The sequence below is a fragment of the Rutidosis leptorrhynchoides genome, chromosome 9 (genome assembly GCF_046630445.1).
Source record: "Rutidosis leptorrhynchoides isolate AG116_Rl617_1_P2 chromosome 9, CSIRO_AGI_Rlap_v1, whole genome shotgun sequence".
In the NCBI taxonomy this organism is placed as follows: domain Eukaryota; kingdom Viridiplantae; phylum Streptophyta; class Magnoliopsida; order Asterales; family Asteraceae; genus Rutidosis; species Rutidosis leptorrhynchoides.
In genome coordinates, this window is record NC_092341.1 from 139,895,389 (window position 1) to 140,039,567 (window position 144,179).

The following is a 144,179-nucleotide window of genomic DNA, read 5'->3' on the forward strand; positions in this document are numbered from 1 at the left end:
TTAATGATTATGGATTCAGCTGATCAATCAGAGAAAAAGTTAACTCAAGAGGACAATCAAAACTTTGACAACATTGAAGATATTTTGAAGGGGTCATCGAGTGTCGCCAATGAATTCAATGATCATCAATTTGTTAATTTGACATCTCCAACTGACGAATTTGGAATACACTTCGAAAAGGAGATTTTCTCTAATGGCAAAGAAGATACCACGACTCCTCCCGATTTGAATGTTCCTTTTCAAATTGCAGAGATTGTTCTTGAACGTGATGCGAATTACCAACTGAGTGAGGATGAAGTGAAAGATATTCTTCGTTCACCATTCATTGAACAACAAGCATATAGAATTTATGGTGATTCTGATCTCGTCCTTTCTGCATCAATGAGTGTTCTGGGTGCATGGAAATATCATAAGAAACCAGAATATCTCAAAGCTTATCTGAGTGTTCGTGACAAATTCAAATTGAAGAATGAAGAGAAACATCAAATTCAGCGGAGTCCAGAGATTAAAAGAATAAATAAGGTTTTGGTGATTAATAAGGATGGAGTGAAGATGCCATTGTTTCAAGTTACAAAAATGGATGATGAGGATTACCAATTCTCAGAAGCGGATTTTGATAAACTGAAGAGGGATGACATTATTTTCATTTACAACTATCTGATTAACTTGAATGAATCTGCAACAATTTATCATGCTACTGCAATGAAGGCAGTCTACAGGTTTATTCTTGATTCGATGAGATGGATGTCAGTTCATGATTTTCAGTTGGGATTGGAATATGGACACAAAAAGCTCGGAATCAAACCACCAAATCAAGTGATTGAAGAGCTAAGATACATGTCCTTACTTGAAGTGAGCGACTATCCATATGGGTTTGTATTTGTCAATTCTCACTATACAAAGATCTTCATCAGAGTCTCAGATTTCAGAAGATACTCAGATGGAATGTTGATGTATGCTTTCAAGTACATGAGATGGAGATCGATCAATAACTGCTATTCAACTGAAGATATTGAGATTGTCAAATACATTCTCACAAGATTAAAAAGTCGTCTCAAAACAAGAGTGAACATACGAAGATATGAGAATCTCAAGGGATTCAAATCCAAAGTTTACTTCAGAGGAACAAAGTTCCTTTAGATGTTTTAAATAGGATTATGTTGTAAAGTTCACATTTAACACTAAGGGAGAGATTGTTAGGACCCCGAAGTTGTATAGTGTTAATGTGAAATAAGCTTAAATGAAGGTTCCTTAGAAGAGGGCTATATAAGGAACCTAAGTAGTCCTAATTAGATAGCCATTGCATTGTAATCGAGTTCTAGAAGCTGTGGAATGTAATTTTAACAATTCTCTCTAATACCGAGTCTCATTCTTACATACCGAATCTCTCTTTATCTTATCATTTCTCTCAATCTCAACATGATCTGACCTATCAAAAGTAAACTAACTAATCAAGATCTTAAGTTATAGAACATAGTTCTTAGTTAGATCTTAAAGATCCAAGACCCAAAAGTCTAGATCTAAAGTTATTAAGTTAAATCCTAAGTAATAATACTTGAATCTTTACTTTCATGAAACCATAAGTTACAAAACTTAGATTATCATCTTGTTAAGTGTATGTAAGCTCATAAGCTCTTGATTATGACAAAGTTAGAAGACCATAAGCTATATAAACTTAGATCTTACATAAGTATTTGAAGTTATAATTAGAAAGTTATACTTCTATGTTCTTGAACTTTTAAAGTTAACTTTAGTTCAAGATTAATGAGGTCAAAGTTAACTAGTAACACTTGACCAACAAGAACATGAATCACGAAATTAAAGTGCAAGTAAATGAAGTAATAAACTAAATAAACAAGTTAATAAGTCATGGTTGTTCATACTTTTAAAGATTCAACCAAAGCTTTGATCTTTAAGGAAGTAGACTTTAAGTTTACTTCATGAACATAAGTATGACTTTACAACACATGAACTTACAATCTTTAAAACAATAAATGTAGAACATAAACTAGGAAGTTTTGTTCTTGTTTGTTCTTATAAATACAAGATAAAATGAAGAATCAAACTAAAGAGTTTGGTTCTTAACAACATGTAAGTAATAACTACAAGTAAGTAAACCATAATCAAAGACAAGTAATCTTAAACAAGCAAAAGATGATGATGATGAGAGTGTGTATATGTTTCGGTTTTTGTAAGGAAAAGAAGAGAGAAATGAGCTTGTTACTTACAAGAATTAGATAGAAAAATGAGAGGAAAATGGAAGCAAGTAAGTGTGTGTGTAAAAGTGAAAGAGTACACTAGTGAACAAGTAGTAAAAAAAAAAGATTTTGAACTCTTCTAAAGGCCCTAGGCCATTGGTCATCAAGGGAAAAGGGAGGAAGGGAAAGAACCACTAGTTACATGCATGTGAAGACTTAAAAAGATGGTTATTTGGGGTGTTGTTATGGGAAAGATGTGTAACTAAGTAAGTAACTAGATTCCATGCAACTTAATCCATCTAGTTTAATCTTAATGTGATACTTACATGTGTAATGGGCTAATAAGTCCATTAAGGTGAGTAGAGTGGGCTCTTAAGTCCATTAACACTAATCAAAGCCCAAGTTCAAGTATTTAGTAAGTTAATCCAACAAAAGCCCTAGTAATTAACTAGTATCCATAGTTAATCAAAATGATTAATAAAACTTAATCATGAATGTAAATAATACTCGAAAATATTATTCGTGTAATGTACGTGTGTCACAAAGACGTTTCGGGCATTCAAAGTTAATCGCGGTAACAAGTAAATGTATATAAACAATACATTCGATAAATCACAAGTATTAATAATAATAATTATTAATTAAACGTTGGAAAATCCAGGGTCGTTACATTACCCACCTGTTAAAGAAAATTTCGTCCCGAAATTTAAGTTGAGGTAGATGGAGGAGTCGGGAAAAGCTGATGATACTTCTGCATCATTTGATCCTCTCGCTCCCAGGTAAACTCAGGTCGTCGTTTGGCATTCTATCGTACTCGAACGATCGGAATCTTGTTGCGTTTCAAAGTTTTGACCTCACGGTCCATAATTTCAACAGGTTCTTCCACAAAGTGGAGTTTATCATCAATCGTAAGTTCTTCCAGTGGTATGATGAGTTCGGGTGCAGCAAGACACTTTTTCAAGTTTGACACGTGGAAGGTAGGATGAACTGAGCTCAATTGTGCTGGTAGATCCAAACGGTAAGCAACGGGTCCAACATGTTACAAGATTTCAAAAGGAACAATATATCGTGGGTTTACCTTTCCACGTTTTCCAAAACGGATCACACCTTTCCAAGGTGCAACCTTCAACATTACTTGGTCACCAACGTTGAATTCAAAGTCTTTACGTTTAAGATTGGCATAACTCTTTTGACGATCGCGGGCAGTGTTAAGTCTCGCTTGCATCTGAGCAATCTTCTCCGTGGTTTCATGGACTACCTCGGGTCCGGTGATTTTCTTTTCGCCTACTTCGGCCCAACAAATAGGAGATCGGCACTTGCGGCCATACAATGCTTCAAAAGGTGCATCATTAATACTCGAGTGATAACTGTTGTTGTAAGAGAATTCGGTGAGTGGCAAATGCCTTTCCCAGGCCTTTCCGAAATCAATAACACATGCACACAACATGTCTTCCAAGGTCTGAATCGTTCGTTCACTTTGCCTGTCGGTCTGTGGGTGATATGCAGTACTCATGTCGAGACGAGTTCCCATGGCTTCTTGTAAGGAACACCAAAATCTGGAAGCAAAACGGGGATCGCGATCCGAGATGATCGATAAAGGTACACCATGACGAGATACAACCTCTTTGATGTATAATTGAGCAAGTCTCTCCATCGTATCCGTTTCCTTCATGGCTAAAAAGTGTGCAGATTTGGTAAGGTGGTCAACAATAACCCAGATGGTATCGTATCCGCCCACCGTCTTTGGTAGCTTGGTGATAAAATCCATTGTTATCCTTTCCCACTTCCATTGTGGGATTTTCGGTTGCTGAAGTAATCTAGAGGGCCTCTGATGTTCGGCCTTAACTTTCGAACAAGTCAAACACTTACCAACATAAGTTGCAACGTCTTTCTTAAGATTCGGCCACCAATACTGTTCTTTAAGATCGTGGTACATTTTGCCCGCTCTGGGATGAATCGAATATCTCGATTTGTGCGCTTCATCAAGTATAAGGTTCCGTAGATCTCCATAAAGAGGTACCCAAATTCTTCCGGCATAACATCTTAGTCCAGACTCCCTAACCTTGAATCGAGAGACAAGTATGTTCAAATGTTCGTGAGATATATTCTCCTCCTTGAGAGCCTCATCTTGGTCTACTCTGATCTAGCTGTTGAGGTTTGAATGGATGGTGATGTTCAGAGCCCTAACACGAAGAGGTGTCATCCTCTCCTTTCGGCTTAAAGCGTCAGCTACAACATTGGCCTTGCCAGGGTGATAACGGAGTTCACAATTGTAGTCGTTCAACGTCTTGATCCATCGATGCTGTCTCATGTTCAGTTGCTTCTGATCAAAGATGTGTTGGAGACTTTTGTGGTCGGTGAATATAGTACTTTTCGTTCCATACAAATAGTGTCTCCACAATTTGAGCGCAAAGACAACGGCTCCAAGTTCAAGATCATGAGTAGTGTAGTTTCGTTCGTGAATCTTCAGTTGACGAGAAGCATAGGCAATAACCTTTGATCTTTGCATTAGTACACAACCAAAACCACTTTTCGATGCATCGCAATAAACAACAAAGTTGTCACTGCCTTCAGGAAGAGATAAGATAGGTGCGGTGGTCAACTTCTTCTTCAAGGTTTGGAATGCTGATTCGTGTGTGGGTTCTCAAATGAACTTCTTACCCTTGTGAGTCAGCGCGGTCAAAGGACGCACAATCAGAGAAAATCCTTCAATAAACCTTCGGTAGTAACCGACGAGACCTAGGAATTGGCGAATGTGAGTCGGAGTAGTGGGGGTCTCCCACTTGCTGATAGCTTCAATCTTGGCGGGATCAACTTTGATACCCTGGTTGCTCACAACATGACCCAGAAATTGGACTTCCTTCAACCAAAATTCACACTTGGAGAATTTCGCATAAAGTTGCTCTTGTCTCAAGAGTTCAAGCACTAATTGGAGATGTTGCTCATGTTCTTCTTCGCTCTTGGAGTAGATGAGGATATCATCTATGAAGACGATAACGAACTTATCCAGGTACGGCTTGCAGACACGATTCATAAGGTCCATGAACACGGCAGGTGCGTTGGTCAATCCGAATGGCATCACGAGAAACTTATAATGACCATAACGAGTTCTGAATGCAGTTTTCATCACGTCACTTTCCTTCACCCTCAACTGGTGATAACCGGATCGCAAATCGATCTTTGAGTAAATGCTCGATCCTTGTAGTTGATCAAAAAGATCGTCAATACGGGGAAGAGGATACCGATTCTTGATTGTCAATTTGTTGAGTTCACGGTAGTCGATACACATACGGAAGGATCCATCCTTCTTCTTTACAAATAACACAGGTGCGCCCCAAGGCGAGAAACTTGGTTGGATAAATCCACGGTCTAACAGCTCTTGTAGTTGACTCTGAAATTCTTTCATCTCAGAAGTTGCGAGTCTATAAGGTGCGCGAGCTACAGGTGCAGCTCCTGGCACTAAGTTGATCTGAAACTCTACTACTCTTGGTGGCGGCAATCCAGGCAATTCCTCAGGGAAGACATCGGAAAATTTCTTCACAATTCAAACGTCGTTCACACTCTTCACCTCGGTTTCTACCGTTTTCAGATGTGCTAGGACAGCAAGACATCCCTTCTTCATGATCTTTTGCGCTTTCACGCAACTAATGAGGTTCAGTTTCGAGGTACATCTCTCTCCGTAAATAACCAGTGGCTCACCATCTCCTTGTGGTATACGAAGAGCTTTATCTCCACAGATAATGTCAGCCTTTATCTTGGTCAACCAATCCATACCGACGATCACGTCAAAACTTTACAATTTGATAGGTATCAAATCAATTTCGAAATCTGCACCAGCTATGTTGATAATAGCTCCTCGAGTAATATGGTCAACCTTTTCAAGTTTACCGTTGGCTACTTCGACAAGCATACTCTCTTTTAAAGGAACTAATGACCAATTAATCTTATCGCAAAAGTGTCTACATACATAACTTCTATCGGCACCAGTATCAAATAGGACAGAAGTTAAAAGATTGTTGATAGTGAATATACATGTCACCAAGTTGTGGTTCTCTCGGGCGTCCCTTGCATTAACGTTTAAAGCTCTACCACGCGGTGGTCCGACGTCTTTTCTTTTGTTGGGGCACGCATTTTTGAAATGGCCCATTTATCCGCATTCGTAGCACTTTTTAGGTCCAATGGTGTTCGGCTTCCCTTTCAAAGTGGTGACCTTGCAGTCCTTCCCGATATGCCCAGTCCGTTGGCACTTTTCACAAACAACGTTACAATACCCAATATGGTGCTTGTAGCACCGCTTGCATTGTGGTAAGGTTCCCTTGTAGTTGAGGTATGATTTGGTGTTTGGATTGGGGTTTCCACCATTGTTGTTTCCTCTGAAACCCTCATGTTGTTTCACCGGGTTCTGATCATAGGTCCTTCCCCTGTTGTTATCCCATTTGCGCTTCTCACTACTACCCGCTTCAGACTTGGCCTTCTCCGGTTCATCGCTGATGATTTGGTTCATTAAAGTATTTGCCATGCGCATCGCTTCTGGGACATTGGGTGGCTTGGACGAGGTGACGTTTCCCTTAATGGACTTAGGAAGTCCCCACAAATATTTCTCCATACGCTTGAATTCCGGGGTGACCATGGTAGGACACATCAGGGCTAGTTCCAAATATCTACGATTGTACCCATCGAGATCGTTTCCCACGACTTTCAACTGCATAAACTAAATCTCCATCTTCTGGATCTCGGTCCTAGGGAAATATTCCTCAATCAGGGCCCCTTTGAACTCTTGCCATGGAGTAGCAAATGCCTCATTGATACCCTTTACTTGAGCCAACGTGTTCCACCACGTTAGTGCGCCGTCAGACAGAGTGCATGAAGCAAACTTGGTTTTATTCGCCTCTGAACAGTTACTAACTCGAAAAACAGATTCTATTTTCTCGAACCATCTAGTAAGACCAACCGGCCCCTCTGTTCCACTGAAGTTGTGGGGTTTGCAGCTTTGGAACTCTTTGTACGTGCACCCATTACGAATGGGTTGAATAACCGGTGGTGGTGGTGGTGGAGCTTGGAGGTTCCTTTCTGCTAATGCTGCGGTGACTCGTTCATTGATCATCTCCTCGATTTGGGCTGCGGTAGGTGTTGATGTTGATCGTCCATTGGCCATGGTGTTCTAAACAAAATTTTTGACTCCAGTCAAAATCCAGTATTCAAATAGTAATAATACAGTATATGGTAACCAACATGGAATCAACACATCACATGTTTATTAAGTAATGCAATCCAGGTACAAATACCACAGAATCATACAGTAACGTAAATAGAACATCGTGCAAGAATTTAATAACGCAAAGTTCCATTCATTAAATATAAGGTGCATACATCAGCATAGGTTCGTACAATACATAAGTAATACATAAAACTACAACTAGATTACATAATGAAATCTACTACAAATGCCCTACGGTGAAGGTGGGTGTAGGATATCCAATACGTGGGACATCTGGTCCTCGAGCTCAGTTACCCGAGCACGGAGGATCTCCGCCACCCTCATCAGTTCCTCAACAGAGGGGGATGGTGGGGCAGGCGGTGCAGTCGGTACTGGTGGTGCTGGTGGTGCAGACGGTCCGGCTCCAGATGTAGAGGCTGCGAAGTGGTAAGGCTTACGGATGAAGGGATCAGCAGGATACAGCACAAGTCGCTTACGGGCGGTAACCCTACGGCGCCGACCATATGCGTCAGTGAATGATCGACCTCCATTAATCCCTGGAATGACGGTACCATCGAAACGGTACCGCTTCTTCGGCGGGGTGGAGGGTGGCTGAACAGGTGCATCATCGGGGTCCTCCTCGTCGGAGTCATCGGTGGAATCCTCGCCACTAGAGTCGTCTGTGGATGAGTCGTCGGATGACAGGTCATCTGAATCATGTGGAGGTGGCTGCACGGGTGGCTGTACTGGCTCTCCTCGGGCGGCCATCATCTGTCGGTATCTGAAAGGCGCGATCGGCACCAAACGTCCATTAGGAGCGCATCGGCACCAATGACGATACTGATTACGGAATGGACCTTCCCCAAATTCCGAGGGAATCACAACACCACCACGATGGTGCTGTGGCTCCTGAGGTACCGGGGCTAGTGGAGCTGGAATCTCCAGGAGGTCCTGGGCTCCGTCTGCAGTACCCACTGGGGCAGGCGCATGACTACTAGCTCCGGAGGACGAAGCGCCTGGGTCACTAGAGTGTGTCGCCAACGGGATCGGGGAGCGGCAACAGTGGCAGGTGAAGTGGCTGAAGTGTTTGAACTGCCCAAAATGATAGCAGGTGGTATATCCGACATCTGAACAAGGAAAAATAATTTTTCCATGTCAGTAAGTCATAAAGCAAGCACGTATTAGGCCAAGTAACTACAACAGTCTAAATCAAGTGTAACAGTAAGTAGCATGGCAATAACGACAAGTATCATGCAATCAAAAGTAGAAAATAGCATGCAGTAGTGAAATCATGTAATAGCATACGACATATAGAAGTAAAAGTAAGCAGCAGCATGCAGTAAATTCAGCAGAAATAAGTAAACTAGCAAGTTGTAGATTAGTCCTATTAGTGAATCCTACTCGGGTCAGTCTAGACTTACTAATGCAACCTAATTCCCTACAACCAATGCTCTGATACCAAATGTGATGCCCCGTACAAAACCATCGTGTACGAATCATCAACAACAGGATCATTACAAGGTCAAACACTATATGCTATTTCAAAATACGTTTGCATTCATGATAAAAGGTGATGTCTTAACCAACATGAATGTTTGACAACCAAAGTATGCTTAAATGAATAGAAGTAAGGATAATAGTATGTGACCCATAGGTCGTTACAAATCATAGTTTCAAAAGTAATAATGTTTATGAATGCAAGATAAACGTTCATGCAGTGACATCTCTAAAGCAGCGGGTGTCTACAGCAGGACTAGTACACAGTGGTAGCAACCTTAGGCACGTGAGAAAAACATGCTTAAAAATGTCAACACAAAGGTTGGTGAGCTATAGTTTAAGTATAACAGTATGTAAGGTAGGCCACGAGATTTTAGTGCTACAAAGAGCGTTTCAAAACAGTATGATAAAGTATATATGTTTAACCGTGGGCACTTGGTAACTAACTTAACATTTATAACCCCCTGAAAGTACACTTGGCGAGTGCGTATGTTTACTAAGTATTAAACACCCGTTAAATGCTAGCGCTACTAGCCCGAGTGGGGATGTCAAACCCTATGGATCCATATCTAAGATTCGCGTTCACCGGTTCAAAAACCAATGACTAAACGTTACCGAGCTAAAGGGAATGTTTATGCTGTTGTATAACCCACACATATATAAAGTTTAAGTACTCGTACCTAGTATGTAAAACGTAAAATGCGCATGTATTCTCAGTTCCCAAAATAGTTAAAGTAAAAAGGGATGCTATAACTCATAGTGGTAAAGTAGTGGTAAAGTCGAGTCGGGAAGTAAGCAAGTACGTAGCTCAGGAAAGTCCTCAACCTAATTCAAATAGTACTAAGTCAGTAAATTGTCCCAATAGGTTTAAAAGTATGTAAATAAGGTCTTAAGGGTCATCATCATTCATCATCAAACAAAAGGTGTAAAGTAAGTTTCGTTCATGAAAAGAGTTTAAAACAAAGGCTGACTTCGATCAGTCACCACGGCGTCTATACCTACTAAAATAAGGTGAGACTAGTGGCCATGGCTCCGTATATGAGTCCTTTAGTTGCTATAAAAATTACAAAAGCAGACTCGTCTTTTTTTGACCGTGACGACGGTTTAAGTGCGAGTAGGTCAGAATTTTAAGCACAACGTTAAAAGGACATAGTGACGTTCGGAGGGCCATAGATCCTAAACTGTAACTCGAATTAAGATGAGTCTTAAATGAAAAATTATCTAATCGAACAGAGATAACTGAAAATCAACATTACAGTAGTCCAGGTTTTCGGGTCTATTCCAGAAAACAGTAAACAATATGTTCTGGTGGGTTCTTGGTGCTCGATGCTTATCACGGTTCTCATCCTTGATGCATATAGCTTCAAGTGTATAAATCGTTGATGTGTTTGCATCATCTTAACCAAGGTTTGACCATCATAACACTTGTGTAAGTCTAAGACATGTAGCACAACTCATTTAAGTGTTGCAAGTAGCTTGATGAACCAAAGTTACATCAAAATCTTAGATCCGACACATACATGAACTATAAAAGTAATATTGAACTACAAACTTGAAAGTAAACTAACTAATCAAGATCTTAAGTTGTAGAACATTGTTCTTAGTTAGATCTTGAAGATCCAAGACCCAAAAGTCTAGATCTAAAGTTATTAAGTTAAATCCTAAGTAATAATACTTGAATCTTTACTTTCATGAAACCATAAGTTACAAAACTTAGATTATCATCTTGTAAAGTGTATGTAAGCTCATAAGCTCTTGATTATGACAAAGTTAGAAGACCATAAGCTATATAAACTTGGATCTTACATAAGTATTTGAAGTTATTGTAGTGACCCGAACTTTTCCATGTTTATATATATTAATTGAGATTGATATTTACATGACTAAATTGATAGGTCAGATCATGTTGTGATTGAGAGAAAAGATAAGATATAGTGAGATTCGGTATATAGGAAGAAGACTCGGTATGAGAGAGAATAGGTACAAATTAAATTTCACAGCTTCTAGAACTCAGTTACAATGCAATGGCTATCTAATTAGGACTACATAGGTTCCTTATATAGCCCTCTTATAAGGAACCTTCATTTAAGCTTAATTCACATTAACACTATACAACTTCGGGGTCCTAACAATCTCCCCCATAGTGTTAAATATGAACTTTACAATATAATCCTATCAAAAACTAAAGGATTTTTGTTCCTCTGAAGTGAACTTTAGATTTGAATCCCTTGAGATTCTCATATCTTCGTATATTCACTGTTGTTTTGAGACGACTTTTCAATCTTGTGAGAATGTACTTGACAATCTCATTATCTTCAGTTGAATAGCAGTTATTGATCAGTCTCCATCTCATGTATTTGAAAGCATACATCAACGTTCCTTCTGAGTATCTTCTGAAATCTGAGACTCTGATAAAGATCTTTGTATAGTGAGAATTGACAAATGCAAACCCATATGGACAGTCGCTCACTTCAAGTAAGGACATGTATCTTAGCTCTTCAATCACTTGATTTGGCGGTTTGATTCCGAGCTTTTTGTGTCCAGATTCCAATCTCATTTGAAAATCATGAACAGACATCCATATCATCGAATCAAGAATAAACCTGTAGACTGCCTTCATTGCAGTAGCATGATAAGTTGTTGCAGATTCATTCAAGTTAATCAAATAATTGTAAATGAAAATAATGTCGTCCATCTTCAGTTTATCAAAATTCACTTCTGAAAACTGATAATCCTCATCATCCATTCTTGTAACATGAAACAATGGCATCTTCACTTCATCCTTATTAATCATCAAAATCTTATTTATGCTTTTGATCTCTGAATTCCGCTGAATTTGAAGTTTCTCTTCATTCTTCAATTTAAATTTGTTGCGAACACTCAGATAAGCTTTGAGATATTCTGGTTTCTTATGATATTTCCATGCACACAGAACACTCATTGATGCAGAAAGGACAAGTTCAGAATCACCATAGATTCTATACGCTTGTTGTTCAATGAATGGTGAATGAAGAATCTTTTTCTCTTCGTCCTCACTTAGTTGGTAATCAGCATCACGAACAATCTCTGCAGTTTGGAATGGAACATTCAAATCAGGAGGAGTCGTAGTATCTTCTTTGCCATTAGAGAAAATCTCCTTTTCGAAGTGTATTCCGAATTCATCAGTTGGAGATGTCAATTTAACAAATTGATGATTATTGAATTCATTGGCGATACTCGATGATCCCTTCAAAATATCTTCAATGTTGTCCAAATTTTGATTGTTCTCTTGAGATGACTTATTCTCTAATTGATCAGCTGTATCCATAATCATTAAAATCCCTGAGTCACTCTCTCTCTGACTTTCTGATTCATCTAGAAAACTTTCACACTGCTGGATTTCCTCAATTTCATCACTACCGGAATCAGATATATCAATAACATCTTTATCCTTCTGTTGACTAGATGTACCAGCTTCATAACCACTGGACCGATGATCACTTTGTCTATTCTCCCCCTCATGAAGATTGTCGGGATCGAAATCATCATGATCAGGCATGTGAATTGGTCCAGGTGACTTGCATGTAGAGAAAGGATACACTATCCTTGCTTGCTCAAGATAAATCTGTAGTGACCCGAACTTTTCCATGTTTATATATATATTAAATGAAATTGTTATTTACATGATTAATTGTTCCAACATGTTAAGCAATCAAACTTGTTAAGGCTTGATTAATTGAAATAGGTTTCATATAGATAATTGACCACCCAAGTTGACCGGTGATTCACGAACGTTAAAACTTGTAAAAACTATATGATGACATATATATGGTTATATATATAGTTAACATGATATTATGATAAGTAAACATATCATTAAGTATATTAACAATGAACTACATATGTAAAAACAAGACTACTAACTTAATGATTTTGAAACGAGACATATATGTAACGATTATCGTTGTAACGATATTTAATGTATATATATATCATATTAAGAGATATTCCTACATCATAATATCATGATAATATAATAATTTAAAATCTCTTTTGATATTATAAGCATTGGGTTAACAACATTTAACAAGATCGTTAACCTAAAGGTTTCAAAACAACACTTACATGTAACGACTAACGATGACTTAACGACTCACTTAAAATGTATATACATGTAGTGTTTTAATATGTATTCATACACTTTTGAAAGACTTCAAGACACTTATAAAAATACTTCTACTTAACAAAAATGATTACAATTACATCCTCGTTCAGTTTCATCAACAATTCTACTCGTATGCACCCGTATTTGTACTCGTTCAATACACAGCTTTAAATGTATGTACTATTGGTATATACACTCCAATGATCAGCTCTTAGTAGCTCATGTGAGTCACCTAACACATGTGGGAACCATCATTTGGCAACTAGCATGAAATATCTCATAAAATTACAAAAATATGAGTAATCATTCATGACTTATTTACATGAAAACAAAATTACATATCCTTTATATCTAATCCATACACCAACGACCAAAAACACCTACAAACACTTTCATTCTTCAATTTTATTCATCTAATTGATCTCTCTCAAGTTCTATCTTCAAGTTCTAAGTGTTCTTCATAAATTCCAAAAGTTCTAGTTTCATAAAATCAAGAATACTTCCAAGATTGCAAGTTTACTTCCAAGTTTTCTAAATCCATTCCAAGTAATCATCCAAGATCAAGAAACCTTTGTTACTTACAGTAGGTTATCTTTCTAATACAAGGTAATAATCATATTCAAACTTTAATTCAATTTCTATAACTATAACAATCTTATTTCGAGTTCCTGATCACTTTACTTTGTTACTGTTCGCTTTATTTGTGTTGGTTACTTCGTTACTATTAAGGTGAGTTATAGCCCCGTTTTTACATACTTTTCAAAGTATATTTTTAGGATGTGATTACATGCATTTTATTTCACGTTTGGACACAAGTGACAATTAAATTTAAATTATTCATTATGAGTTGGACAAAAATATTCTCTAGTCTGGTAACTGTAATCATTAGTTTCTACCGGTGAACGCGAATTCTATGGATAGATCTATCGGGTTTGACAACCCCATTTCGAGCTAGTCGCGCTAGCAATTCATAATCGGAATGTTTAGTACTTCGTATTTTGTTGTAGATACACTGTCCAGTGTATATTATTATTGTTTGGCAAGGGTAAATAAAGGGTTAAGTGGTTACCAGGTGGCTCATTGATAATGGAATAATGTTTAATGTTTTCTAACATTTTTAAATCTTGTAGTCTAAAGTTTATTTAATTATTTAAACCTATAATTCACTCAACCTTTGTGTTGACAGTTTACTCGCATGTTTACACAGGTACTTGAGTTTATGTGTTGCTTCCGCTGTGTTTAGAGGAGTCTGCATGCATTTGAGCAGATTTTTATGAAACAATTTATGAAACTTTTGGCTTGCATTTGGTTTTTGAATAATTAATACTTGTGGGTTGTTAACAATGTTTTGTGTCAACTTTGGATTATTAATATGTTGGGTTACTTTTAAACTACATATTTTGGTATGCTTTCCTTTTTGGGAAACTTTTGAAATAAAAGAACGCAATGTCGTTTGTTAAATTCATTTAAGTTCGATCAAGCTGTGGGACCAAGTGACGGAGCCGTTAAGGGTTTTGACGGGGCCATCACAGCTGTCCTCGTTAGTAACCTACAACTAGTTGTCCACAATTAGATGTCCAGAAATAAATAGATATATATTATCTTGAATCAATCCACGACTCAGTGTATACACGTCTCAGGCTAGATCACAACTCAAAGTATATATATTTTTGGAATCAACCTCAACCCTGTATAGCTAACTCCAACATTACTGCATATAGAGTGTCTATGGTTGTTCCAAATAATATATATACATGGGTCGATATGATATGTCAAAACATTTGCATACGTGTCTATGGTATCCCAAGATAACATAATATATTAGAATACATGTATAATACAATATGAGTTAGCTAGGATATGATTAATATAGATTTGTTACCAATTTTCACGTAGCTACAATAAGCAAAATTATCCAATCTTGTTTTACCCATAACTTCTTCGTTTTAAATCCGTTTTGAGTGTTTCAAGTTGCTATGGTTTCATATTAAACTTAAGTTTATGAATATAAACAGAAAAAGTATAATTTTATAGTCGGAAATACAGGTTTCAAGTCATTTTTGTAAAGGTAGTCATTTCATTCGAAAGAACGACGTCTAGATGACCATTTTGGAAAACATACTTCCACTTTGAGTTTAACCATGATTTTTGGATATAGTTTCATGTTCATAAGAAAAATTATTTTCCCAGAAGAACAACTTTTAAATCAAAGTTTATCATAGTTTTTAATTAACTAACCCAAAACAGCCCGCGGTGTTTCTACGACGGCGTATATCCGGTTTTATATCATTAAGTTAGCATATCATATATATATAGAACATCTGTTTAGTTGATTTTAAAAGTCAAGTTAGAAGGATTAACTTTTGTTTGCGAACAAGTTTAGAATTAACTAAACTATGTTCTAGTGATTACATGTTCAAATCTTCGAATAAGATATTTTTATATGTATGAATCGAATGATGTTATGAACATCATTACTACCTCAAGTTTAGAAGGTAAACCTACTGGAAGTGACAAGAAATTGTCTAGCTTCAAAGGATCTTGGATGGCTTGAAAGTTCTTGAAGTAGAATCATGACACGAAAACAAGTTCAAGTAAGATTATCACTAGAATTTAGATAGTTATAATTATAGGAACTGAATCAAAGTTTGTATATGAGTATTACCTTGATTTCGAATGATATCTTACTATAAACAACAAGGATTTCTTGAGGTTGGATGATCACTTTACAAGATTGGAAGCGAGCTAGTAAACTTGGAAGTATTCTTGATTTTATGAAACTAGAACTTGTAGAATTTATGAAGAACACTTAGAACTTGAAGATGGAACTTGAGAGAGATCAATTAGATGAAGAAAATTGAAGAATGAAAGTGTTTGTAGGTGTTTTTTGTCGTTGGTATATGGATTAGATATAAAGGATATGTAATTTTGTTTTCATGTAAATAAGTCATGAATGATTACTAATATTTTTGTAATTTTATGAGATATTTCATGCTAGTTGCCAAATGATGGTTCCCACATGTGTTAGGTGACTCACATAGGCTACTAAGAGCTGATCATTGGAATGTATATACCAATAGTACATACATCTAAAAGCTGTGTATTGTACGAGTACGAATACGGGTGCATACGAGTAGAATTGTTGATGAAACTGAACGAGGATGTAATTGTAAGCATTTTTTTTAAGTAGAAGTATTTTTATAAGTGTATTGAAGTCTTTCAAAAGTGTATGAATACATATTAAAACACTACATGTATATACATTTTAACTGAGTCGTTAAGTCGTCGTTAGTCGTTACATGTAAATGTTGATTTGAAACCTTTAAGTTAACGATCTTGTTAAATGTTGTTAACTCAATGTTTATTATATCTAATGAGATATTAAATTATTATATTATCATGATATTATGAAATATTAATATATCTTAATATGATATATATACATTTAAATGTTGTTACAACGATAATCGTTACATATATGTCTCGTTTCGAAATCCTTAAGTTAGTAGTCTTGTTTTTACATATGTTGAAATGTCCCGTTCTTATTGATTAAAAACGTTCCATATTAATTGATTTCGTTGCGAGGTTTTGACCTCTATATGAGACGTTTTCCAAAGACTGCATTCATTTTAAAACAAACCATAACCTTTATTTCATCAATAAAGGTTTAAAAAGCTTTACGTAGATTATCAAATAATGATAATCTAAAATATCCTGTTTACATACGACTATTACATAATGGTTTACAATACAAATATGTTACAACGAAATAAGTTTCTTGAATGCAGTTTTTACACAATATCATACAAGCATGGACTCCAAATCTTGTCCTTATTTAAGTATGCGACAGCGGAAGCTCTTAATAATCACCTGAGAATAAACATGCTTAAAACGTCAACAAAAAATGTTGGTGAGTTATAGGTTTAACCTATATATATCAAATCGTAACAATAGACCACAAGATTTCATATTTCAATACACATCCCATACATAGAGATAAAAATCATTCATATGGTGAACACCTGGTAATCGACATTAACAAGATGCATATATAAGAATATCCCTATCATTCCAGGACACCCTTCGGATATGATATAAATTTCGAAGTACTAAAGCATCCGGTACTTTGGATGGGTTTGTTAGGCCCAATAGATCTATTTTTAGGATTCGCGTCAATTAGGGTGTCTGTTCCCTAATTCTTAGATTACCAGACTTACTAAAAAGGGGCATATTCGATTTCGATAATTCAACCATAGAATGTAGTTTCACGTACTTGTGTCTATTTTGTAAATTATTTATAAAACCTGCATGTATTCTCATCCCAAAAATATTAGATTTTAAAAGTGGGACTATAACTCACTTTCACAGATTTTTACTTCGTCGGGAAGTAAGACTTGGCCACTGGTCGATTCACGAACCTATAACAAATATGTACATACATATCAAAGTATGTTCAAAATATATTTACAACACTTTTAATACATTTTGATGTTTTAAGTTCATTAAGTCAGTTGTCCTCGTTAGTAACCTACAACTAGTTGTCCACAGTTAGATGTACAGAAATAAATCGATATATATTATCTTGAATCAATCCACGACCCAGTGTATACATATCTCAGTATTGATCACAACTCAAACTATATATATTTTGGAATCAACCTCAACCCTGTATAGCTAACTCCAACATTCACATATAGAGTGTCTATGGTTGTTCCGAAATATATATAGATGTGTCGACATGATAGGTCGAAACATTGTATACGTGTCTATGGTATCTCAAGATTACATAATATACAATACAAGTTGATTTAAGTTATGGTTGGAATAGATTTGTTACCAATTTTCACGTAGCTAAAATGAGAAAAATTATCCAATCTTGTTTTACCCATAACTTCTTCATTTTAAATCCGTTTTGAGTGAATCAAATTGCTATGGTTTCATATTAAACTCTATTTTATGAATCTAAACAGAAAAAGTATAGGTTTATAGTCGGAAATATAAGTTACAAGTAGTTTTTTTAAAGGTAGTCATTTCAGTCGAAAGAACGACGTCTAGATGACCATTTTAGAAAACATACTTCCACTTTGAGTTTAACCATGATTTTTGGATATAGTTTCATGTTCATAAGAAAAATCATTTTCCCAGAAGAACAACTTTTAAATCAAAGTTTATCATAGTTTTTAATTAACTAACCCAAAACAGCCCGCGGTGTTACTACGACGGCGTAAATTCGTTTTTACGGTGTTTTTCGTGTTTCCAGGTTTTAAATCATTAAGTTAGCATATCATATAGATATAGAACATGTGTTAAGTTGATTTTAAAAGTCAAGTTAGAATGATTAACTTTTGTTTGCGAACAAGTTTAGAATTAACTAAACTATGTTCTAGTGATTACAAGTTTAAACCTTCGAATAAGATAGCTTTATATGTATGAATCGAATGATGTTATGAACATCATTACTACCTCAAGTTTTCTGGATAAAGCTACTAGAAATGAGAAAAATGGATCTAGCTTCAAAGGATCCTTGGATGGCTTGAAAGTTCTTGAAGCAGAATCATGACACGAAAACAGTTCAAGTAAGATTTTCACTCGAAATAAGATTGTTATAGTTATAGAAATTGAATCAAAGTTTGAATATGATTATTACCTTGTATTAGAAAGATAACCTACTGTAAGTAACAAAGGTTTCTTGATCTTGGATGATTACTTGGAATGGATTTTGAAAACTTGGAAGTAAACTTGCAATCTTGGAAGTATTCTTGATTTTATGAAACTAGAACTTTTAGAAATTATGAAGAAAACTTAGAAATTGAAGATAGAACTTGAGAGAGATCAATTAGATGAAGAAAATTGAATAATGAAAGTGTTTGTAGGTGTTTTTGGTCGTTGGTGTATGGATTAGATATAAAGGATATATAATTTTATTTTCATGTAAATAAGTCATGAATGATTACTCATATTTTTGTAATTTTATGAGATATTTCATGCTAGTTGCCAAATGATGGTTCTCACATGTGTTAGGTGACTCACATGGGCTGCTAAGATCTGATCATTAGAGTGTATATACCAATAGTACATACATCTAAAAGCTGTGTATTGTACGAGTACGAATACGGGTGCATACGAGTAGAATTGTTGATGAAACTGAACGAGAATGTAATTGTAAGCATTTTTGTTAAGTAGAAGTATTTTGATAAGTGTCTTGAAGTCTTTAAAAAGTGTATGAATACATATTAAAACACTACATGTATATACATTTTAACTGAGTCGTTAAGTCATCGTTAGTCGTTACATGTAAGTATTGATTTGAAACCTTTAAGTTAACGATCATGTTAAATGTTGTTAACCTAATATTTATTATATCAAATGAGATGTTAAATTATTATATTATCATGATATCATGATGTATTAATATATCTTAATATGATATATATACATTAAATGTCGTTACAACGATAATCGTTACATATATGTCTCGTTTCAAAATCATTAAGTTAGTAGTCTTGTTTTTACATATGTAGTTCATTGTTAGTATACTTAATGATATGTTTACTTATCATAATATCATGTTAACTATATATATATATATATCCATATATATGTCATCATATAGGTTTTACAAGTTTTAACGTTCGTGAATCGCCGGTCAACTTGGGTGGTCAATTGTCTATATGAAACCTATTTCAATTAATCAAGTCTTAACAAGTTTGATTGCTTCACATGTTGGAAACATTTAATCATGTAAATATCAATCTCAATTAATATATATAAACATGGAAAAGTTCGGGTCACTACAGTACCTACCCGTTAAATAAATTTCGTCCCGAAATTTTAAGCAGTTGGAGGTGTTGACGTATCTTCTGGAAATAAATGTGGGTATTTCTTCTTCATCTAATCTTCTCATTCCCAAGTGAACTCGGGTCCTCTACGAGCATTCCATCAAACTTTAACAATTGGTATCTTGTTTTGCTTAAGTCTTTTAACCTCACGATCCATTATTTCGACGGGTTCTTCGATGAATTGAAGTTTTTCGTTGATTTGGATTTCATCTAACGGAATAGTGAGATCTTCTTTAGCAAAAAATTTCTTCAAATTCGAGACGTGGAAAGTGTTATGTACAGCCACGAGTTGTTGAGGTAACTCAAGTCGGTAAGCTACTGGTCCGACACGATCAATAATCTTGAATGGTCCAATATACCTTGGATTTAATTTCCCTCGTTTACCAAATTGAACAACGCCTTTCCAAGGTGCAACTTTAAGCATGACCATCTCTCCAATTTCAAATTCTATATCTTTTCTTTTAATGTCAGCGTAGCTCTTTTGTCGACTTTGGACGGTTTTCAACCGTTGTTGAATTTGGATGATCTTCTCGGTAGTTTCTTGTATTATCTCTGGACCCGTAATATGTCTATCCCCCACTTCACTCCAACAAATCAGAGACCTGCACTTTCTACTATAAAGTGCTTCAAACGACGCCATCTCAATGCTTGAATGGTAGCTGTTGTTGTAGGAAAATTCTGCTAACGGTAGATGTCGATCCCAACTGTTTCCGAAATCAATAACACATGCTCGTAGCATATATTCAAGCGTTTGTATCGTCCTTTCGATCTGTACATCAGTTTGTGGATGATAGGCAGTACTCATGTCTAGACGAGTTCCTAATGCTTGCTGTAATGTCTGCCAGAATCTTGAAATAAATCTGCCATCCCTATCAGAGATAATAGAGATTGGTATTCCATGTCTGGAGACGACTTCCTTCAAATACAGTCGTGCTAACTTCTTCATCTTGTCATCTTCTCTTATTGGTAGGAAGTGTGCTGATTTGGTGAGACGATCAACTATTACCCAAATAGTATCAAAACCACTTGCAGTCCTTGGCAATTTAGTGATGAAATCCATGGTAATGTTTTCCCATTTCCATTCCGAGTTTTCGGGTTGTTGAAGTAGACCTGATGGTTTTTGATGCTCAGCTTTGACCTTAGAACACGTCAAACTTTCTCCTACGTATTTAGCAACATCGGCTTTCATACCCGGCCACCAAAAATGTTTCTTGAGATGCTTGTACATCTTTCCCGTTCCAGGATGTATTGAGTATCTGGTTTTATGAGCTTCTCTAAGTACCATTTCTCTCATATCTCCAAATTTTGGTACCCAAATCCTTTCAGCCCTATACCGGGTTTCGTCTTCCCGAATATTAAGATGCTTCTCCGATCCTTTGGGTATTTCATCCTTTAAATTTCCCTCTTTTAAAACTCCTTGTTGCGCCTCCTTTATTTGAGTAGTAAGGTTATTGTGAATCATTATATTCATAGATTTTACTCGAATGGGTTCTCTGTCTTTCCTGCTCAAGGCATCGGCTACCACATTTGCCTTCCCCGGGTGGTAACGAATCTCAAAGTCGTAATCATTCAATAATTCAATCCACCTACGCTGCCTCATTTAAGTTGTTTCTGATTAAATATGTGTTGAAGACTTTTGTGGTCGGTATATATAATACTTTTGACCCCATATAAGTAGTGCCTCCAAGTCTTTAATGCAAAAACAACCGCGCCTAATTCCAAATCATGCGTCGTATAATTTTGTTCGTGAATATTCAATTGTCTAGACGCATAAGTAATCACCTTCGTTCGTTGCATTAATACACAACCGAGACCTTGCTTTGATGCGTCACAATAAATCACAAAATCATCATTCCCTTCAGGCAATGACAATATAGGTGCCGTAGTTAGCTTTTTCTTCAATAACTGAAACGCTTTCTCTTGTTCATCATTCCATTCAAATTTCTTCCCTTTATGCGTTAATGCAGTCAAGGGTTTTGCTATTCTGGAAAAGTCTTGAATGAACCTTCTGTAGTAACCAGCTAGTCTTAAAAACTGGCGTATGTGTTTCGGAGTTTTCGGGGTTTCCCACTTTTCAACAGTTTCTATCTTTGCCGGATCCAACTTAATACCCTCTTTGTTCACTATGTGACCGAGGAATTGAACTTCTTCCAACCAAAATGCACACTTTGAAAATTTAGCGTACAATTCTTCCTTTCTCAATACTTCTAACACCTTTCTCAAATGTTCACCGTGTTCTTGGTCATTCTTTGAGTAAATAAGTATGTCATCAATGACAAACTTGTCAAGGTATGGTCCACACACTCGGTTCATAAGGTCCATGAACATAGCTGGTGCATTAGTTAAACCAAACGGCATGACCATAAACTCATAATGACCGTAACGTGTTCTGAAAGCAGTCTTTGGAATATCATCTTCTTTCACCCGCATTTGATGATACCCGGAACGTAAGTCAATCTTTGAATAAACAGACGAGCCTTGTAGTTGATCAAATAAGTCGTCGATTCTCGGTAGTGGGTAGCGGTTCTTGATGGTAAGTTTGTTCAACTCTCGGTAGTCGATACACAACCTGAATGTACCATCTTTCTTCTTGACAAACAAAACAGGAGCACCCCACGGTGATGTGCTTGGTCGAATGAAACCACGCTCTAAAAGTTCTTGTAATTGGCTTTGCAGTTCTTTCATCTCGCTGGGTGCGAGTCTGTAAGGACCACGAGCTATTGGTGCAGCTCCTGGTACAAGATCTATTTGAAATTCAACTGATCGATGTGGGGGTAATCCCGGTAATTCTTTCAGAAATACATCGGGAAATTCTTTTGCGACGGGAACATCATTGATGCTCTTTTCTTCAGTTTGTACTTTCTCGACGTGTGCTAGAACAGCATAGCAACCTTTTCTTATTAGTTTTTGTGCCTTCAAATTACTAATAAGATGTAGCTTCGTGTTGCCCTTTTCTCCGTACACCATTAAGGGTTTTCCTTTTTCTCGTATAATGCGAATTGCATTTTTGTAACAAACGATCTCTGCTTTCACTTCTTTCAACCAGTCCATACCGATTATCACATCAAAACTCCCTAACTCTACTGGTATCAAGTCAATCTTAAATGTTTCACTAACCAGTTTAATTTCTCGATTCCGACATATATTATCTGCTGAAATTAATTTACCATTTGCTAATTCGAGTAAAAATTTACTATCCAAAGGCGTCAATGGACAACTTAATTTAGCACAAAAATCTCTACTCATATAGCTTCTATCCGCACCCGAATCAAATAAAACGTAAGCAGATTTATTGTCAATAAGAAACGTACCCGTAACAAGCTCCAGGTCTTCCTGTGCCTCTGCCGCATTAATATTGAAAACTCTTCCGCGGCCTTGTCCATTCATGTTCTCGTGGTTCGGGAAATTTCTAATAATGTGGCCCGGTTTTCCACATTTATAACAAACTACATTGGCATAACTTTCTCCGACACTACTTGCTCCGCCATTACTCGTTCTGACACCATTTGTTCATTTCGTTCTGTTAACCCCTGGTCCGTAGACCTCACACTTCGCCGCTCTATGACCATTTCTTTTACACTTGTTGCAAAATTTGGTGCAGAACCCCGAGTGATACTTTTCACACCTCTGGCATAGCTGCTTCTGATTGTTGTTGTTGTTGCGGTTATTATTATTGTTGGGATGATTGTTGTAGTTGCTGTTGTTGTTGTTGTTGTTGTTGTTGTTGTTGTTGTTGTTGTTGTTGTTGTTGTTGTTGGGCCGTTTGTTGTAGTTGTGATTGATGTTGCGATTGTTGGGATAATTGTTGCGATTATTTTTGTAATTGCTGTTGTTGTTGTATTGGTGATTCTTATCACCGTTTTCCTCCCACTTTCTTTTGACTTGCTTCACATTGGCCTCTTCAGCAGTCTGTTCTTTAATTCTTTCTTCAATCTGGTTCACTAGTTTGTGAGCCATTCTACATGCCTGTTGTATGGAGGCGGGCTCGTGTGAACTTATATCTTCTTGGATTCTTTCCGGTAATCCTTTCACAAATGCGTCGATCTTCTCTTCCTCATCTTCGAACACTCCCGGACACAATAGGCACAATTCTGTGAATCGTCTTTCGTACGTGGTAATATCAAATTCTTGGGCTCGTAACCCTCTAAGTTCTGTCTTGAGCTTATTGACCTCGGTTCTAGGACGGTACTTCTCGTTCATCAAGTGCTTGAATGCTGACCACGGTAGTGTGTACGCATCGTCTTGTCCCACTTGCTCTAGATAGGTATTCCACCATGTTAACGCAGAACCTGTGAAGGTATGCATAGCGTACTTCACTTTGTTCTCTTCAGTACACTTACTTATGGCAAACACCGATTCGACCTTCTCGGTCTACCGTTTCAATCCGATCGGTCCTTCGGTTCCATCAAATTCCAAAGGTTTGCAGGCAGTAAATTCTTTGTAGGTGCATCCTACACGATTTCCTGTACTGCTAGATCCAAGGTTATTGTTGGTATGTAACGCAGCTTGTACTGCAGCTATGTTTGAAGCTAGAAAAGTACGGAATTCCTCTTCATTCATATTCACGGTGTGTCGAGTAGTCGGTGCCATTTCCTTTAAAATAGTCAAATGGAACAAGTTAATCATACAGAATATTAAGAGTCATTAATAGTATTTCATAGCATAATATGAACTCATTTATAAAAGCTTTTTCTTCATATTAGCGTTTTATAAGTTTAAATTCGGGTAGTACCTACCCGTTAAGTTCATACTTAGTAGCTAATATACAATTCAACTACTACAATTCTATATGAAAAACTGATTATAATAATATTTTGCGTTCAAACTTTTATACAATATTTTACAAACTTACAATACCACTTATTTTACATATAGCATGAAATATAGCACACAATAACTTTGATACAAGATAGTTGTCAAGATAATTCTAGCTAGTACACAAGTCGTTCAGCAAAGGCAATAAAGACACGTAATTCATACATCCAGAAACAAGTCATGCATTCTGGTTTTACTAGGACTACTTCCCATCCTTGGTCTTGTGGAACATAACCGTTATGGCCGTTGATAAGACAACGTGTTGTAACGTCGTCAAAAGGATGAAGGTTACGTAATGACCAACAATCTCATAATAACCTAAAAACCTCATTTCTTACCTCAATTACCGACTCCGTCACTTGTGGGAACGTTTTGTTTAATAGTTGTAGCCCGATGTACTTGTTCTCACTTTTGTGAGAAGTGAACATTACTAACCCGTAAGCATAACATGCTTCTTTATGTTGCATGTTAGCCACTTTTTCTAAATCACGAAGTCCTATATTCGGATATATTGAGTAAAAATAATTTCTTAACCCATTGCGTAAAATAGCATTTGGGTTCCCCGCAATATATGCGTCAAAGTAAACACATCGTAACTTATGGATTTCCCAATGTGATATCCCCCATCTTTCGAACGAAAGCCTTTTATAAACCAAGGTATTCTTGGAACATTCTTCGAATGTCTTACAAATGGATCTCGCCTTAAATAGTTGTGCCGAGGAATTCTGACCGACTCTAGACAAGATTTCATCAATCATGTCTCCGGGTAGGTCTCTTAAAATATTGGGTTGTCTATCCATTTTGTGTTTTTATACTGTAAAATAGACAAGAGTTAGATTCACAAAAAAATACTTATTAATACAAGCAATTTTTACATATATCATAAAGCATAAGCACACTATATTACATATATTACACCACACGAATACAACTATCTTATTCCGACTCGCTCATTTCTTCTTCTTCGGTTTTGGTTCGTTTTGCCAAATTTCTAGGGATATATGATGTTCCCCTAATACTAGCTGTCGTTTTCCACAACGGTTTAGAAAAACCTGGTGGTTTAGAGGTTCCCGGGTCATTGTTACAACTTAAGGACTTCGGGGGTTGACGATACATATAAAGTTCATCGGGGTTAGAATTAGATTTCTCTATTTTTATGCCCTTTCCCTTATTATTTTCTTTTGCCTTTTTAAATTCAGTTGGGGTAATTTCTATAACATCATCGGAATTCTCGTCGGAATCCGATTCATCGGAGAATTGGTAATCCTCCCAATATTTTGCTTCCTTGGCGGAAACACCATTGACCATAATTAACTTTGGTCGGTTGGTTGAAGATTTTCTTCTACTTAACAGTTTTATTATTTCCCCCACTGGTTCTATTTCTTCTTCCGGTTCCGATTCTTCTTCCGGTTCCGATTCTTCTTCCGGTTCTGACTCTTCTTCCGGTTCCTCTTCGGGAACTTGTGAATCAGTCCACGAATCATTCCAATTTACATTTAACTCTTCATTATTATTAGATGAGTCAATGGGACTTGTTCTAGAGGTAGACATCTATCACATAATATCAAACATGTTAAGAGATTAATATATCACATAATATATACATGTTAATAATATATAGTTTCCAACAAAAATGTTAAGCAATCATTTTTAAAGAAAACACGGTCGAAGTCCAGACTCACTAATGCATCCTAACAAACTTGATAAGACACACTAATACAAATTTTCTGGTTCTCTAAGACCAACGCTCGGATACCAACTGAAATGTCCCGTTCTTATTGATTAAAAAACGTTCCATAATAATTGATTTTGTTGCGAGGTTTTAATCTCTATATGAGACGTTTTTCAAAGACTGCATTCATTTTAAAACAAACCATAACCTTTATTTCATCAATAAAGGTTTAAAAAGCTTTACGTAGATTATCAAATAATGATAATCTAAAATATCCTGTTTACACACGACTATTACATAATGGTTTACAATACAAATATGTTACAACGAAATAAGTTTCTTGAATGCAGTTTTTACACAATATCATACAAGCATGGACTCCAAATCTTGTCCTTATTTAAGTATGCGACAGCGGAAGCTCTTAATAATCACCTGAGAATAAATATGCTTAAAACTTCAACAAAAAATGTTGGTGAGTTATAGGTTTAACCTATATATATCAAATCGTAACAATAGACCACAAGATTTCATATTTCAATACACATACCATACATAGAGATAAAAATCATTCATATGGTGAACACCTGGTAATCAACATTAACAAGATGCATATATAAGAATATCCCTATCATTCCTGGACACCCTTCGGATATGATATAAATTTCGAAGTACTAAAGCATCCGGTACTTTGGATGGGGTTTGTTAGGCCCAATAGATCTATCTTTAGGATTCGCGTCAATTAGGGTGTCTGTTCCCTAATTCTTAGATTACCAGACTTAATAAAAAGGGGCATATTCAATTTCGATAATTCAACCATAGAATGTAGTTTCACGTACTTGTGTCTATTTTGTAAATCATTTATAAAACCTGCATGTATTCTCATCCCAAAAATATTAGATTTTAAAAGTGGGACTATAACTCACTTTCACAGATTTTTACTTCGTCGGGAAGTAAGACTTGGCCACTGGTTGATTCACGAACCTATAACAAATATGTACATACATATCAAAGTATGTTCAAAATATATTTACAACACTTTTAATACATTTTGATGTTTTAAGTTCATTAAGTCAGCTGTCCTCGTTAGTAACCTACAACTAGTTGTCTACAGTTAGATGTACAGAAATAAATCGATATATATTATCTTGAATCAATCCACGACCCAGTGTATACATATCTCAGTATTGATCACAACTCAAACTATATATATTTTGGAATCAACCTCAACCCTGTATAGCTAACTCCAACATTCACATATAGAGTGTCTATGGTTGTTCCAAAATATATATAGATGTGTCGACATGATAGGTCGAAACATTGTATACGTGTCTATGGTATCTCAAGATTACATAATATACAATACAAGTTGATTTAAGTTATGGTTGGAATAGATTTGTTACCAATTTTCAAGTAGCTAAAATGAGAAAAATTATCCAATCTTGTTTTACCCATAACTTCTTCATTTTAAATCCGTTTTGAGTGAATCAAATTGCTATGGTTTCATATTGAACTCTATTTTATGAATCTAAAAAGAAAAAGTATAGGTTTATAGTCGGAAATATAAGTTACAAGTCATTTTTGTAAAGGTAGTCATTTCAGTCGAAAGAACGACGTCTAGATGACCATTTTAGAAAACATACTTCCACTTTGAGTTTAACCATGATTTTTGGATATAGTTTCATGTTCATAAGAAAAATAATTTTCCCAGAAGAACAACTTTTAAATCCAAGTTTATCATAGTTTTTAATTAACTAACCCAAAACAGCCCGCGGTGTTACTACGACGGCGTAAATTCGGTTTTACGGTGTTTTTTGTGTTTCCAGGTTTTAAATCATTAAGTTAGCATATCATATAGATATAGAACATGTGTTTAGTTGATTTTAAAAGTCAAGTTAGAATGATTAACTTTTGTTTGCGAACAAGTTTAGAATTAACTAAACTATGTTCTAGTGATTACAAGTTTAAACCTTCGAATAAGATAGCTTTATATGTATGAATCAAATGATGTTATGAATATCATTACTACCTCAAATTTTCTGGATAAAGCTACTGGAAATGAGAAAAATGGATCTTGCTTCAAAGGATCCTTGGATTGCTTGAAAGTTCTTGAGGCAGAATCATGACACGAAAACAGTTCAAGTAAGATTTTCACTCGAAATAAGATTGTTATAGTTATAGAAATTGAAACAAAGTTTGAATTTGATTATTATCTTGTATTAGAAAGATAAACTACTGTAAGTAACAAAGGTTTCTTGATCTTGGATGATTACTTGGAATGGATTTAGAAAACTTGGAAGTAAACTTGCAATCTTGGAAGTATTCTTGATTTTATGAAACTAGAACTTTTAGAAATTATGAAGAACACTTAGAACTTGAAGATAGAACTTGAGAGAGATCAATTAGATGAAGAAAATTGAATAATGAAAGTATTTGTAGGTGTTTTTGGTCGTTGGTGTATGGATTAGATATAAAGGATATGTAATTTTGTTTTCATGTAAATAAGTCATGAATGATTACTCATATTTTTGTAATTTTATGAGATATTTCATGCTAGTTGCCAAATAATAGTTCTCACATGTGTTAGGTGACTCACATGGGCTGCTAAGAGATGATCATTAGAGTGTATATACCAATAGTACATACATCTGAAAGCTGTGTATTGTACGAGTACGAATACGGGTGCATACGAGTAGAATTATTGATGAAACTGAACGAGAATGTAATTGTAAGCATTTTTGTTAAGTAGAAGTATTTTGATAAGTGTCTTGAAGTCTTTCAAAAGTGTATGAATACATATTAAAACACTACATGTATATACATTTTAACTGAGTCGTTAAGTCATCGTTAGTCGTTACATGTAAGTATTGATTTGAAACCTTTAAGTTAACGGTCTTGTTAAATGTTGTTAACCCAATATTTATTATATCAAATGAGATGTTAAATTATTATATTATCATGATATAATGATGTATTAATATATCTTAATATGATATATATACATTAAATGTCGTTACAACGATAATCGTTACATATATGTCTCGTTTCAAAATCATTAAGTTAGTAGTCTTGTTTTTACATATGTAGTTCATTGTTAGTATACTTAATGATATGTTTACTTATCATAATATCATGTTAACTATATATATATCCATATATATGTCATCATATAGTTTTTACAAGTTTTAACGTTCGTGAATCGCCGGTCAATTTGGGTGGTCAATTGTCTATATGAAACCTATTTCAATTAATCAAGTCTTAACAAGTTTGATTGATTAACATGTTGGAAACATTTAATCATGTAAATATCAATCTCAATTAATATATATAAACATGGAAAATTTCGGGTCACTACATATGTAGTTCATTGTTAATATACATAATGACAAGTTTACTTATCATTTATCATGATTAAACATAGTGTAACAATATCTTAATATGATTCATATGTAATTAGTAAGACGTTGTTATAACGATAATCGTTATATATATCATTTCGAGTTTCTTAACACAATTTTATGTATATAACTCATTGTTAAAATACCTAATGAGATACTTAGTTATCATAATATCATGTTAACTATATATATAATCATATATATGTCATCATATAGTTTTTACAAATTTTAACGTTCGTGAATCACCGGTCAACTTGGGTGGTCAATTGTCTATATGAAACGTATTTCAATTAATCAAGTCTTAACAAGTTTGATTGCTTAACATGTTGGAAACACTTAATCATGTAAATATCAATTTCATTTAATATATATAGACATGGAAAAGTTCGGGTCACTACAGTACCTGCCCGTTAAATAAATTTCGTCCCGAAATTTTAAGCAGTTGGAGGTGTTGACATATCTTCTGGAAATAAGTGCGGGTATTTCTTCTTCATCTGATCTTCTCTTTCCCAGGTGAACTCGGGTCCTCTACGAGCATTCCATCGAATCTTAACAATTGGTATCTTGTTTTGTTTAAGTCTTTTAACCTCACGATCCATTATTTCGACGGGTTCTTCGATGAATTGAAGATTTTCGTTGATTTGGATTTCGTTTAACGGAATAGTGAGATCTTCTTTAGCAAAACATTTCTTCAAATTCGAGACGTGGAAAGTGTTATGTACAGCCGCGAGTTGTTGAGGTAACTCAAGTCGGTAAGCTACTGGTCCGACACGATCAATAATCTTGAATGGTCCAATATACCTTGGATTTAATTTCCCTCATTTACCAAATCGAACAACGCCTTTCCAAGGTGAAACCTTAAGCATGACCATCTCTCAAATTTCAAATTCTATATCTTTTCTTTTAATGTCGGCGTAGCTCTTTTGTCGACTTTGGGCGGTTTTCAACCGTTGCTGAATTTGGATGATCTTCTCGGTAGTTTCTTTTATTATCTCCGGACCCGTAATATGTCTATCCCCCACTTCACTTCAAAAAATCGGAGACCTGCACTTTCTACCATAAAGTGCTTCAAACGGCGCCATATCAATGCTTGAATGGTAGCTGTTGTTGTAGGAAAATTCTGCTAACGGTAGATGTCGATCCCAACTGTTTCCGAAATCAATAACACATGCTCGTAGCATGTCTTCAAGCGTTTCTATCGTCCTTTCGCTCTACCCATCAGTTTGTGGATGATAGGCAGTACTCATGTCTAGACGAGTTCCTAATGCTTGTTGTAATATCTGCCAGAATCTTGAAATAAATCTGCCATCCCTATCAGAGATAATAGAGATTGGTATTCCATGTCTGGAGACGACTTCCTTCAAATACAGTCGTGCTAACTTCTCCATCTTGTCATCTTCTCTTATTGGTAGGAAGTGTGCTGATTTGGTGAGATGATCAACTATTACCCAAATAGTATCAAAACCACTTGCAGTCCTTGGCAATTTAGTGATGAAATCCATGGTAATGTTTTCCCATTTCCATTCCGGGATCTCGGGTTGTTGAAGTAGACCTGATGGTTTCTGATGCTCCACTTTGACCTTAGAACATGTCAAACATTCCCCTATGTATTTAGCAACATCGGCTTTCATACCTGGCCACCAAAAATGTTTCTTGAGATCCTTATACATCTTCCCCGTTCCAGGATGTATTGAGTATCTGGTTTTATGAGCTTCTCTAAGTACCATTTCTCTCATATCTCCAAATTTTGGTACCCAAATTCTTTCAGCCCTATACCGGGTTTCGTCTTCCAGAATATTAAGATGCTTCTCTGATCCTTTGGGTATTTCATCCTTTAAATTTTCCTCTTTTAAAACTCCTTGTTGTGCCTCCTTTATTTGAGTAGTAAGGTTAGTGTGAATCATTATATTCATAGCTTTTACTCGAATGGGTTCTCTGTCCTTTCTGCTCAAGGCGTCGGTTACCACATTTGCCTTCCCTGGGTGGTAACGAATCTCAAAGTCGTAATCATTCAACAATTCAATACACCTACGCTACCTCATATTCAATTATTTTTGATTAAATATGTGTTGAAGACTTTTGTGGTCGGTATATATAATACTTTTGACCCCATATAAGCAGTGCCTCCAAGTCTTTAATGCAAAAACAACAGCGCCTAATTCCAAATCATGCGTCGTATAATTCTGTTCGTGAATCTTCAATTGTCTAGACGCATAAGCAATTACTTTCATTCGTTGCATTAGTACACAACCGAGACCTTGCTTTGAGGCGTCACAATATATCACAAAATCATCATTCCCTTCAGGTAATGAAAATATAGGTGCCGTAGTTAACTTTTTCTTTAACAATTGAAACGCTTTCTCTTGTTCATATTTCCATTCAAATTTCTTCCCTTTATACGATAATGCAGTCAAGGGTTTTGCTATTCTGGAAAAGTCTTGGATGAACCTTCTGTAGTAACCATCTAGTCCTAAATACTAACGTATGTGTTTCGGAGTTTTCGGGGTTTCCCACTTTTCAACGATTTCAATCTTTGCTGGATCTACCTGAATACCTTCTTTGTTCACTATGTAACCGAGGAATTGAACTTCTTCCAACCAAAATGCACACTTTGAAAACTTAGCGTACAGTTTTTCTTTTCTCAGCAACTCTAGCTTCTATTCGTACCCGAATCAAATAAAACATAAGCAGATTTATCGTCAATAAGAAACGTACCCGTAACAAGCTCCAGATCTTCCTGTGCTTCTGCCGCATTAATATTGAAAACTCTTCCACGGCCCTGCCCATTAGAATTCCCCTGATTCGGGCAATTTCTAATAGTGTGGCCCGGTTTTCCACATTTATAACAAACAGCGTTGGTATTACTTGCTCCGACACTATTTGTTTCGGCATTACTTGTTCTGACATTATTTGTTCCTTTACTTCTGTTAAACTTTGGTCCGTAGACCTCACACTTTGTCGCGCTATGACCATTTATTTTACACCTGTTGCAAAATGTCGTGCAAAACCCCTGATGATTTTCTTCACACCTATGACATGGCTGTTTTTGGTTTTTGTTGCCGTTGTTGTTATTGAGGTTGTTGTTGGGATGTTTGTTGTAGTTATTGTTAGGATTGCGGTTATTGTTGCGATTGTTGTTGCGGTTGTTGGGATAGTTGTTGCGATTGTGGTTTTAATTGTTGTTGTTGTTGTACTGGTGACTCTTGTCACCGTTTTCCTCCTACTTCCTCTTGAGTTGCTTCGTGTTAGCTTCTTTGGCCGCCTGCTCTTTAATTCTTCCCTCAATCTGATTTATGAGTTTATGAGCCATTCGACTTCCCTTCTGTATAGAAGCGGGCTCGTGTGAACTCACATCTTCTTGAATCCTTACTGGTAACCCTTTTACAAATGCATCGATCTGCTCTTCTTCATCTTCGAATGCTCCCGGACACAATAGGCACAACTCTGTGAATCGTGGTTCATATTCGGTAACGTCGATCCCTTGTGTTCGTAACTCTCTAAGTTCTGCCTTGAGTTTATTGACTTCATTTCTAGGACGGTACTGCTCGTTCATCAATTGCTTGAATGCCGACCACGGTAGTGCGTAAGCAGCATTTTGTTCTACCTATTCAAGATAGGTATTCCACCATGTTAAATTAGTACCTGTGAAGGTATGCATAGCGTACTTAACTTTTTCCTCTTCAGTACACTTACTTATGGCAAACACCGATTTGACTTTCTCGGTCCACCGTTTCAATCCAATTGGTCCTTCGGTTCCATCAAATTCCAAAGGTTTGCAGGCACTGAATTCTTTGTAGGAGCATCCTACACGATTTCTTGCTCCGTTAGCTGCATTGCTAGATTCAGAGTTATTGTTGGTATGTAGCGCAGCCTGTACTACGGCTATGTTTGCAGCAAGAAAGGTACAAAATTCCTCTTCGCTCATATTCATGGTGTGTCGAGTAGTCGGTGCCATTTCCTTCAAAATAGCCAACTGAATCGAGTTAATCATACAGAATATTAAGAGTAGTCAATAGTATTTCGTAGCATAATATGAACTCATTTATAAAAGATTTTTCTTCATATTAGTGTTTTATAAGTTTAAATTCGGGTACTACCTACCCGTTAAGTTCATACTTAGTAGCTAATATACAATTCAACTACAACAATTCCATATGAAAAACTGATTATAATAATATATCACATACAAATATTCTTCAAACTTACAACTTCGCTATATTACATATAACATGAAATATAGTACACTATGATACAGAACAGTTTTGAAGATAAATCTAGTTAATACGCAAGTTTTTCAGCAAAGGAAATAAAGATACGTAATTCATAAGTCCGGAAACAAGTCATGCATTCTGGTTTTACTAAGACGACTTCCCATCCTTGGTCTTGTGGAAAATAACCGTTATGACCATTGGCTAGGCAGCATGTTGTAATGTCGTCAAAAGGACGAGGGTTTCGTAATGTCCAACAGCCCCGTAATAATCTAAAAACCTTGTTTCTCACCCCAACTACTGAATCCGTCACTTGTGGGAAGGTTTTATTTAAAAGTTGCAATCCGATGTTCTTTTTCTCACTTTGGTAAGAAGCAAACATCACTAACCAGTAAGCATAACATGCTTCTTTATGTTGCATGTTAGAAGCTCTTTCTAATTCACAAAATCCTCTGTTGGGATATGTTGAGTCAAAATAGGTTCTTAACCCGTAGCGTAAAATTGCATTTGGGTTCCCCGCATTTAATGCTTTAAAAAAAACACAGCGTAACTTACGGTCTCCCCAATGTGATATACCCCACCTATCAAAGGAAAGCCTTTTATAAACTAAGGCATTTCTGGAAAGTCTTTCAAATGTTTGACAAGTTAATTTCGCCATAACTAAATGTGCTGATGAATTCTGACCGACTCTAGACAAGATTTCCTCAATCATATCCTCTGGTAGGTCTTCTAATTATTCGGTTGTCTACCCTTAACGTCCATTTTGTTTTTATACTGTATATAATAGAGAAGGATTAGATTCGTAAAAGATAATTAACAAACAATACAAGCAATTTTTACATAGAACATAAAATTACAAGCACACTACAATACATATAATACACAACATGATTACAACCCTCTAATCTGAATCACTGGTTTCTTCTTCTTCGGAATTGGTTCGTTTTCCTAATTTTCTAGTAATATATGGTGTTCCTCTAATACGAGCCGTCGTTTTTCATAATGGTTTAGAAAAACCTGGTGGTTTAGAGGTTCCCGGGTCCTTGTTACATTTTAGGAAATACGGATGTTGTCGATACATATAAAGTTCATCGGGGTTGGAATCGGGTTTCTCTATTTTTATACCTTTTCCCTTATTATTTTCTTTCGCTTTATTAAATTGGGTCGAGGTAATTTCTATAACATCATCGGAATCCTCATCGGGTCCGATTCCTCGGAAAATTGGTAATCTTCCCAATATTTTGCTTCCTTGGCGGAAACACCATTGACTATTACTAACTTTGGTCTATTGGTTGAGGATTTTCTTTTGTTTAATTGATTTACTATGGGTATCAATATTTCTTCCTCCAAAACCTCTTCTTCTTCTGGTTCCTCCTCTTTCGATTCATCCTCTTCCGGTTCCTCCTCTTCCGGTTCCTCCTCTTCCGGTTCCTCTTCGGGAATTTGTGAATCTTCCCAAAATATATTCGACTCTTCATTATTATTAAGTGAATCAATGAGATTTGTACTAGAGGTAGACATCTATCACACAATATCAAACACGTTAAGAGATTAATATATCACATAATATTTACATGTTAATAATATATAGTTTCTAACAAAAAAATGTTAAGCAATCGTTTTTGAAGAAAAACACGGTCGAAGTCCAGACTCACTAATGCAACTTAACAAACTCGGTAAGACACACTAATGCAATTTTCTGGTTCTCTAAGACCAACGCTCGGATACCAACTGAAATGTCCCGTTCATATTGATTATAAATGTTCCATATTAATTGATTTCGTCGCGAGATTTTGACCTCTATATGAGACGTTTTTCAAAGACTGCATTCATTTTTAAAACAACAAATAACCTTTATTTTATCGATAAAGGTTTAAAAAGCATTACGTATATTATCAAATAATGATAATCTAAAATATACCGTTTACACACGACCATTACATAATGGTTTACAATAAAAATATATTACATCAAAAATAAGTTTCTTGAATGCAGTTTTTACATAATATCATACAAGCATGGACTCCAAATCTTGTCCTTATTTTAGTATGCAACAGCGGAAGCTCTTAATAATCACCTGAGAATAAACATGCTTAAAACGTCAACAAAAATGTTGGTGAGTTATAGGTTTAACCTATATATTATCAAATCATAATAATAGACCACAAGATTTCATATTTCAATATACATCCCATACATAGAGATAAAATTCATTCATATGGTGAACACCTGGTAATCGACATTAACAAGATGCATATAAGAATATCCCCTATCATTCCGGGAAATCCTTCGGACATGATATAAATTTCGAAGTACTAAAGCATCCGGTACTTTGGATGGGGTTTGTTAGGCCCAATAGATCTATCTTTAGGATTCGCGTCAATTAGGGTGTATGTTCCCTAATTCTTAGATTACCAGACTTAATAAAAAGGGGCATATTCGATTTCGATAATTCAACCATAGAATGTAGTTTCACGTACTTGTGTCTATTTTGTAAATCATTTATAAAACCTGCATGTATTCTCATCCCAAAAATATTAGATTTTAAAAGTGGGACTATAACTCACTTTCACAGATTTTTACTTCGTCGAAAAGTAAGACTTGGCCACTGGTTGATTCACGAACCTATAACAATATATACATATATATCAAAGTATGTTCAAAATATATTTACAACACTTTTAATATATTTTGATGTTTTAAGTTTATTAAGTCAGCTGTCCTCGTTAGTAACGTACAACTAGTCCACAGTTAGATGTACAGAAATAAATCGATAAATATTATCTTGAATCAATCCACGACCCAGTGTATACGTATCTCAGTATTGATCACAACTCAAACTATATATATTTTGGAATCAACCTCAACCCTGTATAGCTAACTCCAACATTCACATATAGAGTGTCTATGGTTGTTCCGAAATATATATAGATGTGTCGACATGATAGGTCGAAACATTGTATACGTGTCTATGGTATCTCAAGATTACATAATATACAATACAAGTTGATTAAGTTATGGTTGGAATAGATTTGTTACCAATTTTCACGTAGCTAAAATGAGAAAAATTATCCAATATTGTTTTACCCATAACTTCTTCATTTTAAATCCGTTTTGAGTGAATCAAATTGCTATGGTTTCATATTGAACTCTATTTTATGAATATAAACAGAAAATGTATAGGTTTATAGTCAGAAAAATAAGTTACAAGTCATTTTTGTAAAGGTAGTCATTTCAGTCGAAAGAACGACGTCTAGATGACCATTTTAGAAAACATACTTCCACTTTGAGTTTAACCATAATTTTTGGATATAGTTTCATGTTTATAATAAAAATCATTTTCCCAGAATAACAATTTTTAAATCAAAGTTTATCATAGTTTTTAATTAACTAACCCAAAACAGCCCGTGGTGTTACTACGACGGCGTAAATCCGGTTTTACGGTGTTTTTTGTGATTCCAGGTTTTAAATCATTAAGTTAGCATATCATATAGATATAGAACATGTGTTTAGTTGATTTTAAAGTCAAGTTAGAAGGATTAACTTTTATTTGCGAACAAGTTTAGAATTAACTAAACTATGTTCTAGTGATTACAAGTTTAAACCTTCGAATAAGATAGCTTTATATGTATGAATCGAATGATGTTATGAACATCATTACTACCTCAAGTTCCTTGGATAAACCTACTAGAAATGATAAAAATAGATCTAGCTTCAAAGGATCCTTGGATGGCTTGAAAGTTCTTGAAGCAGAATCATGACACGAAAACAATTTCAAGTAAGATTTCTACTCGAAATAAGATTGTTATAGTTATAGAAATTGAATTAAAGTTTGAATATGATTATTACCTTGTATTAGAAAGATAACCTACTGTAAGTAACAAAGGTTTCTTAATCTTGGATGATTACTTGGAATGGATTTAGAAAACTTGGAAGTAAACTTGCAATCTTGGAAGTATTCTTGATTTTATGAAACTAGAACTTTTGGAATTTATGAAGAACACTTAAAACTTGAAGATAGAACTTGAGAGAGATTAATTAGATGAAGAAAATTGAAGAATGAAAGTGTTTTTAGGTGTTTTTGGTCATTGGTGTATGGATTAGATATAAAGGATATGTAATTTTGTTTTCATGTAAATAAGTCATGAATGATTACTCATATTTTTGTAATTTTATGAGATATTTCATGCTAGTTGCCAAATGATGGTTCCCACATGTGTTAGGTGACTCATATGGGCTGCTAAGAGCTGATCATTGGAGTGTGTATACCAATAATACATACATCTAAAAGCTGTGTATTGTACGAGTACGAATACGGGTGCATACGAGTAGAATTGTTGATGAAACTGAACGAGGATGTAATTGTAAGCATTTTTGTTAAGTAGAAGTATTTTGATAAGTGTCTTGAAGTCTTTCAAAAGTGTATGAATACATATTAAAACACTACATGTATATACATTTTAACTGAGTCGTTAAGTCATCGTTAGTCGTTACATGTAAATGTTGTTTTGAAACCTTTAGGTTAACGATCTTGTTGAATGTTGTAACCCATTGTTTATTATAATAAATGAGATGTTAAATTGTTATATTATCATGATATTATGATATATAATATATCTTAGTATGATATATATACAGTTAAATGTCATTATAACGATAATCGTTACATATATGTCTCGTTTCGAAATCATTAAGTTAGTAGTCTTATTTTTACATATGTATTTCATTGTTAATACACTTAATAATATATTTACTTATCATTTAACATAATTAACCAAGTGTATCAATATCTTAATATGATTCATATGTACCTAGTAAGACGTTGTTATAACGATAATCGTTATATATATCGTTTTCGAGTTTCTTAAATTAATAGTCTCATTTTTATGTATATAACTCATTGTTAAAATACCTAATGAGATACATACTTATAATAAAATCATTTTAACTATATATATAACCATATATATGTCATTGTATAGTTTTTACAAGTTTTAACGTTCGTGAATCACCTGTCAACTTGGGTGGTCAATTGTCTATATGAAACCTATTTCAATTAATCAAGTCTTAACAAGTTTGATTGCTTAACATGTTGGAAACACTTAATCATGTAAATAACAATTTCATTTAATATATATATATAAACATGGAAAAGTTCGGGTCACTACACGGTGATGTTGCTGAAGCTGGTAAATTTTGCACCATATTCTCCAAATTTATTTTTCGAGCGCGAAGTTTGTTGACTTCTTCTATTATTCCGGGGTGATTGTCGGTTGGAACGAGCGAATGAATAAGGTTTAGAATTGTGGATAGAATATAATTGTGTTGAACTATTCTAGAAATGAGGCTGAAAATGGTGTTTCGGATAGATTCGCCGGTAGGTGCTTCAGGTTCTTCGCCAAGAGGGCAATTTAGTTGGTGGAAAGGATCGCCTTCTTCGCGTCTCCTTTGATTAAGTCGACTACAAACCATCAGATGAATTGAGGATGGCTGATTCATTCTGGTGACGCTGCTTTCGGAGCTTAGGTGAACATCCATGTTGGAATAGCGGTCGGAACGACTATCGGAATAGCTTATCGGAATCCGAAGGACTCGAACTGGTGGAGGGATTCATCTCGTACGATCAGATGAAGGATTTTCGATAAGAAATAGATTATATGATGTAGATTAGTACCCTGCAATACATAATTTACATATGCATATATAATACTAAAATCCCATAAGTTACGGAAGAATCTACGGAATCTGTCAGGCAAAGGTAACAATAACAGATACGCTAAGATATGAATTTTGTCTATACACTATTCATGCAATCATTGCAATATGATATGTCTAGACTAAGAATAATGAGCAGGTAATTTTCTAATGATGATAAGCAGATGATTTCCGACAAAAATGATAAGCAAAACTTTTGACATGCAGACACGGTCGAAGTCCAGACTCACTAATGCATCCTAACGACTATCAGTTAGGCATACTAATGCAAGACCTGGTTCGCTAAGACCACCACTCTGATACCAACTGTGAAGACCCGTCATAATCCATCCGGACGAAGTCCATATCGATTATAAACGATTCACAACAGTTGATTACATCGCGAGGTACTTGACCTCTATATGATACATTTTACAAACATTGCATTCGTTTTTGAAAAGACAATCTTTCATTACATCTAAAGTTGACGGCATGCATACCATTTCATAATATATCTAATTATAATTGACTTAATAATAATCTTGATGAATTCAATGACTCGAATGCAACGTATTTTGAAATATATCATGAAGGACTCCAAGTAATATCTTTAAAGTGAGTAAATGTACAGCGGAAGATTTATTTCGTACCTGAGAATAAACATGCTTTAAAGTGTCAACCAAAAGATTGGTGAGTTCATTAGTTTAAAATAAATAATCATTTCATAATTTTTAATAGACCACAAGATTTCATATTTCCATTTCTCTTAAACATACGTCCCATGCATAGAGACAAAAATATCATTCATATGGATTGAACACTTGGTAACCGACATTCACAATATGCATATTAGAATATCCCCATCATTCCGGGATCCTCCTTCGGACATGATATAAATTTTGAAGTACTAAAGCATCCGGTACTTTGGATGGGGCTTGTTGGGCCCGATAGATCTATCTTTGGGATTCGCGTCAATTAGGGTGTCTGTTCCCTAATTCTTAGATTACCAGACTTAATAAAAAGGGCATATTCGATTTCGATCATTCAACCATATAATGTAGTTTCAATTACTTGTGTCTATTTCGTAAAACAGTTATAAAAACAGCGCATGTATTCTCAGTCCCAAAAATATATATTGCGAAAGCATTTAAAAAGGGAATAATGAAATTCACGCATATAAATATTATAAAATAGTTAATAAAGCATTTGCATGTATTCTCAGCCCAAAAATGTAAAGAGTAAAAAGGGAGCAAATGAAACTCACCATACTGTATTTCATAGTAAAATACATAGGATGACATTTAACAATGCAGGGTTGGCCTCGGATTCACGAACCTATATCATTTGTATATTTATTAATATACATGGTTATAATCGAATATATATATATATATATATATATATATATATATATATATATATATATATATATATATATATATATATATATATATATATAACTTTATTAATTATATAATTTTTATAATAATATATATATGTTTCGTATATTCATTTTGTACATAAAAATATTAAATTTTGTTATGTTATATGTATTAGATATATTTATACATAAATATTATTTGTTTGTTAGTTCTAAAATAATATGCTAAGTGATAACAATAATAATATTAATAATACTAATATTAATATTAATAATAATGATAGTAGTATTAATAATTTCTATATGATAATATTAACGATAGTTTTTATAATAAATCTCATAGTAATGATAATAATAGTAGTATTAAAAGTAATAATAATAATAATAAACACAAAAATGGAGTACAACCTTTATGAACAAGCTTCCTAAAAAAAATGCCATAGACCGGGTTCGAACCCGCGACATCTCGCTTAATCACAAATACTCCAACCAATGCTCTATTGACGTTTTTTCTGGTTTAGATTACAATCTGATCCTTTTAACCCATTTTATCCATCGGCCCAACAGCAATTACAGGACTCGGCCCAACAGATATAACTTAGTCTAACATTCATAAGCCTAAGAGAAATAGACCCACGGCCCAAACATATATGTTGTTAATTAAAAACAATTTGCCATGGCTGGGGATTGAACTCGTGACCCCTCGAATATTGCAAACACCCCTGACCACTTGACTGACCAAGCTTTTCTGGAATAATACCCAATTCATATTTACTTAATCCATAACTTATATTATCTTCTTCTTCCCCACAATATAATTCGAACATGGGTCCGATTTATCCAATCAGAGACATAATTCGTTCGTAAAAAAAAAAAAATTTGTGAAACTTATTCATAAAGGATTCATAAGTTGAGATATAGATTAATCTAACGAAAAAAAATGAAACACCATTATAGCAGCAGTCGCTGCTCAAAAAAAATATATATTTTTTTTATTTTATTATTATTATTATTATTTTTTTAAGAACACCAATATGATTTTCGGATTTAAGAACTTTTTAGACTAAACTTCCTACAAGAAATATGTCCTACTTCCTTCCTAGAAACTTTATGTATCCTCAATTTAACTTGAAACTTAAAAACGAACTCGAATTTTTGTCAAGAACATCACGGTTGACTTTTTAGAATAAAGCTTTGACTCAAGAATTCGAAGTCGATATAACGAATTAAAACCTGAGGATTTGAGGAAACATTCACGACTTGGTTTAGAACACTTCTGCATTTCTACTTTTCTTCAAATCGTTTCAAATTAGATCAAAGATTTAAGTGGTTTTGATGTTTATGCCAGAGAGTAAAAAAAAATAAAAAAAAATGATAAAAAGCATATGCTTCTTCAAATACAGCTCATTCCCACTTTGCTTTTCCTACCACGTTTCATATGGTGTATATATATATATATATATATATATATATATATATATATATATATATATATATATATATATATATATATATATATATATATTTAATATATAGTTTTTTAATCTTTAGAATTAATTAAATATTATATTATATTTACGTGCGTAGTAAAAATGTATTTTTTTACTAAAATGACTCTTACGTTGTCACTCGACTCATGTATAACTTTCAGTTTTTCGAACGCACTTTCGTACGTTTAGAAAACTAGCCTTTTACGTTACGCGACATGTACCTTTAATAATAATTTGACTTATTTATCAAAAATTTACTTTATGGAAATGTATCTTATAAAATTTGAGTGTCGTGGTCATTTGCTTCTATAAATCAATGACTCGTTGTTTACCAAAATATATTATTTTAAATTGGGACGTTTTATGACTAAATTAAAATATATAAATATATATACATATTTAGAAATATAAGTTTGTGTTCAAAATTTTTATTAAATAATATAACATTTAGTTTTTCAAAACCATTTATATTTCAAAGTTTGTTTTTATTTCGTTTAGGAAAATAATTTTACGCGTAACGTTTTCAAGTACACATATTCATATATAATCATTTACGTTCGTTTAATGGTTCTTGAATCATTGGAATTTGGTAGAGGTTAAATGAATGTATGAACACAGTTTAAAAATTCTTGAGATTTAACTTAACAAACTTGCTTATCGTGTCAAATTCATATAAAGATTAAGTTTAAATTTGGTCGAAAATTCCTGGGTCATCATACCTTTTATATCTCACCACATTAGCAATAAACTTACCAACAACTTCACTGATCTTTGACTTTCCAAAAAATCATTATATTTATCGAAACCCCATCATTTACTCATCCGCATCTTGTAATAATAATTGTCATGTAAATTAATGGGAATCAGCAATTAGTATTTTGAAATCTCGCAGCATGTCTACGCCAACAGTTATATGTGTATATATAACGTCTATTTTCTAGAACTTACATACTTCGAATGTGAAGTTTCTGAAAAACACCCCGAACTGCGAACTAGTTCTCGAAATGCTGATAAAGTAGCAAAAATGATTAATGACCTTAACAGTAAAAAGTTTGATGATAAAGAATAGCGTGTTGGCAAAGCTCAGAAAAAGAGAAGATTTGGTACTAGAAAACGGATTGAGCAAACTATGAAGGAGGCTGTGAACAAATCACAAAGACTAAACCTGCCTTCAAAGAATCCAAATGATTCAGTGCCTGCTGAAGTCATTACCGAATACCTTGCTCCTTACACCAAAACCCTTGCGGACAATAATCTTCATCATTCTCTTATCTTAAATATTCTAAGATATCATCGTATCTTCCATTATAAATATCCTCCATATTTCTGAAGATATTTTCACAACCATTCTTATCTGAAATTATTTATCCTCTCGCGTTATCTGTATCACATTATATAGGAAACTATTTTAGTTTCTAAACATCTGAAACCTTTGAGTGTAAAGTATGAATGTTTTTGAAGTAGTGTTGGGAAGTGAAGCATGAGTTAGTATAATATAATGACACTTGATCAACGTGATTATATTACAGTAAGTCATGCTGAGTTCCTAAATGAAACGTGATGATTCACAGATCATAACGTCATCATGTGCCATGTTACACGACTCTTGTATTCTATTTAACCTCTAAACATATCGAGAAAATATTTTTCTTGATGATTCGATCTTTTCCGGATATTCTGGTAATTTGACAAATCAAGATTGCGCCATTACAATTTTCTTCTTAGAACATTTACTATGTTTATTCCGAAATTCATATCTACGAATTCTGGACCATTACATACGGTGCTTAATCGCAAGAAGAGGAAACGAAAGAATGAAGCTCCGAAATAGAAATGGGAGTATAAATCGCAGCAAATAGAAGGGAACATTAACTATGGATGACAATGATTATAGAAGACAGAAGCAGGGATTTCAGAATATAAAGGAGGATATAAAGTCCAACGATAACCCAGAAATTACAAACCATATATATAAATGCATATAGCAATATAAAGACATGGGAGAACTAAAAACACTATAAAACCAAGAGTATATTAGAAGTAAATAGATTCTTCCGGTGGTACATGAAAAAGAAGAATGACAGATATGAAAGTTAGGAATATATCAAGAAGCAGAACTGGATGGAGCATAGTGACGAATGCTTTAAAATATTAGTTGAGGGAGAAAGAATAGAAGGTGTGAGTTGTAAGGAAACGAAAGAGGTGGATTTATAGTGAAATATCCGATAGAGAAATCGAGATGGATTATCGCATTAAATCGAAGAGGATCATAATTTCCTTAATCGCCGAAGAATCAAATCCTATATAGATTATAAAGATTTTTTTTCATCCGAAAATCAACCGTGATGACGTCAAAGGATAAGGCAAATCTCTATTTTCTCATTTCACTCTTTTACGATAGCTTCACTCATACGCTTCTAGAAATCGAATTATTTTATCCGTATTTCTTAATCATGATAAAATTCTATGTATCAGCTTATATTCGTCATAATAACATTCTTACTGTTAGTCATGACGACCTCGATCAAATTTCGGGGACGAAATTTCTTTAACGGGTAGGTACTGTGACAACCCGGAAATTTTCGACCAAATTTAAACTTTATCTTTATATTATTCCAACACGATAAGTAAAGTTTGTAATGTTGAAATCTCAAAAACTTTGAACTATGTTATGTATTCAATTACCCATTGACTATGCTCGACGATTCACGAACCATTATGTGTATAGATATGTAATAGAATATATAGTTATATTAATTGGAAAACGTTAACAAAGTATTAAACGTATAAAACTTTACATGAACGTATTTGTCTTAATATGTTTATTGATGGAATTAGAAGATAATATCAAATGATTGAATTATCAGATACATTGAATTATGATTACGAGTCTCTGTTGAGAGGTCCACTTTGATTTAGGAAACTTTTCCTTTTAACGGTATTCGGAATAATTGGTAAAGTGAATTGTAAGTAAGAACAAAAGTATCAATTTAACGGGAACTAGACAAGAGTTAGTGGAGATTCCTATTTGATTTTCAATTTATACTTTACAACATTTTCCTCGTGATTTTAATAAGATAACTATTCTAACTTTCATCTTAAAGTTGGAATGTGGAATGTAAATAACTTAGACGTTGGATATCGACATTTTACATTAAGATGATTTCAAATGTTTATTTAACCTTTGGATTTTATATCACGTTTCATCAACAAACGTTAATTTAAAAACTTGAAACCTATTAAGAGTATATTTAATCTTACTTTTCTAAAACTTTTTACGATATAACAACTTCTTCTATTATAACCTTTTTAGTAAAATGATTCTTAAATATATTTAGTTTTGGAAAACAAAGGTTTCATATTTATTTAATATTGTTTCAAACGCACAAAAACATTTTTTTTTGGTCTAAAAAGAACTTTATTAGTAAAACGTTTTATAAGATAATTTGTTCATAAGTTTTAAAGAACTTAATTAGAGCTTTGTATCATAAATTACGTATATATATATATATATATATATATATATATATATATATATATATATATATATATATATATATTGTTTCAAAAATGTAAACGTGATACGACATAATATTTTCTATTACTTAAACGGTTTGAACTTTGAAATATAATTAGATAGATATTTCAATTATATATAAGATATACAAAATTATATTTTTTAAGAATATATATATATATATATATATATATATATATATATATATATATATATATATATATATATATATATATATATATATATATATATATATTTTACAATGCGTTAATGCATAATTTAAATATAAAACGTTTTGATATTAGTAAATGTATTTTAATAAACAACGAAACATTGATTTATAGAAGCAGATGACCACAACACTCAGATGAAGAGATTATACTTTGGGTAATATAGATTATAGATGATTAAGTCTATGTTGAGTCCCCAAAATAATTAAGGATTTAATTATGACAAAACTGTAATTTATTTACACAAAAATGTTATGTGCAGCCAGCACAAGTTTGTTTATGTTGTTTATGTACAGCCAGCTAATATAGCTGTGTCGAGTGTGTAGTATGCTGGATGATCTACCAGCACAAGGTAGAATGTATTCTTCGAATCAGCACAGGATGAGTACTCAGCTAATTAAGAATATCAAGTGACTCAGCATATGAAGAACCAGTAGATCTGGATAGCAGCATACAACACAAGACAGCCATGCTCCATTACAAGCATGGTAGTTTCCCAGAGTGGTCTACATCAACGCACTATTCAACAGAAGTCGAAGACAAAGTTGAACAGAAAAGGACAGGAGTCGGCGGCTGACAAGTGACCTTACAAGACCACGTGGGAATGCAGAAGTAGAACGCATGTGCAGACATGTGTTATACTTTATTCATACCTAGGGAACGCAACATTCCATTTGTTTAAATCAAATGGTAGTACCAAACCGAATTGGTGTGTTCCTGCAAATAGCTACCTAAGAGGAAAGAAGGAGAGCACGCCTTCTGACACACCCCACAAGTACAAGGCATCCAATGTACTAGTGGACAATAGATTAATTACACGGACAATAGGACTACTATATATTGATGTAGTCACTGTTGTATCAACTAGTGGTGTGGGTTTCATTATTTAGAGTCCTAAACGTGTAATAGCTTTTAGTTTACCTCTTAGCTATAATCTAGGTAATCTGTATCAACCAACTATCATTCCACCAAGGATAGTTGTAATTCTTTGTGATTCAATCAATAAAAAATAACCGTTGAAAGTTACCTGTGACTCTATCTAATTTGCATGCTTGAATACATAATCGAGTTTAACTGTTTAGTTAATTGAAAAGTAATTGTATTCACCCCCCCCCCTCTACAATACTCCTATCGTTATTAAGGGACCAACAACTGGTATCAGAGCTTCAGTCTTGATAATTAATATCTTGGATCTGAATTCTCCCATGGCTGCTTATTCCAATTCAGCTTACCTTGAAAATGGCTCATCCAATAGACCACCCAAATTTGATGAAGAAGAGTATGAAACTTGGAAAGCAAGATTCATGCTTCACCTTGAGTCTATTGACCCACTCATGCCTGATATTGCCACAAATGGTCCATTCGTTCCTACTGAGACTATTGGCAGTGTACCAGCGACTGCTGACACTCCTGATGTTCTTGGCAGAGAGGTTATTCTCACTCCTTCTAGATGGGATGCTGAGGATAAACGTCGTGTTGGACTTGACCCTAAGATCAGAACCTTGTTAGCTATAACTTTACCTAACACATTGTTTAAACTGATTAAGGGAAAAGAAAATGTTAATCTTATGTTGGACTATTTAGATGTTACCTATGTGGGTATGGGTGAGGTAAGACAGAATAGAATGATAGCTTTGAAAAGAGAATATGAAATGTTCTTTGCCTACAAGAATGAAACCCTTAAGCAAACCTTCATTAGGTTTAACTCCCTAATTGCTGACCTGAATACCTTGAATGTCATGTATACAGAATTTGAACAAGTAAACAAATTCATTGACTCACTGCTTGCTAAATGGAAACCTGTAACTGACCCATTAAGAACCACTCATACCTTAAAAAACTTTAACTTGTCTTCTCTCTATAGCTCCTTATGGAACCATGAGAAGGCAGAAGCTAAATTTGAACTTAACTTGAAAGAAAACTTTAGGTCTGCCCCCACCACTTCAAAATCGTCTAAAACTGATGATACTGCTCTTATTGCTAATGCTAAAAAGAAAGCTCAAAAGGCTTTACTGGTTCAAAAGCTGCTGGCAGAAGAAGAGACAGCTGAGAGTGATGTGGATAGTGGTACTGGGTCTGAAGAAAGCAGTGATGATGAAAGTGATGTAGAAGGGTTTGCTGAAGGTATGGCCTTGCTGGCTAGGCAGTTCAAAAGATTCAATCGTAATAGAACCAGCAAGTCATACAAAGGGAGTAAGAAACCAAGTGCTAGGTTTAGCAGCAAATCAGTCAAAGGTCATAAATCTGAGTGTTATAATTGTGGGAAGGTTGGACACTTTGCAGCTGAGTGCATGTCCAGGAAACCTCCAACTTCACATGCTAACTCTTTCTCTAAAGCTGATAAGTACAAGAACAAGTACAAAGCTATGAAAGCTCAGATGAAGGAAAGTGCTAAGACTGATAAGAAGGGTAAAAAGCCAGAAAAGGTTCTAGTTGCTGAGCATCATGATTGGGATGAAACCAGCTCATCGTCTTCCTCTGATAGTGATACTAATGATGATGGTGCTGGTTATGCTCAAGAAAAGAAGCTGTGTTTAATGGCCAAGGAGGTCAAGGAGTCTGATGAGGATGATAGTGGTAGCAAGTTTTTGGCTGATATGAGGGAAGCTGATCAAAAAAGAGATTCTCCTCAATGGAAAACTGAATTGATGTATAAGGTTAATAATTTTCGAACTTATACTGATGATGAAAAGGCCGAAATGTTTGACTACCTAAGAGTTGACTTATGTAGAGGCAGCAAACGTGAAGAAGTTTTGATATCAGACAACAAATCTTTAAATGAGAAACTTAAATGCAAAAATGATGAAATTAAAATCTTGAAAGATGATATTTCAAAACTCGAAAAACAAAATTTTGCTTTAAAGTCTCTTCACGTTGAGGCAGCAGAAGTCAAGAACCAGCTGGATAATCTTAAAAAGGTTGTCGCTTCATGGTGTACATCAGCTCAACGCACAGCAAAGTGTGTTAACGAGCAGGTGCCTGCCCAAGTTGAAGCTTTCTTTGCTGGTGACTATGCTGCTGCTGCTATTGCAGAGGTTACTTTCATGGACCCAATTCTTGAAACAGATCCTGAAGCTGTCTTGCCAAATACTTTTGCCAAGATAGTTAAAGGTAAAAAGGTCTTGACGAATAAATTTGTTAGACCTGCTACTGTGTCCCCACCACCTGCCATGAAAGAGATTTTAGAGGATGAGGTTAGAGCAAGAGAAGCCAGTACCTCAATTGATGAGACTACTGACCCCTCAAGCATCTACTACATGACTCCAAAAGAAAGACGTATAAAAAGGGAAATCACTGAAAATAATCTTAGAAAAGTTAAATCTACTGATTCCCCTTCGTGTTCGAGTCCCAATTGTGCTAAGCCAGCTGACGATAAACTTACTAGTCAACTAGTAGCTGCAGACAAGCCAGTCAAATGTAATACTGGCAAGTCCAAGGCATCAGGAAAAACATCTTCTAGTTCATCAGCTTCAGTTAACAAGCCAGTAACTTCCCACACTGGCTCGTCAAATGATAAAGGCAAAGAAATACGTCATGACTATGGTACTGGTTCCAAGAAGAAAGCTGCCCTTAAAGGAAAAGCAAAAGTGGACTCGAATGAAGAGCTGTCTATCACTGAGATTATGACAGTCAAGCTTGATCAGCTTATTGAAGCAGTTACCAAACATCACCCCGATCCCCTTTACAATGTGTATGACCCATCACCGATACCAAATGTGAGAAAATGTTACAAATGTGGCAGCAAGTTTCACTTAGCCAACAGGTGTCCTTTTACCCCAACCTCGTCTGCTGATGCTTCTTCAAGCAAACCAGCAGACAGGAAGAGATCATCAAAGATGACCCTTCCAGAACCCATCCTTGGATGGGTTCCTAAAAAGAACTAATCTCTTAGCTACTGTACAGGGCATTCAAAACAAGCAAATCTGGTATCTCGATAGTGGATGTTCGAGACATATAACCGGATGTAAGTCCCTGCTAATGGACTATCAAGAAAAAGATGGTCCAGTTGTTTCGTATGGAGATAATTCGTTGGGTTACACAAAGGGTTTTGGTACTTTAACTAATGGGAATGTCACATTCTCAAATGTTGCATATGTAGTTGGGCTTAAACATAATTTACTCAGCATAAGCCAACTGACAAGCAAGAACAAGATAGACCAATTCAGAAAGAAAATTGGCACTATTTTTGATAAGACAGGGAAGCCACTGCTGACTGCAAAACATCATGAAAACATGTATCAGATTGACATGAACACAGCTGTCACAACAACTGATACTTGTTTCTATTCGAAGGCTGCAGACAACCTGAAATGGTTATGGCACAAGAGACTCTCACATCTCAACTTCAAAGATATTCACAAATTATCCAGTAGAAGTTTGGTGTCTGGGCTACCCACCATGTCTTATGTAAAGGACAGACTGTGTCCTGGTTGTGAACAAGGGAAACATCACCATGCCTCATTCAAATCAAAGCAAATCTCATCTATTGAGAAACCATTTCATTTACTTCATATGGATCTTTTTGGTCCTGTTAATGTGGCCAGCTGTAGTGGGAAGAAGTATACACTGGTTATTGTTGATGAATATTCCAGATACACCTGGGTATTCTTTTTGAAGCAAAAGAGTGAAGCTGCTGATGAAATTATCAATTTTATCAAACGAATGGAGCTTTTGAATGGGTAGCTGGTGAAACAGCTAAGAAGTGATCATGGTACAGAATTCAGAAATGCAACTTTAGAAAAATTTTGTGCTGACAAAGGTATTTCACAAAACTTTTTTGCTGTGAGAACACCTCAGCAAAATGGTGTTGCAGAAAGAAGAAACAGAACTCTCATTGAAGCAGCAAGATCTATGTTAGCTGAGTCTGGGTTGAAAAATTCATATTGGGCAGAAGCTGTGAATACTGCTTGCTTTACCCAGAATAGATCTCTTATAGTGAAAAGACATCAGAAAACTGCTTATGAAGTTCTCAAAGGTAGAAGACCCTCAATTTCATTTCTTCATGTATTTGGCAGTCCCTGTTACATTCTCAATAATAGGGATCAGCTGGGCAAATTTGATGCCAAGGCTGATGAAGGTATATTCTTAGGATATTCCAACATGTCAAAGGCATATAGGGTTTTCAATAAGAGAAGGGGTTGTTTTGAAGAATCCATTAATGTTACATTTGATGAAACTACTCCTTCTTCATCTTCTGATCGTGAAGATGAAGAGCTATTGTTTGAAGAGCCTACTCAGCCAGCTCTAGATGATGAAGAACCAGCAGCACAACCCTCGCCTATTCATGCTGCTGGGTTCTCTGATGATGAGATGGAACACTCTGTTCCATATGTGTCTAAACCAGGTGGATCTACTGGCTCTACTGAAGTCTTACAACTTGAGCATAGGTCTACCGGTTCTGAAGGATCACAAGCTGATACTGGTTATACCAATAATGAACAGCTGTCTCCAACTGCTGTTCATACTTCCGAACCAGCTGATGATCAAGATGATGTCTGTTCCACGACATGCTCACCTGTTCATAACACTAGATGGACAAAAGAGCATCCCATCGAGCAAGTTATTGGTAATCTGGCTAGTGGTGTTAAAACTAGAAGACATGCAACCAGCAATTTTTGTATGCATGTTAACTTTGTGTCTACCATTGAACCTACATGTCCTGATGAAGCAATTAAAGATCCAAGCTGGGCAGGAGCTATGCAAGAAGAGATCTCCCAGTTTGATAGGAATAAGGTTTGGACATTGGTACCTAAACATAATGATGAAACTAAGAAAATCATTGGTACCAAGTGGGTTTTCAAGAATAAGATGGATGAAGATGGGATTGTGATCAGAGACAAAGCTAGATTGGTAGCTCAAGGTTTCAAACAGGAAGAAGGATTGGATTATGGAGAGACTTATGCTCAGTGGCTAGGATGGAAGCTATCAGACTGTTCTTGGCGTATGCTGCTAAGATGAATTTTAGGGTATTCCAGATGGATGTTAAATCTGCATTTCTAAATGGGAAGCTGCAAGAAGAAGTTTATGTCAAACAGCCTCCTGGTTTTGTAAGCAGTAAGTATCCAGACCATGTCTACAAGTTAGACAAAGCTCTTTATGGCCTCAAACAGGCTCCAAGAGCATGGTATAAGACACTTCATGTGTATCTCACTGGTATAGGCTTTAAAGTTGGAACAATTGACACCACTCTGTTCTCAAAAGAGACAGATGGTGATCTCTTGCTGGTACAGATATATGTGGATGATATTATTTATGGATCTAAAAATGAGAAACATTGTCAAGATTTTTCAAAACTTATGTCAAAGACATATGAAATGAACCTACAAAGAGACTTGCAATACTTTTTGGGATTGCAAATTAAACAACTTGATGATGGAATTTTTATAAGTCAGGATAAATATATCAAAGATATGCTAAAGAAATTTGGTCTGACCTATTTAAAAGATATAGGGACTCCAATGGCAGCATCTATTAAAATAGATGCTGATCCCAATGGTGAAGCAGTCAATATCACTGAGTATAGAGGTATGATTGGATCCCTACTTTATCTCACAGCCAACAGACCAGATATTATGTTTTCCACATGTCTATGTGCCAGATATCAAGCTGATCCTAAAGAGTCACACTTGCTAGCAGTCAAAAGGATATTTAGGTATCTGAAGGCTACTGCTAAACGTGGTCTTTGGTATCCCAAAGACCAGGATTTTGAACTAATTCGGTATTCAGATGCTGGTTTTGCAGGGTGTAAAATAGACAGGAAAAGTACTACTGGTGGTTGCCAGTTACTGGGCGGTAGGCTAGTCAGCTGGACGAGCAAAAAGCAAAATACTGTGTCCACATCTACTGCTGAGGCAGAATACATTTCTGCTGGTAGTTGTACTGCTCAAGTACTGTGGATGCAAAGTCAGCTGAAAGACTATGGTGTTCATGTCACAAAGACTCCAATCTACTGTGACAACACAAGTGCAATAGCTATCACCAACAATCCTGTGATGCATTCAAGAACAAAGCACATTGACGTTCGATATCACTTCATAAGGGATCATGTTTAAAAAGGAGACGTGGAGCTACATTTTATTTCAACAGACCGGCAGTTAGCAGATCTTTTCACAAAGCCCTTAGATGAGAAACGTTTTAACTATCTCATCTCTGAGCTGGGTATGCTTGAACTTTAAATAAAAGACAATCTTTGTTGGTGTGCTGGCTCTACAACATGTAGGGCAAATCAGTAAGCAATTTTTGTTATCTTACTGCCTACATGTAAAACACTCAGCACAACAAGGTCTTTTATATTTTGATTACTCAAAAATTTTTTAATTGAAATAATAAATAGCTCACAAAATTAAATGATTCCTTAAAACTGAAACTCATTTACTTCCAATGATTTAAATTAAAATCATGACATATTAAATGTAACAAAGTATCTTGTATTTAATACAACACTTATTTTGTGGTTTTCAATTTTTTTTAAAATTAAAACCTACTGCATTTAATGTTGAATGGGAGGTATGAGTATTCAAGCCGTATATACGTCAAATCATCAGTCTGTGTCCCCTCGAGTGTGCCAGTCTGTCACATCTAACCACACGCCTGCTAATAGCAGTTGTCACTTTCTCTCTCCTGCCTTTTTCACCCAATCACAACGGTTAAAAGTGTGTTTTATCTTCCATAATAATAACCTTTGGTTATTCTGTTTTCAAATTCACACTTCTCTCTCTAAAAAACCCCAAATCTTCATATCTTCACTTTCTACAATCATCAATGGCAGAACAACAACAACATCAATCACCACCTGCTGAGACCCAGCAACTGGAACAACAATCGGAGCAATCACAAGCATCGGTGGAACCACAAACGGAACAGTAACCACCGGTGGCTATCGAGGAACAAATTGAACAAGGGCCATTATTCAACCTGCACCCCAATCTTATTATGGCTGCAAACGCACCTGAACACTCTACGATTCGCCTTTCAAGAGGCAATGCTGCTCATGCCCTTTCTGTTCCCAAATCGAAAGCCAATTCTGGCTATGAAGAGCTGATTACTTATATCCGTCAATCCCCTCTGGCAAGAGCCATTATCGGTGTACCTTCACGATTATATCCAGCCTGTTTGGCCAGATTCTGGTATACTTCCACCATGTCCACCACCGAACAGAACGTTCCATGTATTCATGGCATGGTGACTAACAGCTTACCCTGTTCCATTACTGTTGACGCCATCCGACAAGCTCTTCAATTACCCAATGGTCCATTTGTAGATTCACCTACAAGTGATGAGTTTCGAAGGGAGGTACTGGAAATCATTGGCTATTCTCAACCAGTATCTCATACACCACTCAGGAAACACATGCCACCCCTATGGTATTATTTCTTTGGGTTGCTGACTCAGTGTATCAGTCAAAAATCTGGCAGTTTTAATCAATGCTCAGATTATGAGTTAAAGATGGGTCACGGGCTGTTGTTCAACCGCAACATAGATTATGCCGGTGAAATCTACTTAAGGTTAAGGGAAATGGTGCTTGCACCCAAACAAACACATCTAATCCCCTTTCCAAGGTTTTTGAGCCTTGTTTTTGAAAATGAGCTGGGTGAAGCTTACCAGCAGATTACTGATAAATCATATGACCTGCCTCTTAAACAAGGGGGGATGCCAAAGGACAAGCCTACTGCTCCATATGCGGCGTTGACACCAGCAATGCTTGAGTATCTAGCTGCTCAGGGTGGAGCTGCCCCATTGACTGCCTCTGGTGTTGCACCAGCTGAGGGGGAGGGTCTTCAGCGAAAGCCAGCTGTCAAGAGGAAGAAGCCAGCTACCTCAACTAGTACAGCCACCATCTCACATACTGGTAACGCAGTAGTTGTATTAGAATCTAGTGCTCTCTGATCACAAAGAACAGCCCTAGTCTTATATACTGACTACCCACTTCTAGTATTGGAATCCGTTGCTTAACTATTTCTTGGTAATAGGCAAATCCAAACGTGCAAGAGCTGGCTCCAAGCAAACCACAAGGGGAATTGCACCAGTCTCAACTGCTGCTCCTGCAAAGGATGTGGCTATGGAACCTGGTGCGTTTCTAGACCATACAGCAGAAAATTCTAACATAATTAAAAATCTTTTATCTGCTGACTTGAAAAATGAATGTGGAGTTCAAGGTATAACCCTGGCTCCCAAGCTGACTGGTTTTAAAACTAGTGTTAAGAAGAGTAGCAACCCATACTCCTCTAGCCAGACACTTCCACATTTTTCAAATTTGAACTTAATGTTATATCCTCTGCTGCCAGTACAATCAGCAGAGCACATACCTAACCCCCAAAGCAAACTTGAGCTGGCTCCTCATCGTGTTGAACCAGCTCAGGATACTGCACAGCCATTATGTTACTCGGATCATGCTAAGAGTCGCACTCCTACATCATTACCAGCCAGATCTCTTACACTATCTGGGTCAACATGTGTCGCCAATGAGTCAGCAGAGTCACAGCTGTACTTACAGACACCTTATTCTGTCTCATTTGAAGGGCTGACCAAATCACCAGTCTGTCCCTAGAGACCAACACTAGATGCAATTGTTGAGTCAAATTTATTTGGTTCTACAGTTGTTAACATAAAATGTTCTATTATTTCAGTTCTTAGCAGGGTAGATGAACAGGCAGAGGGGGAGCAAGTTAAAGATGATATTATTCCTACTAAGCAGATTGCTGCCTCTGCTACTGGTATTGGTGCTACTGTTTCTCCTACTGGTGGTGCTGATGCTAGTACCGTTGCCTCTACAGCTGCTAGTAATACTGCTCCCAGTATTGTTGCTTCCACCACTACACCTGAAGTGGAAGATGAAATCCTAGTGGATCCTCCTGTTCTTAAAAAGGTAATTGACAATATTGTCAAGGATGTTCTACTTGATGAACCTGTCACTGAACCAAAGGGTGACATTACGTCTGCTGCTGCTACTGATGCACAAGATGTTATCATGGAAGCTGGTACAAGTGCTACTTTTCCATCAGATGTTATCATGGAAGCTAGTACAAGTGCTACTTTTCCATCTAATGTTATCCTGGATGCTGGTAAAAGTGCTACTTTTCCATCAGATTCTGGTTCACAGGATGATACTGTTCTGGAGGGTCTTGATTTTGTTAATGCTGGCTATGTTGGCTATGTTGGCTATGTTCCCACAGAGCCAACGGTGGATACTGATGCTACTACTGGAGATGCTGCTCAGTTACTTACTGCTGCTACTGGTTCTACAGAACCCGTTATGGATGCTGGTACCTCTGCTATTGCCACCACTGACTCTTCTCACGCTACTGTTTCTGCTGAGAAGAAACACTGTGTGTGCCAGGTGCCAGATCCTGATGAAGTTGTCCCTAATTGCATCTATCGGGGAGCATCTATCACTCTCAGAGTTGCTCTGCTGGTGGATCAGCTAACTTTTGATCCTCAAACTGCCATAGTATCATCCAGCAAATTGCCTCGCGAAGAGCTGACTGAACTATTGTCTCAACTTGATCGACCAGCTAGAGAAGAAGTTTATGAGAGGCTGGCTACTTTAGAACGGATAAACGAGCAGCCATTTTATCACTATTTTGGCATGGCTCCAGCTGCTTCTCCATGACCTGGTACATGGAGGCCTCTCAAGTTCATCAGGGATCCCTCTACTGGTAAATATGTTATGCAGAATATTCCTGATTCGCCAGTACCTTCTGATTCATCAGCTTCTTCCTCATCATCTTCTTCTTCTGATGGTGATGCTGATAAAGGTACTGGTAAGGATGAACCAGTCATTCATGATAATGTGACTGGTTCCAAAGAAAAACCAGTGGATCTCACAGATGATACTGATCTTCATGCTGACAAGGATACTAGTGGTTCTAAACCTTCGGGTGAAGGTAAAAATGATGGTGATCATGGTGATGCGTCAGATCCTGACCTTCCACCTACACCACCCGCGGACGTACTCCTGTGTCAGCTGCTTCTGACCAGCCCTCAACCAGCTATCTTAAATTTAATGCTGATGAGGTGGCTGATATTTCCACCTTCGCCGTGCTTAGGACTCTCAGTGAAGTTACACCAGATCTTCAAAACACCATTCGCATTGCTATTGATGATAGTGTAACGCAAGCCATCGGGAATGCTGGGCAAGTCACCTCTTCGAATATTGAGGCCCAGCTAGGACAAATACGTGCTTTTGCTGATCTGGCAGTATCAGCCATTGTCAAGCAAATGGAGGGGGAGGAGGAATTACAGAAGCGAATCCTTTCTCACAATGAGTACATGGAGGACATTGCTAGCCTTAAAGCTGATTTGGAGGCTGCCAATCGTAGAGTCCTGTTTCTTAATGAAGAAAATGCTGTTCTACATGAGAGATTGGAATCGCAGGAACAACAAATGGCTAACATGATTCCTGTCTCTGCCTATGTTTAAATGGTGAAGAATATGCAACGCCTGGATGCCCTACAGGGTGATGTTAGGGCCATGGTTCAACAGATGGCCATGGGTGTTGCAAGGAATGAAGTTCGATCCTCTAACCTTCTCCTTAGACAATTTGGTGTGGATCCTGGTGCCCATCTCACTCCTGAAGTTGATGGTTGGAATAATTTTTCTTTCTCTGTTCCCAACTCAGATAGTGACCTTGATGCACAAGTCTCCCATGTTCTTTCTCCTGCTGATGACAAAAAGGGGGAGAAGAAGAAATCTAAAAGTAAATCTAAAAAGAGAAAACAATCAGAGGGGGAGCATGAGCATGAGAAGGCTCCTAAACAACCAAGGAGGGATGGTGATGGTGATGGTGATGGTCAAGACTTTGGCACTAAGCCCAGCAATGCTCATACTGAAACTGGTGTACAGGCAGCTGGTGGATCTCAACCCAGTGAGTCTGTCACATCAGTGGATGATATTGGTTCTGGCAGTAAGCTCAGTGATGTTTCTGATATGGCTGTTGCTAAAGCTCTTCTTGTCTCTCAGTCTATTGAAAGGAAAATGAAAAGAAAACTTGAGAGATATCAGAAGAGACAGCAAGACTTAAATGATGCCTTCAATGTCAAATGGGATACCTATGTTGCTCTTAAACGCCACAGAATTGATCATAGGAGATGGCTGACCCAAAAAAAGAAGGACATTGATGATGACCTGACTGGCATTGATCTCTACAAAAAGGAAGCACGAAAAAGAAATGCCAAGTTCATGATCAAATACGACAAAAAGAGGGCAAAGTTGTATGCTGAGCGTGCAGACAGAATTAAACGAATGACTCCAGAAGAAATGAAAGATTATCTTGCATCTACTGGATCAGGGGGAGGAGTTAGAGCTGATATTTTTATGAAATGGTTAGATGCTGTGTTAGAAACCAGCTCATCTCCTCGACCAACATCCACTGCTCAGCCAGCTACACAGCAACAACCCGCAGAAACAATCAATCTTGACGTTGATGATACTCAGGGGGAGCATCTTGCTATTGTTCCCTATCTGTCTCCACAAGAACCAGTATCAACACAAGAACCATCAGCTGAACCCAAGCCTATTGACAAACAAAGGGTGAAATCCACTCCAAGGGATAACCAGCCCCTCAGGAAAGGACCCCTATTTGAGGCAGCTGATGAAGATACTGTGACAGTTGTGCCAGCTGATACTAATCAATCAGCTGGTACTGAAGACTCAGCAAGGAGTGCTGAGAAAGAAGACCCAGTCGGAAGTGTGCTGCTGGGTGATACAAGCGTTGAAGACCCAGCCAAGGTGGTTGAGCTGGGTGCAAAACCAGATGATGATACGGTTGATCCTGCTGACTTTACTGTCTGGGGTAGAGAAGATCACTTATTTGTTCAAACTCCTATCTCTCCTCGGTCTCTCACTTATTTTAATAGAACAAAGGATAACCGTGTCAATCAATTCTCAGTAAGTTCATCTGGCATAGATGAATCAAACATGTATCCTCCATCTTCCCCTAAACGTCATGGTAAACACAGAACCTGGGAAGATGATTCAGTTGACCATAGTGAGCCGAATCTTTTCCGAATGAATCCAGATGAAAGAAAAGCTTACAGGCTGGAGATCACTGTTCCAGAATTGCTTGAGCAAAGACAAGCAGAGCTTAATGAAAGAATACGCCAAGTCGGATTGCTGCATCATCCTCTTGATCAGCCACTCTACATCGCTGCCTTGACCTTTGGCGTTGATATTGGTGTATATTTGAATAACAGTGGTCGAAGGCTCTCCACTGATAAGGAGAAAGCTCAATTTCATGAAGCTCATCAGCTGGGTATGGATCTGAAAGAGTATCAGGTTGCTCTAAGAACTGAAGATGGAAGAAAAATGATTGAAGCAGTCAGATCTCTAAAAATTAGCCACACTGATTATCTGCTAGGCTTAGTGGCAGAACAGCAAAGAAGAGAGGCTGCTAATGCTGAAATTACTGAGAGATTAAGGCTTCAGGAAATAGAAGACAAGTTGGCTGCCGATGAAAAGGAAGAGGCTGAGTCCCTCAAACTAATTCAAGCCATTGTCAAAGAACAGGATAAGGCACTTGATGAGAAGGAAGCTGCTAAGACAGCACCTGCTACTGCTCCTATAAAACCTGTTAGTACTATTGAAGTCCCTGATCATTATTACAGGAGCAGATATGGTGATGTAATGAATAGAAGATCAAATCCCAGCTGGATCATCAAAGTGAACAGAGGGTCAAAAAGAGCCTTCAACGTTATGAGGGAGAATAATGTTCAAGAAAGGATCAACTATGATGAGTTAAGATCCCTTGGATTTAGTGAATTGATGGAGATACTGGAGTATTTTATTGGCAAAGGTGATAGTGCCATCAAAAAGACAATTAAATCTGAACTCCAACAGCTCTTCAACAAAGCCATGAAGTTTGGGAATGCACCAGCAGTAGATGTAGAACAGGTTCTTTCTCAAAAATTTAAAAGACATCAATCTACTGGTGAAGGACCAACCGGAAGAGGCCCCATCATTCTACCTCCTTCTATCCCTGTTTTTGACCCAGCTGAGATACCTATTCTGTTCTATGAATCCTGGAGAATCAAACAAGAGGAGCTATCTGAAGAAGAACGGGACAAAGATAAAGATAGATAGTCTCCTATATGCTTAAATTGAATCTTTTGTCTAACTCACTTTTCATTCTATTATCACTGTATTTAATGTATATATCCTGTTGTAATGAAAGTGAAATGAGTTTATCTTCAAAATCATATCGAATTATAAGATATAAATAACTCAGTAAAAGATCCCAAAACAAACTTAAAAAGGGACAATCTCACTGCATATTCTTATTTGTTCCCTTGTTGCTGGCTTTAGTGTTTTCTCTGTATGTCATAGGTTTTGTCATCATCAAATAGGGGGAGATTGTTGAGTCCCCAAAATAATTAAGGATTTAATTATGACAAAACTGTAATTTATTTACACTAAAATGTTATGTGCAGCCAGCACAAGTTTGTTTATGTTATTTATGTATAGCCAGCTAATATAGCTGTGTCGAGTGTGTAGTATGCTGGCTGATCTACCAGCACAAGGTAGAATGTATTCTTTGAATCAGCACAGGATGAGTACTCAGCTAATTAAGAATATCAAGTGACTCAGCATATGAAGAACCAGTAGATCTGGATAGCAGCATATAACACAAGACAGCCATGCTCCATTACAAGCATGGTAGGTTCCCAGAGTGGTCTACATCAACACACTATTCAACAGAAGTCGAAGACAAAGTTGAACAGAAAAGGACAGGAGTCGGCGGCTGATAAGTGACCTTACAAGACCACGTGGGAATGCAGAAGTAGAACGCATGTGCAGACATGTGTTATACTTTATTCATACCTAGGGAACACAACATTCCATTTGTTTAAATCAAATGGTAGTGCCAAACCGAATTGGTGTGTTCCTGCAAATAGCTACCTAAGAGGAAAGAAGGAGAGCACGCCTTCTGACACAATTGTCCCCACAAGTACAAGGCATCCAATGTACTAGTGGACAATAGATTAATTACACGGACAATAGGACTACTATATATTGCTGTATTCATTGTTGTATCAACTAGTGGTGTGGGTTTCATTATTTAGAGTCCTAAACGTGTAATAGCTTTTAGTTTACCTCTTAGCTATAATCTATGTAATCTGTATCAACCAACTATCATTCTGCCAAGGATAGTTGTAATTCTTTGTGATTCAATCAATAAAGAATAACCGTTGAAAATTACCTGTGACTCTATCTAATTTGCATGCTTGAATACATAATCGAGTTTAACTGTTTAGTTAATTGAAAAGTAATTGTATTCACCCCCCCTCTACAATACTCCTGTCGTTATTAAGGGACCAACAGTCTAGTTATTGATAATAGGTACACGTCGCGTAACATAAAGAACTAGTTTTCTGAGTGTACGAAAAGCCGTTCAAGAAACCGGAACCAGGACACGAGTCGAGTGACAACGTCCATGTAGTGACCCGAACTTTTCCATAATTATATATTAGTTGAAAACTATATTTGCATGATTAAATGTTTCCAACATGTTAAGCAATCAAACTTGTTAAGACTTGATTATTTGAAATAAGTTTCATGTAGACAATTGACCACCCAAGTTGACCGGTGATTCACGAACGTTAAAACTTGTAAAAACTATATGATGACATATATATGATTATATATATAGTTAACATGATATTATGATAAGTAAGTATCTCATTAGGTATTTTAACAATGAGTTATATACATAAAATTGAGTTTATTGAATTAAGAAACTCGAAACAATATATATAACGATTATCGTTATAACAACGTCTTACTAAATACATATGAATCATATTAAGATATTGATACACTATGTTTAATCATGATAAATGATAAGTAAACATGTCATTAAGTGTATTAACAATGAACAACATATGTAAAAAAAGACTACTAACTTAATGATTTCGAAACGAGACATATATGTAACGATTATCGTTGTAACAACATTTAACTGTATATATATAATACTAAGATCTATTAATATATCATAATATCATGATAATGTAATAATTTAACATCTCTTTAGATATAATAAAAAATGGGTTAACAACATTTAACAAGATCGTTAACCTAAAGGTTTCAAAACAACATTTACATGTAACGACTAACGATGATTTAACGACTCAGTTAAAATGTATATACATGTAGTGTTTTAATATGTGTTCATACACTTTTTAAAGACTTCAAGACACTTATCAAAATACTTCTACTTAACAAAAATGCTTACAATTACATCCTCGTTCAGTTTCATCAACAATTCTACTCGTATGCACCCGTATTCGTACTCGTACAATACACATCTTTTAGATGTATGTACTATTGGTATATACACTCCAATGACCAGCTCTTAGCAGCCCATATGAGTCACCTAACACATGTGGGAACCATCATTTGGCAACTAGCATGAAATATCTCATAAAATTACAAAAACATTAGTAATCATTCATGACTTATTTACATGTAAACAAAATTACACATCCTTTATATCTAATCCATATACCAATGACCAAAAACACCTACAAACACTTTCATTCTTCAATTTTATTCATCTATTTTATAATATATCTAACTATAATTAACTTAATAATAATCTTGATGAACTCAATGACTCGAATGCAACGTCTTTTGAAATATGTCATGAATGACTCCAAGTAATATCTTTAAAATGAGCAATTGCACAGCGAAAGACTTCTTTCATACCTGAGAATAAACATGCTTTAAAGTGTCAACCAAAAGGTTGGTGAGTTCATTAGGTTAACATAAATAATCATTTCCTCATTTTAATAAACCACAAGATTTTCATTTCCAGTTCTCATAAATATACGTCTCATGAATAGAGACAAAAATATCATTCATATGGAATGAACACCTGGTAACCGACATTAACAAGATGCGTATAAGAATATCCCCTATCATTCCGGGAAATCCTTCGGACATGATAAAAATGAATTCGAAGTACTAAAGCATCCGGTACTTTGAATGGGGTTCGTCGGGCCCATAGATCTATCTTTAGAATTCGCGTCAATTAGGCGTGCACTAATTCTCAAAATTAGTGATGTTCCCTAATTCTTAGGCTACCAAGCTAAAAGGGGCATATTCGGCTTCGATCATTCAACCATACAATGTAGTTTCGATTACTTGTGTCTATTTCGTAAAACATTTATAAAAGCGCATGTATTCTCAGTCCCAAAAATATATATTGCAAAAGCATTTAAAAAGGGAGTAATGAAACTCACCATACTGTATTTTGTAGTAAAAATACATATGACGACATTTAACAAGTGTAAGGTTGGCCTCGGATTCACGAACCTATATCATTTGTGGATATATTAATATACGTAATCGTAATCGATCAATTATATATATTTTTGTTATCAATAATATACTTGTTATACTATATGTTATTTAGATAATTTTAATATATTTAGTTTATATGTTTTATATAATTATTACTTATCATTAATAATAAAAACTATATATTAATGTTTAGTATATATTTATATATTAATTGATATAGCTTAGCTAATATCTTTTTAGTAATAAAAGTATAACGTAATGTATTTTTATATAAAAGTATTTTTTTATAATAATATTGAGAGTTTTAGTGAAAACAAAATATTAATTTTATAAGAACGATAATAATGATAATAAGTTTAATAACAATAATACTAATGATTATGTTAATAATAATAATGATAATATTTATAATACTACTTATGTTACTAATAATAATAATGATAACTAATACTTACATGACAAAATTTATAATAATAATTACATTAGTAATGTTAATAATAATAATAATAATGGTTTTAAGACTTATAATTATGATAATAATACTAATAGGCTTAGTGATATTAATTAGTAATAATAAAAATGATAATAATATTAATCCTATTATTTATATTAACCTAATCAATCAACAAATCAATAATAATAATAACAATTACAATGACAACAACAATAATAATAATAATAATAATAATAATAATAATAATAATAATAATAATAATAATAATAATAATAATAATAATAATAATAATAATAATAATAATAATAATAATAATAATAATAATAATAATAATAATAATAATAATAATAATAATAATAATAATAATAATAACAAGAACTACCTCATGGAGTTTAAAAAAAAAACAGCCCTTGTAGGGGCTCGAACCCGCAACCTCTCGAAACCCGACATAACTCCTTAACCATCTGAACCAAACTACTTTTCTGTTATAATCCCAATCCCATATATATTTAACCGTTAACGTATCTGTTTCATCTTCTTCATATTCTAATCGATCAGAACCAGTTTAAAATCAACAAGGATAAAAACTAATCACTAACGAGTTACTTGATTAATTTAGGATTTGAAATTGAAATACAAATAATTATTTGCATTAGTCTTGAATTAACAGAAAATAAAAAAAAATAAGCCGCTGTACAGCTTTTTGATACCCACGAAGAACACCAAATCAAATTTTGATTTTTAGACTGTTATAGGTGAAAATTTCTACATGAAAAAGGTTCACAATCGATCCCATAAACTTTCTGAAACTTCAATTGTTCTTAAAACATTGAATATAATTCAAATTTTTCGAAGAACACAATCGTTGACTTTTGAAAAATTAAGTTTGACCTCAAAATTGAAACTCGATAAATGAAATTGGGATTTGAACTTTTGCAGATAGTTTCAATGAAGGATTCCTAAGAAAACTGCATTGTTACATTTTGTAATGGGTTTCGAAATCGTTAAATTTGAAAAACGAAAACATGAACAGGGTCTGGACTGTCTTCTCAATCTTTTTCAATTCAAATTTGATTAAATAATTGTTGTACTGGTTTCTAATTGATAAAGAAGATGTATAAGTGAAAGACTTAATCAAAATAAGTGTGTAATTCGTTGGATTATATAACTAATTGGTTTTGACAGTCAATTCTGTCAGGAATAAAAAATAATAATATGGTTATGAAAGTCCATTGATTTGTACGATCGATTAAGAAGTGTAACAACTTAGGAGATCCAAACAAAAATCACATACAGTAATTGATAGATATCTGCAACTGATTTTGGATCAATTGGTACGTACGATTATTCTTTGATTTATATAATAAATATTAATAATTAATAAATATATAATAATAATTATATTAATAATAATAATAATAATAATCATATTATTAATATTAACAATAATAAAATATATTATTTTCTAATAATAACATTAATAATAATTTATAATGATAATAATATTAATATTACTTTTTAATATTAATAATAATAATATCTAATAATAATAATATTAACATTAATTACAATAACTAAAATTATAATTTTACCACTAGTTATAATATTAAAAATGGCAATAATAATAATATTAATAATATTAGTAATAATATAACAAATCAAATGTATCTAACTTCATATTATAATTTTAATAATATTAATAAATCTAATATTAATATTTATAATAATGAATGTAAAAATATTATACAACTATAATTATTCTTGTAATTACATTTAATATATTAATATTACAATTTATTATCTATATAATACGGTATCATATATTATATGATAATATTTAATATTTATATATACTATATATTACAATATAATAAATATTATTAATAGAAATCTTATATATATATATATATATATATATATATATATATATATATATATATATATATATATATATATATATATATATATATATATATATATATATATATTTCTTTTAATAGTAACCTTATTATTCTGTTTATTATTTTTAATTTCAATTGATTAAAGTGTTCTTTATTAATTCAAAATATTATAAATACATTTATATTTATATTTATATTTATATTTATATTTATATTTATATTTATATTTATATTTATATTTATATTTATATTTATATATAATTATTTGTTCGTGAATCGTCGGAGTAGTCAAAGGTCAAATGATTACGTGAACACAATTCAAAGTTTCTGAGACTTCACATTACAGACTTTGCTTATCGTGTCGGAAACATATAAAGATAAAGTTTAAATTTGGTCGGAAATTCCCGGGTCATCACAGTACCTACCCATTAAAGAAATTTCGTCCCGAAATTTGAGTGAGGTGGTCATGGCTGACAATAAAAATGTTTTCATGACGAATATGAGTAGATAAATTGAGTTTTATCACAATTGAGTAATATGGATAAAAATAATTCAATTATTCGAAAAGTACGAATAAAGTTATCATGAAATAGTGAAATGGGGAATTTAAGATTTGTCTTACATTTGACGTAGTCACGTTTGAATTCCGAAATTCAAGGGATTTAAATGAATTCTTCAAAATCTAAAAGATTTGATTCTTCGGCGAATAAGGAAATTAAGATCTCTATAATTAAATACGGTGATCTGCCTTGATTACTCTATCTGATATTTCCATTATAAATTAAACTCTTCTGTTCTGTTATTCTCACAATTCTTATACTTTCTTTCTTAGTTCATACATCCAAAAGATTGTGAAAATGCTCAATCCCGTTCTAATCCTTGATATTTTTCTAATTATCATTTTTGTCATCCTTCTTTTCAATCTCCCTCCAGAAGAACCTGTTTACTTCTACTATTACCTTGGGGGTGATACTATTCTTAATTATACCGTGTTTTATATTGCTATTCGTATTAATATCCACGGTTTGTAACTTCCATTTTGTTATTGGGCTTTATATTTTCTCTTATATTTTGGAGCTCTTTGCCTTTTTATTATCCTCCCGACCTCTAGTAAAGCGAGTAACGGTCCAGAATTTGTAAGCATGGAATTTCGGATAAACATCATATTCTAAATAAGAACGAATGTATTAGCACGATTTGATTTATCAAATTACCAGAATCACTGAGAATAGAACTATCAAGAATATATTTTCTTGATATGTTCAGAAATTAAGCAGAATGAAAGAGTTATGTAACATGGCACATGATGACGTTATGATCTGTGAATCATCACGTTGTATTAGAAACTCAGCATGACTTACTGTAATATAATCACGTTGATCAAGTGTCATTATATTATACTAACTCATGCTTCAGCTCCCAACATTACTTCAAAAACATTCATAATTTAAACTTGAAGGTTTACAGAAAATAGAAACTAAACAGTTTCCTTTAAGGTGTAATACAGATGACGTGAAAATATATCTGATTTCAGATAAGGATAGTTATGAAAATATCTTCAGAAATATTGAAGATATTTATGACGATATTTTGGAACTTCTAAGATCGAAGGTTGATGGAGAAAATCCTTTCGCAAGGATTTAGAATAAATAAGGAGCAAGATATTCGCTGACGAGATCATCAGAAACAGAATCATCAGGATTTATTGAAGGCGGGTTTAGTCTTTATGATTTGTCCACAGCCTCCTTCATGGTTTGCTCAATCCATTTTCCAGTTTCAAACTTTTTCTGAGCTTTGCCAACATACTATTCTTTATCATCAAACTTCCGACGATAAAGGTCATTTCCGATTGTCTACAGTTTCTGCTGCTTCATTCAGCTTTTTCAATATTCAAAGTATTGTTTCGCAGACTAGGTGTTTTTCAGGGTTTCAGAATAGAAGATCATAATTCTAAGAAATAAAGGTTATATGTATACCTATAAGTATTGACGTAGAAACATTGCGAGATTCAAAATACTGATTTCTGATTCCCAGTAATTGGTGTGGCAATTTTCGTTATAAAATGCCGATGAGTATATGATAGGGTTTCGATGATTCAAATGATTTTTCGGAAAATCAAAAATTAACGAAGTTGTTGGTAATTTTACTGCTTATATGGTGAGATATAAACAGTTCTTCGGTAACAATGATGAAAAGACAACGTATATATCAAGGTTATAATAAAATTGTTTCGAACGAAAAGTCGAAGTTGACTTGCTGGAGCTGTGACAAAATTGGCTAATTTGAAAAGGAATTGCAAAGTGATTTTCGGTAATAACAACGCCAAAGGAGCTAATACAAATACGTGTTAAACGTTTACTCAAGTTCCGAGTGTTTTCAGATGCATAACTATATGCATAAATATTTCCTTCCGTAGATGAAGTGCGGTTGGTTCATCCTCTCGATTGAGGTGTTTTCAAGAATCATGAATAATTTGTACGCAGATTGGAATCGTCAAGATACAAATGAGGTTTACAATGAAATCAAGTGGCAAACTTGAAGAAATGTTTAGTTTCATATGTTATAATCAATATTTTAATTCAATTTGATTGTCCAATGTTCTTAGTCCACAGTCGATAGTCCACAGTAACAGTACAATAATTCATATATAGTTTAACATATAATATTCGAATTAATTAATACATATCGTGACCCGTGTACATGTCTCAGACTCGATCACAACTCAAAATATATATATTATTATAGAATCAACCTCAACCCTGTATAGAGAACTCGATCATTACTGCATATAGAGTGTCTATGGTTATTCCAAATAATATATATATATATATATATATATATATATATATATATATATATATATATATATATATATATATATATATATATATATATATATATATATATATATATATATATATATATATATATATATATATATGCGTCGACATGATATGTCAAAACCTTGTATACGTGTCCCGATATTTAAAGTGCGTAAAATAAATACAGAAATTAAATGACAATAAATAAAGTGCGTAAAGTAAATAACAGAAATTAAATGACAATAAATAAAATTGCGAGAATTAAATTGCGATAAATAAAATGTAATTGGTTAGCTAGGAACAGTTAGCTAGGAACAGTTAGCGTGGATTCTTAACAAAATTTTCTCATAGTTAATTTGTTTGTTTCTAACAAATTTTATTATGTCGAATGTTTTCTTCATTATGCCACTTGTTGGATTCTGATAGATCATAATCCAAATATGAAATTGAATGAAAAAGGTTATTCTGCGGTGAACGGATACGTATATTGGTGGTTGTAAGTAGGATAGTAAATGACTGTTAAATCAGATTCGAAGAATGTACAGTGTAACTTATTAATGTGAAATCTAAATATTCCTCGGGTATTACCTACCTGTTAAAATATTTTCATCATTAACAGTTTGTACGAAAGAAATTTTTTTTTAATTACAATCATTATGAATACATATATATATATATATATACATATATATTTTCTTCAGATGTAATTATGAATTTAATGAGTCAATATGATATTAAACTCATTTGATTTTCGGTTTGAGCTAGAATAAATAATCTCTAAAACTTTTAGAAACCACATATTCTTCGCAGAATATTTCTTCAATGAAGTTATAAATTAATACTTCATCGTTCATTGTTGTTGGTACTCCTTGGTATCTATGGTGCGTATGACGTTGATGTTCGTGTGACAGATTATGAAGTTGAGATTTGCGATGCGGTTGTTGTTGTTGGTGGTAATGGTACTGTTGGCGTTGATGATGGTGGTACTAGTTATGCTGCTAGTGTTGCTGCTGGTGTTTGTAACCTTTGCGCCATATTCTCCAATGCTACTACCCGAGCGCGAAGCTCGTTGACTTCTTCTATTATACAATGACAACAACAACAACAACAATAATAATAATAATAATAATAATAATAATAATAATAATAATAATAATAATAATAATAATAATAATAATAATAATAAAAATAAAAATAATAATAACAAGAACTACCTCATGGAGTTTTAAAAAAAAATAGCCCTTGTAAGGGCTCGAACCAGCGACCTCTCGAAACCCAACATAACTCCTTAACCATCTGAACCAAACTGCTTTTCTGTTATAATCCCAATCCCATATATATTTAATCGTTAACTTATCTGTTTCATCTTCTTCATATTCTAATCGATCAGAACCAGTTTAAAATCAACAAGGATAAAAACTAATCACTAATGAGTTACTTGATTAATTTAGGATTTGAAATTGAAATATAAATAATTATTTGCATCAGTCTTGAATTAACAGAAAATAAAAAAAATAAGCTGCTGTACAGCTTTTTGATACCCACGAAGAACATCAAATTAAATTTTGATTTTTAGACTGTTATAGTGAAAATTTCTACATGAAAAAGGTTCACAATCAATCCCATAAACTTTCTGAAACTTCAATTGTTCTTAAAACATTGAATAGAATTCAAATTTTTTGATGAACACAATCGTTGACTTTTAAAAAATTAAGTTTGACCTCAAAATTGAAACTCGATAAATGAAATTGGGATTTGAACTTTTGCGGATAGTTTCAATGAAGGATTCCTAAGAAAACTGCATTGTTACATTTTGTAATGGGTTTCGAAATCGTTAAATTTGAAAAACGAAAACATGAACAGGGTCTGGACTGTCTTCTCAATCTTTTTCAATTCAAATTTGATTAAATAATTGATGTACTGGTTTCTAATTGATAAAGAAGATGTATAAGTGAAAGACTTAATCAAAATAAGTGTGTAATTCGTTGGATTATATAACTAATTGGTTTTGACAGTCAATTCTGTCAGGAATAAAAAAAATAATATGGTTATGAAAGTCCATTGATTTATACGATCGATTGAGAAGTGTAACAACTTAGGAGATCCAAAAAAAATCACATACAGTAATTGATAGATATCTGCAACTGATTTTGGATCAATTTGTACGTACGATTATTCTTTGATTTATATAATAAATATTAATAATTAATAAATATATAATAATAATTATATTAATAATAATAATAATAATCATATTATTAATATTAACAATAATAAAATATATTATTTTCTAATAATAACATTAATAATAATTTATAATGATAATATTAATAATATTACTTTTTAATATTAATAATAATAATATCTAATAATAATAATATTAACATTAATTACAATAACTAAAATTATAATTTTACCATTAGTTATAATATTAAAAATGGCAATAATAATAATAGTAATAATATAACAAATCAAATGTATCTAACTTCATATTATAATTTTAATAATATTAATAAATCTAATATTAATATTTATAAGAATGAATGTAAAAATAATATACAACTATAATTATTCTTGTAATTTCATTTAATATATTAATATTATAATTTATTATCTATATAATATGGTATCATATATTATATGATAATATTTAATATTTATATATACTATATATTACAATATAATAAATATTATTAATAGAAATCTTATATATATATATATATATATATATATATATATATATATATATATATATATTTATAAATATTTATTTTAATAGTAACCTTATTATTCTGTTTATTATTTTTAATTTCAATTGATTAAAGTGTTCTTTATTAATTCAAAATATTATAAATACATTTATATTTATATTTATATTTATATTTATATATAATTATTTGTTCGTGAATCGTCGGAGTAGTCAAAGGTCAAATGATTACGTGAACACAGTTCAAAGTTTCTGAGACTTCACATTACAGACTTTACTTATCATGTCAGAAACATATAAAGATAAAGTTTAAATTTGGTCAGAAATTCCCGGGTCATCACAATAACATCATTCGATTCATATATATAAAACTACCTTATTCGAAGATTTAAACTTGTAATCACTAGAACATAGTTTAGTTAATTCTAAACTTGTTCGCAAACAAAAGTTAATCCTTCTAACTTGACTTTTAAAATCAACTAAACACATGTTCTATATCTATATGATATGCTAACTTAATGATTTAAAACCTGAAAACACGAAAAAGCACCGTAAAACCGGATATACGCCGTCGTAGTAACACCGCGGGCTGTTTTGGGTTTGATAATTAAAAACTATGATAAACTTTCATTTAAAAGTTGTTCTTCTGGGAAAATGATTTTTCTTATGAACATGAAACTATATCCAAAAATCATGGTTAAACTCAAAGTGGAAGTATGTTTTTCAAAATGGTCATCAAGACGTCGTTCTTTCGACTGAAATGACTACCTCTTACAAAAACAACTTGTAACTTATATTTATGACTATAAACCTATACTTTTTCTGTTTAAATTAATAAAATAGAGTTCAATATGAAACCATAGCAATTTGATTCACTCAAAACGGATTTAAAACGAAGAAGTTATGGGTAAAACAAGATTGGATATTTTTTGATTGTTTTAGCTACGGGAAATATTGTAACAATTCTATACAAATCATATCCTAGCTAACTTATATTGTATTATACATGTATTCTAATATATTATGTAATCTTGGGATACCATAGACACGTATGCAAATGTTTTGACATATCATATCGACCCATCTATATATATTATTTGGAACAACCATAGACACTCTATATGCAGTAATGTTGGAGTTAGCTATACAGGGTTGAGGTTGATTCCAAAAATATATATACTTTGAGTTGTGATCTAGCCTGAGACGTGTATACACTGGGTCGTGGATTGGGTCAAGATAATATATATCAATTTATTTTTGTACATCTAACTATGGACAACTAGTTGTAGGTTACTAACGAGGACATATGACTGAAAATATTTAAAACATTAAAACGTATTAAAAATGTTGTAAATATATTTTGAACATACTTTGATATATATGTACATATTTGTTATAGGTTCGTGAATCGACCAGTGGCCAAGTCTTACTTCCCGACGGAGTAAAAATCTGTGAAAGTGAGTTATAGTCCCGCTTTTAAAATCTAATATTTTGGAATGAGAATACATGCAGTTTTATAAATGTTTTATGAAATAGACACAAGTAAATGAAACTACATTATATGGGTGAATGATCGAAGCTGAATATGCCCCTTTTTGCTTGGTAACCTAAGAATTAGTAAACCGATCTACTAATTGACGCGAATCTTAAAGATAGATCTATTGGGCCTAACGAACCACATCCACGGTTGCGGATGCTTTTGTACTTCGATGTTGTTTTATCATGTCCGATGGATTTCCCGGAATGATAGGGGATATTCTTATATGCATCTTGTTAATTTCGGTTACCAGGTGTTCACCATATAAATGATTTTTATCTCTATGTATGGGATGTATATTGAAATATGAAATCTTGTAGTCTATTATTACAATTTGATAAATATATAGGTTAAACCTATAACTCACCAACATTTTTGTTGACGTTTAAAGCATGTTTATTCTCAGGTGATTATTAAGAGCTTCCGCGGTTGCATGCTAATATGTGGACAAGATTTGGTGTCAGCATGCTTGTATAATATTGTTTAAAACTGCATTCGAGATTTATTTTATTGTAACATATTAATATTGTAAACCAATATGTATTGGTAGTGTGTAAGTGTGATATTTTTAGATTATCATTTCTGGATAATCTAGGTGGTGTCTTTTTAACCTTGTCGATAAAATAAAGGTTATGGTTTGTTTTAAAAACGAATGCAGTCTTTGAAAAACGTCTCATATAGAGGTCAAAATCTCACAACGAAATCAATTAATATGGAACGTTTATAATCAATATGAACGGGACATTTCAGTCCATGTCATTAGAATAAAAATTACATTTTTTTACCATTCTCGTAAATATAATATATTATATAAATAATTACCTAGATATATATATATATATATATATATATATATATATATATATATATATATATATATATATATATATATATATATATATATATATATATATATATATTATATAATTAAAAATAAGTGTCGGCATTTTTAATTGGAGGATCATGAGCTGGCCAAGGATACCATGCGATCGCATGGCCCCAAGGCACATAAACCATGCGATCGCATGGCTAGTGAGGTGAGGCCAAGTCCTTAAATTTCGATCGAGTTCATTCTGTACGCACACACATAAATCATCATCCATCTATCTCTCTGTAATATACTTATACTATTATTATTATGTATATTATTATTATTAATATTAAGATTGTTATTATTAATCTTATTATTATTAGTATTAGTAGTATTAGGAGTGATATTATTAGTATTATACATAAAATACTACGACGAGGTTCTGCTCACGTGTTTTCAAAACGGATTTTATGAGCGGGATAGGGCTATGAAAATTATGGATTATAGCTTTGGAGGTTATGGGTAATGTTCGAGGGTATGCTCGTGAGTTCAACCTAGTATTTAGCATCTCCGTTGCGTTTACATTTTTCCTGCAATATTGAATCTCAATATTGATACGTGAGCACTCATAACTTAACTTTTATATATTAATAGTGTATCCCTGACTAGTGCTCGAGTATATAGGATTATGCATGCTTGTACGTTTGATATTGTCATTAGATAGGTTATGTTGAATCCTGAATTAAATACATATGCTACTGAGATAAGGTATATGATATGCATGTTGTTGGAAAGCTAGCGAAAAATTTAGAATTTTTCATTTAGATATCGAATGATTTCGATGAACGGATTCGAAGTTATAGTCAATTAGATTATCTATGATTTTATGTATTATTGTTAAAATGATTATTATTATTACTATCGTCGTCGTTATAATCTCATAATTAATATTACTATTATTATTATTATTATTATTATTATTATTATTATTATTATTATTATCATTATCGTTATTAATAAAAGCTATTATCATTAAAAATTGTTATTATTATTACCATCGTTATTATCGTTAAGATTATAATTATTATTATTATTATTATTATTATTTATATTATTATTATTATTAACATTAAAATAGTTATTAGTATTATCATAATATTTATTAGTATTAGTATTATTATAATTATAATTATAATTAATAGTAGTAACATCTAATTATTATGATTACTATTATTATCATTATTATGGATGCAATATAAAAAAAAGTACTAAAAGCTATTAAATGAATTGATTAGGAAATAATGAGTATAAGTATCATGATGAAATAAAAAATATTGTAAGTTATTGATTGAAATAAAAATATCATTTTCATTATTTTTATCACTATTATTATTATTAAAAGTATTACTAATATTGAAACTATCATTTTTTTACTAAAATTATTAATTTGAAAAAAATATCATTATTATTATAAAATATCATTATTTATATCATTTTAGTATTATTATTAATTATCATTTTATCATGATATCATTTTTAGTAAATATAAATATTGTTACTTTTATTAATAGAATAATAATAATTATTATTACAAAATAATACAACTTTTACTTACTATTGTTATTATCAATATTATTTTATCAAATAAATATGTGATGCAAAGATATTTTACTATGTGTAATGTAATTACATTAATAATACCTATCATATTATTTTTATGATATTAAATGAACTTTATAAATTTTATTACTTAAGATATATAAAAGTATATCCTTAGTATATAAATTTTAATATAAAATTTTATTTATTAATAAATGAATTATATTATTTACTCTAATAAAATCTGTTAAAAATATTTAAATATATAAAACGACTATATTTAAATGATATAATAATCATGTATAATTTTTTTTTAAATCATTTTGGATCAAATTGAATTTTGTTGACTTTTGCATATTAGTCTCGAGCATTAGGATTGTGATACACTACGGTTTGACCTAAATTGTTAGACAGATATTGATCAACATATAAATATATATAATTAATATAGGTTCGTGAATCCGAGGCCAACCTTGCACTTGTTCAATGACGTCATGTGTATTTTTACTACGAAATACAGTATTGTGAGTTACATTACTCCCTTTTTAAATGCTTTTGCAATATATATTTTTGGGACTGAGAATACATGCGCTTTTATAAATATTTGACGAAATAGACACAAGTAATTAAAACTACATTATATGGTTGAATGGATCGAAGCCGAATATGCCCCTTTTAGACTGGTAATCTAAGAATTAGGGAACTGGCCCCTAATTGACGCGAATCCTAAAGATAGATCTATCGGGCCCAACAAGCCCCATCCATGGTTGCGGATGCTTTAGTACTTCGAAAATTATATCATGTCCGAAGGGAGTCCCGGAATGATGGGGATATTCTATATGCATCTTGTGAATGTCGATTATCAGGTGTTCAATCCATATGAATGATTTTTGTCTCTATGTATGGGATGTATAATTATGAAAAATGGAAATGAAAATCTTGTGATCTATTAAAATGATGAAAATGATCGATTATGATAAACTAATGAACTCACCAACCTTTTGGTTGACACTTTTAAGCATGTTTATTCTCAGGTTTGAAAGAAATCTTCCGCTGTGCATTTGCTCATTTTAAAGATATTACTTGGAGTCATTCATGGCATATTTCAAAAGACGTTGCATTCAAGTCGTTGAGTTCAATAGAGATTATTATTAAGTAAATGACAGACTAGGTCATTTATAGGTTGGATATTATGAAATGGTATGCATGCCTGTCAACTTTCGATGTAATGAAAGTTTGTCTTTAAAAATGAATGCAATGTTTGTAAAATGTATCATATAGAGGTCAAATACCTTGCAATGTATTGTAACATCCCGTTTTTCCCGTACATATCGAAAGGTACATAATAAATCATTTTACGTTTGTAACTCGCTAGATTGTGCAAAATTGTATATATATATATATATATATATATATATATATATATATATATATATATATATATATATACTTGATAATGGGTGCATATACAAGTTTATACGTGGGTTTTGATAGCGTTAAGTCTTGTGAGACCATTGTTGAAGGTTAGGCGAATATAGGAAGCAGGATTTAAGTGTACGAATTAAATAAAATCAAAATTTGCTTAAGTTTGTCGAGGTGTCCAGGTGACGGCTAATGCCGCGCCGTGACAAACTGGGTCGCGCCGCGACATATAAAGCAATTCCAGATCATAAGTTAAGTTAAAAGGGGTCTTTTTTCCTTCGTTAGGTCGCGCAGCGACAAATGGGCCGCGCCGCGGCACCTCTGCAGTTCTGACTTCGATTCTAGCTCAAATTAAATAAATTTAAGGGGCAAATTGGTAATTTAACGTGTAGATCTGATAGGAGCATTAAACCTCCACCACTTGTTCATTTAATTTAATTTCTTTTCTCTTTTCTTTCCAATTTCTCTCCCAAAACTTAAAACCCATTTGGATTAAAAGTGAGATTTGAGAGTGAAGGATTAAGGGTTGATCTTTGGAGCAAGAATTAAAGTTGTTCCTTGCGTCTCTAGCTACACGTTGATAGTCTCGGTAAGTTCTAACTCTAAGTTTTGAGTTTTAATTGGTTAATGGCTAGGGTTTTGGTTACTAGAGATTTGTAAGACCCATTTGGTGGTAAAAGGGGTTAGTTTGGGTTATGTTGTTGTAATGAAACCCTAATAGCCACAATCTAGGGTTTTGGCCTTGTGATTTGAGGTTGTAAGTGTCAATTGATGTTGTTAGTCACTAATGCACTTTAAGATTTATGAAAGAAGTGTTAATGAGTAAGTTTGACTTGATTGTGAGTCTAAGTATTATAAAATGGGTCAAAATGTACAAGTTGACCTAATTAGATGAAATGGTTATGGATTACCCTAAGTTTTGCGTTAATTGAAGTTAATAGACTTTAATTCACTAGTTTTAGTGATTAAAGTCGAGTCTTGGCCATTTATGGGCGGTTGTGAGTAGTTGAGTCATTTAATGCAAATTGGGTCATTAAATGCTCAAGTGGGAGTATTGTGGTTAATCCCACTAGTTGTGAAATTGAATGTGCACTTAATGATTTAGGTACATTGCGTTGAAGCTCGGAAGTGCTAAATCATCATCCTTGTGACAAGGTGAGTGGAATAATTATACGTTCATGTATATGGCATGTTTATTTGTGAATGTTATGGTATGAACCTTGTGCCGGTAGTGCCATAACATGTATGTGACGGATATAGGATGTGAACCACATGCTGGTAGCATTGAGTGTGAACCACGTGCTGGTAGCACTATAAAATGAGGCGTGAACCACGTGCCGGTAACTTCAAAGTGTGAACCATGTGCCGGTAGCACTATAAAAGAGTGAGACTCAAATGCGTATGGTGTGAACCACGTGCCGGTAGGACTATAGCGTTATGGTTAACCATATTGTGTTGTGATCGTTTAGCATTATATATATATATATGGTGTTGATTATATGCTAATGAGATTTGGTGTCAATGTACGACTTGTTGGTATTTCGGGTATGATTGACTTGCTATGTGAGTTACATGTTCGTGCGAGGCATTTGGTATTTGTGATTGCAAATAGATGGGTTATATATATGTATGTATAACTATTGCATTCACTAAGCATTTCTTACCCTCTCGTTGTTTACCTTTTTATAGGTTCCGGCTTGGACAAGGGTAAGGGCATACAGTTGGATTAGTTGTCTCCCATTTGTGTTGACAGGGGGTGCTTTTTGGATAGCTTTTGAAGTGGCCTAACGTTTTAGGTAGTTTAGCCCCAAACCATGCTCGAATGTCGTTTGGATTATAAACTATCATTGTAGTAGGTCAAACTTGTATTAAACTTAATTACTGGCCTTTGTACCTTTGGTAAACATTTAAATTGTTGTACGTTTAAATGGAACTTGTGGAATGGTTTACATATTTAATTGGCGCGTAAATGTGTATTGTATAAAAAAAAATTTACCGTATGGAATACGGGTTGGGTTGTTTCAAGTGGTATCAGAGCGTGGTCTAAGGGATTTAGGCGACTTGAGATAGGTGCCTAGACTTGGGCTTTATTGTGTGAGCACTTTATGCGGGACTTGTAGGACTTTGGGTCTAATCGGGAATTGTTAGTGCTTTGGTTTATGTGAACTAACCTTGTGCTAATTGATTTGTGTTGTGTTTAGCAAGCATCGAGCAAGATGGACGTTGTACTAGCAAGTTAATGCGACGTGCTCGCGTAACAATGATTAGCTACCATTGTTACGGGTGCAAATCGTGTCAAACAAGTAATGTATGATGATTGTCGAGCGAGATGGAGTAGTGTGGTGTATATGTATATACTTACATGTTATGTCTTTTCGTTCTTTTTTTAATCTTTTCCGTTTTATAGAATGAATATGAGAAACGGACACGATAATGATAATGGTGGTACGAGTGAGGATGTTGAACTCACGGCCAAGGTTGAGGCCATCTTTAAAAAGTTAAAGAAGGATTTTCTTGACGATATCCGAAAGGTCTTCCAAGAGTCGGTCGATGGACAAGTGACCGAAATGATCAACGATCGAATGAAAGCCGCAATAGAGCAGGCTTTAGAGGCTAGAAACATTTATCCTCGAGGTGAAGGGGGTGAAGGTAATGGTGGGGGTGGAAGGCGGGACTTCCACTACAAAAATTTCAAGGATACTCAACCTCCGATGTTTAATGGGGTGAGGGATCCATTGAAAAGCACTTGTTGGATTTTCGATATCGAGGGAGCTTTCCGTACCGCGGAATGTCCTCCCGAGAAGAAGACGAGGTATGGGTCTAGCATGTTACGTGAAGAAGGCAAGTTGTGGTGGGACGATAAAATCAACTTGTATGGTGAAGTGCAATGTATGAGCTTGACATGGGAGGAGTTTAAGAAGGAATTTTTTCAAGAATACCGAACTTCTTCCGACCTTGATAGAATCCGGGACGAGTTGCATCATTTGCAACCAGGTTCAATGGACTTGGTTACTCTCAAGTCTACCTTTTTGGCAAAGACTCGTTTTTGCCCGGAATATGTTGGTGACGATCTCAAGCTAATGAAAGATTTCTACCGTACCTTGAACGATGAGTTAAAGGGTAAGATTAGTCGGGGAATGGCTAAGACTTTTGAAGAACTATTCGAGTTGGCTCGGGGTTTTGAACCGGAGGTTCCGAGGAAGAGTGATTTCACTTTTTCAAAGAGAAAGTTTGAAGGTTCGAGCCATTCGAACTTTTCAAATAAAAAGAACAAGAAAGGCTCCGAAAGCTTAAATAATGTGAAGAAGGGTGCTTTCGGGGGTTTCGGGTCCACGTGTTTTAATTGTAAACAAAGGGGACTCATGGTCCGTGATTGTACCAATGGCCCGAACAAATTTACTTGCTATAATTGTGGTAAGGAAGGGCACAAGAAGCCGGAATGTCCCGAGTTGAATAATGATCATGTTAAGAAATTGGAGAGAACGGCGGGCACGGCTAGGGGTCGCAACTATTTGATGAAGAATGATGAAGCTAAGCAATCCAACGAAGTTGTCTCAGGTACTTTTATGGTTAACTCTAATCCGTCAAGGATTTTATTTGATAGCGGTGCAAATTTGTCGTTTGTGTCTCCAAAATTTGTTCCTAAACTTGATAGACCGTTAGCTAAGTTAAGTCTTCCGGTGGAAGTCGAAATAGCGGACGGCAAGATGTGCTAGTGGTTGATGTGTGTAAAAATTGTGATGTTGTTTTTGGTGCCGAAAACTTTAAAATTGATCACATCCCTATGACTTTGGGCGATTTTGATATCGTTGTTGGTATGGATTGGCTAGATCGTAATAGAGCTGATATCGCGTGCCATGAGAAGTTTATTCGTGTGAAGACCCCTAGAGGGGGAGAGTTAATTATTCATGGCGAAAAGCGAAGAAGACTTGTGCCGATATGTTCTTTTGCGCGGGCACGACATTTTCTTGTTAGTGGTGGCATGGCTTTTCTTGCCCATGTTGTTGATACTCATGACGAGTCACCACCTATTCCTGAAATTTTGGTAGTTAGTGAATTCGAAGACGTTTTTCCGGATGAGTTACCGGGTGTTCCAGCGGAAAGACAAGTTGAATTTCGTATTGAGTTGGTTCCGGGAGCTACTCCCATTGCTAAAACTCCTTATCGTTTAGCACCAACGGAAATGCAAGAGTTGTTAAATCAAACCCAAGAGTTGCTTGAGAAGGGTTTTATTCGACCGAGTGCTTCACCGTGTGGCGCTCCAGTTTTATTCGTGAAAAAGAAGGATGGTAGTATGCGGATGTGCATCGACTACAGGGAGTTGAATAAAGTGACAATCAAGAATCGTTATCCACTGCCTAGGATCGACGATTTGTTTGATCAACTCCAAGGTGCGACGTATTTCTCTAAGATCGACCTACGGTCCGGCTATCACCAAATGCAGGTCCGTGAGGAAGATATTGAGAAAACGGCTTTTCGAACGCGTTATGGGCATTTTGAGTTTGTAGTTATGCCTTTTGGTCTTACGAATGCACCGGCGGCATTCATGGACCTTATGAACTGAGTGTGCCAACCTATGTTGGACAAGTCGGTGATTGTGTTCATTGACGACATACTAGTCTACTCGAAAAGTATGAACGAGCATGAACGTCATTTGCGTAAAGTATTGAAGATGTTACGAAAAGAGAAGTTGTATGCTAAGTTCTCCAAATATGAATTTTGGCTAAGGGAGGTTCAATTCCTTGGTCACATTGTGAACAAAGACGGCATTCAAGTAGATCCGGGGAAGATAGAGACGGTGAAGAGTTGGAGACAACCGACTACGCCTACGGAAATCCGAAGTTTTCTCGGATTGGCCGGTTATTATCGTCGGTTTATCCAAGACTTTTCTAAGATCGCTTCTTCGTTGATGAAATTAACGAGGAAGAACGCGAGGTTTAATTGGGAGAACGAGCAAGAAATTTCTTTTAAACTGTTAAAAGAGAAGTTGTGTCAAGCTCCGGTGTTAGTATTGCCAGAAGGAGTGGAAGACATGACGGTTTATTGTGATGCTTCGTTAAATGGACTCGGGTGTGTTCTAATGCAAAGAGGTAAAGTCATTGCTTATGCCTCTCGACAATTAAAGGAACACGAGACGAGATATCTGACTCATGATCTTGAGTTGGCGGCGGTTGTGCATGCGTTGAAAATTTGGCGCCATTACTTGTATGGTGTCAAGTGTACGATTTATTCGGATCATAAGAGTATGAAACATCTCTTTAATCAATGAGATTTGAATTATCATCAACGTAGGTTGGTGGATGTGGTGAAAGACTATGATTGTGAGATACTTTATCATCCGGGCAAGGCGAATGTGGTCGCGGATGCGTTAAGTCGAAAGAGTCATCACCCGGCGTTACGATTGGGATTGTTACGTATGATTATTACTAACGATTTTCTTGAAAAACTTGGCATGATTCAAATAGAGGCTTACGTTCACAACAAGCATGCGGAGCGAATTGTGGGACAATCGGAGTTCATTACTATGGGCTCGCGGGGTTTGTTGTCTTTTCAAGGAAGAGTGTGGGTGCCTAAGATGGGAGATTATTGACAAGTGCTACTTGATGAAGCACATAAGTCAAAGTATTCCATTCATCCGGGCGCAACGAAAATGTATCTTGATTTAAGTAAAGATTATTGGTGGCCGGGCATGAAACGTGATGTTGTGAAGTATGTTGAGCAATGCGTCACGTGTTTGCAAGTTAAGGCCGAGCACCAAAAGCCGTATGGTAAGTTACAACCGTTAGAAATCCTGAAATGGAAATGGGGGCACATTACCATGGATTTCATCACAAAGTTACCTAAAATGGCGAGAACCCAATTTGATTCGATTTGGGTTATAGTAGATCGATTGACGAAAAGCGCTTTGTTTCTTCCCATTAAGGAAGCGATATCGTCGGAGACCTTGGCTAAGTTGTTTATCAAGGAAGTCATCTCTCGACACGGTGTTCCTATATCTATTATTTCGGATCGAGATACTCGTTTTACATCTCAGTTTTGGGAAAAGTTTCATGAAGATATGGGTACGCAATTGAAGTTGAGCACGGCGTATCATCCTCAAACGGACAGTCAAACCGAACGTACGAATCAAACTTTGAAGGATATGTTACGGGCATGTATTATCGATTTTGGTGGTAGTTGGGACGAGCACTTGCCTTTGGTGGAATTCTCGTACAATAATAGTTATCATACTAGTATCGGGATGCCACCTTATGAGATGCTTTATGGGCGTAGGTGTCGAACCCCGATTTGTTGGGGTGAAGTGGGACAAAAGGAAATCGGGAGTACCGATTTGGTTTTAGAGACGAATAGCAAGATTGATGTGATTCGAGAGCATTTGAAAAAGGCTCAAGATAGGCAAAAATATTATGCCGATAAACGTAGACGAACGATCGAATTTCAAGAAGGTGACATGGTGATGCTCAAAGTTTCGCCATGAAAAGGTATTATTCGATTTCGAAAACGGGGAAAGTTAGCTCCTCTGTTTATTAGACCATTTAAGGTTTTAGCTCGTGTTGGTGAAGTCGCGTACCATTTAGAATTACCCGAAGAGCTTGCGGGGATTCATAATACATTTCATGTTTCCCATCTCCTTAAGCGTCTTGCGGATGATTCATCTTGGGTGCCATTAGACGAGATTGAGCTAAATAATAAGTTAGAGTATATCGAGGAACCGATTGCCATACTTGATAAGAAAGTCAAAAGATTGAGACATAAAGAGGTAAGGACTTTTAAGGTTCAATGGCGTCGTAGTAAGGGTTCCGAGTTCACTTGGGAGCCCGAAGATTTTGTGTTGGTTTATCTTCCGGCTTGTCATGCGGCTTGGATCGCGAGGACGCGCTCTGATTCAAGTGGGGGAGAGTTGTAACATCCAGTTTTTCCCGTACATATCGAAAGGTACATACTAAATCATTTTACGTTTGTAACTCGCTAGATTGTGCGAAATTGTTTAGATATATATATATATATGTATATATATATATATATATATATATATATATATATATATATATATATATATACATATATATACATATATACATATATATATATGTACATATATATATATATATATATATATATATATATATACATATATATATATATATACTTGATAATGGGTGCATATACAAGTTTATACGTGGGTTTTGATAGCGTTAAGTCTTGTGAGACCATTGTTGAAGGTTAGGAGAATATAGGAAGCGGGATTTAAGTGTACGAATTAAATAAAATCAAAATTTGCTTAAGTTTGTCGAGGTGTCCAGGTGACGGCTAATGCCGCGCCGCGATAAACTAGGTCGCGCCGCGACATATAAAGCAATTCCAGATCAGAAGTTAAGTTAAAAGGGGTCGTTTTTCCTTCGTTAGGTCGCGCCGTGACAAATGGGCCGCGCCGCGGCACCTCTACAGTTCTGACTCCGATTCTAGCTCAAATTAAATAAATTTAAGGGGCAAATTGGTAATTTAATGTGTAGATCTGATAGGAGCATTAAACCTCCACCACTTGTTCATTTAATTTAATTTCTTTTCTCTTTTCTTTCCAATTTCTCTCCCAAAACTTAAAACCCATTTGGATTAAAAGTGAGATTTGAGAGTGAAGGATTAAGGGTTGATCTTTAGAGCAAGAATTAAAGTTGTTCCTTGCGTCTCTAGCTACACGTTGATAGTCTCGGTAAGTTCTAACTCTAAGTTTTGAGTTTTAATTGGTTAATGGCTAGGGTTTTGGTTACTAGAGATTTGTAAGACCCATTTGGTGGTAAAACGGTTGAATTTGGGTTATGTTGTTGTAATGAAACCCTAATAGCCACAATCTAGGGTTTTGGCCTTGTGATTTGAGGTTGTAAGTGTCAATTGATGTTGTTAGTCACTAATGCACTTTAAGATTTATGAAAGAAGTGTTAATGAGTAAGTTTGACTTGATTGTGAGTCTAAGTATTATAAAATGGGTCAAAATGTACTAGTTGACCTAATTAGATGAAATGGGTATGGATTACTCTAAGTTTTGCGTTAATTGAAGTTAATAGACTTTAATTCACTAGTCTTAGTGAATAAAGTCGAGTCTTGGCCCATTTATGGGCGGTTGTGAGTAGTTGAGTCATTTAATGCAAATTGGGTCATTAAATGCTCAAGTGGGAGTATTGTGGTTAATCCCAATAGTTGTGAAATTGAATGTGCACTTAATGATTTAGGTACATTGCGTTGAAGCTCGAAAGTGCTAAATCATCATCCTTGTGACAAGGTGAGTGGAATAATTATACGTTCATGTATATGGCATGTTTATTTGTGAATGTTATGGTATGAACCATGTGCCGGTAGTGCCATAACATGTATGTGACGGATATAGGATGTGAACCACGTGCCGGTAGCATCGAGTGTGAACCACGTGCCGGTAGCACTATAAAATGAGGTGTGAACCACGTGCCGGTAGCGTCAAAGTGTGAACCATGTGCCGGTAGCACTATAAAAGAGTGAGACTCAAATGCGTATGGTGTGAACCACGTGCCGGTAGCACCATAGCGTTATGGTTAACCATATTGTGTTGTGATCGTTTAGCATTATATATATATATATATGGTGTTGAGTATATGCTAATGAGATTTGGTGTCAATGTAGGACTTGTTGGTATTTCGGGTATGATTGACTTGCTATGTGAGTTACATATTCGTGAGAGGTATTTGGTATTTGTGATTGCAAATAGATGGGTTATATATATGTATGTATAACTATTGCATTCACTAAGCATTGTTTACCCTCTCGTTGTTTACCTTTTTATAGGTTCCGGCTTGGACAAGGGTAAGGGCATACGATTGGATTAGTTGTCTCCCGTTTGTGTTGATAGGGGGTGCTTTTTGGATAGCTTTTGAAGTAGCCTAACGTTTTGGGTAGTTTAGCCCCAAACCATGCTCAAATGTCGTTTGGATTATAAACTATCATTGTAGTAGGTCAAACTTGTATTAAACTTAATTACTGGCCTTTGTGCCTTTGGTAAACATTTAAATTGTTGTACGTTTAAATGGAACTTGTGGAATGGTTTACATATTTAATTGGCGCGTAAATGTGTATTGTATAAAAAAAATTATCGTATGGAATACGGGTTGGGTTGTTTCATGTATCCATATGTTATTGTATTCGTCCTCATAGATTAGGACGGGTCGCTTCAAAACCAAATATTTCAGTGTCGCTAAAATATGCTGGTATCCAAGTTGATCTAATATCAAACTTATGTTTGAACCAACTATCATTTTTCAATGAGAAATCGTGCATCAACTTTTCCCATCTTTCTTCAAAAACATTTGGTTCGATATACATATTCCAAACAAGCTTATTAAGTCTATTCTTGAAGTCTTTTTCTACTTCATCTTCCATAGTACGAATTGCTTCTTGAATCTGTAATTACATATCATTTTTTAATCATTCATATTAAGCAAATCATGTATCATTAAACATATCAATCACATGTGATTAAATACATTTATTGTTTGATAACAAAATTCATACCTTTGATGGCACCTTTCGCATAATGTGCCACATGCATAGTCTATGTTTTGCCGTCTTAAAAACTGCTTCTATCACTATCGCCATTGATTTGTCCTGATCTGTCACTATCATGTTTGGCTCTTTCCCGAATGTCTTCATGAAACATGTAAGAAGCCATGTGTAACTCTCGGCTGTTTCATCCCAGATCAATCCCGCAGCAACAGTGACACACCTACGGTGGTTATCTATGCCAGTAAATGGTACAAACTTCATTTTGTACCTGTCAATAAGCCAAATAACATGTCAATCACATGTGATTAGAAATTGTAATGAGCCAAATAACATGTCAATCACATGTGATCAGAAACTATAATGAGCCAAGAAAATATATCAATCACAAGTGATTGTAAACTTTAATGATCCAGAAAACATGTCAATCACAAGTGATTACAAACCCTAGTGAGCCAAAAAACATGTCAATCATATGTGATTAGAAAGTCTAGTGAGCCAAAAAACATACATGTTCGTTCTATACGTTGCATCAAATGAGATTATGTCACTAAACTCCTTGTAGTTGCATTTTGCAACTTCATCGGCCCAGAAAATTGAATGTAGTTGACTTTTTTCAAGCTTGTACTCAAATGAAAAACCAGGAACATATTTCTTCCGTTCTTCCATTTTGTTAACGAGCATTTGAGAATCACTTGCATTGATAAAAACATTCAAATCTCGTCTCCAGCTTCTGAAATCAGTTACAGTCCCATGCACATTTTTCTCAGACCCTTTCATATTGCTATAAACTTCGTATGCTTTTGTTAGACCAATATTTGACACTGACGAATGGTATACAAACAACTGCTCTGCATACTTCATCTGTCTTTCCGCTTTACTTAAATGTCGGTATTCTAGGGGTAGCAACTCATGATTATGTTGTTATTGAAAGTCGTACAGTATAAACGTATTAGTTCCATACACCCAGTCGAATTTAACCCTAGCCCTACATCCGGTGCATTCCATGTTGCTTTTCATAATTGGCTTTTTACTACTTTGCAATGTGTCAAAGTTCACTTGCATTGGCACACCACCTCTATTGCACAACTAATATTTCTTCTTTACTAACCTAGATTTTGAAGTCTTTTGAGTTGACTTTCTTATGTCAAAACATGCATGAAACGCGTATAACCTGTACATTTTTTCACACTCTTCAAGTGTATAACGACCCGGCCAAAGCGTCATTGACGGCGTCATTAACTTAGGTCCCGTTACGTGGTCATAGTCCCTATATGAGACGCGTTTGACCAAAATTATGTCGCATTCGTTTGAAACGTAAAAGATTTACAAAGTTTAGTTTACCAAACAGTTCGACAAGAAGATAAGTTTACAAAAGTAGTAAAGTATAAATGAAACAACTTGCGACATAATATAAGTAGAAAATCACGGTTTGTTATAAATAGCGTAAGTATATGTATGCTTAAGTTAAATCCAAAAGTGCTATCGCTAGCGTATGCATGTATGATTGACTCCAAGCAAGTAATCAAAGTGTGCGAAAGCACGTATCAAGTAGCCAAGTATGAACCTGAGAAACATATAGAAAACTGTCAACGAAAAACGTTGGTGAAATCATAGGTGTATTTGTAAACATTGTTTTTGAACCACAAGATTTTGTATTTCCATAACGTTGATTATCCAAATCGTTTGCATTCCAAAAGTATGTTCGCGAGCACCCAATTATCAAGACTTAACTTTCCTTCCATAGAACCCCATCACAATAGTGTTAGAACATACACTGTTTCTCGAAAATATATTTCATCCGCACAACGGTAGCGAACCGTCCGAATGAGGGTTTGTCAAACCCGTATGGCCACACAATATAAGTTCTCGCTTACACCCTGCAAGTGTAACTAATGATAATCGAATTGAGAATTTTTGTTCTAACTCGCTGTGGAATGTTTGTTTTCGTACTTGTGTTCAAAGTATAAAAGTATTTAGTATAAAACTGTATATGTTTCTCATCCCATGATTTAAAGTATAATAGTTGTTGAAAGATGGGACTATGATCTCACCTCGAGTGTACGAGTATAAATGTACTTCACAAAGTAAACTTATGCATGAAGGTTGTTTAGCCTTGACCTAAACAAGTAAGTTATATCAATTACCGGTTACAACACAAGGTCGGTCGAAATGTGTTCAATTAGTCCTATGGCTCGTTACGACTCGAATATATAGCATGTGAGTCACGTTGTCAAGTTTCATGTAAGAATCAAGTATAAAAGCATGTTAGAAAGATTGCATAAGTATTTGGTTAAGTTTGATCAAAATTCAACTTTGGTCGGGTCAAAGTCAACGAAAAAGTCAACACATTCGGGTCGGGTCCCGAACTATTTTTCTGAGGTTTTAATCATATATAAGCATGTTAGAACAAGTTACATGTGAATCGGAGGTGCGTAGCATAGTTAGAATTAAACGAAAAATGACCAACCAAATCAGAACCTAGCAGTTCATCTGGACGGCGTCCAGATGTGAAGGCCTGGACGGCGTCCAAGAATCTGGACGGTGTCCAGATTAGTGCACAGATCTGATTGCTGAAATTACACAAGTGCATGAACCAAAACTCAAACAAACACAATTTATGATCAGCAAACAATCAAAACATGTATCTTATACTATTGGAAATGTATTTTGACGAGGAACGAAACTAAGCACATTTCATCAATCAATTTAACATTTACAATAACCAAAATCACATTAAATGCTCACCATTTATTACATTCAAGTTCATTAAATGCGTTTCATGATTCGGGCAACCAATTTACATGTATGATACGTCGTTTAAACATACATCGCATCTAAACACCTACAATAATCATGTTAGTGAAGCTTTATTAATCAACCTACGCATCAAAATGAAGCTAGTGATGCTAGTAACACATTTAATACATGAACTTTTAACATCTAACAACATTTAAGCAACCAAATCTCAAGATCAAACACACCAAGTTTCAAGTTCATGCTAGTTACTTAAAATAACAAGATCGAGCATATAATTCACATATTCGTGTTAGACTTGAGCCATAGACACTAATTAACACTTTTATAAGTTAAAAACATCAAGAACACAAAATCTAATATTTTTAGAAAGTTACCCAAATGTAATGAAGTTGGTATGGATTCGAAGAGGAAGTTGCAAGGATTCCAAATATGCAATTTGTTTTGAAGAACGCTTGCTAGATTCAAAATGGATGATGATTCTTTGTTTGGTTGTTTGAGAGAAAAAGAATGGGAGTATTAGAGAAAGAGGAGGATGAATGAATGGAGGAGGAAGGGTTTGACCCTTGTCCTAGTCAAATGTTTGGCATCTTTAGGAGTTTAGTCCCTCAAGTTTAAATCGGGTGCGTGAATTACCTAAACGAGATAATTTAAAACGCGTATTAGCGGAAGATGTTATAATTATATAACGGACTTTAAAATAACATAACGGAAGGTAAACGGAAAAAGGCGAGATGTTACATTACCCACACCTTAAAAGAAATTTCGTCCCGAAATTTAGTTGGAAGTAGTAGTTGTTGTTTCTTCTTCGAAACCTTTGCGTTGCAAATTCTACGAATAAGTGAAGGTACTCCCTTGGGCATTTCAACGAACTTTGACGGTCGGGATTTTACGTTGTTTTAGAGTTTTGTTTCACGATTCATAATTTTAACCGGTTATCCTAGGAGGTGGAGTGTATCGTGGATAGTAAGCTCATCGAAGAGGATAACAAGTTCTTGTTTCATAAGACACTTCTTTAAGTTTGATACATGGAATGTAGGATGAACAGAATTTGATCGAGCTGGGAGTTCGAAACGATAGCAACGGGTCCAAAATGCTCCAAGATTTTCAAAGGATCAAAATATCGCGGATTTAGCTTTCTGCGTTTCCCCGAAATGGATTTCACCTTTCCAAGGTGCGATTTTTTTTTAACATTACGCGGTCCCCCATTTGGAATTCGAGAGGTTTACGTCTAACATCGGCATAGCTCTTTTGGCGACTACGGCCGTCTTGAGCCTTTCTCGGGTTTGAACAAATTTCTCAGTTGTTTCATGAATGAGTTTGGGTCCGGTGGTTTGATTTTCACCTACTTCGGTTCAACAATTAAGAAAACGACAATTGCGGCTATATGAGTTTTCGAAAAGTGTGGCGTTAATACTCAAGTGAAAATTATTGTGGTACTAGAATTCGGCTAATGGCAAATACTTTTCTCACGTAAATTTGAAGTTGATAACACAAATTCTTATTACGTTTTCAAATTCGTATAACGACCCTCATTTTTCCATTCTATATTTTTCCAATATTAAATGCCCAAACAATATAATTAAACTTAACGATTAAACTTTAATCAATAATTGTTAAGAGTTAAGAATTATAAAACATAATAATTAACTTTATATAATAAACGACAAGTTAATAAAAGATAAAAATAATGACCTAATAAACTTTCGTGAACAAAATATAATACTCTAAAACTTGTAGCATTTAAACAATTTAATTAGAACCTTTAATGAGCTATTTAGGCTAAACCAAAGTACAAGGACTAAAACGAAAAAGTTCCAACCCTAACCCTAAACCCTTTGGCCAATTTTTTTTATGGGCAAAAAGGACCCTTTTTGCCCTCCCATTTATGACCACAACCACCACCAAAAACCCTAACCCTAATCTCTAACTTTTGCTCCAAGTATTTCCATTAAACCCTAGATCTAGAATCATCCTAATACAACTATAAATAGAGGAGCCATCTTTAGGTTTTCTTCATCCCATTCTCATACTTACAATCCTCTCTCAAAATCACAACATCTCTCTCTCTCCCTCTCCTAATTTCGGCCAAGAAAAACCGAAACCCACCACAAAGATCTTCAAGTGATCTTCAAGCAATCTTCAAAGGATCTTCATCGCGTTCTTCATGTTCATCAAGATCTTCAAGGTGTTCTTAAGTTTTCAAGTGTTTGATCTTCATCTTCAAAGTGTTCTTCATCTTTTCTTGTTAATCTTCATCATCATTCATCAAGGTAAAACCCTAGATCCAAACTTTTAAGTTTTATCTTTTCGATTCATGTTATATTCATTCATACTAGATAATGTACATTCATATTACTCATATATGAAAAAAAAAATTTAAAATATATACATACACATGCATATACACGAATAAAAAAAAGGAAGTGATTAGATCTTAAAACCCTAGAGATTTGCTAGAAGATATGTTAGTGTTTAAAAAGGAAATAAATATATACATACTATATATATACATATATGGTTTACATATATATATATATATATACGGTATATATATAAAAAAACTCTATATATATACACATATACGATATACATACATATACATAAACATTAAATAAATAAAACCCTAATTAAACCTAACTCTAATTTATTAAAACCCTAATTTACTATCTAAACCCTAAGCATTAATTAAATGACCCTAATCATTACCTAATCATTTAATCATTACTTTACTAACCCTAATCATTAATTAACTACTAAACCCTAATATTTAATACTACTCTACTTAATTAAAACCCTAATACTGCTTATACTATACTACTAATACTACTTAACACTTATACACTTATACTACTACTTAACACTTACACTATTACTAAAACTTATAATATACTACTTATAGTGTAACACACGATTACAATAGTCATTCACGATAACGTGTGATTACTCGAACGTCAACGCTACTTAAGGCCTAGCGTGATCCTTGGTACCACTATGGGACGGTTGTGGATTACGAATGTCAAACTTAGATGTTGGTTAAGAAATCCTGGGCCAACCGGTAACAATTGGTCATTCTGGTGACTCGACGGTGGCATAGATGTTTGGGTATGGTCCACAATATCAACCCGACTATAGTAATCATACACTTAGTTATCTTCACACTTAATAAATGGTAGACTTATTAAGGACAAATCACTAGTGTTCGACACTAACTTTCTGAAAGTGGAAACCTACTAAAATTGGAAACTTTCTAAAAGTAGAAAGTTACTAGGAATGGAACTTAGTAAAACGAACTATACTTAAAACACTTGCATACTTAAACCTAAATTTGGGCAAAACACTTAACTACTCGTAAATGTCCTTAGGTTGACTTTCTGCTCATCTATCCAAACTTTCCATTCCGAGGAATAACTCTCTCTCCTACTTACTAAGGTAAACACATAGCCCCAATCTTTATTTCATGCAACTTATTTAAATTTTTGGGGTGAGACACATGCTACTTTTACTATTTACAATTTAGACACAAGTACCAACTGTTAAACTATGATATACCCGGCTATGTCCGACTAAGTCCCTACAGTGATATTTTTAATTGCTCGTTAAATGCATTCTTAATTATTGGGGGTAGTCCTATCGGGAGTAACGTCCCCGATACATTTGACCAAGTCATTGTATTAGTTAATAATGAAATTAAACCGACAAGTATAGACACAACTTATCATTGGGGCAAACTTTGAACGTTTAGTCTAAATATCACGAATTGGCATAACTTTTTGATCCCTGCGAGATCAACTTTTAAGATCTTTGTGATCTTCTTTGACAATTAAAGATCTGTGTGATCTACTTTTGAAAACAAAATCTTTTGATCTAAAAACAACGATAACTACTTTTGTTAAACCTATGATTTCACTCAACCTTTTTGGTTGACACTTTAGCATGTTTGTCTCAGGTGCTGATTGATCAAAGCTTACTTATCTTCTACTTATGTGATGCTACTTGGACTTAGGATCAAGAACTACTGCATTTATTATTCTTACATTTGAAACATTTACTTTATTGTAAATCCCATTATTGTAACGACATTTCATTTTCCGATGCGTACTCAATAAAGTTTATTTCTATCATATAGAATTGTTCTCGTATTATAATATATTGGTTTATTTGATATTAGTGACGTTTTCTTCCAGAACCTATCTGGAGGACATCACAGGTGTGTCCCTGGTATGGTTGTTATCAATACTCTCAGAGTTTTCGGATATCCAACCAGAAAAATGAAGTCATGTACATGGCACATGGTGGTGATTAGGTTGATCGAGTCCAATCACCATCACGTGTCATTAGAACTTTGGTATGACTTACCGTAATATAACCACGTTGATCGAGTGTCGTTATATTATGCAAACTCATACCTCCATTCCCACATCACTCCATAGATTCAAGTTCGTGTAATCGTGAAGATTTAAAATGAACAAAGTATAGCGACATCACTAACGTGACTCGTATCTAATCAAAAGAATTAGTGCAACTCTGAATAAGCGTTTCCCGAGGGAAATGTATAAATGATGGTTCACGTCATTGCTGTTCAAGTCAAACAATAATGTCTTTAGGTACGAAAAGAGTAACGAATCATGATAACGAGTAGTACGAAACCGTAGTGATAAATAGTGATGACGATACTCTCCTATAGTATTGGTGGTAGTTACAAGAAGTGGTAGATAGTGAAGAACACTGGTGTAACATCGGTAGTGGATAATGATTGCCATAGTGGTGGAAACTTCACAGCGCTCGTGGATAGTAAACCGAGACGGTGGCGAATAACAACCAAGGAGTCAGAGTTCCCGAACTAGAGTGATTAACGAAGTCTTCGTCATCCTTGCGCGTATGAATCTCGAATTCACGTGTGTTACCAGATAGTGGCAGAATACGGATTCGTATGATGAAAGTTTGGTACCATTAAGAAGTTTGCCTAAGAATGATTTAAGTATAATGCACAAGTAGTCAAGTAAGTGCTATCTATAACAAATGTATGTCGGAATGCAATGGCTAACTATCCGGTTGTAGTCTAGATTCACTAATGCGTCCTAACGACTCTGTCAGACACATTAATGTATATCCTAGTTCCCTACAACCTGGCTCTGATACCATCTGTAACGACCCGACCAAAATGTCATTGACGGCGTTGTTAACTTAGGTCCCGTTACGTGGTCATAGTCCCTATATGAGACGCGTTTGACCAAAATTATGTCGCATTCGTTTGAAACGTACAAGATTTACAAAGTTTAGTTTACCAAACAGTTCGACAAGAAGATAAGTTTACAAAAGTAGTAAAGTATAAATGAAACAACTTGCAACATAATATAAGTTGAAAATCACGGTTTGCTATAAATAGCATAAGTATGTATGCTTAAGTTAAATCCAAAAGTGCTATCGATAGCGTATGCATGTATGCTTGACTCTAAGCAATTAATCAAAGTGTGCGGAAGCATGTATCAAGTAGCCAAGTATGAACCTGAGAAACATATAGAAAACTGTCAACGAAAAACGGTGGTGAAATCATAGGTGTATTTGTAAACGTTGTTTTTGAACCACAAGATTTTGTATTTCCATAACGTTGATTATCCAAATCGTTTGCATTCCAAAAGTATGTTCGCGAGCACCCAATTATCAAGACTTAACTTTCCTTCCATAGAACCCCATCAAAATAGTGTTAGAACATACGCTGTTTCTCGAAAATATATTTCATCCGCACAACGGTAACGAACTGTCCGAATGAGGGTTTGTCAAACCCGTATGGCCACACAATATAAGTTCTCGCTTACACCCTGCAAGTGTAACTAATGATAATCGAATTGAGAATTTTTGTTCTAACTCGATGTGAAATGTTTGTTTCCGTACTTGTGTTCAAAGTATAAAAGTATGTAGTATAAAACTGTATATGTTTCTCATCCCATGATTTAAAGTATAAAAGTTGTTGAAAGATGGGACTATGATCTCACCTCGAGTGTACGAGTATAAATGTACTTCACAAAGTAAACGTGTACATGAAAGTAGTTTAGCCTTGACCTAAACAAGTAAGTTATATCAATTACCGGTTACAACACAAGGTACGTCGAAATGTGTTCAATTAGTCATATGGCTCGTTACGACTCGAATATATAGCATGTGAGTCACGTTGTCAAGTTTCATGCAAGAATCAAGTATAAAAGCATGTTAGATTGCATTAGTATTTGGTTAAGTTTGATCAAAAGTCAACTTTGGTCGGGTCAAAGTCAACAAAAAAGCCAACACATTCGGGTCGGGTCCCGAACTATTTTTCTGAGGTTTTAATCATATATTAGCATGTGATGTGCAGCGGGGTAGTATATAAAATAGTTTATATTTTACTAGGAAAAACTATTAAATACGATACAATTTTACACAAGATATTTATTTATTTATAGAATGGATATACTTAAACCTTGCTACAACACTTATAGGCAGTGTACCTAATCGTACAGTAGTGTAGTTTTTAGTAAGTCCGGTTCGTTCCACAGGGAAATCTTTAAACAAAGCTCAACGCTATATTAGTTTACTTTTATTAAAAATACAAATATATATAAGTAATATTATTATAAAGGGGGGTTTTTACCGTTTAATGACCGGTTTGTCGATTTTAAGACTTTAGTCGCAGTTAAAACCTAATGTAAAATATAAAATAAATACAAGACTTAAATTAAAGCGTAAAGTAAATAACGATAATGAAATTGCGAATAATAAAAATGCGATGAAATAAAATTACGATAATTAAAAAGTACGATAATTAAAAGTGCGATTAAATAACAATAAATAAAAGTGCGATAATTAGAAGTGCAATTAAATATAAAATAAAGGAAATTAAATATGAAATAAAAGAATTATGCTTATTTAAACTTCTGTAATCATGATGTTTGACGTGTTGATTTTAGTTTTATGCCCATGGGTTAATTGTCCTTTGTCCTGGATTATTTAATATGTCCGTCTGGTTTTTGTCCATAACAGTCCATCAGTCATAAATATAAAGTGCGAGTGTCCTCATCAAATTATTCTTATACCCGAAGTTAAATATTCCAACTAATTGGGGATTCGAATTGTAACAAGGTTTTAATACTTTGTTTAATGAATACACCAGGTTATCGACTGCGTGTAAACCAAGGTTTTACTACTTTGTTAACAATTACACCAATTACCCTTGAATGTAATTTCACCCCTGTTTTAATTATTCTAGTGGCTATTAATCCATTCCCGTGTCCGGTTAAATGAACGATTATTCGTACATATAAATACCCCGCCCATCGTGTCCGATCGAGTGTATATGGTAATTTATAGGGATGCCCAATTGTAAATCTTTATATTAACATTAACAAACTTTCATTTAGTTAAACAAATATAAAGCCCATTAATAGCCCATAGTCTAATTTCCACAAGTGTCGTTCTTTTGTCCAAACCCCAATTATGGTACAAAGCCCAATTACCCAATTTTAGTAATTAGCCCAACATCATGATTACTTCGTTTTAAATAAGCATAATAATAACTTAGCTACGAGACATTAATATAAAAAGGTTGAACATAACTTACAATGATTAAAAATAGCGTAGCGTTACACGGACAGAATTTCGACTTACACCCTTACAACATTCGCTAACATACCCTTATTATTAGGATTTAAAATTAAAATTAAAATTAAAATATAAATTATATATATATCGTATATATTGAGAGAGAGATAGAAAATAGAATATGAAATTTGATCAGAATTCGGTTGGCTTTATAGCCAGAGTTGATTTTTGGGGCTCCGCGACTCGCGGCAAAAACCCCTTCAAACTCCGCGAGTCGCGGAGATAGTATTTACAGCTCAGTCCTTGGAGTTTTCTCTGCCGACGGTTTTTTATATATAAATATAATATATATATATATAATTAATATAATTAATTATATATTATATTATATTTATATACATAGTTAACTTGTAATTTTTAGTCCGTTGCGTCGAGCGTTAAGAGTTGACTCTGGTCCCGGTTCCGGATTTTCGAACGTCCTCGCGTACAATTTAATATCTTGTACTTTGCATTTTGAATCTTGTACTCTTGTGATTTCGAGACGTTTCTTATCAATAATTAGAACCTTTTTGATTGTCTTTTGTACTTTTGAGCTTTTTGGTCGTTTGCGTCTTCAATTCGTCGAATCTGTCTTTTGTCTTCACCTTTTATTATACAAACGAATATCACCTGTAAATAGAACAATTGCAACTAAAAGCTTGTCTTTCTTGAGGAATAATGCTATGAAATATATGTTCGTTTTTAGCATTATCAAATATTCCCACACTTGAGCGTTGCTTGTCCTCAAGCAATATTGTCTTGAAATACTAGAATCACTTCTTTATTCTTCACACTTTGTACATCAGTGATTTCTATACGGCGGTATAAACAATGGTAGTAACGATATGGTTTACAGTCCCACATGACTATAAAAATTTAGATCCATTAAGGAAATTGGATCTTTATGAAAACATTTGATCTTTTGAAATCTAGTTTTTACCCTAGATAAGTTTTCCGGAATAACCCTTTACCGGTGTTTGCAAAATATTTTTGTGGGTTTGGTGGGTTTCAGATTTGAAAATTTTAGCTCAAAACTTGCGGTTTTGTGTCACCCACTTGCTAACCTTGTATTTGGAAAGCAACACGTCCAGTTTACTTGTCCCGTATATTACCTTTCGGTAAACTACCGTCCGGTTGTAAAGGAAAGCGTTGAACAAGCAACTGTTAAGGCAATGTCCCGTGACATGCTTTTGATTATGGTCTATAACGTGTCGGACGCAATTACTATCCTTGGTAGGAGCAATAGTAAAGCTCACCCTTATAATTTGTCGGTTTGGCACAAAGTCCTGTCTTTGACCATGTTATGCAACCACCGTTCTTACGGTTGACACCCGATTTAGTTCAGGTGACCTAATGAATTCCAGGTAAATTCCTAGGATTTTACGTTCAATGGTAATGAACGCATTGAAAATAGGGTTTTCAGAAAACAAATCGGTTTATAATTTTGATCAAAATATTTTCTCGTTTAAGCTCGAGTTTAGATATCATTGAATTCCATGAGTTTGTAATTCTCAATCTTTAAGGTCAATCTCTAGGATTGAGTAATATCAGTCTTAAAAGCTGATTTTTAATCTTTAAGGAGATTATCCTTTCTGGGGATCTGATTCATTAGTCTTATCCAGCTAATTTGCATGGTGCCCCCCCATTGTACGAGATAAATCCTTCTCATGGTTAGGATAAATCTGACCACTTGGCGACCCTGTTTAATGCTGAGGTCCGTGGATTTCCTGCTGATTTTAGTGATGACTTTTCTAGATTTTTCGTCAACCTACAGCTGGTCTGAACGACAACTTCATGACCTAAATCAAGAAGCGCGTTTCTTTTTCGGAAGACTTTACTTCCTTTTAATGATGGAATTGATTCATCGTGTAGATCCATCTCTTCTTTTCTTTCATCGGGTAAAACAGTTTAGTTTAGTTCAAAGCAAAAGTATTTTCAGTTATTTGTTACAGATATATGTGGCATATGTTTAAAATAACTTGGTAAATTTTCCCACACTTGGCTTTTTATTTTTCTTTTTATCGTCCTCTATTCCATTTTAAATGAATTTTAACATTTTAGTTTGTTTCTCAATTTATGTCCTTTCCGAGGTAACAATAATTTCGGTGTTAAAACCTAGTTTTATCGTTCATAAATATGTATAAACATGATTTGAATTCATTTAATTGAAAAATTTTACTAGAATTGGGTAGTCAGTATATAAGACTAGGGCTGTTCTTTTTTATCAGAGAGCACTAGATTCTAATACAACTACTGCTTTACTAGTATTTTTAATGGTAACCAAGTGTATAAAGTAAAAATTTTTAAAATCCGAAAGAATTTAACCCCTTCCCACACTTAAGATCTTGCAATGCCCTCATTTGCAAGAAATCAGTAACAATTTAAATTATTGAGGGTGATTTGTGTGAAAATGATTAAATTTTTACCAAAGTTTCCAAATATATTGGCGTTTGTTTGCTGAATGATAAATGGTGCACATTATTTGTTCATTCCGTCTTGTTGTTATTTCACATATATTTTGCATCTTGTCGTCAAAATTAGTTGCTTTTGCTGAACTTAATGCCAGTCTTTGAAAATGCGTTGTTTTACCCTGTTGTGTACATAAGATAAACTGCAAACATATATACATATTTTTGAAGTTTGGTATATTACCCCATATTCAAAAATTATTAAAATCTAAGAATAAAAGTTAGATAATTATAAAAATGATTACAATATTAACAAAAATATTAAATGTATCAATAATTACAAATTACAAAATAAACAAAAATAATAATAAGTAAACTAAGGATGATATTGGTACCAATAGGGGTTCCAGGCATAACCATAAGTGCTATAGAATGCTTCGGCAGGGTCATACGTAGGATATGGTGGCTGCATCTCTATCGACCAAGGAGGGAAGACGGGTTTCGGTGTAGGAATATAGTTTCTACCTATATGTTGGCAATGCGCTATGATCTGGTTCTGATGAACTTGCCAATCTTCAAATGCTCTCTGTCTAGCATTTTCGTATTCCTGAGAAGCTATAAACCTATGCATTTCTTGCATCTCATTCCCCCCTCCTACATTACCTTGTTCCTGGTTTCTCTCCACCTGTGGATGTCTACCATGGTATCGTACTGCGGCGTTATTTCGCCTCTTCAAAACTTTCGCACCATGGTATACATTTAAACCTATAGTGTCGCGGGGTTCCGGCTCTTCTAGTAATAATCCCCCCCGACTTATATCCACACCGAGATATTCACCAATCAAAGTAATAAAAATACCACCTCCTATTATGCTATGTGGTCGCATCCCCCGAACCATAGCTGATAAATAATAACCCACACAATATGGTATACTTACAGCGCTCTGTGGGTCTCGAATACACATATGGTAAAACAAATCTTGTTCATTTACCTTTTCTTTGTTTTTACCCCTTTGTGTAATCGAATTAGCTAAAAACCTATGTATCACTCTTAATTCGGCTCTATCTATATCCAAATAAGAGTAGTTTCCCCCTTTGAAACGGTGATGGCTTGTCATTTGACTCCACACACCGTGTGTATCAAAATTCTCATCTATCTTTCTACCGTTTAGTATCAATCCTCTACAATCGGCAGACGCTAACTCCTCAGGCGTATATATACGTAAAGCCTGAGCCATGTCCAGTAAAGACATGTGGCGCATCGAACCGCCTAACAAAAATCTAATAAAAGAACGATCGGTTAAACTAGCTACCCGATCATTCAACTCTATACTACATAACAACTCTTCACACCATACTTTATATACAGGTCTGCGTATGGTGAATAAACATATCCAGTCATTAAAAGAAGAATTACCATACCTCTGTACCAGTAATTCCCTAATTGGCCCGGCCAATTCTACAGCTTCTAAGGGTCCCCATTCTATGACCCTCGGTACCTCAACAACCTTGGAATGAAGAGTATGCAAACCCCGTTGATATTTTGGATAATCTATCCAAAGTCTGTCAAATCTCAGGTTCGGGTGCAACTCTTCCAAATGCATATCGGAAAAGGTCATGACTGGATGAGGTACATCCTGCTTGTAGTAGTTATCTACCTCCTGTTGTTCCAAATTCTCAGCAGGAGCATTGCGGGCTTGGGATGAAGATTCACCCCTTTCATTCTGCAAAACACATCAAACACAAATTTTGTGCATCCAAATATGCATTAGTGTCAGCAAAATCATCAATCAAAATAATTACAATGACATTATCAATTTATATCAAACTTAAGCTTATTTTCACATTTTTATCAAATCTACACTTTTTCAAATAAGCATATATGAAAATGTTCGCCAAGTTCATAAGCATTCAACTCAAATAACATGTCAAAATAATCATTACTAGCAATCAAACAAGTCTCAAATGGCATTATCTTTCAAAAATCAAGTTCATGAATTTTAGACTTGAAAAAGTCCACTTTAATTCTCAAAATCATGTTTAGGCTCAAAGTTTGGATCATTTAACTACCTAGACATGTTACACTACTCAATTTAGCAACAATTCATGACAAAAATCGGCCATAACCTGTTTATATCAAAAAGCCCCAAATTTGCTCAAGAACACAAACCCTAGATTATTCAAAATTTGAAGTTTAAGGCTTCTAATCATGTTAAACAACATCAATCTAGGTTATACAAGCATAATACATAAACAATTTAAGTCTAATTACACTAAAAAGCATCAAAATCAAATTGGGGACAAAATAGCTCAAGAACACCAAAATTCGAATTAAATGGTGTTTAGGTGTAGAAATTTACCGTTTTTCTTGAGTAATTCTTAGATAGCATCCTTCTCAACATGATTTTAGCAAAAGATTTGGTGATTAACGGTTAAAAATTGTGATTTTGGGGGTTTTTTCGTGTTTTTGCGCAGCTCTTTTCGCAGTGTTTTTGGGTGTTTTTGTGTGTGGGAGCTGATCAGTTCGTGCAGCTCTTTTATTTTTTTTTCTGGGTTTTGGTCCCTCCGCGAGTCGCGGAGGTTTTGTACTTCAAACTCCGCGAGTCGCGGAGTTAGCTCTTTTTTTTTTTTTTTTTTTTTTTTTTAATCTTTAACTTATAAAACAATTAAGAAATTAATTTTAAAATTTTGTTTCCCTTGTTATTTAGGACGAGGTCGTTTCGGATCGATGTCCTAGTCCGTCCCTCGACAAAATTTTAAAATTTGTCTTTTTGTAGCGATTGTTTTAAAAGCTAAGATTTTTGGGTTTTTTAATGTTTTTGGCATACTTTAAATTAATAAGATTAAAAATAATGATAATAAAAGTTCTCGTCCCTCCCTCGGGTAAAGCAATTTCGGTTCAAAGACCTTGTCTTCAACTTACGACGAATTTTAAAAATCATATTTTTAACTTAATGAGATAAAGTAAATTTTTGTTTTTAAATTCACACAACTTAAATATGAAATTCAAAATTAATATTAAAAATTCACACCAATCTTAAAATTTGAAATGCATAAAATTAAAAATTAATATTTTAAAAATTAAAAATTCACACCAAACTTAATTTAAAAATTTATAAATTCATATCAAACTTAATTTTTTTTTAAAATTCATATTATAAATTCACATCAAACTTATATTAATTTTTCAAATATTTACAATTTTAAATATATTGTTTTTACAAAGTTTACAATATTAATTTAAGATTTAAATATTAATTTTAAAAATATGGTAAAAATAAAATTAAAAATCTTTTTTTTTCTTTTTATCCCACTTTAATCAATCAAATATTATCAAAAATATGCGCCCCTCTTTTCGGTAAAGTAATTTCGGTTCCAAGACCTAATTTAACTCATGACGAATTTTTGAAATATTTTGGGTTGATTGATTAAAGATATTTATACCTTAAGAATAAACGTTAAATTTCGCAGTGATGTAATAAATTTTTGAATGATATCAATAATTTCGGTCGCCAAACCTAATTTTATTCAATACCAATTTAATACTTTTTAGCGAACAAATTAGCGTTTATTATCAAAAGGTTAAAAATAAAAATAAAAATAAAAACTGTACAGACATACCTGTGAAATAGATTTCTTAGTTATATGATCTATTCCATTCATAAGATAGTCGGTTTAATTGGTTTTCCATGGCTACAAAGGCGTAACCTCGAGCATTCAGTGTCTTTTCTTCTAAACATATGAACGGTCCGTCTCTGCATAAAGTAACAAATTCGGTATTTGAATAGGTTTGATTATTTGAACATTTACATCCATGTGACCATTTTCCGCATTTGTGACATCTTTCTAGGTGTCGTGCTCTTCTTTTCGCTGCGGATTTTGATTTTCCTTTACCAAATTGTAACTTATTATCTTTGCATCTGGATCCTTTTCTAACTCCGTCCATTCTTTCTCTGATTACTGATACTAATTCGCTCGGTAGTATGTCATTATTACGTTTAGTGATCAAAGCGTGTAGCATTAGACCATGGTTTAGTTCACAGGCAGTCTTCATTTCGTAAAAACCTAAAAAAAATAAAAATTCAGAATGGGGGGAGAAGACTAGTTCTTTAGGGTCTGCTAGGGAAAGACCATACGTGTTCCATTTTCGAGAACTACACGAAAACAGACAATCTAACTCTAACAGAAATACATATTATCCTTTAAAGACTTGATTCTCCCCACACTTAGTTAGCTGTGGTGTCGAAATTGTGATTAACTTCGTTGTCGACTTCCACCGGACCATGTATGTAATGTTTAACTCTGTGACCATTAACTTTAAATTCAATCCCATTTGAATTTATTAATTCTATCGTTCCGTATGGGAAAACTCTTTTGACTATGAATGGTCCAGACCATCTTGATTTCAATTTTCCAGGAAATAGCTTGAATCGTGAATTGAAAAGAAGAACTCTGTCTCCTTCTTTAAATTCTTTTGAACTTCTGATTCTTTTATCATGCCATTTCTTCGTTCTTTCTTTATAGATTAACGAATTTTCGTATGCTTCATGTCTTAATTCTTCTAATTCGTTTAGTTGACTTAATCGTAGACGTCCGGCTTCATGTAAATCAAGATTACATGTCTTCAAAGCCCAAAATGCTTTGTGTTCAATTTCTACTGGAAGATGACATGCTTTTCCATAAACAAGTCTAAAAGGTGTGGTTCCAATTGGAGTTTTGTAGGCTGTTCTAAAAGCCCAGAGTGCATCCTCCAATTTAATGGACCATTCCTTCGGATTTGATCCTACGGTTTTCTCTAGAATACGTTTTAAAGCTCGGTTGGTATTTTCAACTTGTCCACTTGTTTATGGATGATATGCGGTGGAGATTTTATGAGTTACTCCATATCTTTTAAGAACTTTCTCAAGTTGATTATTACAAAAATGAGTACCCCGATCACTTATTAAAGCTTTCGGTGTTCCAAACCTTGCAAAAAGACGTTTTAAAAAGTTGACTACAACTCGTGCATCGTTAGTTGGGAGAGCTTGTGCTTCCGCCCATTTAGATACATAATCAATGGCTACGAGTATATATAAATTATTATGAGATTTTGGAAATGGACCCATAAAGTCAATACCCCAAATGTCAAATACTTCACATACTTGGATGACATTTTGTGGCATTTCATCACGTTGACTTATTTTTCCGGCCCTTTGACATGCATCACAGGATTTGCAAAGAAGGTGTGCGTCTTTGTAAATTGTAGGCCAATAGAATCCAGCTTCATAAACTTTTCTTGCTGTTAGTTGAGGCCCATAATGCCCTCCTGTTGGTCCTGTGTGACAATGGTTTAAAATTTTACTAGCTTCATCTCCAAATACACATCGGCGTATTATTCCATCGGGACAACTTTTAAACAGATGTGGATCTTCCCAGAAATAGTGTTTTATGTCACTGAAGAATTTCTTTCGTCTTTGGTACGATAATCCTTTTTCAAGGAATCCACAAACTAAATAGTTTGCATAGTCTGCAAACCATGGGATTTCTTTATAATCTATCTTCAATAGATATTCATCAGGAAAGTTGTCTTGTATGGCCGATTCATTCAGAACTTCTAATTCGGGATTTTCAAGACGAGAAAGATGATCAGCGGCGAGATTTTCTGCTCCCTTTTTATCTCGTATTTCAATATCAAACTCTTGTAAGAGTAAGATCCAACGAATTAATCTTGGTTTGGCATCTTGTTTTGAAAATAGGTATCTAAGAGCAGAATGGTCGGTATAGACCACCGTTTTTGCTAGAACGAGATATGATCGAAATTTGTCAAAAGCAAAGACAATAGCAAGGAGTTCTTTTTCAGTAGTTGTATAGTTCGTTTGTGCTCCTTGTAATGTCTTACTAGCATAATATATAGGTTGAAATCGTTTTTCAATCCTTTGTCCTAAAACGGCTCCCATTGCAAAATCACTTGCATCGCACATTAGTTCAAATGGTAGATTCCAATTTGGTGTTATCATGATCGGTGCATTAGTGAGTTTTTCTTTAAGAATATTAAAAGATTTGATACATTCATCTGAAAAGATGAATGGCGCATCCTTTTCTAGGAGTTTATTCATAGGAGTGGCAATTTTAGAAAAATCTTTTATGAAACGTCGGTAAAAACCGGCATGCCCTAGAAAACTCCTAACTCCTCTAACATTGGTGGGATGTGGAAGTTTAGCAATTACATCTACTTTAGCTCTATCCACTTCAATTCCTTCTTTTGAAATTTTATGTCCAAGAACGATGCCTTCTTTAACCATGAAATGGCATTTCTCCCAATTAAGTACTAGATTTGATTTTTCGCATCTAATTAGCATTCGTTCCAGATTAACTAGACATGATTTAAATGTATCACCGAAGACTGAAAAGTCATCCATGAATACTTCCATGCATTCTTCTATCATGTCGTGAAAAATCGCCATCATACACCTTTGAAAGGTTGCAGGGGCGTTGCAAAGTCCAAATGGCATGCGTTTGTAAGCAAAAGTACCATAAGGGCACGTGAATGTGGTTTTCTCTTGGTCTTCGGGTGCTATTGGAATTTGAAAATATCCCGAAAATCCATCTAGAAAACAATAGTAACTATTTCCGGCTAATCTTTCCAACATTTGATCTATGAAAGGTAAGGGAAAGTGATCTTTTCTGGTGGCGTCATTTAATTTTCTATAATCAATACATACACGCCATCCTGTTACAGTCCTAGTAGGAATAAGCTCATTTTTCTCATTTGTAATGACAGTCATGCCACCCTTCTTAGGCACGCATTGAACTGGGCTTACCCATGGGCTATCAGAAATTGGATATATCAAACCTGCATCTAGCAGTTTAATAATTTCCTTTTTAACAACATCTTGCATATTAGGATTTAATCTTCGTTGGCGTTGCACATACGTTTTATGACCTTCTTCCATAAGGATTTTATGTGTGCAATACGAAGGACTTATTCCTTTAATATCATGAATCTTCCATGCAATGGCTGGTTTATGAGCTTTCAACACAGAAATGAGTTGTGATTTCTCATTTTCAGTAAGAGAAGACGATATTATTACAGGTAATTCAGATTCACCATGTAAATAAGCGTATTCCAAATGGTTTGGAAGTGGCTTTAACTCTAATTTCGGAGGTTCTTCTATCGATGATTTATATCGATATCTGTCTTCTTCTTTTAGCATTTGAATTTCTTCTGTTGTTGGTTCATATCCATTAGCTATAAGTGTAGCTAACATTTCAGCTTCATCAATTGGTTCATTACCTTCTCCTAAAGAACATTCTCCTGTTCCTTGTAATTCTGGAAATTCTTCTAATAATTCTGCATGTGCATCTATAGTTTGAATATAATAACATGTATCATCTGCAGATTGTGGTTGTTGCATTGCTCTATCAACTGAAAAGGTAACACTCTCATCCTCTATACTTAGGGTCAGTTTCTTACCGAACACGTCTATCATTGCTTTAGCCGTGTTTAAGAATGGTCTTCCTAATATGAGAGGAACTTGAGAATCTTCTTCCATGTCCAAAACAACAAAATCTACTGGAAATACTAAAGTACCAACTTTAACTAGCATGTTCTCCATTATCCCTCTAGGATATTTTATTGATCTATCGGCTAGTTGTATGCTTATTCTGGTTGGTTTCAATTCTCCAAGGTCTAGTTTAGTGTATAGTGAATACGGCATTAGATTTATACTAGCACCTAAGTCTGCCAATGCTTCTATTGAACTAAGACTACCCAGAAAACATGGAATTGTGAAACTTCCTGGATCAGATAGTTTTTCTGGTATCTTATTCAACAGCACTGCTGAACAATTCGCATTCATAGTAACAGCCGAGAGTTCTTCCATTTTCTTTCTATTCGTGATTAGATCTTTCAAGAATTTAGCATATCTTGGCATTCCTGAAATCACATCAATGAAAGGAAGATTTACATTTATCTGTTTAAACATATCCAAGAATTTGGATTGCTCGGCTTCAAGTTTTTCTTTCTTCATTTTACTCGGATAAGGAAGTGGTGGTTGGTATGGTTTAACATAAGGTTTATCCTTAACTGTGTTATTTTCATTAACCTTTTCAACTACCGGTTCTTTTTCCTTATCTTGATCAGGTTGTGGTTCTTGTGGAGTAGGAATAGTTTCATCAGAAGTTACAGGTATTTCAGGTGGTTTAAGTGTTGTACCACTTCTTGTGGTAATAGCTTTAGCTGTTTCATTCCGGGGGTTAGCATTTGTATCGCTAGGTAGACTTCCCGGTTTTCTTTCACCTATTAACCTTGCTAGGTTACTCACTTCTTGTTCCAGATTTTGAATAGAAGCTTGTTGATTTCTAAATGCTTGAGCATTTTGTTCATTAGTTTGTTTTTGAGATGTGAAAAACTGCGTTTGAGTTTCAACTAGCTTCGTCATCATATCTTCTAAATTCGGCTTTTTATCATCGGTTTGTTGTGGTGGTTTGTTTTGGAAATTCGGTCTTTGCTGATTGTAAGTATTATTGGATACTTGTTGATTGCTAGTGAAATGTCCCGTTCTTATTGATTAAAAACGTTCCATATTAATTGATTTCGTTGCGAGGTTTTGACCTCTATATGAGACGTTTTTCAAAGACTGCATTCATTTTTAAAACAAACCATAACCTTTATTTCATAAATAAAGGTTTAAAAAGCTTTACGTAGATTATCAAATAATGATAATCTAAAATATCCTGTTTACACACGACCATTACATAATGGTTTACAATACAAATATGTTACATCGAAATCAGTTTCTTGAATGCAGTTTTTACACAATATCATACAAACATGGACTCCAAATCTTGTCCTTATTTTAGTATGCAACAGCGGAAGCTCTTAATATTCACCTGAGAATAAACATTCTTTAAACGTCAACAAAAATGTTGGTGAGTTATAGGTTTAACCTATATATATCAAATCGTAACAATAGACCACAAGATTTCATATTTCAATACACATCCCATACATAGAGATAAAAATCATTCATATGGTGAACACCTGGTAACCGACAATAACAAGATGCATATATAAGAATATCCCCATCATTCCGGGACACCCTTCGGATATGATATAAATTTCGAAGTACTAAAGCATCCGGTACTTTGGATGGGGTTTGTTAGGCCCAATAGATCTATCTTTAGGATTCGCGTCAATTAGGGTGTCTGTTCCCTAATTCTTAGATTACCAGACTTAATAAAAAGTGGCATATTCGATTTCGATAATTCAACCATAGAATGTAGTTTCACGTACTTGTGTCTATTTTGTAAATCATTTATAAAACCTGCATGTATTCTCATCCCAAAAATATTAGATTTTAAAAGTGGGACTATAACTCACTTTCACAGATTTTTACTTCGTCGGGAAGTAAGACTTGGCCACTGGTTGATTCACGAACCTATAACAATATATACATATATATCAAAGTATGTTCAAAATATATTTACAACACTTTTAATATATTTTGATGTTTTAAGTTTATTAAGTCAGCTGTCCTCGTTAGTAACCTACAACTAGTTGTCCACAGTTAGATGTACAGAAATAAATCGATAAATATTATCTTGAATCAATCCACGACCCAGTGTATACGTATCTCAGTATTGATCACAACTCAAACTATATATATTTTGGAATCAACCTCAACCCTGTATAGCTAACTCCAACATTCACATATAGAGTGTCTATGGTTGTTCCGAAATATATATAGATGTGTCGACATGATAGGTCGAAACATTGTATACGTGTCTATGGTATCTCAAGATTACATAATATACAATACAAGTTGATTAAGTTATGGTTGGAATAGATTTTTTACCAATTTTCACGTAGCTAAAATGAGAAAAAATATCCAATCTTGTTTTACCCATAACTTCTTCATTTTAAATCCGTTTTGAGTGAATCAAATTGCTATGGTTTCATATTGAACTCTATTTTATGAATCTAAACAGAAAAGTATAGGTTTATAGTCGGAAAAATAAGTTACAAGTCGTTTTTGTAAAGGTAGTCATTTCAGTCGAAAGAACGACGTCTAGATGACCATTTTAGAAAACATACTTTCACTTTGAGTTTAACCATAATTTTTGGATATAGTTTCATGTTCATAATAAAAATCATTTTCTCAGAATAACAACTTTTAAATCAAAGTTTATCATAGTTTTTAATTAACTAACCCAAAACAGCCCGCGGTGTTACTACGACGGCGTAAATCCAGTTTTACGGTGTTTTTCGTGTTTTCTGGTTTTAAATCATTAAGTTAGCATATCATATAGATATAGAACATGTGTTTAGTTGATTTTAAAAGTCAAGTTAGAAGGATTAACTTTTGTTTGCGAACAAGTTTAGAATTAACTAAACTATGTTCTAGTGATTACAAGTTTAAACCTTCGAATAAGATAGCTTTATATGTATGAATCGAATGATGTTATGAACATCATTACTACCTTAAGTTCCTTGGATAAACCTACTGGAAAAGAGAAAAATGAATCTAGCTTCAATGGATCCTTGGATGGCTCGAAGTTCTTGAAGCAGAATCATGACACGAAAACAAGTTCAAGTAAGATCATCACTTGAAATAAGATTGTTATAGTTATAGAAATTGAACCAAAGTTTGAATATGATTATTACCTTGTATTAGAATGATAACCTACTGTAAGAAACAAAGATTTCTTGAGGTTGGATGATCACCTTACAAGATTGGAAGTGAGCTAGCAAACTTGAAAGTATTCTTGATTTTATGAAACTAGAACTTTTGGAATTTATGAAGAACACTTAGAACTTGAAGATAGAACTTGAGAGAGATCACTTAGATGAAGAAAATTGAAGAATGAAAGTGTTTGTAGGTGTTTTTGGTCGTTGGTGTATGGATTAGATATAAAGGATATGTAATTTTGTTTTCATGTAAATAAGTCATGAATGATTACTCATATTTTTGTAATTTTATGAGATATTTCATGCTAGTTGCCAAATGATGGTTCCCACATGTGTTAGGTGACTCACATGGGCTGCTAAGAGCTGATCATTGGAGTGTATATACCAATAGTACATACATCTAAAAGCTGTGTATTGTACGAGTACGAATACGGGTGCATACGAGTAGAATTGTTGATGAAACTGAACGAGGATGTAATTGTAAGCATTTTTGTTAAGTAGAAGTATTTTGATAAGTGTATTGAAGTCTTTCAAAAGTGTATAAATACATATTAAAACACTACATGTATATACATTTTAACTGAGTCGTTAAGTCATCGTTAGTCGTTACATGTAAATGTTGTTTTGAAACCTTTAGGTTAACGATCTTGTTAAATGTTGTTAACCCAATGTTTATAATATCAAAAGAGATTTTAAATTATTATATTATCATGATATTATGATGTACGAATATCTCTTAATATGATATATATACATTAAATGTCGTTACAACGATAATCGTTACATATATGTCTCGTTTAAAAATCATTAAGTTAGTAGTCTTGTTTTTACATATGTAGTTCATTGTTAATATACTTAATGATATGTTTACTTATCATAGTATCATGTTAACTATATATATATATCCATATATATGTCATCATATAGTTTTTACAAGTTTTAACGTTCGTGAATCACCGGTCAACTTGGGTGGTCAATTGTCTATATGAAACATATTTCAATTAATCAAGTCTTAACAAGTTTGATTGCTTAACATGTTGGAAACATTTAATCATGTAAATATCAATCTTAATTAATATATATAAACATGGAAAAGTTCGGGTCACTACAGTACCTACCCGTTAAATAAATTTCGTCCCGAAATTTTAAGCTGTTGAAGGTGTTGACGAATCTTCTGGAAATAGATGCGGGTATTTCTTCTTCATCTGATCTTCACACTCCCAGGTGAACTCGGGTCCTCTACGAGCATTCCATCGAACCTTAACAATTGGTATCTTGTTTTGCTTAAGTCTTTTAACCTCACGATCCATTATTTCGACGGGTTCTTCGATGAATTGAAGTTTTTCGTTGATTTGGATTTCATCTAACGGAATAGTGAGATCTTCTTTAGCAAAACATTTCTTTAAATTCGAGACGTGGAAAGTGTTATGTACAGCCGCGAGTTGTTGAGGTAACTCTAGTCGGTAAGCTACTGGTCCGACACGATCAATAATCTTGAATGGTCCAATATACCTTGGATTTAATTTCCCTCGTTTACCAAATCGAACAACGCCTTTCCAAGGTGCAACTTTAAGCATGACCATCTCTCCAATTTCAAATTCTATATCTTTTCTTTTAATGTCAGCGTAGCTCTTTTGTCGACTTTGGGCGGTTTTCAACCGTTGTTGAATTTGGATGATCTTCTCGGTAGTTTCTTGTATAATCTCCGGACCCGTAATCTGTCTATCCCCCACTTCACTCCAACAAATCGGAGACCTGCACTTTCTACCATAAAGTGCTTCAAACGGCGCCATCTCAATGCTTGAATGGTAGCTGTTGTTGTAGGAAAATTCTGCTAACGGTAGATGTCGATCCCAACTGTTTCCGAAATCAATAACACATGCTCGTAGCATGTCTTCAAGCGTTTGTATCGTCCTTTCGCTCTGCCCATCAGTTTGTGGATGATAGGCAGTACTCATGTCTAGACGAGTTCCTAATGCTTGCTGTAATGTCTGCCAGAATCTTGAAATAAATCTGCCATCCCTATCAGAGATAATAGAGATTGGTATTCCATGTCTGGAGACGACTTCCTTCAAATACAGTCGTGCTAACTTCTCCATCTTGTCATCTTCTCTTATTGGTAGGAAGTGTGCTGATTTGGTGAGACGATCAACTATTACCCAAATAGTATCAAAACCACTTGCAGTCCTTGGCAATTTAGTGATGAAATCCATGGTAATGTTTTCCCATTTCCATTCCGGGATTTCGGGTTGTTGAAGTAGACCTGATGGTTTCTGATGCTCAGCTTTGACCTTAGAACACGTCAAACATTCTCCTACGTATTTAGCAACATCGGCTTTCATACCCGGCCACCAAAAATGTTTCTTGAGATCCTTGTACATCTTCCCCGTTCCAGGATGTATTGAGTATCTGGTTTTATGAGCTTCTCTAAGTACCATTTCTCTCATATCTCCAAATTTTGGTACCCAAATCCTTTCAGCCCTATACCGGGTTCCGTCTTCCTGAATATTAAGATGCTTCTCCGATCCTTTGGGTATTTCATCCTTTAAATTTTCCTCTTTTAAAACTCCTTGTTGCGCCTCCTTTATTTGAGTAGTAATGTTATTATGAATCATTATATTCATAGATTTTACTCGAATGGGTTCTCTGTCCTTCCTGCTCAAGGCATCGGCTACCACATTTGCCTTCCCCGGGTGGTAACGAATCTCAAAGTCGTAATCATTCAATAATTCAATCCACCTACGCTGCCTCATATTCAGTTGTTTCTGATTAAATATGTGTTGAAGACTTTTGTGGTCGGTATATATAATACTTTTGACCCCATATAAGTAGTGCCTCCAAGTCTTTAATGCAAAAACAACCGCGCCTAATTCCAAATCATGCGTCGTATAATTGTGTTCGTGAATCTTCAATTGTCTAGACGCATAAGCAATCACCTTCGTTCGTTGCATTAATACACAACCGAGACCTTGCTTTGATGCATCACAATAAATCACAAAATCATCATTCCCTTCAGGCAATGACAATATAGGTGCCGTAGTTAGCTTTTTCTTCAATAACTGAAACGCTTTCTCTTGTTCATCATTCCATTCAAATTTCTTCCCTTTATGCGTTAATGCAGTCAAGGGTTTTGCTATTCTGGAAAAGTCTTGGATGAACCTTCTGTAGTAACCAGCTAGTCCTAAAAACTGGCGTATGTGTTTCGGAGTTTTCGGGGTTTCCCACTTTTCAACAGTTTCTATCTTTGCCGGATCCACCTTAATACCTTCTTTGTTCACTATGTGACCGAGGAATTGAACTTCTTCCAACCAAAATGCACACTTTGAAAACTTAGCGTACAATTCTTCATTCCTCAATACTTCTAACACCTTTCTCAAATGTTCACCATGTTCTTGGTCATTCTTTGAGTAAATAAGTATGTCATCAATGAAAACAATGACAAACTTGTCAAGGTATGGTCCACACACTCGGTTCATAAGGTCCATGAACACAGCTGGTGCATTAGTTAAACCAAACGGCATGACCATAAACTCGTAATGACCGTAACGTGTTCTGAAAGCAGTCTTTGGAATATCATCTTCTTTCACCAGCATTTGATGATACCCGGAACGTAAGTCAATCTTTGAATAAACAGACGAGCCTTGTAGTTGATCAAATAAGTCGTCGATTCTCGGTAGTGGGTAGCGGTTCTTGATGGTAAGTTTGTTCAACTCTCGGTAGTCGATACACAACCTGAATGTACCATCTTTCTTCTTGACAAACAAAACAGGAGCTCCCCACGGTGATGTGCTTGGTCGAATGAAACCACGCTCTAAAAGTTCTTGTAATTGGCTTTGCAGTTCTTTCATCTCGCTGGGTGCGAGTCTGTAAGGAGCACGAGCTATTGGTGCAGCTCCTGGTACAAGATCTATTTGAAATTCAACGGATCGATGTGGGGGTAATCCCGGTAATTCTTTCGAAAATACATCGGGAAATTCTTTTGCAATGGGAACATCATTGATGCTCTTTTCTTCAGTTTGTACTTTCTCGACGTGTGCTAGAACAGCATAGCAACCTTTTCTTATTAGTTTTTGTGCCTTCAAATTACTAATAAGATGTAGCTTCGTGTTGCCCTTTTCTCCGTACACCATTAAGGGTTTTCCTTTTTCTCGTATAATGCGAATTGCATTTTTGTAACAAACGATCTCCGCTTTCACTTCTTTCAACCAGTCCATACCGATTATCACATCAAAACTCCCTAACTCTACTGGTATCAAATCAATCTTAAATGTTTCGCTAACCAGTTTAATTTCTCGATTCCGACATATATTATCTGCTGAAATTAATTTACCATTTGCTAATTCGAGTAAAAATTTACTATCCAAAGGCGTCAATGGACAACTTAATTTAGCACAAAAATCTCTACTCATATAGCTTCTATCCGCACCCGAATCAAATAAAACGTAAGCAGATTTATTGTCAATAAGAAACGTACCCGTAACAAGCTCCGGGTCTTCCTGTGCCTCTACCGCATTAATATTGAAAACTCTTCCACGGCCTTGTCCATTCGTGTTCTCCTGGTTCGGGCAATTTTTAATAATGTGGCCTGGTTTTCCACATTTATAACAAACTACATTGGCATAACTTGCTCCGACACTACTTGCTCCACCATTACTCGTTCCGACACCATTTGTTCCTTTTGTTCTATTAACCCCTGGTCCGTAGACCTCACACTTCGCCGCGCTATGACCATTTCTTTTACACTTGTTGCAAAATTTGGTGCAGAACCCCGAGTGATTCTTTTCACACCTTTGGCATAGCTGCTTCTGATTGTTGTTGTTGTTGCGGTTATTATTGTTGTTGGGATGATTGTTGTAGTTGCTGTTGTTGTTGTTGTTGTTGTTGGGCCGTTTGTTGTAGTTGCGATTGATGTTGCGATTGTTGGGATAATTGTTGCGATTATTGTTGTAATTGCTGTTGTTGTTGTATTGGTGATTCTTATCACCGTTTTCCTCCCACTTTCTTTTGACTTGGTTCACATTGGCCTCTTCAGCAGTCTGTTCTTTAATTCTTTCTTCAATCTGGTTCACTAGTTTGTGAGCCATTCTACATGCCTGTTGTATGGAGGCGGGCTCGTGTGAACTTATATCTTCTTGGATTCTTTCCGGTAATCCTTTCACAAACGCGTCGATCTTCTCTTCCTCATCTTCGAATGCTCCCGGACACAATAGGCACAATTCTGTGAATCGTCTTTCGTACGTGGTAATATCAAATCCTTGGGTTCGTAACCCTCTAAGTTCTGTCTTGAGCTTATTGACCTCGGTTCTGGGACGGTACTTCTCGTTCATCAAGTGTTTGAATGCTGACCACGGTAGTGCGTACGCATCATCTTGTCCCACTTGCTCTAGATAGGTATTCCACCATGTTAACGCAGAACCTGTGAAGGTATGCGTAGCGTACTTCACTTTGTCCTCTTCAGTACACTTACTTATGGCAAACACCGATTCAACCTTCTCGGTCCACCGTTTCAATCCGATCGGTCCTTCGGTTCCATCAAATTCCAAAGGTTTGCAGGCAGTGAATTCTTTGTAGGTGCATCCTACACGATTTCCTGTACTGCTAGATCCAAGGTTATTGTTGGTATGTAGCGCAGCCTGTACTGCGGCTATGTTTGAAGCTAGAAAAGTACGGAATTCCTCTTCATTCATATTCACGGTGTGTCGAGTAGTCGGTGCCATTTCCTTCAAAATAGTTAAATGGAACAAGTTAATCATACAGAATATTAAGAGTAGTTAATAGTATTTCGTAGCATAATATGAACTCATTTATAAAAGCTTTTTCTTCATATTAGCGTTTTATAAGTTTAAATTCGGGTAGTACCTACCCGTTAAGTTCATACTTAGTAGCTAATATACAATTCAACTACTACAATTCTATATGAAAAACTGATTATAATAATATTTCGCGTTCAAACTTTTATACAATATTTTACAAACTTACAATACCGCTTATTTTACATAAAGCATGAAATATAGCACACAATAACTTTGATACAAGATAGTTGTGAAGACAATTCTAGCTAGTACACAAGTCGTTCAGCAAAGGCAATAAAGACACGCAATTCATACGTCCAGAAACAAGTCATGCATTCTGGTTTTACTAGGACTACTTCCCATCCTTGGTCTTGTGCAACATAACCGTTATGGCCGTTGATAAGACAGCGTGTTGTAACGTCATCAAAGGGACGAGGGTTACGTAATGTCCAACAGTCCCGTAATAATCTAAAAACCTCATTTCTTACCCCAATTACCGACTCCGTCACTTGTGGAAACGTTTTGTTTAATAGTTGTAGCCCGATGTTCTTGTTCTCACTTTGGTGAGAAGCGAACATTACTAATCCGTAAGCATAACATGCTTCTTTATGTTGCATGTTAGCCGCTTTTTCTAAATCACGAAGTCCAATATTCGGATATATTGAGTCAAAATAATTTCTTAACCCGTTGCGTAAAATAGCATTTGGGTTCCCCGCAATATATGCGTCAAAGTAAACACATCGTAACTTATGGGTTTCCCAATGTGATATCCCCCATCTTTCAAACGAAAGTCTCTTATAAACCAAGACATTCTTGGAACGTTCTTCGAATGTCTTACAAACTGATCTCGCCTTAAATAGTTGTGCCGAAGAATTCTGGCCGACTCTAGACAAGATTTCATCAATCATGTCTCCGGGTAGGTCTCTTAAAATATTGGGTTGTCTATCCATTTTGTGTTTTTAAACTGTAAAATAGACAAGAGTTAGATTCATAAAAAAATACTTATTAATACAAGCAATTTTTACATATATCATAAAGCATAAGAACACTATATTACATATATTACACCACACGAATACAACTATCTTATTCCGACTCGCTCGTTTCTTCTTCTTTGGTTTTGGTTCGTTTTGCCAAGTTTCTAGGGATATATGATGTTCCCCTAATACGAGCCGTCGTTGTCCACATTGGTTTAGAAAAACCTGGTGGTTTAGAGGTTCCCGGGTCATTGTTACAACTTAAGGACTTCGGGGGTTGACGATACATATAAAGTTCATCGGGGTTGGAATTAGATTTCTCTATTTTTATGCCCTTTCCCTTATTATTTTCTTTAGCCTTTTTAAATTCAGTTGGGGTAATTTCTATAACATCATCGGAATTCTCGTCGGAATCCGATTCATCGGAGAATTGGTAATCCTCCCAATATTTTGCTTCCTTGGCGGAAACACCATTGACCATAATTAACTTTGGTCGGTTGGTTGAGGATTTTCTTTTACTTAACCGTTTTATTATTTCCCCCACCGGTTCTATTTCTTCATCCGGTTCCGATTCTTCTTCCGGTTCCGATTCTTCTTCCGGTTTCGACTCTTCTTCCGGTTCCTCTTCGGGAACTTGTGAATCAGTCCACAAATCATTCCAATTTACATTTGACCCTTCATTATTATTAGGTGAGTCAATGGGACTTGTTCTAGAGGTAGACATCTATCACATAATATCAAACACGTTAAGAGATTAATATATCACATAATATTCATATGTTAAAAATATATAGTTTCCAACAAAAATGTTAAGCAATCATTTTTAAAGAAAACACGGTCGAAGTCCAGACTCACTAATGCATCTTAACAAACTCGATAAGACACACTAATGCAAATTTTCTGGTTCTCTAAGACCAACGCTCGGATACCAACTGAAATGTCCCGTTCTTATTGATTAAAAACGTTCCATATTAATTGATTTCGTTGCGAGGTTTTGACCTCTATATGAGACGTTTTTCAAAGACTGCATTCATTTTTAAAACAAACCATAACCTTTATTTCATAAATAAAGGTTTAAAAAGCTTTACGTAGATTATCAAATAATGATAATCTGAAATATCCTGTTTACACACGACCATTACATAATGGTTTACAATACAAATATGTTACATCGAAATCAGTTTCTTGAATGCAGTTTTTACACAATATCATACAAACATGGACTCCAAATCTTGTCCTTATTTTAGTATGCAACAGCGGAAGCTCTTAATATTCACCTGAGAATAAACATGCTTTAAACGTCAACAAAAATGTTGGTGAGTTATAGGTTTAACCTATATATATCAAATCGTAACAATAGACCACAAGATTTCATATTTCAATACACATCCCATACATAGAGATAAAAATCATTCATATGGTGAACACCTGGTAACCGACAATAACAAGATGCATATATAAGAATATCCCCATCATTCCGGGACACCCTTCGGATATGATATAAATTTGGAAGTATTAAAGCATCCGGTACTTTGGATGGGGTTTGTTAGGCCCAATAGATCTATCTTTAGGATTCGCGTCAATTAGGGTGTCTGTTCCCTAATTCTTAGATTACCAGACTTAATAAAAAGGGGCATATTCGATTTCGATAATTCAACCATAGAATGTAGTTTCACGTACTTGTGTCTATTTTGTAAATCATTTATAAAACCTGCATGTATTCTCATCCCAAAAATATTAGATTTTAAAAGTGGGACTATAACTCACTTTCACAGATTTTTACTTCGTCGGGAAGTAAGACTTGGCCACTGGTTGATTCACGAACCTATAACAATATATACATATATATCAAAGTATGTTCAAAATATATTTACAACACTTTTAATATATTTTGATGTTTTAAGTTTATTAAGTCAGCTGTCCTCGTTAGTAACCTACAACTAGTTGTCCACAGTTAGATGTACAGAAATAAATCGATAAATATTATCTTGAATCAATCCACGACCCAGTGTATACGTATCTCAGTATTGATCACAACTCAAACTATATATATTTTGGAATCAACCTCAACCCTGTATAGCTAACTCCAACATTCACATATAGAGTGTCTATGGTTGTTCCGAAATATATATAGATGTGTCGACATGATAGGTCGAAACATTGTATACGTGTCTATGGTATCTCAAGATTACATAATATACAATACAAGTTGATTAAGTTATGGTTGGAATAGATTTGTTACCAATTTTCACGTAGCTAAAATGAGAAAAAATATCCAATCTTGTTTTACCCATAACTTCTTCATTTTAAATCCGTTTTGAGTGAATCAAATTGCTATGGTTTCATATTGAACTCTATTTTATGAATCTAAACAGAAAAGTATAGGTTTATAGTCGAAAAAATAAGTTACAAGTCGTTTTTGTAAAGGTAGTCATTTCAGTCGAAAGAACGACGTCTAGATGACCATTTTAGAAAACATACTTCCACTTTGAGTTTAACCATAATTTTTGGATATAGTTTCATGTTCATAATAAAAATGATTTTCTCAGAATAACAACTTTTAAATCAAAGTTTATCATAGTTTTTAATTAACTAACCCAAAACAGCCCGCGGTGTTACTACGACGGCGTAAATCCAGTTTTACGGTGTTTTTCGTGTTTTCTGGTTTTAAATCATTAAGTTAGCATATCATATAGATATAGAACATGTGTTTAGTTGATTTTAAAAGTCAAGTTAGAAGGATTAACTTTTGTTTGCGAACAAGTTTAGAATTAACTAAACTATGTTCTAGTGATTACAAGTTTAAACCTTCGAATAAGATAGCTTTATATGTATGAATCGAATGATGTTATGAACATCATTACTACCTTAAGTTCCTTGGATAAACCTACTGGAAAAGAGAAAAATGGATCTAGCTTCAATGGATCCTTGGATGGCTCGAAGTTCTTGAAGCAGAATCATGACACGAAAACAAGTTCAAGTAAGATCATCACTTGAAATAAGATTGTTATAGTTATAGAAATTGAACCAAAGTTTGAATATGATTATTACCTTGTATTAAAATGATAACCTACTGTAAGAAACAAAGATTTCTTGAGGTTGGATGATCACCTTACAAGATTGGAAGTGAGCTAGCAAACTTGAAAGTATTCTTGATTTTATGAAACTAGAACTTTTGGAATTTATGAAGAACACTTAGAACTTGAAGATAGAACTTGAGAGAGATCACTTAGATGAAGAAAATTGAAGAATGAAAGTGTTTGTAGGTGTTTTTGGTCGTTGGTGTATGGATTAGATATAAAGGATATGTAATTTTGTTTTCATGTAAATAAGTCATGAATGATTACTCATATTTTTGTAATTTTATGAGATATTTCATGCTAGTTGCCAAATTATGGTTCCCACATGTGTTAGGTGACTCACATGGGCTGCTAAGAGCTGATCATTGGAGTGTATATACCAATAGTACATACATCTAAAAGCTGTGTATTGTACGAGTACGAATACGGGTGCATACGAGTAGAATTGTTGATGAAACTGAACGAGGATGTAATTGTAAGCATTTTTGTTAAGTAGAAGTATTTTGATAAGTGTATTGAAGTCTTTCAAAAGTGTATAAATACATATTAAAACACTACATGTATATACATTTTAACTGAGTCGTTAAGTCATCGTTAGTCGTTACATGTAAATGTTGTTTTGAAACCTTTAGGTTAACGATCTTGTTAAATGTTGTTAACCCAATGTTTATAATATCAAAAGAGATTTTAAATTATTATATTATCATGATATTATGATGTACGAATATCTCTTAATATGATATATATACATTAAATGTCGTTACAACGATAATCGTTACATATATGTCTCGTTTAAAAATCATTAAGTTAGTAGTCTTGTTTTTACATATGTAGTTCATTGTTAATATACTTAATGATATGTTTACTTATCATAGTATCATGTTAACTATATATATATATCCATATATATGTCATCATATAGTTTTTACAAGTTTTAACGTTCGTGAATCACCGGTCAACTTGGGTGGTCAATTGTCTATATGAAACATATTTCAATTAATCAAGTCTTAACAAGTTTGATTGCTTAACATGTTGGAAACATTTAATCATGTAAATATCAATCTCAATTAATATATATAAACATGGAAAAGTTCGGGTCACTACAGCTAGGACCTTGTTGGTTGTTGTATGGAATATTTCGGTTATAATTCTGGTTTTGATTGTAAATCGGTCTTGGCGGTTGATAATTATTCTGATAATTATTTCCAGGCCTTTGGTTTATGTATGAAATATTCTCTCTTTGTTCCATTGTTAATTCAATACTGAGACAATCTTTTGTCAAATGTGGTCCTCCACACTGCTCACAACTAATTCGTATAGCATGAATATCTTTAGTCATCTTTTCCATTCGTCTCTCGAAAGCATCTATCTTTGCCGAAATGGAATCTAAGTCATGACTAGAATCGGCTCTAGCTGCTTTAGATGATCTAATGATGTCTTTTTCTTGGTGCCACTCATGTGAGTGGGAAGCTGTGTTATCAATAATTTTGTAAGCATCAGTTTCGGTTTTCTTCATAATAGAACCACCAGCTGCTATATCTATGTCTTTCCTTGTAGTGATGTCGCATCCTCGGTAGAATATTTGTACTATTTGACAGGTGTCTAAACCATGTTGCGGACATCCTCTTAATAACTTTCCATATCTTGTCCACGCCTCATATAGAGTTTCATTTGGTTTCTGTGTGAACGTAACAATTTCTGCTTGAAGTCTTACGGCTTTAGATGTAGGAAAGAATTGTTTAAGAAATTTGTCAATTAAAACGTCCCATGTATCGATCGCCCCTTCAGGTAACGATTCCAACCAATCTTTGGCTTCTCCCTTTAAAGTCCAGGGAAATAACATGAGATATATCTGTTCATCCTCCACTTCTCGGATTTTAAATAGTGTGCAGATCCTATTAAAGGTACGTAGATGTTCATTTGGATCTTCCTTCGGCGCACCACTAAATTGGCATTGATTAGTCACCATGTGTAGAATTTGTCCTTTGATTTCATAATCTGGCGCATTAATGTCTGGATGAGTAATTGCGTGACCTTGGCCAGTGCGTTTAGCTCTCATTCGGTCTTCCATACTTAAAGGTTCCAGATTCTCCATAATTGAATTTGTTGAATCGGTATCACTAAATGATTCTGATTTAATGGTTCGTTCCTCAACAATCTCTGTTTGAATGATTGGTGGTTCCGGAGGAAAGTTTAATGGTTCAGGATCTACAAACCGTTCCTGAATATTCTCTGGATTCTCAATTGTGATGTCGGGTTCAAAAAATGGATTATCGGAAATTTGAACTGAAGTACTTGGTCGACTGGATGACGATTCTAAAGAAAAATCAACGGCGGTTATATTTGCTAAATGTCTTGATCTAGTTACAGGTGGTGAACGTACAAAAGGTGATGAACGTCTTGCTCGGTGCATTCACTGAATATCCTATTAGTTTTAAAAAGGAAAGAAAAATTATAATAAGTTATCCAATCAATAGACTTTTCTGATTTTGCCCACGTTTCGAATAGCCAAAAGATGCAGCAGAGGGGCAGGATTCGTTTGGTCTCAATATAATTGAGGACTGTTTGGCTCCAATAACCCGGTCCACGTACAAATCCAACTATTACTACGAACCAGAAAATTTTGATGTCTATCAATTTAACCACTTAAAATAAATTTTCGTAATTTTAAGAAATTTAGATAAGAAGTAGAAAAAATTCTAAGTCCTAAAAACTAGAATGGCGAGAAATAAGAAAGAAAAAGAGTTCGTCGCAAAAGGTCGAAAAAGAAAAAAATGGTTGAAAAATAAAAGGTGACGGAAAAATAAAAGAAACTTATAAAAACTTAAAAATACTTGACTAACCTAACCTTATTACTACAACTAACTTAAAATTATAATCGCAAATTGAAATTACTAATTGGAATGATAATTGGTACATAGTAAAAGGTCTAAAAATATTAAAGCTTACAGGAGAAACTAAATCCCAAATAGAAATAACTTAAAAAGAAACTAAAACTTAAAAAGGCGTCGCAAAATTCTAAAGCACTTAAAACTTAGTCTAAAGAAAAAGCACTTAAGGAATTCTACGGCAAAGCCTAAAAATCTAGGAGTAAAAATAACTATAGCAAAAACTAAGTTTAAAATTAAATATGAGCTAAAAATACAAATATTACGCTACAATGATTAAAAAGGGACAAAATATAAAAATATACAAAAAGTTGTAAAAAGTACAATTTTTATAAAAATATTATTTTTATATTATTTATTTAATAAAACTACTAATTTTACAATTTAATAAAACTAATTTAACTAAAATATATAAATAAAAAGTAAAAGTAAAAATAAAACTAATAATAATAATAATAATAATAATTAGGTTTAAATAATAATAATAATTAATTAAATCCCGTAATTAATGCAGATTTAGGGTTTCTGTTCGCGTGTCAGAGTAGCTCCGCGAGTCGCGGCAATTAAAGAAGAAAACCCCGCGAGTCACGGGGTTCAGAAATTCTGTTGACAGCTTTCAATTTTTACGCGTTTTTCTTTATTATTTTTTTTATTTTATGTTTTCTGTTTTTTAAATAAATAAAAGATTTTAAAATAAAACTTATATTTTTATAAACTAAAATAGAAATAAAGAAACTTATAAAACTTAAATATTTAACAAAATCTTAAAAATACTTATATTTTTGTTTTTCTTTTTATATTTTTAAAACGTATTTTTACAAAAACGAATTTTTAATAAAAGTAACTAAACATCTTTTTTTTTATATTAGCGTTGCGCTTCCGGCTTTTAAGATAGTTTTCCCCGGCAGCGGCGCCAAAAATACTTGATGTGCAGCGGGGTAGTATATAAAATAGTTTATATTTTACTAGGAAAAACTATTAAATACGATACAATTTTACACAAGATATTTATTTATTTATAGAATGGATATACTTAAACCTTGCTACAACACTTATAGGCAGTGTACCTAATCGTACAGTAGTGTAGTTTTTAGTAAGTCCGGTTCGTTCCACAGGGAAATCTTTAAACAAAGCTCAACGCTATATTAGTTTACTTTTATTAAAAATACAAATATATATAAGTAATATTATTATAAAGGGGGGTTTTTACCGTTTAATGACCGGTTTGTCGATTTTAAGACTTTAGTCGCAGTTAAAACCTAATGTAAAATATAAAATAAATACAAGACTTAAATTAAAGCGTAAAGTAAATAACGATAATGAAATTGCGAATAATAAAAATGCGATGAAATAAAATTGCGATAATTAAAAAGTACGATAATTAAAAGTGCGATTAAATAACAATAAATAAAAGTGCGATAATTAGAAGTGCAATTAAATATAAAATAAAGGAAATTAAATATGAAATAAAAGAATTATGCTTATTTAAACTTCCGTAATCATGATGTTTGACGTGTTGATTTTAGTTTTATGCCCATGGGTTAATTGTCCTTTGTCCTGGATTATTTAATATGTCCGTCTGGTTTTTGTCCATAACAGTCCATCAGTCATAAATATAAAGTGCGAGTGTCCTCATCAAATTATTCTTATACCCGAAGTTAAATATTCCAACTAATTGGGGATTCGAATTGTAACAAGGTTTTAATACTTTGTTTAATGAATACACCAGGTTATCGACTGCGTGTAAACCAAGGTTTTACTACTTTGTTAACAATTACACCAATTACCCTTGAATGTAATTTCACCCCTGTTTTAATTATTCTAGTGGCTATTAATCCATTCCCGTGTCCGGTTAAATGAACGATTATTCGTACATATAAATACCCCGCCCATCGTGTCCGATCGAGTGTATATGGTAATTTATAGGGACGCCCAATTGTAAATCTTTATATTAACATTAACAAACTTTCATTTAGTTAAACAAATATAAAGCCCATTAATAGCCCATAGTCTAATTTCCACAAGTGTCGTTCTTTTGTCCAAACCCCAATTATGGTACAAAGCCCAATTACCCAATTTTAGTAATTAGCCCAACATCATGATTACTTCGTTTTAAATAAGCATAATAATAACTTAGCTACGAGACATTAATATAAAAAGGTTGAACATAACTTACAATGATTAAAAATAGCATAGCGTTACACGGACATAATTTCGACTTACACCCTTACAACATTCGCTAACATACCCTTATTATTAGGATTTAAAATTAAAATTAAAATTAAAATATAAATTATATATATATCGTATATATTGAGAGAGAGATAGAAAATAGAATATGAAATTTGATCAGAATTCGGTTGGCTTTATAGCCAGAGTTGATTTTTGGGGCTCCGCGACTCGCGGCAAAAACCCCTTCAAACTCCGCGAGTCGCGGAGATAATATTTACAGCTCAGTCCTTGGAGTTTTCTCTGCCGACGGTTTTTTATATATAAATATAATATATATATAATTAATATAATTAATTATATATTATATTATATTTATATACATAGTTAACTTGTAATTTTTAGTCCGTTGCGTCGAGCGTTAAGAGTTGACTCTGGTCCCGGTTCCGGATTTTCGAACGTCCTCGCGTACAATTTAATATCTTGTACTTTGCGTTTTGAATCTTGTACTCTTGTGATTTCGAGACGTTTCTTATCAATAATTAGAACCTTTTTGATTGTCTTTTGTACTTTTGAGCTTTTTGGTCGTTTGCGTCTTCAATTCGTCGAATCTGTCTTTTGTCTTCACCTTTTATTATACAAACGAATATCACTTGTAAATAGAACAATTGCAACTAAAAGCTTGTCTTTCTTGAGGAATAATGCTATGAAATATATGTTCGTTTTTAGCATTATCAGCATGTTAGAACAAGTTACATGTGAATCGGAGGTGCGTAGCATAGTTAGAATTAAACGAAAAATGACCAACCAAATCAGAACCTGGCAGTTCATCTGGACGGCGTCCAGATTGGCTGGACGGCGTCCAGATGTGAAGATTACTGAAATTACACAAGTGCACGAACCAAAACTCAAACAAACACAATTTATGATCCGCAAACAATCAAAACATGTATCTTATACCGTTGGAAAGGTATTTTGACGAGGAACGCAACTAAGAACATTTCATCAATCAATTTAACATTTACAACAACCAAAATTGCATTAAATTCTCACCATTTATTACATTCAAGTTCATTAAATGCGTTTCATGATTCGGGCAACCAATTTACATGTATGATACGCCGTTTCGAAGGTAATTAAACATACATTGCATCTAAACACCTACAAATAACATTGTCGAGCATTTAATGCACCAAAAGTTCATATTCAAGTCTATCAAACCCTAACCAAAATCTCAAAATCAATAATCATGTTAGTGAAGCTTTCTTAATCAACCTACACATCAAAATGAAGCTAGTGATGCTAGTAACACATTTAATACATGAACTTTTAACATCTAACAACATTTAAGCAACCAATTCTCAAGATCAAACACACCAAGTTTCAAGTTCATGCTAGTTACTTAAAATAACAAGATCGAGCATATAATTCACATATTCGTGTTAGACTTGAGCTATAGACACTAATTAACACTTTTATAAGTTAAAAACATCAAGAACATAAAATCTGGTGTTTTTAGAAAGTTACCCAAATGTAAAGAAGTTGGTATGGATTCGAAGAGGAAGTTGCAAGGATTCCAAATATGCAATTTGTTTTGAAGAACGCTTGCTAGATTCAAAATGGATGATGATTCTTTGTTTGGTTGTTTGAGAGAAAAAGAATGGGAGTATTTGAGAAAGAGGAGGATGAATGAATGGAGGAGGAAGGGTTTGACCCTTGACCTAGTCAAATGTTTGGCATCTTAGCGAGTTTAGTCCCTCAAGTTTGAATCGGGTGCGTGAATTACCTAAACGAGATAATTTAAAACGCGTATTAGCGAAAGATGTTATAATTATATAACGGACTTTAAAATAACATAACGGAAGGTAAACGGAAAAAGGCGGGATGTTACAAAGTGTTCCATAATTTTATCTAACAACTGGTAGTAAACTCTCATCAACGATTGGTGCATAATACAATGAACCACCTGGTGTTTCGTTTTTACGCGTTGTAGCTACTTTTGGTGTATCTATACCTGTCCCAGAAAAAAATAGACAATCAAATGTAATTTAAATGTTCTTTAAATATAACTTAAACAACTAACACATGTTCGCTGACTAATATGTTACTTTTACTCATTCATATCTAATAAAGACAATCACATGTGATTTAACTGTTATTCACTTATTCATATGACAAATGACTTTAACAATCACAAGTGATTTTTAACAAGAAACAAGTGCATGATAAGAGACACATATATACATATCACATATAGTATTATCATAAAACAAAATCACATGTGATTGAATAAATACAATCACAGTATAATCACAGGTATTAAATCACAGTAATGTATCATCATAATACCCAATCACAGGTATTAACATAAAACAAAATCACATGTGATTAAATAAAGATAATCACATGTGATTGAATATATACAATCACAGTATAATCATAGGTATTAAATCACATTAATGTATCATCATAATACCTAATCACATGTGATGCAATACGAAAAAATTTACAATCTGTTTGATTTCATCATACGTATAATCACAGGTATTAACATAAAACAAAATCACATTCACATGTGATCACTAATCAATTTTAATACTCAGTAATGTATTATCCTAAAAACGCAATCACATGTGAACCAATACGAAACAAAAACATACCTGTAGCGTTATCTATAATTTCTTCATCACTGATCTCGTATTCTACTTCAATTGGTTCATTTTCTGGCTACATTGCTTCGTATTCTGCTTCCACTGATTAATTGATTGGACAATTTGATTCGCAGTAGTGAAACGATCATGCAACAAAATACATATCATTAAACTCAATCACATGTGATTGACTAACTTGAAATTTACAACAGTTCAGTTTCTGTCTTCATTCTATTTATGATTATCACTTTAACTGGAAATTACATGTGATTGACAAAGAAATTACTCAAATTCAAAGTAAATACTGTTTCATCTAAATTTAATCACATGTGATTGAAGAAGAAATAATACACATACCTTCAGCATTCTGGATTTCGATTTGTTCTTCGTTACTGATATCGATTTCTGGTTCCATTTTGCTTAAATTGAAGGTGAATATCAATTGATTTTGAGAAGAATTCGTATATCCTGCAATTTTTGAGTGATCGACTGCTTTTACGAATCAACGTTAAATCCGTTAGAATAGTATGATCATAAATCTGAGCTATAACGGTGTTAACGAGGTTGAAGATGACCGATCGTTCGCCGGAGAAACGTTAATCGCCGATCGCCAGGAGCCTGTTAGGGTTTTGAGGGATTTGATCGATAGCCTTCGTGGTTTTGTTAAGTACGTAAGGGTGTAATTGGAAAATGACGAAAATACCCTCCCAGTACAAATTGGTGGTTTAATCTGGTGCATTTATCAAAAAAGATCCAAAGGCTGAGATGTGTTCCTTGGTTCTCAACCTTTTACTTGTTTTCTCCTGATTACAACTCAATGGTATAATAACAAAGCAACGTTAATTTAAACATATGTATATAATAATTTGTTCATATAAATATTATTTAATGGTATAATAATGAAGCAACGTTAATTTAAACATATGTATATAATAATTTGTTCATATAAATATTATTTAATGGTATAATAACGAAGCAATGTTAACCAGTGTTAACAAAACATAAAAAAAAAAAAAAAAATCATTGTGAACATAACAATTAATCTTTTTAATAAGCTTAAGAGTTAAAAAGTAAAATAAATATGTTTTATCTTTAAGAAAAATAGTAAAAGTAAAATTTAATAAAGAATGATGTTTGAAATTTTTCAAAATATAAAAAAAAATAATAATAATAATAATACCACTCCGTAAGAAAGAAAAATAAAAAGAATAGATGAACAAAAATGGAGATTTGAACATTGGTCTTTTAGGGGAAGAAACACAAGAAACACATAGAGTGCTAACTGGGCTGCAACATTTTTAATTCTTATATGGCGCAAATAAATATATATAAGATGTAAGCAAATGGTAATTATAGTAATAAAAATTCGCATGAACTGTGATCACATGTTCTTAAATAATATATTAGTAATATGTACACTGCATAGTTACACAGAGATCATAATATACATTATCAAATCAACTCTGGATCATGCATATCTAAATTATTTTATAATTGAAAAGGATACGTCAATGAATTATAAAAAAAGTGTTACGTGTCCTAAAATCCAACTATCAAACATATGATAAACATTGGATACATGGATACATGGGTTATAGTTGGGCTAAATATGAAAAATGGTATTAGGTTGATTGGGCCTTGAGGGTGGCTTAACACCACCGTGACACGGACTATTGCCTAAAACACTCATTTTTTTTATTTTTATTTTTTATTTTTTTTTTAACGGCAAGATTGCATCAGTCCGGACCGAAGCCTAGTCATCATTTGCACACACACACACGTTCGGGCAGAAAACCCGAACCACGATCACAGGGATCCGAACCCTTAAACCATCCCGAGGGGCAGGCAGGCCGGACCTTAGTCCCGGATCGGGTCAGTAAAACCTTCCCTTTGGGCTGACCTCAATGGAGCCTATTTCAGTCCATGTTTAATTTGGTCATTCAGAAGCCAGGTTCGAACCCTGGACCTCTTACCCGGCGAGGGTGTTAAACACCACCGCGATACCACTCAGGCAAATGCCTCGGTGGTAAAACACTCATTTTATTAACTAACAATAACGATTCGTCCTCACAAAAGTTATTGTCAAAACACTCTCACAAGTCGCAAGGTCATCCTGCGACTCTGCAACTCGTGATTATTGAGTCATGGACGAGGAATTCAAGTCGCTATCTAGAGTTTATGGACAAGACGAGAAAACATCGAGGGTCTAGTCATGTGAACCTTGCGAGTTGCGACCTTAGTGGTCTACTTATTATCACTAAGGCACAAAACTAACATTACGTTCACAAACCCGTTTACTCTCGTTCACTGTGCGAAATTTGCGATTGTGTGACATTGCGAGACGGTTACCAACTAAAACGTTCACAAACTCTTTTATTTCTCAATTACATCGATGCTAAACATTAAACAACGAAAACAAACCACCGCCGCCATCAACCACCACCATTGGGTACTTCTGTTATAATATACGACAGAGAGTACAAAGCAGTATGATTGGGATTGTGGATAGACATACTTTTATCATTGTTATGTGAATGCTAATGGAGCACACTAGATTAAGGTTTTTTATTAAAGCAGTTAGCCACTTCAACAGGCCTTCCATATTAAAGAAATTGGAGAATAATTTTATAACATAGACTTAGCAAGATGTTATCCCACTCTCCCTTGGTTAAGAGTAAAATGCTGTACTTGATGGATGTTGTTGTATAACAGAAAACGCCCATAAGAATCCATTCCTCTTTCCAAAACATTCCACCGTTACGACATACTTATTACCATCATATTCACCAACAGTGTATATCGTATTTTTTAAGTTTAAGTAAGAAGTACTTGACATTATCCAGTATACACGTACAATCATATGAAACTGGAGCCACCTAAGAGGACAAATATGATAAACAGGTGGAGAAAGGGTGGTTACCTGAGTTGTTATTTTCGTTATCTATCGACGCTGTTGGGGAACCAAGGGAATGCGGTGAACGAGTATGATAAAATCTTGCAACAAATGGTGGATCATTAAGAACTTAAAAAAAGTCTTCAATAAGATAATAACTCTGAAAAAGAAGATATATGATCAATTATCCTAAAAACTCAAGATTCAGTTGATGAGCTGTTTTAAGCTCGTGAAACTTATTTTTTGCGTTTTAAAATCAAGAACGCCAGTTTGGTTGGGACTGTTGTTGGTGGTTGGCGAGATTGTTTGAATCAAGTAGCAAGGTCAATTTGTCAGACCTGTGAACTTTACGACTAGTATTAGATCATTAGTCACACAGGTTGGTTGCTTCAAAATTTGATGCAAACAGTAGTATTCGACTTGTTGATAAACATATATATATATATATATATATATATATATATATATATATATATATATATATATATATATATATATATATATATATATATATATATATATGTGTGTGTGTGTGTGTGTGTGTGTGTGTGTGTGTGTATCTTATGTTGGTGGTAGTGATGAAATCGAAAGTGGTAATTGGTGTGGTTGTGGTGATGATGCGGTTAGTGATAAAGTTAGTGATGGTGCCATAGACTGTTAGTAGTATAAACTGATGTTGGTGGTGATGAAAGATGTTGGTGATTCGTGTGGTAGTAGTGAGGATGCAGTTTGTGATGGTGGTATAGACTGTTGGTGGTGATGATGTTGTCGGTGGTGATGAACGATGGTAATGAGCAATCGTGGTGATGGGTGCGGTGGTGGTGATGAGATGTGGCTTGTGGTGATTGAAGTTGGTGGTGATGAAAGAAGAAGTAAGTTGATAAAAGATGTTGAAAGGTGAGGGCACTTGGTGTTCATGCATGAGATGAACATGGTGATGAAAGATGGTGGATATTGATTGGTTTATGTAATACCCCGTCAGAATCCACTAATGGTGTATTAACTCCGGTCCCACAGTTTAGCGGTCACGCCCTCTATATGAGACGTTTCCGAAAAGTATTCGCATTAATTACCAAAACAAAGTCATTTATTAAAGAAATGTAACTGAAAAAGAATTTGACATAAACGACCGACGTAAGTAATTAAAAATATTACAGTAAGCAAATAGTTTAAATGTGAATATTTGTTCTTGAGATAGAAATAATAAAATATGTTGGACATCGTCCAATTCTAGAAGCAAACATGCATGACGAATTCTGTATAGCTGAAGCACTACCTTTATGGACCTGAGATAAAAACATGCAAAACGTCAACGAAAACGTTGAGTGAAATCTACAGGTTTAGTAAAGCATTTTGTAAGTTAGGCCACAAAATTTCTGAAAAACATCGTAAAAATTATACATAAGCATGAGCACTTGATTATAAAACTTTAACCTTGCGGATAGCTAAGCGCTACGCGTCTTCCTTTTACCCTTTCTAAGCATACACCGATCAAGTGTACAAGTAACAACAGAATAAGTACCTGTTATGTTTAGGCGAGGTTTGTCATACCTAACGGTACCGTCCCTATAAAACGAGCTTACGTGAAGTAATTAATATAATAAAGCTAAGGGATTTTTGATCTGAACTCATATGTATATTGTTTAAGTACTTGTGCCTAATATGTAAAACAGTTTTAAAAAGCATGTTATCTCATCCCTGTAAAAATGTAGTAGGGACTATAGACTCACCTTAGCAAAAGCACTGAAAACCTCTTAGTAAGAACCGTACGGTAGTCGAACAATCTCGACTGAACAACGCAACCTAGTCAAATAGGTTATCTTAAGTATAAATATAGGTCACACTATATCAACCCATAGTGTACGCAAAGTCCTAGTGCTCAGACTGACTCAACAAACAAGTAAAAGTCAACTAATCCAAGTAAGTCAACCAAAGTCAAACCAAAAGTCAACTCAGTCAAAGTGGTCAACTAAAGTCAAACACCTCAGTAGGTCATGCAAACATAGTCAACATGTCAAAACTAGGTCAAGTATCACTTTACAGCTCATAGTTAAGCAAATTGCACATTAGCAGTTTAACGCATGTCCTTAAAATACGTACATCGTAGAAAGATACAACTATAACTCATAGTACATAATTCATAAAATCATGGAAAACTCCAGATCCCAACTAGACTCAAAATCAATTCCATAAATTCCAGTCAAAGCCTCATAAGATATCTACAAGTTGGGTTTCAGAAAAAATCTAGTTACGGTTTACCAAATCAGTTTCAGCACGCACGTCAGTTTTGAAACATTTCTCAAAAAATATAGAAAATAGATATTGATGAAAAGCCAATTGGAGATTACTCCAGACATCGCAAAGTTTTAGTGATAAAATAATCAAGCACATCTCCTTAATCAATTTGTACAGTTTAACCAATCTTTACAGACCCCTCAGTTTTAGTCAACAAATAGACATGTCATTTGGTCAAGCTTATATCTCATGGAAAATCACGTTTTCTCAAGTTAGTGTACAAATGAAATACATTAAGAAACATATAAACTAACATATTCCAGAAGTTAAAGTCCTAAATCAACTTCTACTTCACTCTAGAAATTTTCTTTCACATTCGAAAACTGTTTCAGCTCTCTTTAAAACATAAATCTTCGTGTTGACGCACCGAGAGCATCACAAAAGCTTTTGACATGAATCGTAAGTCTAACATGCATGATTTGTCACAAGGATTACAGCAGTGCACTTTTCATTAGCCAAATCACAAAGCATACAAGTCATAAAAATCGGATATCATATAAACCCTAACGAAAACTTCGATTACACATAACTTGAGCATACGATAACGAAATCAAGCAAAATCAAAGTCCAAAGTCAATAGTTTTTCGATACCTTTACATCTAAACACATTACAAGATCAGTCCACAAATATCAGATCATTAAAATACAAATTAGTTTTTCATGCAAACAACATCAATCGAGCAATTAAACGATAAATGATAACACAAGACATCATTAATTGAGCACTAGACTCGAATACACTATGTAACTGATAAAAAACTGAATTATAACAATTAGGGTTATGAGTTATACCTTAAAAACATAAATTGCTAGTACGTACGCGTAGAGAACGATGCAAGGAACAATGTTCGTGCACGGGGTTTCTTCTAATTTTGACTTTTGAAGGTGGTGGTGGGGTTGTGGTGGTCGACGGCCAAAGAGAAGGGGAGAGGGAGAGGGTGTCAACTTGTAGGGGAAATAACTGAGGGTTTCTAGTCTAACGATTCCTTTTATAGTTAGTAATTAGGGCCTAATTAAACTAACAAGTCACCTTGTAGCCCAAGTTTTAGTCCATAAGGGGTGTGTGGGTTAGGTTCGGCCGAATGGCCCACGTGGGGTGGTCATTGGGCTCGTTTGGTCATGTAATCATGTGCGCGTGGTCCGTTTTGAGTACCGTTGATATGGCCAAAACGGACGGTTTTATTTGTACGGTGTCGTTAGGTCGCAACACATCAGATTTGACTACCAAAAGCGAGTAATGGTTTTATTATTTATATTTAGCTGGGGTTTCCTAGCTATAACTCACCTACTTTGAAACGACCCGTCCTAATCCATCCGGACGAAGTCCATATCGATTATAAACGATTCACAACAGTTGATTACATCGCGAGGTACTTGACCTCTATATGATACATTTTACAAACATTGTATTTATTTTTGAAAAGACAAACTTTTATTACATCAAAAGTTGACAACAATCATACCATTTCATAATATATCTAACTTTAATTGACTTAATAATAATCTTGATGAACGCAACGACTCGAATGCAACGTCTTTTAAAATATGTCATGAATGACTCCAAGTAATATCTCTAAGAAGAGCAAATGCACAGCGGAAGATTTCTTTCATACCTGAGAATAAACATGCTTTCAAGTGTCAACCAAAAAGTTGGTGAGTTCATTAGTTTAACATAAATAATCATTTCCATCATTTTAATAGACCACAAAATTTTCATTTCTCATAAATAAACGTCCCATGCATAGAGACAAATATATCATTCATATGGATTGAACACCTGGTAACCGACATTCACAATATGCATATAAGAATATCCCCATCATTCCGGGATCCTCCTTCGGACATAATATAAATTTCGAAGTACTAAAGCATCTGGTACTTTGGATGGGGCTTGTTGGGCCTGATAGATCTATCTTTAGAGTTCGCGTCAATTAGGGTGTCTGTTCCCTAATTCTTAGATTACCAGACTTAATAAAAAGGGGCATATTCGATTTCGATAATTCAACCATATAATGTAGTTTCGATTACTTGTGCCTATTTCGTAAAACAGTTATAAAAGCAGCGCATGTATTCTCAGTCCCAAAATATATATATATTGCAAAATCATTTAAAAATGGAGCAAATGAAACTCACGCATATAATTATTGTAAAACAATTAATAAAGCATTTGCATGTATTCTCAGTCCCAAAAATGTAAAGAGTAAAAGGGATTCAAATGAACTCATCATACTGTATTTTGTAGTAAAAATACATATGACGATACTGAACAATGCAGGGTTGGCCTTGGATTCACGAACCTATATTGTTTGTATATTCATTAATATATATAAGCGTAATCGAATAAATATATATTATTATTAAGGATGTAATTTATATATTTAATAATTTTATAAGTTTTATTATCTATATATTTTTATTATATATATACATAATTGTTAATATAGCTAAGTTGAATATATTTTTATATAGGGATTACTTGTTTGTACTTAATAATTATGATAATACTAATTTTAGTAATAATATTGATACTTTATAATGATAAAAGTGATAATAATATTATTAATAATGATATTAATAATGATAATAATACTAAATTGTATTAAAAATAACTACGATAATATTAATTATCATTATCCTTTTAAAACATACTTTAGTTAAGATTTTAATAATTTTTATAATAATACTTATATCTAAAAAAATTTATATTTTTAATCTTAACAATATTATTAAACCTGTATATTCATAGTTGTAACAATCATAACTTTCGTGTTTAACTTATAACTAATGACTATAGTTTCTTCTAATATTAATTTGTATTCGTAATCCTAATCCGTAGGTATTCATATATTTAAAATCGATCTCCTAATCTTTATAATAATACCTTTTATCATAAATTAACATGTTTAGTATTTTTGACATCCTAATAATATTACTAGCAAAAATAACACAATTAATAATACTTTAAATAATAATGTTAGTATGAATAATACTAAATGATGATACTAATATAGTTAATAATAATAATTACTTAATAATGATAATGATATAACATGTATTAATGTTAATAATAATAATAGTTTACTTATTAATGATATATATAATTAGTAATACTAATAATAATAACTATCATAACTTCAATCTTAATAATAATAATAATTCTAATAATAATAATCAATAATCAAATTAATGATAATACTAATGATAATATTTATAATAATAATAATAATAATAATAATAATAATAATAATAATAATAATAATAATAATAATAATAATAATAATAATAATAATAATAAATAAGATTTTTGAAATTAATAACTACCTTAAAATCGCTTTAAAAAAATAGTTGCCACATGCAGGGCTCGAACCCGAGACCTCTTGCTACCCCTTATAACTCCTTAACCATCTGGGCTGTAGCCCGTTTTCTGAAATATTATTGAATCCCGCTATATTTAACCCGTGTATTACTGTGACCATACTCTTCTTCTTCTTCCTCTTTTTAAATTTTTAAATCGAATAGCAAGATTCAAAATCCAAATAACGAATTTAGTTTTTGGTTGAGACTTATAACAACCATTGAAATCTATAATTGTGTTCTTGATAAAAAAAATTAAAAAATAAAAATGTGCTGTGTTCGTTGCTAAAAAAAAAAAAATATGAACATTGATTTCGAAAATGAATTAGGCCAAGCTTATAACATGAAAGTTGTTGTATATCCTTTGTAAAAACTTTAGAAATCGTCAGTTGTTCCATAAACTTAGAAACGAACTCGAATTTTATCGATAAACATTGTTTGACTTTTTAAAAACCCAATCTTTGACTCAAGAATTCGTTTTTGTTTTGAAGAATTAGAAGAGGGGATTTTGCAAATAGTTTTAGTAACAGAAACCTAACAAAACTGTAATTCCAGATTTTTAAGTTATTTACAAAATCGAGTTTTGGATAAAAAGTATTGAAACAGAGTTCGAGCTTTTTTTTTCTGTATAAATATATTTTTTTTTCTTTACTCCCTCCTTCCCAATTGTAGTTGCGTAATATATATATGTTGACTGAATACATGAAGTAGAATTACTGATATGATTAATTGAGAGGGACCGATAATTTTAGCAAACAAGAGAATCGAATTTTGAATAACAACAAATAATAAAGTCGATCAAATAGGAGGTTTACTGCGTTTGGAGATCGACATGTAATAGATCAGGGACAGGAAACAAGCTTTTGGTACAGTTGATAGTTATAGGAAACAGATTTGAATCCAAAAATTACGTGTATGATCTTTTATAGTTATTATTTACAAATAATAATAATATTAAGATTAATAATAATAATAATAATAATAATAATAATAATAATAATAATAATAATAATAATAATAATAATAATAATAATAAAAGTAATAATAATAATAATAATAAGTCACAATAATAATAATATTAATGAAAATGATAAGAATAATATTGTTAATGATAATAATAATAATGATACTAATTATATGATAATAATAATATATAATAATTTATAATAATAATAATAATAATAATAATAATCATATTTCTTAATAAAAATGGTAATAATAATATTTAATAATATTACTAATATTAATCATATAACTAAAATTACAATTTTTTTTCTATAAGTGACAATAATAATAATATTAACAAATCAGATATATCCCTTTCAGTATTATAATTTTAATGATATTGATATTAATATTAATAATGATAATGAATGTAATAAGAATCATATAATAGTTATAATTGAACTTGTAATTACATTTACTATATTTATTTTACATTTTATATCATATACTATATTAACACATCTATTGTATATTTATTATGTATATATTTTATAATTATTTCAATATTGAAATCTTTTATATCTATAACCATATAGATTTATAATAATTTTATATATCTATTTATATAAATTTATTTTGATAATAACTTAATTATTTTATTTATTATTTTACATTTTTAATTCTAATTACTTAAAGACATTTTATTTATTTAAAATATTACATATACTTATATTTATCTTTATATATATTTACATTTTTTTTATTTACACACAATTGTTCGTGAATCGTCGGAAATAGTCAAATTTTAAATGAATTCATATAACAGTTCAAAATTTTTGAGATTCAACATTACAGATTTTGCTTATCGTGTCGGAAACATATAAAGATTAAAGTTTAAATTTGATCAAAAATTTCCGGGTCACTACAGTACCTACCCGTTAAAGAAATTTCGTCCCGAAATTTGAGTGAGGTCGTCATGGCTAACAATAAGAATGTTTTCATGACGAATATGAGTTGATAAATAGAGTTTTATCATCATTGGATAGTATGAATAAAACCATTTGATTTTGTGAAGAGTACGAGTGAAATTCTCACACAAAAAAAGAAATGAGTAAATGTAGATTCGTCATATCTTTTGACGTAGATAGGATTGATTTTCAAGTTCAAAAGATTTGGAGAAAATCTTCGTAATAAGATTTAATTCTTCGGTAATCAAGGAAATTAGGATCCGCTTTAAATGCGATCATCTGTTTTGATTGCTCTATCGGATATTTTACTATAAATCCACCCCTGTCATTTCCTTACAACTCACACCTTCTATTCTTTCTCCCTCAACTCATACTTTAAAGCATTCGTTAATATGCTCCATCCTATTTTAATCCTTGTTATACTTCTAACTTTCATATCTGTCATCTACCTTTCATATCTGTCATCTAACTTTCATATCTGTCATCCTACTTTTTCATCTACCGCCGGAAGAATCTATTTACTTCTACTATACTCTTGGGTTTATAGTGTTTCTAGTTCTCCCGTGTCTTTATATTGCCACTCGTATTAATATCCATGGTTTGTAACCTTCGTGTTATTATTGGGCTTTATATTTTCTCTTATATTTTGGAGCTCTTTGCCTTTTTATTCTCTTCTCCACCTCTAGTAGAGCGAGTAATGGTCCAGAATTCGTAAGTATGGAGTTTTGAATGAATTTAATGTTCTAAACAAGAAAGAACGTAATCGCACGATTTGATTTGTTAAATTACCTGAATCTCTGAGAATTGAACTATCAAGAGTATACTTTCTTGATATGTTCAGAAGTTTAAGCATAATGAAAGAGTTATGTAACATGGCACATGATGATGTTATAATCTGTGAATCATCACGTCCCATTGAAAACTCAGTATGACTTACTGTAATATAATCACGTTGATCAAGTGTCATTATATTATACTAACTCATGCTTCAGTTCCCACAATACTTCAATATCATTCATACTTTAAATTTGAACTTTTCAGAATTTAGAAACTGAAACAATTTCCTTTATGGTGTAATACATATAACGTGAAAAGATATCTGACTTCAGGTAAGGATAGATATGAAAATATCTTCAAAAATATCGAAGATATTTATGACAATATTTTGGAACTTCTAAGATCGAAGGTTGACGAAGAAAATCCTTTCGCAGGGATTTAGAATAAATAAGGAGCAAGATATTTGCTGGAGAGTTCATCAGATACAGAATCATCTGAATTCGTTAAGTACAGGTTTAGTCCTTGTGATTTGTCCACAGTCTCCTTTATAGTTTGTTCAATCCGTTTTTTTTTTCAGTTCCAACTTTTCTGAGCTTTGCCAACATACTATCCTTTATTATCAAACTTCCGACGGTTAAGGTCGTTTACGGTTGTCTATCGTTTCTGCTGCTTCATTCAGCTTTTTCAAAGACCAATGTATTGATTCGTAGGCTGGATGCTTTTTAGAGTTCCAGAATGAAAGATCATAGTTCTAAGAGATAAATGTTATATGTATACATATAAGTGTTGATGTAGAAACGCTGCGAGATTCAAAATACTGATTGCTAATTCCCGGTAATTGGTATGGTAATTCTCGTTAAAAGGTATGGATGAGTATATGATAGAGTTTTTAATGAACAAATATAATGATTCTTCGGAGAGACTTGAGTCAATGAGTAATGAAGTTACTAGTAAGTTTAATGCTAATGTGGTGGAATATAAACGGTTCCCCGGTAACGATGATGAAAGGCAACTTGTATAACACGGCTATAATAAGGCTAATCCGAATGAAAGTCGAAGTTGTCTTGCTGGAGCTGTGACAAAATTGGCTAATTTGGAAAGGATATTGCAAAGTGATTTTCGGTAATAACAATGCCAACGGAGCTAGCACAGATACGTGTTAAACATTTATTCAGTTTCCGAGAGTTTTCAGGTGCATAACTATACGAATAAATCTTTCCTTCCGTAGATGAAGTGCAGTTGGTTCATCTTCTCGATTGAGGTGTTTTCAAGAATTATGAAAGGTTTGAGCGCAGACGGTAATCGTCAAGATACAAATGAGGTTTAAGATGAAAATCAAGTGGCAAACTTGAAGAATTGTTTAGTTTCATATGTGATAATCAATATTTTAATTCATTTTAATTGTCCACTGTTGGTAGTCCTCAGTTGATAGTCCACAGTTAACAGTCCAATAATTCATATATAGTTTAATATATAATATTTGAATTGATTAATACTTATCGTGACTCGTGTACATGTCTCAGACTCGATCACAACTCAAAGTATATATATTATTATAGAATCAACCTCAACCCTGTATAGCTAACTCCCGCATTACTGCATATAGAGTGTCTATGGTTATTCCAAATAATATATATAGATGGGTCGATATGATATGTCAAAATCTTGTATACATGTCCCGATATTTAAAGTGCGTAAAATAAATAACAGAAATTAAATGACGATAAATAAAGTGCGTAAAGTAAATAACAGAAATTAAATGACGATAAATAAAATTGCGATAATTAAATTGCGATAAATAAAATGTAACCAGTTAGCTAGGAATAGTTAGCTAAGAACAGTTAGCGTGGATTCTTAACAAAATTCTTCTCATAGTTAAATTGTTTGTTTCTAACAGATTTTATTTGTCCAATGTTTTCTTCTTTATGCCACTTGTTGGATTCTGAGAAGTCAAAATCCAAATATGAAATTGAATGAAAATGGTTATTTTGTGGTGAACAGATTCGTATATCGGTGAATGTAAGTAGGAAATTAAATGACTGTTGAATCAGATTCGAAGAATGTACAATGTAACTTATTAATGTCAAATATAAATATTCCTCGGGTATTACCTACCCGTTAAAATATTTTCACCATTAATAGTTTGTACAAAAGAATTTTTAATCACAATCTTTATGAAAATATATATACATATATATTTTCTTCAAATGTAATTATGGATTTAATGAGTCGATATAATATTAGACTCATTTGATTTTTCGATTTGAGTTAGAATAAGTAATCTCTAAAACTATTAGGATCCACATATTCTTCGCATAATATTAATGAAGTTATGGATCAATACTTCATTGTTAATTGTTGTTGGTACTCCTTGGTATCTATGGTGCGTATGATGTTGATGTTCGTGGAACAGATTGTGATGTTGAGGTGTGGGATGCGGATGTTGTTGTTGGTGGTACTGTTGATGTTGCTGAAGCTGGTAAGTTTTGCACCATATTCTTCACATTGATCACTCGAACGCGAAGTTCGTTGATTTCTTATTTTATTCCGGGATGATTGTCGGTCGTAACAAACGAATGAATAAGGTTTAAAATTTTAGATAGAATATAATCATGGCGAGATATTCGGGTAATGAGAGTGAAAATGGTGTTTCTAATAGGTTCACTGGTAAGTGATTCAGGTTCTTTGCCAAGAGGGGAATGGAGTTGATGGAAAGGATCACCTTCTTCTTATCTCCAATGATTGAGGAGGCTACGAACCCACCAGATGAATTGGGGATGGCTGATTGATTGATTCTTTCTGGTGACGCTGCTTTTGGAGCTGGAGTGGGACTCCATATCAGAATCCGAGGGACTTGAACTAGTGGTGAGTTCCATTGCGTACGATTGAATAAAGGATTTTTCGATATGAAATGATTTTCGGATATCGGATGATATTCTAATTACATAGAATATCTATATATATAGAACAAAAGATTTCGTAGATTACGGAGGAATTTACGAAATATATCAGGCATAGTTTATGGTAACAGATACGCTAATATATGGATTAGTAGATACACTAAGATATGAATTTTGTCTATACACTATTCATGCAATGAATGCAGTAAGACGTGTTTAGACTTAAGATGATAAGCAGGTAATTTTTGACAAAAATGATAAGCAAAACTTTTGACATGCAGACCAGGTTCAAGTCCAGACTCATTAATATAACCTAACAACTACTAGGTCGAAGTCCAGACTTCACTAATGCATCCTAACAACTACCTGTCAGACACACTAATGCAGACCTGGTTCGCTAAGACCACCGCTCTGATACCAACTGAAATATAGTTGGGGACAACCACCGTCCCACCTAGTGGCTTCCTAGCTAACCGCCTGGTGACCACTGAGTGTACCTCAGATACTGATTTTAGGGCCTGCCTCTCGGCTATTGCCAACCCTCGTAAGGGATCGCAAGAAGTAAGAGCTAATGCTTCGTCACAGGTAACACTGTGAGAACCTCCTTTACGACTAACCCGCCACACATGGACGGCGTTATACCAGCTCTGATGCCAACTGAAACGACCCATCCTAATCCATCCGGACGAAGTCCATATCGATTATAAACGATTCACAACAGTTGATTACATCGCGAGGTACTTGACCTCTATATGATACATTTTACAAACATTGTATTCGTTTTTGAAAAGACAAACTTTCATTACATCGAAAGTTGACGACAGTCATACCATTTCATAATATATCTAACTTTAATTGACTTAATAATAATCTTGATGAACGCAACGACTCGAATGCAACGTCTTTTAAAATATGTCATGAATGACTCCAAGTAATATCTCTAAGATGAGCAAATGCACAGCGGAAGATTTCTTTCATACCTGAGAATAAACATGCTTTCAAGTGTCAACCAAAAAGTTGGTGAGTTCATTAGTTTAACATAAATAATCATTTCCATCATTTTAATAGACCACAAGATTTTCATTTCTCATAAATAAACGTCCCATGCATAGAGACAAATATATCATTCATATGGATTGAACACCTGGTAACCGACATTCACAATATGCATATAAGAATATCCCCATCATTCCGGGATCCTCCTTCGGACATGATATAAATTTCGAAGTACTAAAGCATCCGGTACTTTGGATGAGGCTTGTTGGGCCCGATAGATCTATCTTTAGAGTTCGCGTCAATTAGGGTGTCTGTTCCCTAATTCTTAGATTACCAGACTTAATAAAAAGGGTCATATTCGATTTCGATAATTCAACCATATAATGTAGTTTTGATTACTTGTGTCTATTTCGTAAAACAGTTATAAAAGCAGCGCATGTATTCTCAGTCCCAAAAATATATATATTGCAAAAGCATTTAAAAATGGAGCAAATGAAACTCACGCATATAATTATTGTAAAACAGTTAATAAAGCATTTGCATGTATTCTCAGTCCCAAAAATGTAAAGAGTAAAAGGGATTCAAATGAACTCACCATACTGTATTTTGTAGTAAAAATACATATGACGATACTGAACAATGCAGGGTTGGCCTTGGATTCACGAACCTATATTGTTTGTATATTCATTAATATATATAAGCGTAATCGAATAAATATATATTATTATTAAGGTTGTAATTTATATATTTAATAATTTTATAAGTTTTATTATCTATATATTTTTATTATATATATACATAATTGTTAATATAGCTAAGTTAAATATATTTTTATATAAGGATTACTTGTTTGTACTTAATAATTATGATAATACTAATTTTAGTAATAATATTGATACTTTATAATGATAAAAGTGATAATAATATTATTAATAATGATATTAATAATGATAATAATACTAAATTGTATTAAAAATAACTACGATAATATTAATTATCATTATCCTTTTATGTAAGACCCAAATATTTATTGTACATAATGTATTTATGGTGTACGATGCTTGTATGAAGTTTACGAGTTGCTTGCTCGGACGCCGAAGGAAACTGGACGTTGTTTGAAGTGACAAGGTGTGTACGTATCCTTTCAACCCCAAATAAAGTTTGTGTTGATGTTCCAAAGCCTTACCATTGGAAAGAAAATCGTATCACGTTTCCAACGATATTTGATTCATCGAAAACGGAGCTACGGTCAAAAAGTTATGGCCAAAACAAGAAACTGAAAACTGACCTGAAGGTTGGAGCGGCGCTCCACCTTTCGGCGCGGCGCGCCGAACCCATCTGATGCAATTTTCAGGCTTTTTAAAAGGTCTAAATGAAGGGTACTTTGGTCTTTTCACTTGGGGTCTGTTTGGGGTCATCAAAACTGATCCTTTGATCAGTTTGGATCACATTTTCACTCATCAAACACTCCCAACCTTATCTAGTGAGAGAGTAAGAGTTTTAGAGAGAGAGAGAGGTGGATTTAGAGAAGAAGGAGGCGGATTCTCATCAAAGCTCGAGTTCTAAAGTTATTCCTCTCGTTCTTGGCTACGCGGTGATAGTATTGGTAAGCTCAAACTCCGAATTTCATCTATTTGATTTGATATTCAAGTTAGGGTTTGAGTTAGTTTGATGAAAAACCCTTTTAGATGATG